Source organism: Mauremys reevesii, linkage group 1 (genome assembly GCF_016161935.1).
Source record: "Mauremys reevesii isolate NIE-2019 linkage group 1, ASM1616193v1, whole genome shotgun sequence".
In the NCBI taxonomy this organism is placed as follows: domain Eukaryota; kingdom Metazoa; phylum Chordata; order Testudines; family Geoemydidae; genus Mauremys; species Mauremys reevesii.
In genome coordinates this window covers 260770367-260892262 of record NC_052623.1, presented here as the reverse complement: position 1 = coordinate 260892262, position 121896 = coordinate 260770367, and the positions used below count along the sequence as shown (strand labels likewise).

General features: G+C 42.8%; 1 protein-coding gene and 1 long non-coding RNA gene across 2 annotated transcripts; one reads left to right on the top strand and one right to left on the bottom strand.

The window, feature by feature from the left end:
• The first annotated feature begins 1604 nt into the window (after positions 1 to 1604).
• Positions 1605 to 55180, top strand: LOC120370067 (tyrosine 3-monooxygenase-like). The gene is made up of 13 exons (XM_039484138.1): positions 1605 to 1721; positions 10142 to 10375; positions 11147 to 11321; positions 13551 to 13639; positions 17114 to 17181; positions 18273 to 18323; positions 25675 to 25820; positions 30694 to 30829; positions 33524 to 33593; positions 37912 to 37968; positions 44180 to 44275; positions 48649 to 48782; positions 51103 to 55180. Exons 2-13 carry the CDS (start codon positions 10172 to 10174, stop codon positions 51260 to 51262), a joined length of 1386 nt encoding a protein of 461 aa, XP_039340072.1. The 5' UTR covers positions 1605 to 1721; positions 10142 to 10171; the 3' UTR covers positions 51263 to 55180.
• On the bottom strand, positions 14011 to 16267 carry LOC120370079. The gene is made up of 2 exons (XR_005583607.1): positions 16178 to 16267; positions 14011 to 14278 (listed from the first exon to the last, which is right to left on the bottom strand). It is a non-coding gene; the product is annotated as an uncharacterized LOC120370079 (long non-coding RNA).
• Positions 55181 to 121896: the final 66716 nt, after the last annotated feature.

Genomic DNA, 121896 nt, shown 5'->3' with positions numbered 1-121896 from the left:
AGATTTCCCCTCCTGGCAATTTCCACCATCCCGAGGAGCAACGGGCCCCTATGCCTTGGGCATATTGTGTTTCTTCAGTAGTATACTGTGGGGTTGGGACTTTACATTCAGTATCTTTTACTATCAAAAGCCACGCAACCCCTTCTTGTGCTGCCTCTCGTGCTGCCTTATCAGCTAATTGATTGTATTTTCGCTGCTCCCCTTGAGGGGTTTTGCCGTGAGCACGTACGTGGATTACAGCAACTTGTAGCGGGAGCATTAGAGCCTCTAGTAGGGATTTAATAAGGCCTCCATGTGCTATCTTTTGGCCTGAGGCTGTAATGAATCCTCTTTCCTTCCATAGGGTACCGTGAGCATGCACCACCATATAAGCATAACGACTGTCTGTATATAAATTAAGAATCTTTCCTGTGCCCATTCGGAGGGCCTCAATGAGAGCCACCAATTCTGCTGCCTGGGCTGACCAATGTGGATTTAATTTAAATTTATAGATCTTGTCATTCTTAATTACCACCACTGCCCCTGTATATCGTTTGCCATTAATTACGTAGCTAGATCCGTCTACGTATCCCTCGATGTCAGGGTTAGGCCACGGTACATCAGAGAGGTCTGAGCGTGGTTTAGTTTCTTGCTGCAGGACCTCAATACAATCATGTACGGGTCCGGGCTTACGGGGGTCCCCAGGGTCAGGCAACAAGGTGGCTGGATTAAGGGAACTAATGGGTCGAAAGGTCAAGTTAGGAGCTAACAGGAGTCCTACTTCGTATCGTGAGTGGCGACTGGGATTTAAATGCCTAGCTCTGGCCCCTGTTCCCAATATTTGGGGTACTCCATGTGGGACTATGACCTCAGTATCTCCACCCAGGGTCAATTTCTCAGCTTCCTGCACGAGAAGGGCGGTAGCTGCTACAGCACGCAAGCAAGCAGGCCAGCCTCTGGTGACAGGGTCTAAGACCTTTGAATAATAACCAATAGGTCGCCAGGTTGGTCCTGATCGCTGGCACAGGAGTCCAGCCGCTACTCCCTTTCGCTCATGGATATATAGCGTAAATGGTTTTCGTGGGTCCGGGAGAGCCAAAACAGGGGGTTGAATTAATGCAGTTTTAAGCTCTTGAAATGCTTTCTCCATTTCCCTAGTCCATGTCCAGTGTAGCAACCCGTCCTTAGTCAATGATTCATACAGGGGTTTAGCCTTCCCTCCATAGTCAGGGATCCAGAGCCGACAAAATCCGGTTAGGCCTAAGAAGGCCCTCAATTCACGCGGATTTTGTGGTTGGGGGCTATCAAGTATAGCTTGGATTCGTTCCTTACCCAAGCTACGACTGCCCTGTGTTATTTGATACCCAAGAAAAGTAACTTGCTGTTTTCCTAGTTGGATTTTGCTTTTTGAGACTTTGTACCCCTGTTTGCCAAGATAATTCAGGAGTTCTACAGTTTGCTTTCTACATGCTGTTTTTGTTTCAGTGCTTAACAGCAAATCATCACAGTACTGAACTATGGTACATGTGGGATGTTTAACTAGGAATGGAGCCAGGTCTCTTTTTAGCTGGCTGCCAAAAATCTCGGGAGCACAGGTCAGTCCCTGTGGAATAACAGTCCACAGATACTGAGCTTTATAATGTGTATCCGGATCTTCCCATTCAAAAGTGAACAGTTTCTGGGATTCAGTGTCAAGAGGTATTGAAAAGAAAGCATCTTTCAGATCTATCACCGAAAACCAGGTATGTTCCTTGGGAATCTGACTGAGAATTGTGTGGGGATTCGGGACAACTGGATAGGGGGCCTCTACAAGTTTATTAACTTGTCGCAAATCCTGTACTAAATGGTATTGTCCATCAGGCTTGGGAATCCCCATTATTGGAGTATTGTATGGGGAGGTACCTTCTTTTAACCACCCACACCGTATGAACTTTAGAATGAGCGGTTTTAGTCCAATTCGTGTAGTTAGTTTCAGGGGGTATTGTCGGACACGAACCGGTCTGCTGCCCTCTTTTAATTGGATCTGTACCGGGGAAGCATTACGAGCTCGTGCCACGCCTCCTGTTTCTGCCCAGACCTCAGGATTAACCCTTGATATCAAATCCCCTTCAATCCCCTGGCTGTCTGTGTAAAGGATCCTATTACCCATTAGAGCCATTATATAGTTGGAAGTTTGTTGTTTAGGCAAACGTACTTCTATGGTCCCATTACTGAACGAGATCTCTGCTTGCAGCTTAGTAAGGATGTCTTGTCCCAACAATGCAATGGGGCAGGAGGGGTGACAAACAAACTGGTGTACAATATGATGGTCACCCACTTTTACTAGAAGGGGAAGGGTTTTTGCTACTACTATATTTCGTCCTTCAAGTCCTTGGACAATAGTATGCCCTGAGGGTCTGCCTGGCGGCGCTGACTTAAAGGGAAGTACACTCAGGGCAGCCCCAGTGTCAATCAGGGCTTCAATTTGGCGGCCCCCTACCCTAATTTCTACCGTGGGATCCAGTCTAGCAGGTTGTGCTGCTAAGAGGGGCCACTGGGTCCCTCGGCCTCTTCATTGGGGAGAGTCGCTATCCGAGCCTCCTGCATTGTAAAGGATTGGGGGTGGGATTGTTTCAGTCCTGCGTCCCTGTCGTATCATGTGCCTGTTAGGACACTCATTCTTCCAATGTCCTTCCTGTCTGCACAGAGCACACTGATTTCGTCCTAAGCGGGGACGTCGGGGCTTTCCTCCATCCCCTATCAAAACATTCTCATTTCTCCTATTCTGTTTTTCACCCTTGTCCTGTCCTTGCCTCAAAGCCATTACGAGAGCCTTTGTTCCTTTCTTCCTTTCCTCCTCGTCCCGTCTATCATACACCTTTAAAGCAATCTCCAACAGTTCCTCTATATTCTTCCCTGATGCTCCTTCTATCTTTTGTAATTTCTTTCTAATATCCTCATAAGATTGACCAATAAAGAGGGGAGTTAGCACTGCCTTCCCATTCTGATCACTCGGGTCCAAATCTGTGTACCTTCTACAGGTTTCGCATAAGCGCTCGTAAAAGGCTGCTGGATTTTCTTTCCGTTCTTGCCTTATATTATACAATTTGGCCCAATTAGGGGTTTTCCGAATACATTGTTTCATACCCTGTACTATAGCCGTGGCATATCTCTGATGGGCTTTTATCTCGGTCTCATTATGTGACCATTCGGGGTCCTTATCGGGCAGTATATCACCTACAAGTTCGAGGGTCCCTTTATTTTTTTCTACCCACTCACGGGCCTTTGCTAAGACCATACGCCGTTCGTCCGGTGCTAGCAGAACATTTAATACTACTTGCATGTCCCCCCATGTTGGATTATGTGTGGTGATAAGCATTTCAAAAATTGCTGTCAAGGGGGCCGGATCCTCTGAAAATGGGGGATTTTGTAATTTCCAATTATATAAATCACTTGTGGCAAAGGGGACATATACCATGGCAGGCTTTCCCTCTTTCCCTGTTGTTTCACGGAGAGGAAATATCTTCTGCATTGTGGCACTCCTTAGGTTTTTATATACACCGTCCTCATTTTCCTGTAAAAACGTATGTGAGATTTCTGTGTCAGTGGGGCTTGTCTCTTTTACTACAGTGGGAGGGTGTTTAGGGCCCGTACCCGCCATTATTTGTTTATCCAAGGCTTGCAAACTGGGATATACTGGGGTCGGGAGTACATAATCTGGAGCCGAAGGAATTACAGGGGGTGGACAGGGCTTTAAGGGCGGGCATGGTTTTTTCATAGGTATACGGGGTTGTCTTTTCATCGGGATCCGAGCCATTAATATTTGCAAAGTTTTTTGTCTACATTTTTGTAGCCAAGGCGGGGAATCGGACACCAGATCCTGCCAAATATTAATATACGGGTACTGGTCCCAATGCCCGTCTCGGGTCACGATATTATGTACGGCTTGTATTACTTCTGGTTTCAATGAACCCCCGTCTGGCCAATCTACCCCAAATGTTGTCCATTCTATTGTACAGAATTTTATGAGTTCATCTTTACTTAACGGGACACCAAAGTCTGATTGGCGTCTAAACGCTTGCCAATTGTCTAGCATACAGCCAAGGGGTGTCCCTACGTAATAACTCTGAGCGGATCCCATCTTATTATATGGTCGTAACCAAAAACTATACAAACATGCACAAGACACACTTAAAAGGAAGAGACCTGCAGACAGTCGACTGACCCCCCTTGCAATCAAGATATCCTGGTCATTGAGTTTCCTCTAGCAGGAGTCTTGGGGCGGCTGAGGTCAGTCTAAGTCTTAACAGTCCTTATAAGACTACCAACTCTCTAACATATATTCATTCTCTGGTATAAAACAAAAAGAAAAAGCATTAACATACTAAACAAAAGTACTAAGCCTAAAACATGTATAACCCATAAGCTAGTTGAATCCCATTGCGCAGACATATTAACGAATATGTTAAAACAACATACTTATAATATACCTTCCTGTATACAAGCAGCCAGCCTCTTAAGTTCCCTTTAGTCCTCCCACACTTCGGGGGCGTTACTCTTTAAACCCTAGAGGTAAACGCACTTACCACCCGGAGTGGCCGCGTCCGGCTCTGGAGACTCGAAACAGGGCAAATATAAGGTCTCTGTGTCTGTGTGGACCCTCTCTAGAGAGGACACCGCCGCCCCGGTCGGCCGAGGTGGTCCGAGAGCACGAGCCGCACAATGAGCTCGAGGTGGCCACTTCTCTCGGTACCAGCTCACTAGCCCCCGGTGCGATAGCGCCCCCTACAGGGAGGGTCCCGGCGGAGTCGCCAGAATTGTTAGCCAAAAGGGCTCGTTCTCCCCGGAGCTAGCCAATTACCCCAAGGAGGCACAGAGACCAAGATGGAGTATAAACAGATAGCAGCCCTTTATTAAAACGATCAGCTGAGCGGGTGCCCCCCTCGGTTCATACCAGAGGAGTGACACCCCGAGACAGAGCAGTGAGTATATATATATATACCATCTTTGACGTCATATCAGACCATAGTGATACAGCATATTTTCAGGATTTTGCAGACGTGGGGTACATAGGTCTATTTACTTGTACGCTAAACATTCCACGTTTGTCCCCTTGACCATGATACTGTTCAATATTTATTATTGGTTATGCAAGCAGGTCATGGATCATTTAGCAATAGCATCGTTTCCTAGAACAACCAAGCACATTCCTAAAACAGACAACTAAGCACAAATCATGTTATCTATCAGGAGCATCCATGTCTCAGGCTAGCAGCTCTCAAGAAGAATGTACAGATTGTGGTCCCCCAGCACACACACACTGTTTCTTGACTCCTGATATAGTATCTGCGGATGCCCTAAAATTGATGTAACCGGACAGATTTCCTAGATGCACACAAATCATCCATTTTCATATTCAAATGACCAGTTGGATGCAGGTACAATCACATGTCATCACATGTGGTGAGTGCACACAAAAATATGTATTCAAATGTGCAAGCTGGACCTGAGTCAAACCCCAGTGGATTACTCTACTATGTGCAGGTATACGAGTGCCTATGCATGTGAGACTCAGGAGAAGTCTGGGTGAGGACTGCAGGACGAGACCTTTTAGAAAATGTAGCCTATTTGGCGAGCTTCAAATATTGACCACTGAGGTTAGAAAGTATTTCCCTCTTAGCTGTAAGCTGCTGAAAGTTGGTCTGTATAATAATTTATTAAGATCTGGTACATTTTATCCCTGTAAGGAGACCTGGAACTATAATATTTGTCACATGACTGGTCCAATTGTGGCAGGCAGCTACAAATACAGTGTAAGAGACACACCCTGCCATTAAGGGCTTACTGTCTAACCACCTGGAATTAATGTTACATAGGACAGTGTGGAATCAAGTCCATTTCTTGCTCTGGTCTTACACTGAGGCACCCCTAAAACACAGACATGGGTTACAAAAGTTCAGCCATTCTTCTCTGAAATGTCACACATGTCACTGTTAATGCAGTGGTGCTTTCTTTTAATACTCCACAGAGTGATTTTTGGGGAAGCTGGGTTCAGAGCATGGATTGCAATGGCTGCACTAGCGTTATAGCCAGTAACTCTGTACCCTTAAAATTATTTGATCAGATACTTAACTATACCTGTAGCTATATAGTTAAAATGTATATGGTCTATATTTATGGTATAGATACAATGTGGGTGAGGTAATGTCTTTTAATATCTGAAGAAGATCTCTGTGGAGCTAGAAAGCTCCTCTCTCTCACCAACAGAAATTGGTCCAATAAACGATATTACCTCACCCACCTTATCTCTGTAATACCATGGGACCAACACCTACAACACCACTGCAGGCAATATTTGTAGTATAGGCAGACTCAAATAATGTCATTCACCTGGCACTGATTTCACACCTAGCCTAGTCCAAAGCCCACTGAAATCAGTGTAAAGACTCTCACATAAGTCAGTGGGCTTTGGAACAGGCCAGTAATGGTTACAATTAAACATATGGGCCATATTTTAAATATACCTTTACCGGGGGGAAATAATAGAAGTTTATGGTATAAAAAGAAGCATTTACATGATCACATTTTCCATCAGCTATATTTTAATGCTGGCGGTTTTGCTCATGCAATACGATTGCAAATTCATTTACCTGATGTACTTTTTGCAGTTATGACATCTGTATAAGACTTCAGTGGATAACTTTGCATTTAATAACGTATTATGCGGTATAACTCCCGTGCTTAACACGTTTCAAAATTGGTGGGGCTGTCATCCAGAAACCCACGGAAACGGTTCGAATTTGTTCTTTTGCCCCGTAAGCAAATCAGAGGTGCCTTCACTCCAGTAAATACGTCACTGGTTTTCCTTCTGTGTGTCACTAACCCTTCAGAGCTCCGTGGGTAGTTTCCATTGCTAGTTTTAGCCTAGCCTGCTGCATCTCAAAAAGGGAATGAGCTGGTGAACCGCAGCCTACGGGCTTTCTCATTCAGCTCAACAAAATGGCAGCAGGACGAGCAAAGGGAGCAGTGGTTTGTCCCTGTTAGGTTGACCGGTGCTGTTGCTACTTTATAACCACGAAGATTTGGCGAGAAGGACGAGATTGTCCTTGTTAGTTTCAGCCCTGCGTTACCTGAGTCTGAAGCTGGAAGTTGGAGATCCATTCGCTGGCAACTTTGTATTTCTTAACATGGTTGTGATTTGTTTTATTTTGCAGGAGGGAAAAAAAACCAAGCAAATGGATGTTGCGGGACATTTTGATCCAATGATTTTGTCATTTTTTTGAATGAGAATACCGGTGGTTGTATGACAAATATTAATATTTACACCTTTTACTGTCCAGATTTAAAAGTAGCATATAAGGAGGTTGTTATCTTCAGAGAGAATCAATCCGCAGCCTGTCTTGACTGGCTTTCCACTCTGGGAAGGTTTTTATTAGGTTTACATAAAATTGTGTTCTTTCCTATCTCGATCTGAACCACTGCACTGCGTCACGGCAGATTTGGATGTGATAAATTAGTGCCTTTGCTGATTCCTTTATATATATTAGATTCTATAGTAGGATTCTATAGTATATCTATAGATTATAGAGCGACATGATACATGTTTATATAGATGGCATTCTAGTTTATATTACCGGCTAATCACTCTTTCAGTTGCTGGTTACAAAAGGTCACCAAGGAATTTCAGTTCCAGAAAATTGTTCTTTGTTAAATACCTGGCCTTAATTTCACTGTGGATGTAAATAATGTCGAATGCGTAATCCTACTGTACTCCCACTGAAAGCAAATCAGCTGGCAACCTCGGATCTCCTTGGATAATACTTGGAACTGCATAGGACTGTCTTTTCCCTCGTGGCTAGCTCAGAAACAACCGAAGCTCAGAAGACTCGTGTTAATTACAAATAGGTGAAAACCTCACTATCTCAGCGCTAATTTTCTAGCTGTGATTAGTTATTACTTTTGCGGGAAGGCGTTTCACTCTGGATCCTTATTCCCAAGCGACCAGCCAAAATCAGAACCAAACTGACCGAGCTAGCCAACAAACTGGACTACCCTAGAAATCCCGGCAGTAAGAGTTTGGACATTACAAGGGATTCAGGAGCAGGGAGAGCAGCTGGGGTTGCTGCTTCTGGTCAAGACAGGAGAGTTTCAGCACCTGGGACAGAGGCCATCCCTGCCCTCATCTGACCCACAGGGAAAAAGGGGAATTCAGTGGGCTTATGGTAGATCATGGTGTCGTTGTAGCATCCTTCCTGGAATCAGAGGAGGGTGATTTTATAAAGCTGTAGCGCGCTTGGTGGTACATTTGCATGGAATAATTTCTACAACAATGTTGAATTATTTACTCTTGTTATTAAGTGATAGTTTGGCCCAACGGTTTGTCCAGTAAAATTGTATCATTGAGACGTTAGCCTCGACTGCTAAAAAAAATAAATAGTCAAACTGGTCATGTGTGCGTCTGATTATGTTATAGTTCGCTGTGCTAAAATGTAACAGCTTGGCATAGCTCTGAAAATCGAAATACAGCTTTAAAAGCTGGGGAATGAACTGACAGCAACATAAAGATGTGTGTCCATGTCCCAGATTGCAGAGTGATGGGAGGAAGAATACAAAAAGAAAATCGAAGAATGAAAACAAAACATAAAACGCCACGGACTTGAAATTGGTTTAAAACTCACGAACTGTCCTAGTGGAAATGCTGGCAGAATTTAATTCCGGATCCATAAACACAGACACATCCGGGACAATAATTTTCTAGAAACCTTAGTACTGTATGTAGAATGTGCATACAGATTGGCGATCATCGTTCACCGAAATCAATAAAATGGAACAAGTGTCCTGCTTCTCTGAAGTTGCCTGCACTTTATAGTCACTGATCATCTAGTAAATGTCCATCCGGAGCCAGGTGTTCCCAAGAGATGGAGTTTAAATTATCTACCAGAGCTGAACTCGTTTGCTAGGTAGCGTTAATCTGAGTGAAATTCAAAATACTGTTACAACATACAACATTACAATAGAAACCAGCCCCTTGGAACAACATGGGTTTTTCCCCAGGGTGAAGTATGCAAAGAGCCCCTTTCAGAGTGGCAGGTTGGGGGAAAAGGCTATTGAAAGTAAAATGTGAATCTGATACAAAGTTTAAAGCCGACTGCGAGATTCCGGACACCTTGCAAAAATCACAGAATGTTGTTGACTGGCATCTCTTCTACTTCATTGCTTAAAAAAATACAATCACCGATTCATAACATCCTTAAACTAAGCGGTTGGAAATAATCATATTGTACGAGGAAGGTTTAGGCATCGCTAATAAAATTCTCCACGTGACAATATTCAAAGTAGCGCTTCACACTCTCAGCTGACATTGCAGCGGGGTTTAAAGAGTTACTAGATTGAACAATTGTCCCTTCCCAGGTCATTCCAATTTCCTCCCGTCTCCTCCCTGCTGCTGGCGGGGACTGTTGCTCCGGGAAATAAAACGTAAAGGTTTCTTTATGATCACCTGTTCCCCAAACCAAAGACCTTGAAAAGAGAAATTCTACTTCCACCTTCTGAATTACCTGTATAACTGAACGCGTTAGGTAGAATACGGACCAGTCCAATAGTGGGAATTCAGCTATAGAAAGAAGATTTTTCAGTTAGACAGTAAAAGCAAAGAAAGACGGGGGGTGGGGACGTTTTTCCCCCCACACAAAGCATGGACGCTCAGATTCAGAGATGTAAACTGAATCCAGATTTTAATTGGCCTCTTAACAAAAGATCTTTATTTGTAAACCGGTAAAAAGATGCAACACTGCGGAAAATGAAGAAACTTTCAAACAGAGCAGGAGGGTCCTGCTTTGAAATTACCATGAGAAGGGGGGTTATTTTAGTCTCCTGCGTACAAGTGTCCGCCGCGCATTTCCATTGATCTCCCTGGGGCGGGCACCATAAATGGTCCTCACTCCCTGCTGGGCTCCCCCAGTGTCAGACACGCAGGGAATCCTACACACCCCAAACCCGTCTCGCGCTGTAAGGACGCCGGGGAGGGTTTTGTCCCACAGCCCTTAGCAGCGGGTGTATAGACCCCACTAGCTGCCTATGGCAGATCTCCGCTGGGGCTGGCACTGAGCAAGGCGAGGCCAAGGGCTGGTTCTCTGAAACTCGGCGCCCGTAGGCGGTGTGAGCTAAACTCCCATCTGCACAGGTGGATCTGGATTTCCTGAGCCGCTTTTCTATGAAGCGCGACGCTGCGGGCGCCCCAGGCAGGCGAGCAAGCCTCCAAGAAGATGCGGAGAAGGAAGCGCCGGCCACAGAGCCCCTAGGCAAGGGAGAGGGCCTGGTCTGGGAGGAAGAGGAAGGAAGAGCCACCCTGATCCTGACCTTCACCCTCCGGAATGCTAGAAAGGCCGGGCTCTCCAAGACAGCCAAAGTCTTAGAGGTACGAACCTCCCCAGCCCGGCCTCTCTCCCAGTCCTCGCCCTCCACTGCTCCCCCTGCCCTGCCTCTCGCCTCATCCCCTTCCGTGCTCCATCGGAGCCCCCTGCCTCTGTCCCCTAACCTTCCCCTCTCTTCTCACATGCTTGTACCTTCCCTCGGACCCTGCTCGGCCTCACCCCGTCCAGCCTCTGCACGTGTCCCCCCCTTATGAGCCGGCTACCTCTTCCCACTTCCTAGGCTCTCAGCTCTTCGGTTCCCCTGTATGTTAGCACCACCTCTCTGCTCAGGGGGGTTGGCTGGGGCTCTCCTGGCTGAAGGGAGTTGCCAGGGACCCTTTGAAATGAGGATGGAGGGTTAGAGGGATGGGAACAGCTGTTTAGAGGAACCATCTTGCTGTATTTGTTCAATGTAAGCAGCCCGCCCTGCCCTCTCCCATTCTCTGATTATGGTGCCTTCAGGTGGAGAACGATTCTAGGGTGAAGAGCCCTCAGCCAGTGTGACCCTCTGGCTGTTATGATGCTATGGATTCTCTCAGCAAATTCTATGCAAACTATCTGAAGGCAGGATCCGGCGTGAAAGAGCTGCTCATCTCCCACAGTAAAACATACACCCCAATGGATAGTTCATTTTAGGCGTAAAAAAAATTGGTGTTGGCATTTCTTGTAAAGCTTTATCCAGTTGTCTTTTAAAAGATATATTACAGCTGCAGTCAAAGCGAGCTGTCTTTCAGTGTTTTTAGATTTCTCACCACGTGGACCTTTGTCTTTTTCAGACTTTTGAAGCTGGAATCCATCACCTTGAAACCAGGCAAGCCAAAAAATCCAAGAACACTACTGATGACCTCGAATTTTTTGTCAAATGTGAAGTTCATAATTCTGATGTCAGTGTCCTTATAAACTCCTTAAAGAAAGTGGCAGAAGATGTGAAAACTATCAGAGAAGAGAGAGGTATGCAATGTGTGGAATCTGTACCCCTCCTCCCACCAATGTGTCTAATTGTATTTAAATTATTCATTAGGTCCAGAATTTCCAGTTTATGCATGTGATGTTAGGCCCCCTGTCCTGCAATGTGATGTTCCTGAGCAGATCCCACATTCATGCATAGCTCCAGTGACCTCACAGAGGTCAGCCTTCCTAAAACACATCGCAGCATTGGAGTCCACCTGTTTTTCATGCATCTTCTGTTTCTAGATGATTCTGAAAATAATGCACATCAAAATATGCAATAGATTTTATCAATGTCATATTCTCCATAGTAGTTCTGTGCATTCTGTCTCTGTGTGTCAACATGTAGTAGTTATTATATTTTAAATGAAATAGAAAATATTCAGGAAATCTGATGTTCTATAAACAAGAAGTGCTATTATTATTATTTATTAGAATACAGAGTGTTCTCTTCTTTTTAAATTTCTAAAGGACAGGACATGCCTTCTGTAATATTACTTGTTCTCTTAGAAGAAAAACAGCCTTCTCACCAGCCAGCCTGAAATTAACAGTGGTCTAAGATCTAAATAGCCTTTGCCAGAGAACAGGGGCTCAGCCTATTGTGGTAATTCTTACATTCATTGGCTGGTGAAGAGTGAATGATTTATGATCAAAACCTGAGGAAATGATAGAGAATACAGGTATATGGGCGTCATGCATGTGTGTAACACTCATTTATGCTAATGCAAACTACATTTTTTAGTTCAAGTATGAATAGGCATAGACTTAAACACATTCATAAGTGCATTACTGAATCAGGGCCTTACGCCCAGTTCAGAAAAGCACTTACACAAATGCTTATCTTTAAGCAAGTAGTTAAGACTCATTGACACCAGTGGAATTTAAACATAGGCTTTGCTGAATGGGGACCTTATTGGCGGGAGCATATACTGTATGCAGTGAACTGTACATAGTAACACCTGTTTAATCAAATGCCACCTGCGACAGAGAAAATAATTCTGAAAATGGGGGTTGTATAAAGTGAGGTGTTATTGGGGGAAGAAATATGGGCCAGAGAGAGAAATGATAATGATAACACAGCTTTTCTTCAGCCTTACTGCCACTGTCCATTTGAGAGGCGGGGAGAGGGGTTGGGTTGCGTTTTTTTAATCCATTGATTTAATAATCTATTTTCAGCATTCAACGTCTGATTTAGGAAAGTACTTGAGTACATGTTTAACTTTAAAAAAATGTGAGTTGCTAGTGAGGAGAAGTCTTGCAGAAATGAATTTTAAGGGGGGATTTTAATGTGACAAGGCAGGTCACCGAGTGAATAGGAACAAGGAAGGTGTTCCCAGGAGTGTGGAACTGTGAACGTGAGAATGAAACAAAAGGGGCACCTCAGCTGGAAGCTTGGATGGAGGTCAGGGAGCAAGTAGGGAGCAGCAGAAGATGAGAGCAGAGATGTAGAGAGCTTGAATACAAAGATAAGGAGCTTGAATTTGCTGGGAAAGGTGAGTGAAAACCGGAGTGGCATGATCAGAGAAATGAGTAGAGATGGTTATTATAGCACTGTTCTCAACAAATGGAGGAGAGAGAGGTTTGCTTCTGTCTTAAACTGTGATTTCATGTTGCTTAGCTCACGCAATTGACGTGCAACCCATCATTAAGGCAGTCTCCGTTTTGTAAAGACAGTTATTTGTAATGCAGTCATGAACTCAGATCTCAATCCTGCAACATGCTGAGCTCTCTGGTCCTGACCCAGCAAAGCACATGCTGTCCCATTAAAATCAATCAGAATATTCACAGATTAAAAAAGTAAGAATGTGCATATGTGTTTGCAGGATTGGGGGCCTTGATAACCCCAGCTGCACTTGCAAATAATCATGTCGGCAATTAGTTGCTCCCATAACATTTTAGATGCAAAAAGAGAGTGCTGGTTAAGGCCACACTGAACTTCAAGCATCCTGACTAAATGCAAGAATATCGCCCTTTACAAAAGCAAATTTCTGACTGACTATAAATGAAGCTTGCCTGAGTGGGGCCCTCAGGGTTTGGGTCACTGTGAACAGTGACATTGTTTGTCATTTTTCAACTCATTTTTAGTCCACCATTTGTAACATAGTGGTGTAAGATATTCCTCCTATAAAGCAGAGGTGGTTATTCTCAGTGATTTGGTTTTATTCTGTCTCTTCCCAAGTCTGTACTGAACCTATGTCATTTAAATGTACTATTTTTTGCTATCTCCAACAGTCCCATGGTTTCCAAAGAAAATACGAGACCTTGACAAGTGCCACCATCTGATCGCCAAGTATGAACCTGATTTGGACCATGATCATCCTGTAAGTTTAAGCTCATCATTAGTTTACCTTTGAAACTATTTAAATACATTGGTTATTTCTGCTTTCCAGATGAAGCACAATAGAAAGAATTCTCTGTAAAACTAGCCTCCGAAACAATTCTGTGCCTGACGTTTGTCTTTTAAAGAGGGGATTGACAATGGACACCAGTGAACTAGGAATGAATGAAGTAACCTAATAATAAAAAATCTTATAACCTGTTGTATTAATTTATATGGAATAAATGGGCCCAAAGAGCTAAGTGTTAACATGATCCTGTCGCTGTCCAACATTAAACAGTGTCAGACAAGGTCTAGTGTTTAGTATACAGAGACTTCGGTCTGCTTAGTATCATGGCAAACACACCATTAAAATAGTTTTAACCCTTTAATAAAGATACAGAAAAAAAAGGAAAAACAGTTAAAACATTTGAAAGGTAAAGTATTAAGTAAGGCTTTCCTTTTAAGTATCCCTTGTCCTCTTTCCCTTTAGCTGTAGAGTGTCTTTAGAAGGAAAATCCCCCTTGTCTGACAGTGTCTTAGATGGTAATAATTGTCCTTTTGTGGGGAAAGGGAAAAAAGTTAGTTGAGATGGGCTGGAGTGCTTGTTATTGCCATTGTTGTTGAAATCTGATGCTGTTTCCTAGAAGACACATCAAGACAAGCATGTACAAAAGGGGAAAGTAGAGAATAGCAAAGATAGAAAATACAATATTTGTCCCTGGTGTTGACTCTCACATGCAGTATCACTGTTTGAAAAACACTGGCACAGCACACGGTCTTATTGGGCTCTCTGAGGTGTGGCAAACCTGTACAGCATCAGACTGTTTAAGGCATTGCTTTTAGCTGCCTTTGTGGTCACAAAATATAGTCTTGGCCAGCTAAGTCAGGCTCTTGTTAGACAGAAGGAAAAACGAGAGGGATAGGAAAGAGAAGACATAAAGTGGGGAAGGAAAAATACACAAGAAGGTGCAAGGGGGAGAACAGTCTCACATCCCAGGTGGGGTTTGGGATTCAGTCACTGTCAGTGGAGGTGGTGATGTCATCTGAGTCCCTCTCTCTGGCCCAGTCTGGTAAGAACCATCTCTCAGGATGAGTACAAGGAAGGCCCAAATGCATTACAGGAGATCCAGGGTCCCAGGAGACAGTGGGGATGGCAGCCATGATGGTAAAGGTTACTCTTTTGTGTTCTCCCATTTTTCAGTTAGCCAGCATGCTCCTAATTTCCCCCTACAACATCTCTTTTTGAGGACCCTAACAAGGGAGTGATGGGCAGAATAGCCTATCCCCTCATTATTTTGTTCCCCAACTAGGCCTAATTTCTGACACAGCTATTTTGGTTAATTAATTTCCAGATCCACACTTCTCTTGCTTACCAGCCATGATCTTAATATAATCCTTGAGTTATATCAGTGGCCTTTTTTTGGGGGGGGAAGGGGGAAGGGAAGGCTACTTCAGTCTTTCTGGCTCCCCTTTGCACCTTTCCCTGTCAACACTTATCATTATATGTGACTGGAACATTTTGTAGCATGAGCTTTCATGGGTGAATACCCACTTCGTTGGATGCATCCGACGAAGTGGGTATTCACCCATGAAAGCTCATGCTCCAAAATGTCTGTTAGTCTATAAGGTGCCACAAGACTGTTTGCTGCTTTTACAGATCCAGACTAACACGGCTACCCCTCTGATACTGAACATTTTGTAAACTTTCATCCACTTTCCCACAGTTGAGCTTGCAATTAAGGTAAATATGTAGGCCCAATTATTACAACAGGTCCCCATTCAGCAAAGCACTTAAGCATACGTTTAACTTTAAGTACATGGTTAAGTGCATCCCTGTTCAGAAAAGCCCTTTAGCACACGATCAGGTCTCACTTTCTAGACAAGAAACCTCTTGTTCATTTGCCACCCCTAAATTACAACATATTAATTGTGTGCTTGGCTGGCCTGACATAACAATGTGTTCCTGTTCCTCCACCTTCTGCATCTTGCCTTATTTTAGGTCTTGATCCTATGGTCTTTACACCTATTGGTAACTTTACACATGTGGGCAGTCCCATTGAAGGAGATAATAATACTTCCCTGGTGCACGGAGATTATAATATGCTCTCAGAGTCAAATTCTTCCCTCAGCTAAATGTGCACAACTCTCATTGGCATCAGTCGTATTCATTATCATAACTCTGAAGGAAAAGTTTGGCCCTTAACATGAAAAATGGTTCCAATAAATGTTGAACAATTTACAATAATAAATATTTGCAGAGTGATACCAATCAGCTCTGCTTTATTAGTTGTGTTAATATGGAGCCAGAATTTAGATATGATTCTTATTATATCAAAAGTAATGTAAACCTGAAAGGGATTTGATTCCACATGTTTTTAAGATCCTGTCTGCTTTTTCCTAATTCTATTTTGTGGAACTTGCAGATCTCTTCAAAACCCACCAACTAATCATGCTTCTGACTTTTATGTGTGAAAAACTACTCAACTTTTATTTAACCAAATTAAACATAACAATAGCTTTCAGTAACCCTTCTACTTACTCCCGGAGGGAAAACCTGAGCTTATGAGTCTGGTGGTGCTTCCCTTCCTGACCACAGTCCAGCTCCCAGCCCTTCGCAATCCAGCTCCCTTTCCCCATAGCAATGAGCCTATGACCATTCCAATTCAACCCCCAAAAGTTCCAAATGAGCAGGCTAATGGAGCTTCCATCCAGGAGTCCTGTGTTTCGGGTCACCCAGGTGACAGAACAAGGAGTAATGGTCTCAAGTTGCAGTGGGGGAAATTTAGGTTGGATATTAGGAAAAACTTTTTCACTAGAAGGGTGGTGAAGCACTGGAATGGGTTACCTAGGGAGGTGGTGGAAGCTCCTTCCTTAGAGGTTTTTAAGGCCCGGCTTGACAAAGATGATTTAGTTGGGGATTGGTCCTGCTTTGAGCAGGGGATTGGACTAGATGACCTTCTGAAGTCCCTTCCAACCCTGATTTTCTATGATTCTATATGTCTTTTTGGTCTTTGTCCAGAGACACATCTCATCTTACAATTTCACTTAACAACCCTTACCCTATAGCAACGACTCCTAGCATACAATTTCACAGAAGCATAGTCCCTTTTCACAATGGCTAAGCAGAAAATCAATGGTGTGAGCTTAGTTTCTAACTCTCCCACTTAAATTGTGCCTTTCATTCTGTATAATGATCACTACTCAAGCCTACTACATCTTCATGCTTAGCTGTGACCAAAGTACGCTACATTCCTTTTTAGGAACAGGTCCAAAGTCAGTGAGATTTCATGGGTGTAACTAAGTGCAGAATTTGGCTCATTCTGTAATATTCCCATGATTTCTTGCCACAGAGAGACTGCAATAGAAGAAACAATCAAATTCAGGCGTGTTAGTTTTGAATGTTTCTGTCAGCAAATCCATTCAAGCCCATCACTGTCCTGATGTAAGAGTGATGCTAAATTATTTCCCAACTTAGGGCTACACTGACCCAGAGTACAGGAAACGGAGAGCCTTCTTTACAGACCTGGCCTTCAGCTACAGAGAGTAAGTGCAGCACCACTGGAAAACTGCTTGTTCTAAATCAGTTTGACATTTTGTGTGCTCTTACAGTAAGTAGTCTGATTTTGTTCACCTGTAAGCAGCTTTATGGTTGATGTAACTTAATCCTAGGCCAATGGGCTGTGGTGCCATCTGTTGGAAAACTGAGTTAATCACAGAAACACACATCCCATACAAATCAGGAACATTTCAGAATACAATGAAAATTAATTTAATATTTAACTTTAGGCCTGCCTTCACACCTCACTGAGCTCTGCATAATTTCATGTAATTCTAGGGGGCAAATGGTCTCTATATGACTCTCTCATTTAAATTAGAGGATGAGAGTATCTTCCTTCCAGGATTTGGCATGTACCTTAATAAACCTGTCAAGTAGACAAGGACTTGTGCATGTCCTACAGAAAAAAAAAGATGGACATATCCTCAGATGAACAATTTACATTTTCTTGCCTTTCTGTGTAAAAACACATGGGAGTGGAAGAGAAGTCTGGGGACTTGTTCTTCGGGACACTGAAATTCATTCTATGCACTTGTAGGTGGCATTAGCAAGATGCATAATGGCCTTGAGCTGTGAGCCAGATGGTGCCCAAGAACTCAAGAGAAACCCTGAACCTTGGGAGATTTCTGCTTAATGCCAGCCTCCGTACATTGTGGCTAGTCAGCCAGCTCCCTCACTAGTATTGTGAATTATCTCCTTCTGTGATGGTAGATACAACTACAGAGGGGAAGTTAATGCTGAAATATGCACAATATACCTATACACCCACTTGCTGTATAATTGTTGATGGTCTTCCAGCAGCTAAGCAATTGGAACGGGAAATAATACAGCATTGCTTCCTCTACATTCCATCAAGTGGTCCATCCTTTACAGTATTTCACTGTTTGCACCATCCCTGGGGATTCGGTGGAGCCTAGGACACCTGGGTCATAAAACCCTTTAGAATCCTTCAGGATGATTATTTATTATTTGTATTTATTTTAGTATGGCACATAATCCTGAGGCATATAAAGAAAATTGTACTTGAAACTAGAACTCAAATCAGCTACATAATTTTTTTCTCTCTCTCTCTTTAAAGAGGTGACCCTTTGCCTCGAGTTGAGTACACTGTCCAGGAGACTGCTACTTGGTGAGTATATTTTTCATATCCTCCCCATGACAAGTCATGGGGCGATTCCACTGAAACCCAGGGGAATTTCAGAGGTGCAAGAAGTGCACAACAGTGCCCTACATCTTCAAATAATATTTGACATCTCTAATTTAATTGATGTATTAATTATCCCTTCTTGTTGTTCATTTTGAAGAATTCTATTCTCCCCATGCAAGTGTAATTCCTGGTGTTGCTAAGAGGCGTTACATGCCTGCACTGAGGGTTGAATAGACCTCTGAGTCTACGTCCGGGTTACATTAAGTGGTGAGAATATATCAAAAGGCTCAGGGTCGGTGCACCTAAGTGAGGGGGGCTTTCTGCTACATTTGTGGCCCCTCTTTCTGCTCCTACCCAGTTTCCAAGGTAGCAGAGGCAAATTTGATCTCTACATTGCTGCTCTAAATTGCACTAGCTAAGGGGCTGTTACATCCCCTGTGATGTTGGTAGGAGGTGTGGAGCTTAGGACCAAAGCAGTACAAAGTAGACGTAGTAGGGATGTGGATCTAGCCCTCAGAGTTCTGGTTCAGTTAAAAGACACTAAAAGTTTGGCTACTTCACCATACTATCCAGAGCTCTTGAAAATCTGCAAAATTTGTCTGGAAAACTCATGAGAACAAGTGCTTTTTAAAGATTTATTTTGCTTCTGGTTGGGCTGGAAGTAAAATGAAACCATTTCTCGCAAGGTATTTTGGCAGCTCCTGTCTTGGCCAGAACCTGGAAGTGTATAAGACTGGAAAAGGATCAAATAAATGTTAACTGAGCATTTCAGAATCTTTAAAAGAGATTAGTCCCGAGCCAGAAAATTCAGATCTGGATCCAGATCTGGATTTGAGTCTGTGGTTTTTGTTTGGTTCCTTATAAACATAGGGGCCTGAAATCATCTGTTACTGGTTTCTGCCAGAGAAAGGATGCTGGACTAGCTGAACCACTGGTCAGTCCAGCATGGCAATTCCTATGTTCTTAACTTGAAATTGAACATTATCTGGTTCATGTTCTACTTAGGGGATAGTGTGAAAAAAAAGAAGAGAGAAGGGGAGAAAGAAAAATCCAGTGGGGAAAAAAAGGGTGAAGATGGAGAAAAAGAGTGAAAAGCCATGTGAAAGTGGGAGGGAAGAGAAAAATCAGTGTAGTCAAATGTATATACATATACACACACACAGAGTGTGTTTTTCCATTTGAATTTTTCTCTTCTCATCTTTCCTCCCCTGTATATGCTAGAACCGATGCAAAGGAGTGCTCTTAATATATACATGCTGAGATAGATAGTAGGTGCAAGGGAGTTCATCTATCTAGCAATTTATGGGGTGAGGGATGTTTCTAACCCCAGTGTACAGCACAGGTTTCCCTTTATGTTAAACATGTTCCTTTTAAAGTTGACTCACTCTCTGAATAAACATGGTCTTAACTTACAATAAAAAAGCTTCATGATCTCAGATGAACCCAGGGCAAGCCACACTAGAGAAAGTCACTTTTCACACCAGTGCAGCCCATTTCCCCTGGTGTTTTCCTCATTGTAGCTATCCCTGTGCAAAAACCCCAGTGGGATTTGCAACAAAAAAATAATGCATGAAATTCATTAAACCTAGAAGATATTTGTCAACTTCAGAAATGGATGAAGGTTTTGGAGAAAAGGGGAATTCTGATTTCTTGTCCACCTCCTTCCATCTTCCCTAGCTGCCTTTCAAAAATCACACTATATAGCAATAATTATTGTTATGGGTCACTTGTTTTACAAGAATGTCTTATGGTCCCACTTGAGATCAGGGCCCAACTGTGCTAAGTACTACCTGTACACATAGTTGAAGATTGTACACTCTTCTGGGTAGGGCCTATCTAAATAGACAAGACGGACAAAAGGTGGGAGAAAGGAAAAATTATTATCCCCCTTTTGCAGATGGGAAAGTGAGAAATTAGACAATTAGCCCAAGGTCTTACAGGGCACAGCCAGGAATTGAGCCTAGATCTCCCAAGTCCCCAACCAGCGCCTCAGCAACAAGGTCATCCTTCCTCTCTGAAGGAGTTTTTTATTTTAAATAAAATCCATTGGGCCTTAGAATTTGCAAAATGAGCACCGGATAACTACCAAGGAACATCATATCCTACTCATCCAACTGCTATTATTTTCACAAGCTAGATTTTCAAATAACCTTTGAAAAGTAGTAACATGCCTTTTAAGTCCTTAGCGTCATGTGCACGACGGCTCCCACCAGCCAACAATATTGGCATGTTCTGGTGTGTGGGAATGTTGTATTTAAGAAAATTAAATTTTGTGTTCTTTCCTGTTTTTCCCCTTTTTCTGCCAACCTCCGTCATGGCAGCCATTCTCCATCTAGAACTATTCCCACAGTGGTAAATGGAACAGGCCTTTCAGGGGTATCTATCCATCTCCTCAACACAGTTAGCCCCAGCAACCCAAATTCCAAAATTAGATCTCATAGTTGTTACCGTAGCTCCCTAGGGCTGTGTGCTGAGGTCAGCTGCATTACAGCACAACTTAATATGGATACAGGGAAACCAAAGGGGAAAAATTTTAACATGCTGTAAAGTCCCTTGATGTTAGCTCTGAAGAGCTGTTGGATTCCTTTAGTTTGTAGCAACATGTGTATAAAAATGAAAACAAGAGCAGAAATCTCAGCTTCCAAAAACAGGGCTTGGACAATCTGAGTCTATGTTGTCAGGCATAGTTATTGCAGAGCCATAAACAGAATGGTCATGGGAGCAAATGGGGAGATGTTTACTGGGAAGAAGTTGCCCAGGAAAAGGGAGAACAGAGGACAAACATATTGAGACATATGTCATGTGACAATAGTAAAGGCGGACAGTCACCTTCTTCTAACAGAGAACAAGAAACTTGATTAGAATAAGGAAACAGCATTATCCCTAAAGCTGTCCCAGCTGTCTTTCCCACTGCTTCACTGTCAAGATTCTGCCTAGAATCTTTCACGGCCCTCACCTGTCATTTTAAAGAAACAGCACACATATGCTCTCAGCATGCGTGCATTTACAGTGCACTTAATTTACAACACTATTCAGATCAAGGTTCAGTTTTAGAAATCCAGATTTTTACTAGCTTTTAGTATTTACAAAGAATATTCCCTTTTAAAATAGTAATTGTCTTCCTCCTCCCACACTAAATAGGGCCTGATCCAACTCCACTAAAGTCAGTAAGAATCATTTCACTGCCTGTAATGGGAGTTGGATCAGACCCTAAATTTCTCAGGTGTATTATTCTCAGTGTTCTGAATAAATTTTATCTAGGGGAGGTACTAGAGATGGTCAGGAAATAATTTTCATCTCACAAAATGTTTTTTGATGAAAATCAAATTGTCATTGATTTTTTCTAAAAAAAATTAAGTACATAAGAATGGCCACATGAGGTCAGGCCAATGGTCTGTTTAGCCCAATATCCTGTCTTCTGATAGTGGCCAGTGCCAAATGCTTCGGAGGGAATGAACAGAACGGGGTAATTCTGAGCAGTGGCATAGCCAGGTGCAGGGAACAGGGGGAGCATAAAAAAAAAAAAAGGCGCCACCCGCTGCAGCTCTTTTACTGACGGGACGGTGCTTTTACTCACCCGGCGGCGCTCCGGGTCTTTGGTGACACCTTGGCGGTGGGCCCTTCACTCACTCCGCGAGTCTTCAGCAGCATTTCCTTCAGTGCCACCGAAGACACCCTGAGCAAGTGAGGGTCTGCCGCCGAAGTGCCGCCGAAGACCCAGAGTGCCACCGGGTGAGTAAAAATTAAAAAGGTGCCAAGATGCTCAGTGGGGAAGCAGCCGCTGCCCCACTCCCCACCAGCTAAGCTACTGCCTGTCACCCAGTTCCAGCTTCTGGCAGTCAGAGGTTTAAGGACACCCAGCGTATGGGGTTCTGTCCCTGACCATCTTGGCTAATAGCCATTGTAGGACCTATTCTCCATGAACTTATCTAGTTCTTCTCTGAATGCAGTTATCATGAGACCATGGGAATGGCCATACTGGGTCAGACTAATGGTATGTTTTTAGGATTTTGTCTAAAAACCTACCACCGAGTGTGTATAGATATATATTTCTCTTTCTCAGCAACTGAAATTGTTCAGCTTATAATTAAAAAATATAGGGTTTTTGGTTTTAAAAAAATTGGTTTTCAGGTTTTTTAACAAAATCCCCTCAAATTTTGAGAAAAACAGATTTTTTTTCAAACATTTTCATTGATTCAAAAAGCCATTTTCTGTGGAAAAAATGTTTTGAAGGACCATTTTCCACATTCTCTAGCAACTATATCACTCTTCTGTGTCCCAGGTAATTTTAAAAACCCATCCCAGACATCTAAGGGTGGCGCATCATTCCACAAACCATTGATCACACAGGGAAGTGACTACAGCCTGGCTCAGGATGGACTTCCTCTGCTTTCCCCCTTGTGGCTTGGGGTCTTTGAAGACAATCCAAAGAATGAGAAGAGAAGGAAGTGCAGAATGAAGGAGAGGAGTACATGTTCCTGAGCTCACCATCTGCTCCTCCTGAGCATCTCTGTGGAGGGGTTTGGTTTTAGGAGGTTCTGCCTTCAAAGCAGGTTAACTTTTCCTCTGCCTCAGACAGCTTACTATGGAGCTGGTTTCCAAGGCTTTCAGACCTAGAAAAGCTATGCACTGAAGCAGTGGGAATTTTGCCCGTGTAAGAACTGCAGAATTGAGCCCTACATATACACAGTTCTGTTTTCCTGTCACTGAATTGTAGCCACCTCTGGGCTGGAACACTGCAGTTGTGCAGTGCAGATCAATAGTGCACAACAGCTGAGCATACTAAATGAAGACCACTGTTTCTTCTCTCTATTGTCTAAGAATAAAATATGATTTTTTTTATTTGCAATGCTTATAATTTCCTTAAAAAAAGTAAACTGTTTGCAGTAAAAGCATATGTAATACTAAACTTAGTTCTAGAGCAATCCATAGAATTAATTTTAAACTTGTCTCTATTGCAAGTGTAAACACAATTTTAAATTTTCTAATAGGGAAATATTGGTCTATTATAATTTTTTTTAAAGTTTTGTACAGTATATTTAAAGTAAAGTAAGCATATTTAAAAGTCTGTAATTTCTGTTTTCTAGCTCAGCCCCTTTCTACTTGGTTTGTAAGCAAAATTGATAGGAACATAGGAGTGGAAGGGATCTGCTGGGTCAAGACCAGTCCCGTGCTATCACAGGAAACCACAGCATATAATTCCATTCATAAATTTATCAAGCTCCACCTTAAAACGAGTTAGAGTGTTTGGCCCCACAACTGGTACTGGGAGGCTGTTCCAGAACCCCTCTGATGGGTAAAAACGTTCAATTAATTTCCAGCCTGTTGTTCGTGGGCAGTTTATACACAGTTGTTCTTGTGTCAACATTGTCCTTTAGCTTCAATAGCTGTTCTCCTTCCATGGGGCTTACTCCCCAATGCATTTATAGAGAGCAGTCAGATTCCCCCTCAGCCTTTGTTTTGCTAGGCTAAAGAGGCCAAGCTCTCCTTGTCTCCTCTCACATGATAGGCTCTCCATTCCCCTGATCATCCTCGCAGTTCTTCTCTGCACCTGTTCCAGTTTGAATTAATCTTTCTTGAACACAGGTGACCAGAAGTCCCACCCCCTGGTGACAACTAGAGGTAAAGCAGCCTCAACACAGGGAATGTCCCTTTGCTGCTGATTGTAGGCATCTGAAGGCAGGATCACAAACTCTTCTGCAGGGATTCGCCTTGTCTTCTCAGAGTGTGGACTGCAGTCTGAGGGGCTGCTATAGGATTAGGTTCCTCTGCTTATCCCCCCACTCTGCACTCTGCTCTTCCCACCCGTCTTGTTAGGGATGGGATGGCCAGCACTGGCCCTTCAACATCATTGGTCCCTACAGCTAGAGCGGGCTGAATACAGGGCTCACAAATATTCATTTGAATTTCCAGCTGCTCAGTTCATCCTTATTCATGTGCTCTGTACAATGGTTTGGAGAATGCCTGTTCCTTGTACAAAGAGCTGCATTCACATGTGAACCGAGGTATTTATGCCCACACAAGATAGATTCATTCCTTTTATGTTATTCCCCATTTCTGGTCATCCGACCAGGGAGTAAGAACAAACCATATGGAGGAGAAAGGGGCCAAAAAATGGCTCCTCCAATATCAAAGTATCCTGGCAACAACTTCTTTCTCTGTGGGGCTTCTGTCCTCCATGTCTCCTCCTCCAAGCCCTGTACTAGAAGGCCAGTATCTAGTGGCTTCTCCTCTTCTATGCTGATGGTGATAATTATGCAGACAAATGGTGCTAAAAGAGACGTGGCTACAAAATACACTGTGGGCCAAAGCCTCATCCACACAATGAGATAAAACTAATTGGCTGTGTCTATTTACACTGGCTGAGGCTCTGGCTGCTGTCTGCTCTGTGGAGATGGTCCAGGCTCATGCAGCTTTTACAATACTGACAACAGCCACTGTCTAAGCCTGTTTCTTTTTTTCCCCAATTACACCCACGCTAACATAAGAAGTTTATGTGATGGAATGACACCATTACAAGATACTGGCTATCACCTCCATAGCAACAATAGCAGCAAAAAAATCTACAATACAAAAACAAGAGAAAGTCATTTTCTTTAGTCAGTATTTCCAAGAATGAGCTCAATTTTCATAAAACAATGTTTATACACTTGTTAGAACCCCAGAGCTGGGTGTGAATAAATATAACCATTTCTATAAACTTCCCTGCCATCACTTTAGTGCTTGTTTATTTTGCAACAGCTAAATATATTTTAAAAGTGAGGCCTTTAAAATGAAATAATAAAATACACGAGAAGGGCCCAAACCAAAGCCCTAGATTCCACGCACTGCCAACTAATTTTATATAATGGTGTATAGCACCTTTTATTACAATAAGCTAAACCCCTCCGAAATTGGAGGTGATGGACATCTCCATCTTGCATTCAGATCTGCCTGGGTGGTATCTTGCACTTGCACAACAACTCTGATGCAAGAAAGCACTGAAACATTTTATGCACATACTTAGTGCTTTCCTGAATAGGGAAATTCTGGGTGCCCGTTTACAGTTGAACAGTTCATGCGGTTCCACACAGGCACCAAGATCTGCCTGAGCAGAGCCAAGTGCAAGATCGAGGCCCACATCTGGTTCCTCATTTTGTGCCCATCTCCTGGAAAAATCCTACCCTGCAGCCTCCATCCAGGCTTCGGCTTCAGAGCATTATTTTTTCTGAGCTCAGCTTGGTTTTAGATACCCTCTCTGCACTGCCTGTGTGAACAGCTGTGGTTCTGAAGCCAGGGAGACGAGGTGCTGCTCCTAGTAAAGGAGATGAACTAAGGGTTGTTGTTCTTTCAGGAGAGAAGTCTACAGGAAGCTGAGCAGCCTCTATCCTACGCACGCCTGTAAGCAGTACCTGGATGCCTTTCAGCAGCTGGAGAAATGCTGTGGATACCAAGAGGATAGTATACCTCAGCTTCAGGATGTCTCCAGATTTTTAAAAGGCAAGACATTACAGTCCACTGTATTTTAGCACTCCCTAGGTTGGGAATCTACAATGATGTGTGATGGAAAGAGGTGTTGATGGTAGACTCCCCATTCTGAATGAACTGGGCATGAAGTTCTGTTTGCTAATAACAAGGGAAGGGGGGTAGGAATAGATACAATATTGAGAGGGTGTAAGCTCAAGTTAGTCTGTCAACAGACATTTGAGTGACAGAGGACAGTGGAGATTGAGATCCTGTATTACTAACCCCCAGGATAGATTCAGTTCCAAGACAGGGTGTGCCTTTTCGACAAATCGGCTTGCCAAATTCACTGTAATCTGGAGTAGCCAAGAAATGGCTACAGTAAAAGAAAACACCCTCCTTGCTGCTCTCCCAGCAATAGGAAGGGTGCCAGATGCAGGCCAAAGACAGTTGCTAAAGTATGGCAAAATAAATATATAAATGGTAGATATAAATTAGGTTTAAATTGGATGTTTATCAATCAAGTGAACCACTCAATCTGCCAATAAACAGATGCAAGACAAATTGGCTTAACCTACTGCTGAAGAGATTTCCAGTACATTGTCATTTTAATTAGAGACTAACGTATATTGGGCCAGATCCTTGTATTGATCCAGCAGCACAAAGGGAATGGACAGCTGCATTGCTAGTGCAGCCAGGGATTGTAGTGCAGCTACATCTCCCCAGATGTAGAGAAATCCTTCAGTGGTGTAAATTGGAATGGCCAGAACTATGTCATCGACCCACCCAACCCCAGAAATAGTAGGCATTTCTGGGTGGGCTGAGGGCATTGCCAGGGCTAGGAGGAGGGGGAACTGGAGCACAATGCCCTCCAGAAATTCCAAGATGGCAAAGCAGTCTTAGAGATTTGCTGTTGCTGACATAATGTAGAGCTAGTGAACATGTGGTCAGAATCAGGTTCATAATACACATTGTTTTTCTTAACACACTGTTGTTGTAACCTTCATGTCCTATTCCTGCCACTGCCTCTGCTCAGCTGGCTTCTTCCAGACCCCCTACTGATCACAGCCAGTGTCTGGAAGATGTCTTGGACCAGGTCACTTGTCTTTTTCTTATCATTTGCCTCTCACCAGCGGTCAGAGACTGTTTCCCTTTGAAAACATGCCACAGTGAAATTGTCCTGTGTAAGACTTGAAAGTGCCTTAGCTAAGGGAAGTTTATTCAATATAAGAAAAAAGAGAATCACTTAAAATAATAGTGGATCATAACATTCCCAATCCCAACTAAGGGAATATCATACCTCACTGTGTAGGTAAAATGACATTTTGTTTTATTGATTACCGTTAATTTTGGAAAATCCTACACAGTGGGTTCAACCATGTCTTTCCTTGACTCCCTGAGTCAAACCTCCAGGCTTCACCCATCACCCAGCTCTTTCTCTGTTCTCTCTTCCTTTTCTGCTCCATTGAGCCTCTCCTTGGTATACATGGCAACCATATCTGCCCCTGACCAATTTAGGGCTTGTTTTAGTGTTCTCTCTCCCCCCTTCCTGTCTATCCCACCCTGCATCCTGCGCTCACCATAATATTGGAGCATCTCTGGATGGTGGCGAGGAATCAGGTATGTTTCTTCTCTGTGTGTTTTACTGCCAGTAGTAAGCAGGGAGCTCTAGCTTTGTAAATAGGTCTTGGGATACTGCTCTGAATGTGACTGATATTGGTATTTTTTTATCAGTCCTAGCTCACTTCAGAAGGGATAACAGAAGCGGGGAGATTAGGGCAAAGTAAGGATCTACTGGTGCTCACTCTTTGTATGTGTACAGTTAAATTTAGTTTACTGATGTCTGTGGCTATCCACATCTTCTCTAGATTGTGGTCCTAAGTTATTTCCATGTGTCATCATGCAAGTTGTTCTGGGCAAAAGTATGATAAAAAAAGTCATCAGTTAGAAAACTCTGCAAATATCTACTGGGGGTGGGAAATTCAGAGTGTTCTACAAACCCATGTTGTTTATGGCTGGACTCGTATAGTGGTGGATAAGATACTTGGGTCCAGACTGAATCAATATCCATCGATACCTCCTTGTCATCAGTAATTCTAACTTTAGAGTCTCCTTATCACACAGCGTTCCTCTTAGGGCATTGTGAGAGTTGCAGTTGCTGTCAGATCCCTTTGGCACAAACTCACTCTAAGTCAGAGTCTAATGGTACCATTGCAAGATCTGCAGCAGCGGCAACAGCCAGTCCCATGTCAGTGAGCCATCTTGTGAGATTAGGGTGCATAAGGTGTGTCATAAACAGATAGTTAAGGGTTAATGCCTCTTTTACCTGTAAAGGGTTAAGAAGTTCACCTAGCCAAGCTGACACCTGACCAGAGGAACCAATGGGGGAACAAGATGTTTCAAAAGGAAGGAGGGTTTTTTCCTTTGTTTAGTTTTTTCAGTTTCAGTGAAAAAGATCAAGGAACCAGTCTCTTATCAGAGTAGTAAGTTTTAGAAAGGAATAAATAGGTCTATGTTTATTTTCTTTGTAACTTGTCTTGGTACCATTAAGGGAATTATCAAATTTGGGTATTCTTGTGTGTATTAAAGTTTTTGCCCAGAGGAACATCCTCTGTGTTTTGAATCTGTTGTCTGTGAGAGAAGCTGGTATGCTAATCTCTCCCAGAGGGTTTTCTTTTACCTTTCTTTTCTTTAATTAAAAGCCTTTTTCTTAATACCTGATTGATTTTTCCTTGTTTTTTAGATCCAAGGGGGTTGGATCTGGATCCACCAGGAGCTGGTGGAAGAAAGGACGGGGGATGGTTAATTTCTCCTTGTTTTAAGATCCAAGGGGTTTGGATGTGTGTTCACCAGGAAATTGGTGAAGTTTCTCAAGGCTACCCAAGGAAGGGAGTGCTTGTGAATGGTGGCAGCGATACCAGATCTAAGCTGGTAATTAAGCTTAGAAGTGTCCATGCAGGTCCCCACATCTGTACCCTAAAGTTCAGAGTGGGGAAGGAACCTTGACAAGGCGTACCTCTTATTTACAAATACCTTGGGTGGAATCCAGCCCATGTTGTGGGTGGCGAAGAGCTGCACTTCCCCAGAGGAACTCTGGGAGGCTTTGTGTCTCCCAGAATTCCATAGCATGCGGTGGGACATGCCAGCCACTATATCCTATACTGGGAGGCAGTGTGCAGTTTCTTCCAGCTGTAGGTGGAGCTGTGGTCATGTGCAATGCTAGTCCTGAGCAGTCCCAGTGCTATAGCCAGGGCCTAAATGCCACAACAGGTCTCTGAATAGCCAGTGTAGGTTCTCCCAGCTCCTCCTGATACCCTTGCACAGGCAGGTAGTCCAAGTACAATCTAAACTCTTAGATTCACATGTATTTACTACTGTGTAGCTTACATGATGCGTCTTACACATCATCTTTGAATTTGGCTCAAGAAATCACAGAAATTCAAGATGGAAAAGACCTTTCCTCCAGGTCATCATCCTGCCAGGGAAAGAGTGTTCCCTGCTTTGTCCAGTCTGACGTCAAATGTCTCTAGGGATGGGGCTTCTACCTCTTCCCCCAGAAGATTGTCTTTATACGAGAAAGAGAACTGGTGACCAAACAGGCCAAGACCAGATATGCTGGAAGAAACATAAAACATTTCATGTGAACAGCTTGGTTTCTGTGGGAAACATTTCTGTTTAAACAAATTAGGAAAGCAAGTACAAAGCCATTTCTGTCCTTTTATTTTTTTAGTTGTACGCAATAAAAGTAACCAAAATAAGAGATGAAACAGGATTTATGAAAGCAGGGAATGCAACACAGATTTGGAATATGGGGCTTCAAAAAGATTATCATCTACTCTTCTTAAAGCACGGCAGTTTTACGTGATGCTTTTTGAACACAGAAAACATGGGCTTTGCCAAAGGGGGTTTATAGTTTAAACTTAGACAAATAAAACACAAAGGTGCAAGATCAGATGGAAAAATGGGAGTTGACAGCTCTGAAAAGAGTGTTAAAATGAAAATGTAGAAAGGCGAAGGGCCAAATTACCCATAATGAGTAACTCTACCTGTTACATACCTTGTAGGGGTCCCATGTAAATTCAGTTGCTGCTACACCCCAATGATTTCAACAGACTGCAAAAATCAAATATACACTCTCCAAAAATGTATGGCAGTGTGCTGCCAGTGTGAATCCAGTTTCTGCTTTTGAATCATGCATACCAAATAAATGAAACACAACAAAATACCATACGGTAAGTTGACTACTTGAAGTTGATTGTGTCATAAAAGGCCCACGCAGGACCATAGGAATTACCAGACTAGCTTAAACCTGAGGTCCATCTAGTTCAGTGCCGTGTCTCTGACAGTAGCCAGCACCGGCTTCTTCAGAGGAAGGTGTAAGAATCCTGCAGTAGGTAGTTACAGGCTAATGTATAACCAGGGAATATACCTCCTGAGCCGCCAATAGCTGGAAGTTGCCTTGTGCCCTGAATCAAGAGGGTGTGCATACCATCCAAAACTCTTGTTTATTTCTGACATTTATTATTGCAAGAGAAGAGAGCTGACAGTGGTTAGGGCAGTGGGCAGGGACCTGGGAGATCCAGCTTCAATTTCCTGCTGTGCCACAGCTTTCCTCTGTGGACAAGTCACTTATCCTCTCTGTGCTTTAATTCCCATCTGTAAAATGTGGATTATATCCCCGCCCTGCTTCACAGAGGTGTTAGAAAGATAAATACACAAAGGATTGTGAGGCACTCAGATACCATGGTAATAGAGTCCATATTAGTACCTAAAATAGACAGACGTTTTCCTTATCCATCTGTACAAGAACGTTCTGAGACTAAATGCAAAGGAACTTTCAAACTGCTTGGATGGTGTGGAGTTGTCATGTTCAAAGTAGATTTTCCTGCTGGGTTGTTTTCTTTTGCAGAAAGAACAGGCTTTCAGCTGAGACCAGCTGCAGGGCTGCTATCTCCTCGTGACTTCCTTGCCAGCCTGGCATTTCGTGTCTTTCAGAGTACACAGTATATAAGGCATTCCTCTTCCCCTATGCATTCCCCAGAACCGTAAGTAGTATGATATGGCACAATCCAGTGGTTCTCTCAGTCCATGAGCCTTTCGTGGTGGTGGTGGTGGTGGTGGTGGTTGTACTAATTTAGATGGAATACAGGGCCTCAAAGAGTCAAGGGTGTTAATGTAACCCAGTCATTGTCCAACATTCTCAGTGTTAAACAAGGTCTTTGACATACAGAGACCTCACTCTGCTTAGTACCATGGCAAAAACACCATTAAACATCATTTAAACCTTTTATTAAAGCTACAGAAAAGAAGGAAAAATTTGAAATGTAAAGTATTAAGTAAGGCTTTCACTTTAACAACATCCCTCCCTTGTTCCCTTTCCCTTTGGTTGGAGAGAGTTTCTAGAAGGAAATGTCCCTTTGTTTGACAGGTTTTGTGATGGGAATAACTGTTCTTTTGGGGAGAAGAGAAGTTAGTTGAGATGGGCTGGAGCTGGTCTTGTAGCTGTTGTTAAAGTCCAATCCCATTTACTAGAAGACAAAACAAGACACACACGCACAAATGGGAAAGACGAGAACAGCAAAGATGGAAAATAGCAGCCCTTGTCTCTGAGGTTGAGTATCGCTTGCAACCTCATTGCTGGAAAAGCACAGGCAGCGCACACAGTCTCACCAGCAACTCTGAGACCTGACGAACTCATATAATCGACAGGCTGTTTAGAGCATTGTTTTTAGCTCCCTCTCTGGTCACAGGCTTACAGCAGTGTTAAAAAAATGCAGCCAGACACTTCTCAGACAGAAGGAAAAAGGAGAGAGATAGGAAAGAGAAGAAATAAGGGAGGGAAGGAAAAGAACAAAGGGGGCGTGCAAGGGAAACCAAGTCTCACATGGCAGGTGGTGTTTGGGATTCAGCCAGAGCTAGTGGGGGAGGGGATGAAGTATGCCCCCTTCTCGCTGGCCCAGTCTGGTCAGGACACCTCTTAGGATAGGGATGCAAGTGGCCCAAGGTTCCAAGAGATGGTGGGGGTGGCAGCCATGATGGTGAACCTTGCTCCTTCCTTTTCTCTCATCTTATATCAGCCAGTATCACAGCCCATTAGCTTTTCCCCCAAGGTCTGTCTCTCTCGCTCTCTTTTTTTTAAGGACCCAAAAGGGAATGATGGGCAGAATGAGCCCATTCCCTCATTATTTGGTCTTTAAATTAGGCCTAATTTCCAACACACAAATTTTGATTCATGAGTTTTCAGACCCCATGCTTTTCTTGTTTACCAGGCTTTTCTTGTTTATCACAGTCCTTGAGTTCTATCAAGAGTCAGTTCTGTTTTTTCACTTGTGCTAATTTTTATAAACAACCTTATACGACAGTCTGAGTTGGACTTTGGTTACCTTTTGCCCATCAACATGTGTTGTTATCGTAGGTGATTGTGACATTTTAAGACCTTTCAGTCACTTTTTACAGTTGAGCTCACAATTAGGATAAATTTGTAGGCCCAATTACCACAACGTGGTCCACAGAGTGAAATAGAAGCAAGCAGAGGTGGAAGTGGTCCTTGAGGGGGAATCTGTTTCTTTTGCAAAGATGTCTGTAGAAGGAAAAGACTGGGGAGAATCTGGTTTAATCTAATCATTCTTATTGTGTTGACCATTTGTTGAACTCTGAGAAGATGTTTGGCTGCTTCCACGACACAGGAAATGTGGACCTAGCCATGAGAAGCTTACAATGTAAATTAGACACAGCCTCTTGGCTTGATTTTGAACACCCATCAATCTCAATGAAGTTACTGGGAGTGTGGTTGCTCAGCACCTTTGAAGATGAGTCCACAAGGGCCAAATTCAGAGTTGACATAATTGGGGAGGGACATTGGGGGGTAAGTTACACATTGGTAAGAGTGGATGAAAGTGAGTATAACTTACATATCGAGTAGGTGGGGAGGAAGGACCTGCCCTGCCTTATCTTACATCCTCTTCTTAGTTGCTTTGCTTGCTATGAGCCCACACTTCTGTCTCTCCAAGTCCCACACCAGTTCTACACTCTTTCCACACCAGTTCCACACCCTTTCCAAACCAGCATTCGCACCACTTCTCAGTTGGGCTCATGGCATACAGTTCGAAATTGAGTTCATACACAGATTATATGTACAAGAGGCACTGGATAAAAGGCTGGCCTCTTCTGTAGTTGTGGCCTGGTTTTCGGAGGAGCTGCTGAGCACCCACAGGTATGAATGAAGTCAATGGGAGCTGTGGCCATTGGAGTTCTGTTTTCATGATGTGTGTTCAGGGCTTGGCAAGGTTATCAATGAAAGGCTGCATGGAAGAAGTAAATTTGGGGGAGAGCTGTCCATGTAAAGAAGGAGGTATCTGAGCAAATTACTGGAGCCGGGGAGTTCTAAGTCATAGCATGGAAGAAGGCTTAAAGACAAGAGTAGGAAGATAACACAGAGCTGGACAGGTAGGAGGCTTGGAAAGAGCACAGACAACTGGATAGGAGAAAATGAAAGCAGAGACCTAGAGCCAAATACTCAGCTGTCATCTGTCTGACTCCAGTGGTATCCTTATATATGTCCCCAATGGAGCTTCACTGAATTATGCCAGCTGAGAATCTAGCCCATGTGAAATTGCTGTGCAAAGAGTGGGAGAAAGAATAGCAGTGAAACAGCAGCTATGCCCTGCTTAGAATTGCACTTGAGGGGATTTTCACATAAAACAAGATTTATTACATGAGAAAAGTGACTTGTTTTCCAGGGACTGCTGCCACGAATTGTTGGGTCATGTTCCCATGTTAGCAGACAAAGAATTTGCACAGTTCTCACAGGTAAGGAACCTTGTCTGTAATTTCAGTAGCAATGAGTACAAGGGACTAGATATGATTTGCTATTTTAATTCGGAAGGTTTGATTCTCCCCCATTTATACCTGTATAGGGTAGTGGTGTTATTTGTACTCTCTTGCACTGGGGGTGCCAGCTACACCCTGGAGGAAATATACCCCAGGGCAGGGCAGGCAGTATCACCTAAGGGAGATAAGAACCAAGGCAGAAATAAGAAGAGGGAAGCTTCAGTTGCAATGGAGACCCCTAAGCACAGCCTGCCTGAGAATGAATAGGCTCTTCTTTTAGGTACCTATCATACTGCATGGGAACTCGCATCTCTGGGTTTCACAGACAGGAGCCATCATCATTTAGGCTGATCCTGTCCCTGCATTCTCATTTCAATCTGCCAGGGTACTTCTAGTATGTCCTTCACCGTGGCATTCAGTAGAGTTTTATCTTGTTTATAAATGGCCATATTCTGACACCATTACTCATATTGATTAGACCCTTACCTCATGAGCAGTCTCCTTAAAATAAACGGGACTTACATGTGGAGTAAGCTGCTACTCCATATAAAAGTATCAGAATCTGGCCCAAAGTGGATTTAGTGCTTCCGAAAACCTGTGTTCTGTGGCTAATTAGGGAACTGCAATCTCTAGGGATTCCCAGTCTGTTCTCTAATTAAACCCAGAACAGGTACAGCATGGGAAAAAGCAGCACAAGCTTCCCCTACCCTGCATTGTTAATGTGCCTCAAACTTGATCTGGTGGGATCCTCCCAGGGATGAGAAGGTTCCTTATGCAGTCCCCATCAGTCTTTGCCCTACTGAGACTGCCAACAAAAGTGCCAGGATTTTTGTGATATAGACGCCTGTCCAGTAGTTCTGGAAAGAGGCCACCAGTCGGTTTAGTGTCATGGAGCCTAGGGTCAGAGATGAAAGCCAAGGGTCAGAGGTCAGGAATCAGAGTCAAGGGTCAGAACCGGATTACCTGGAGTGAAGAAAGGCTTGGGCAAGGCTGGAGTCAAGGCAGGACCAGGGCTGGGAACACGCAGGAGCTATTACATGGTCATCAGTTTTGGTCATTACCATATTCGAAGCAGTGAATCATATAATACTCTAATGCCCTGTGACTGCCCTGCTCTGCCCTGTGGGGGCAACACTCCCTTTTGCTTGATACTAGAAATAAAGAACCATTAAAAGATGTAAAAATAAGGGGCTATAGTAATTTCAGAACCACCAGGTTCTGTTGTTGTTTTCTCTGCTCTGTTATGGAAGAGCGAACACAGGCTCACAAAAGCTCACTAATTTAAGTGAATGACATCAAGTGTTTTTCATGGCTGAATTCCTGTCATGGAACTTCTTCTTGATTTCATCCACTATGTGAAAATTAATGGTAAAAATGCCCTTGTTTTGTTTTTGTTACTATGACACTGTATCCAGGCTTGAACTGTAAGGAGGCTCTGGAGAATTTCTGTTCCCACTGTTAAAATAATGTAATTAGCTTAATGGGGAGCATACAAGGGAATAGACAGATTCTTGCTGTCAACTCTGCTGCTGAAAAGTTCAGTAGTGCTCTTTTGAAGTGCCAATAGGCCCAATCCAGCTCCCACTGAAATTGATGGGAGTCTTTCCATTGTCTTTAATGGCAGTTTTAACGGGTTCAAATTTCCGTTGGGCTAGTAAAACTATAAAGTAACTTGTATCTTAGGCAATTCTGCAGGTGCAAGGTCTATTCGATTCTATTCAGGTTTTTATACCCATGTTCACCACTGTAGTATCTTCCAGTAGTCCATCAAGGCATGTGACTACACATCTGTCACATGTTGTTTGTTCTCTCCTCCTCTCCCCAAAGGGAGAAGTGTGAGTAGTGGAGTGTCTTTTCTTGGTAGCGTATGTCTTTTAAAAATATATATACACCTGTTACTCGGTGTTTGTTCGAGAAGACAGGGCAAAGAAATGCACCATGCCCTTGGATCGGAAAGTGGTGAGGTTTGTGATGGTCCTTTGCTCTTGCGGGAGTTCATTCCACAAATTGGGATTGCCCTGGAGAATGATCTGTCTCCCCCACAGACGAGCTTGACTCAGATAGTCCAGAATTCCACTGCCCCGGGGAGCCTAGTTGTTGCCTGCAGACTTTTAGATGCTCTTGTACATACCCTGGCCCAGGCCACAGAGTACTTTGAAGATAAGGACTGAGACCATAAATTTGATTCAAAATTCTATGAGAAGCCAGTGTAAAGAGGGTGTCATGTGATAGGGACATAGGCGGTCAGAGCTGGTGGTCAGAGCAGGAGTCATGCCCAATAATCAGAGCAAGAGTCAGGTCTAGTCATTAGACCAGACGTCCGTAGCCAAGGATCAGAGTCCAGGGCCAGACCCAAGGGTCACAGCCGGAGTCAGTAGCCAGAGCCTAGGGCCAGCGATCAGAGCCAAGTGTCAGAGCTGGAGTCAGAGGTCAGGAATTGGAGTCAAGGGTCAGAACTGGATTACCTGGAGTGAGGAAAGGCATGGGCAAGGCTGGAGTCAAGGCAGGACCAGGGCTGGGGACCAGCAGGAGCTATCACAGCTATGGGCAAATGCTTTGAGCAGCTGCTGAACTGCTGCTGCAGCTGGGCTTAAGAGCCAGCCTGCTGACTCTGCAAACCAGTTGGGCAGTGTAGTCAGTCAGCCTAGCACCGGCAAGCTGTGCTCATCAGGTTGCCCAGAGACTTTCTGTGCTGCAGGCCCTGCTTCCATACTGGCAATGCTGCATGTCCTGATTCCTGACAGAGGGAAGGACAGGTGTGATGTGCTTGTGGTAGCCTGCATTGCTGAGGAGACATGCTGTTGCATTCTGAACTAGTTGGAGCTTCTTAAACACAGAAGGCTTCATGGCCAGGTATATCGTAGTGCTGTAGTCCAGCTGAGGGATGACGAAGGCATGAATCACTGAGGGCACTAGACTGGGATGGAGTTTTCTAACCAAGTGGAGCTGATAGAAAGCATTCCTCACAGATGCTGCTATATGACAGCTTAGTGAGGCATCCAAGAGTAGTCCTAGACTACAACTGAATTGACCAGTTATGGCTGTATATCTTCCACCAACAGGGACTGCACCATAGTTACAAGCTCTTCAAAATACTTTCCTCTGTCCACCAACATCACTTCCATCTTGCTCAGGTTCAGCTTCGGCCAGCTGTTCTCCATCCAAGAGCTGAGCTCATCCAAGCACTGGGATCTCTTGATGGCAGTAGTGTGGTCATATGTGGTGACGGATAGGTAGAGCTGTGTCTCATTTGCATATTGCTGGATCTTGAGTTCACACCATCTGACCCATTTACCTAGTGGTTGCATGTAGATTTAACATGAAAGAAGCAGCAGCAGAACTTCCTTGCCCATTGGAGTTCTGACTGTACGACGTGTCTGGCATGAGGCATGTTACTTCCTTACTCACACAGATTCTTTGTAGTGAGAGCCATTTCTGCTACTCTCACTCCTTCAGTCAGAAAACACAATTGAGTTTGCAGGGTCACATCACAGAAGGAGCAAACTTTTTCAATCTCAGATAAGGTTTGGCTCAAGTTTTTGGTTATTTTTCTGGTGCTAAGGGGACGGCGGTTCTTTTTTTTATCCAAACCACTTCACTCATTCTCACCTGTAACATGCTGCTGAATTCTTTTCTGTACAGTCAGGGTTGAAGATGGAGAGTTCCAGGATGGGCCTCGTAGCTGAGGGGGAAAGAGGAAGAGTTAGGAAGAGAGGAGAAGGAAAGAATAGGGGAGACAGTAAGGAGAACAGGAAAGTATCAGGGAATCCAGAAATGTAGATAGGGAGGCAGAGACGGCAAGGGGGAAGCAATTGAAAAGGCAAGGCTGGGTGGGTAGGCTGGCAGATGGGCATCAAGGACAGTGAGTGGAGCTGGCATAGGAGCTAGAAAGGGGTCTGGCAGGTGGGAAAGAGACTATTTGTATGTTGCCAGGCCATGCAATGGGAGAAGCTGGAGGTGTCATCCAGCCATATAAACCTTGGCCCCGTAACAAGATTTCTTTGTTGTTTGGGGAGAGAGGGCATGTGCCCTGAGTCAAAACTAGGCTAAGAGCTGATCAACATTAGGCCAAGAACTACATGCAATTAAACAGTTTTAATGATCAACAAATCTGGTTCCTTCTGCTGTGTAGATGGGGCCAGAGAGACAAAGGTATCCTGGAAACCGCTGTAGGACATATTGGTTGACAAATAGCAATGACTATTTCATGTTAGAAATGAGATAGACAGAGATAGAGGAGTACTTTCTCCTGTTGGCTAAACAATAACACAAGTATAACATTGTCTACTTGCTTTAGGCTATTGGACTGGCTTCTCTTGGATCATCTGATGTTGAGATTGAAAAACTGGCAACAGTAAGTAGAGACTACACTTTAACATCGGAGATAAAATACAAGGGCCCTGATTTTGAGAAAATGCTGAGTATTCACTTTCAGGTGTCTCAAGTTGGGTACCCAAAATGGAGGCATCACAAAAGTTGTCTCTGAACTGTATCTCCAGATCAGGAAAGGGCAGAAGTATGTGCTCAAGTCCATCCTTCTTCAGGAAAGCAGATAAGCACATGTGTAACTTTAAGCAAGTGTTTAATTATTTCCCTGAATCTGAATGTCTTCCTGAATCAGGGTTTTCATTCAGTTTCAGTCACAGAAAAGTCACCAGTCACTTCCAGCTTCACATCACCCCAGCTACTAAGTCAGATTACCTGCATTCTACTATTAAATTAAACCAGCATTGAAAAGGAGTTTATTTTTGTGTGAGCACAAACCAGCAACTAGCTGTGATGATCCACATAGGCACTACAGGTTTCAGAGTAGCAGGCGTGTTAGTCTGTATCTGCAAAAAGAATGGGAGTACTTGTGGCACCTTAGAGACTAACAAATTTATTTGAGCATAAGCTTTCGTGGGCTACAGCCCACTTCATTGGATACATATATTTGTTAGTCTCTAAGGTGCCACAAGTACTCCTGTTCTTTTTATAGGCACTACAGTTGCAAACACTAGAACTATCAAAAGCAATCTCAGGGTAGCTATTACTCTGTAGGCAGCATGGCTTTGCAGATAGAGCCCTTCTAGAACTCAAAAAACCTGGTTCTAGTCTGGCTCTGCTTTTGGGGAATCTCAGGCAAGTCACTTCACCTCCCTGAACCTCAGTTTCCCCCTCTGTGAAAAGGGGATAATGATACTGATGTACTACCTAAAATGCTTTGCGATCCATGGATGAAAAGTGCTATATAAGAACTAGGTGTTTTTATTTCATCACTGTTCATTTCAGACAGCAGAAGTTATATTTATTTACATGACCAAAACCTCAGCTGGAGTAGGACAACATCACTGCCACTGAAGTCAGTGGGGCTTTTCCACAGCTGAGGGTCTGCTCCACAAGGTCTTTCTTGTGGCTGCCCCCTAGCCAGCTGACCTAGTCATTGGGGAATCAAGCTCCAAGGCTAAACCACAATACAAACTCACAGCTGGCCTCACTTTACCAGGCTGCCCAGTCCGAGCTGCTCACAGCTGTCCTGCAATCTGAGTAGTGCAGGGCCCACATAGCAGAAAGCACAACATGATTGCCTGGCTTCTTGCCATGCAAAAATAGTTACTGGTCCCCAAAGCTAATGGCCCTAAATGTCAGCCTGTGGGAGTTGTGTGCGACTACTGTAAGGAAGGCTGGACTATCATACACTACATCACTTAGTCCTGGGATGGACAATACTTTAAGAACAAGGAGAGCCCCCAAAAGGTATCCCCTGCTCTCCTGTGATCAAATTCATGCATCAGGAGTGCAAGTTCTTGTGGAAAGAACAGGGGCACTGGAACAATGTGTATAGTGGTGGTGCTGAGAGCCATTGAACCAAACTGTCAGGGGCGGCTATATGTTTTTTGCCGCCCCACGTACGGCAGTCAGGCGACCTTCGGCGGCACGCCTGCAGGAGGTCCGCTGCTCCGTGGATTCGGCGGCATTTCTGCGGGTGATCTGCCAGTCCTGCGCCTTCGGCATACCCGCCGCTGAATTGCCACCAAAGCCATGAGACCGGCGGACCTCCCACAGGCATGCCGCCAAAGACTGCCTGACTGCCGCCCTCACAGAGACCGTCAGGCCGCCCCCCGTGGCTTGCTGCCCCAGGCACGTGCTTGCTGCGCCAGTGCCCAAAGCCACCGCTGTGAACTGTAAACCCTGTATATGATGGAAACCACTTCAAGCCAGGGGGTGCTGCCGCACCGCCAGGACCCCTAGTTTCAGCACCTATAGGACAGAATGGTGGGGGACTGTGTGAGGATCCTATTAACTCACTCTCCTATTTAAACAAATAGTTTCCTCCTTCCTTGCTTATGAGAATCACCACTGAGTGAACACACATTTTAAATGACACTGGCCAGAGATGTTTTCAGTTTGAACCTGCAAACTCTGAGTATATTGATATGATAACATACTGTCACCTCACGCTGACCTATGTCATTTGAGGATAGGGAGGTGGTGTGAAACCTGGGGCAAGCTGGTATAATTGGGAATAGCTCCTCTGACTTGCATGGGGTTCTGGCCCTGTAATGAAACACCCTGGGGGTACGTCTTTACTGCAAAACAATACCCACGGCAATGAGTCTCAGAGACCAGGGCAACTCACTTGGGTTCACAGGGCTCATGCTACAGCGCTAAAAATAGCAGTGTAGGCATCCGGGCTCAGGTTGAAGCTTGTGAAACCCAGGGAGGAGGGAATGTCTCAGAGCTCGGGCTCCAGCCTGAGTCCAAACAGCTTCATTGCTATTTTTGACCCGGTCACACAAGTCCCCTGAGCCTGACTCAGCTGACCCAAGCTCTGAGACTTGCTGGTGTGGGTCTGTTTTTGAAGTATAGTTGCACCCTGGGTCATTCTTTTGGGAATACCTACCATTTCATGCCAGGGCCGCCTGGGGGTTGATGTATTCTATATTATTGCAACTTTTTTTTATGGAAGGGCCCCCGAAATTGCTTTGCCCCAGGTCCCCTGAATCCTTTGGGCAGCCCTGTTTCATGCCACCTGGCCTATTCCAAAGGCACATACTTGCTCATCAAGATGATTTTTTGAGCACCAGGAGTAAATCAGCTGTGTCGGGGTGAACTACCAGTCTACGGAAAGCTCTACCAGAGGCAGAGGAATCCTTCTATCCTTCCCTTATACAAGCAGCTCCTGCAGCCCCTCCTGCCCCTCTCTGATGAGCCCACATATATCTTTGCAAACCCTGCAGTTCTCAGTCTCTTTGTTGCAGACCAGGAGAGGGTCACCAATAATAGCCCAGGGGTTGTGAGCCTGTCTAACGATCCCTTTCTCCAGTCACCTGTTGGAGTAGATTTGCTCAGCCATGTTTGCCAGGATGCAGATTGAGAGCAAAGTGCCCCATAAACCTTTTAACCCTTCTGTGGCACCTACTGTGAAACGCAGGAGCCCAGGCATCCCATAAAATGCCATGGCAGGAGCCACACTTCCGCTCTCCCCGAAACGCCTCAGGAGTCTACGGCAAGACTCTGTGGGTGAGCAAAAATAGGAGAAAAAGAGCTACGTTGTCCCTAGATCCCATCTATGCCAGTACTTGGGAATTCAGCTCTGTGAGGGAACAAATTCATTCTCTTTAGTTTTTTATGGTTGTCTAATAAAGTGATGCAAACTACGGGTCAGATTGCGAACCCCTTACGTGACTCATCCAAGTGGTCCCATTAACGTCGATGGGACAACTCTTGAGACTCCTGGCTCATCAGTAGAAGTATGGGGTCCACAATCTGGCTCTAAATCACCAGATCACATAGAGACACATTCTGACTCCTCCTGCTGACCTTACTCCATGAGATGTCTCCTGAAGTCAGTGGGACCATTTATGGAATCAGGCTCATGCTGAGGTATGAGTGCTGCTGTCACAGCACTCATGGGGAGGAGGGGTAGTTCAGTGGCTTGAGCTTTGGCCTTCTTAAACACAGGGTTGTGAGTTCAATCTTTAAGGGGGCCACTTAGGGATCTGTGGCAAAATCAGTACTTGGTCCTGCTAGTGAAGGCAGGGGGCTGGACTCAATGACCTTTCAGGGTCCTTTCCAGTTCTCTGAGATAGGTATATCTCCATATATTAACAAGCTAGCTCTTAATTGCCTCTCAAGTGAGATGCATGGTCTAGTGCCCAGAGCACAGGTCTTGGGAGCCAGGAATATCTGCATTCCCTCTCATTTTTGATACTTCTCTCTCTCTCTGTCATCTTGGTTAACTCATTTAGTTGGCCTGCTTGAGTCTGTCCACCTGTAACAGGGCTATTAATGCCTATATCATAGGACCATTGTGAGGACTATCTAGTTAATGTAATTAACGTGTGCTGCTAAGTGTTATGAGATTGATTTTACTAAAGCTAACTCTGAACCACCATTGATTCCTTCGTCTATTCAGTTCTTAATATTTAGATTGAACATATGCCCAGTTCTACACAGCTGTGTGAGAGCAGGACAGATTGAAAGTTGTCAGCATTCATGTTTGAACTCACTGCCCAGACAGCATCATATCACATATCAAACTATAGCTGTGATGTCAAGATTCAAGATCCTCACTCACTTAGCATCACAGAAGTGGCATGGGGTACTTTCAGAAAGAACAGGGCACCCCATTCCACCTTCCTATCCCTAGGGAGCTAACCAAAGAGATCCTATACTAAAAAGATGAGAAATGGGAAAAGATCCCCTTTAGAAAATAAAAAGGACCTAGATGATTAGAACATCACAAATGGAGTATTATCATTTGAAATGTATGTAAAGTAGTTAGAAGAGAAAACCCCTAAGGAACAACAATCCTGGGTGTTTGTTTCTTTGTTTGTGTCATAGGTTTATTCCCCACTTTGAACTTTAGCGTTCACAAGATGGGGACCTGCATAGGTTCCTCTAAACTAAAATCCTAGTTTAGATCTGGTACGCTGCCACCAACTAGAAATTCCAGTGTCTAGTACACTCCCCGTTCCCCCAAACTTTCCCTGGGGAACACAGATCCCAACTTCCTTGGATCTTAACACAAAAGGGAAATAATCCATTCCCCCCACCTTCTTCCCCCTCCCTTTGTCCTTGGGAGAGATACCTTGATTCAAACTCCTTGAATCAAACAAAGAGGGATTCACTTTTCCCCCTCCCCTTCCCCTGAAAATCCAAACAAGGGAAGAAATCACTCAGGTTCTAAAAGAAAAGATTTTATTAAAGAAAGAAAAAAAGTACACTATCTCTGTATTACCAGGATGAAAAAATACAGGGTCTAACTTAGAAGCCTGGAGAGGCTTTCCCCCACCCCCTTCCTCAGAATAATCAAAGTAACAGTAAACAGAAATAAAGATATTTCTTCAGCAAACACACAATTGCAAATGTAGAAATCAATTATAAGACTAAACCGCCTTCTAATACTCACTATACTGAAACAGAAGAAAATACTTCAGGAAACCTTGGAGAACTTGAAGAATATGTCTGGCCTCTCTTAAATCCAAAGAGAGAACGGCAATCCAAACAAAGGACACAGACAAAGCCTTCCCTCCACAGAGATTTGAAATAATCCTGTCCCTTGATTGGTCCTCTGGTCAGGTGTTCATCAGTTACTGAGCTTGTTAACCCATTACAGGTAAAAGAGACCTTAACCCTTACTATCTGTTTATGACAGTTTGCCTGTTTGTTGTTTGTGGTTTTTAAATTGTAAATGTCCTTGCTAATAACAAGTCAGAGAACTATGAAGATATATATCAAAGAAACCAAGATATATTGGTAGAATAGTCTCATACTCTTCTGTGAAGTATCAGCAACTCTTTAAGCGGAATGCTGTAAACAAATCACGTAGGGCTTGATTGAAACTTAGGGCTCAGCCCTGTGTAACAGGAAGTGCATAGCTGAATGCCCCAGAAGGAGGCCTGAGATGAATTGTGACACAAAGCCACATTGGGAATATGATTCCTTCCTTCCCTGTTGTTTCTTGTTCTTGGGAAGGTTATAGGTTCCACCCCTCCCTGCCCTTCTGCTGGGGAAAGGTACTGAGTGGATAGGCCCTGCTTCTTCCTTCCCCCAGCTTCCCCATGTCTGAAACTGCAATGTGGGAAGTGTTAACAGGGTTGCAGAGAGGGAAAGTGTCCTAATTCCCTTACTCTCCTGAGCAGGTCTTTAGGGCTGGGTCATAATCCAGCACTTAATGTGGAACTACTTCAATTTGCAAGGGCAGCCAAAAGGTATTGGCTGCCCTTGCAAAGATGGAATGGGCTTAATTTTAAAGTGGATGTTGGTGCTAAGGGATGGATAATTTCAAATTTCTGCTAATAGTGCCATACAGAGAATGGAAGGGAGGAAACCTTTCCTATTTCATTTTGCTCAAGTAGTACATAAATTTAAATATATAAATATGTAAATATATAAATATGTAAGGATATTTTCTTAAAATATACAAACTTAATGCTTAAAGATAAATAGAAATTAAGAAAAGTAATAAAGAGAAAAGAAACAAAAGAAAGATAGGGCACAAGTCAAATAAACAAAAAAGGAGGTGATTATTAGATTAGTTTATGGTTCTCACAAACTGATTAGTTGTTCTTGGTTATCAGCTCTATTGGTTTACTATTGAGTTTGGTCTCTGCAAACAAAATGGATCCATCAAAGCTTATGGGGCAGGACTCCTTTCATCTTACGGGGAGCTTGTGGTAAGTAAAATGTATTTATTATTGACTGAGTCCTATAATCCATTTTTGAACGTTTGTGGGAAAAGTTAATGAATGTTTTCTGACATCAAAATATTCTGAGGATCATTTTAAAAAACACTTGATCACCGTGTTTAGAACCTCACTTCTCCACTCCTCCCACCCTAGAGAAATTCAGATATTCCCTTCTCTCCTACAACAGCCATCACAAATGTGAATAGAAAAGTTATAGTGTTGTCTGTCTTTCAACTAAATAGTCAACATAGCCATGAAAACTAACTATACTTATGAACTAATAGACTGTCTCCTTACGGTACCTTCACCAGTACAAGCTTGGTCTCTCTCAGCATGTGCACAATGTGCCCAGCCATTTGATGGCATCAGCAGTAACCAGGTAGAGAGCCGGTAACCTGCCCTCAAAATAAGTCAGTAAGGATATGCGACAGTCTGAAGTTCACTGCAGCTGTATTGCAGGTCATTAGAAAAACCCTGTTTAAAGAGATTAGCTGCACAGTTGCCCTGTCCTGTTCAAAACTAGCTCAGAGATTACTAGGGCCCTACCAATTTCAGGGCCGTGAAAAATGCATCATGGACCATGAAATAAGCACTTCCCTGTGAAATCTGATGTCCCCTTGTTCCTAGGAGCACCCCAGCAAAGGGGACTCCTTGCTTGGCTGGGCAGGGAAGGGACAGGATTTGTCCATCTCCCTGCACAGCTGCTCTGTGGGGGAAGACCAGACCCACCTCTGAGTGCCTTCTCCTGGTGCAGGATGTTCTCTGGGACTGGGCAGCAGCCCCAAAGGTTCCTGCAGCTGGAGGAGACTTGTGGAGTTGTGTCTGCTGGGAGCGCCTCAGCAAAGGGGGCTCCTAGCTCCTGCTGGGCAGGGGAGGGACAGGTCTTGTCAATCCCCTGCACAGCTACTCTGGGGGGGAGGCAGAGCTCAGACCTACCTCCACCTCCAGGAACCTCCTGCAGCTGCAGGAAGCTCTGCGGTTGCTGCACAGAAGTGAGGGTGGCAATCCCATGACCCCCCTACAACAGGTTTGCAACCCCCACCCCCACAATCCCTTTTTGGGTAGGGACCCCCACAGTTACAACACCATGAAATTTCAGATTTAAACATCTGAAAACATGAAATTTACCAATTTTCAAATCCCATGGCCGTGAAATTGACCATAATGGACTGTGAATTTGGTAGAGATGACCACAGATGCCTTGACAGATCAAAACCTGGCAGACAGAAGCGTGGTTGTCTGACATTAAGCTTGTGTAGTTGCCTGTTATTCACTAGAGGGCAGTGAGTCTTCTGGGACTGGTGTGCTCCTAACTCCTGAAACCAAACTGCAGGGTTCAGTTTCCAAACTGAGTGGTGCATGGTTTGCAGAGCTTTCCCTTATGGTCTGCAGGGAACACTTCCCTCATTAACACTAGTATAGAAGTATGTGTGTCTTTGTTACAATATGGTAGTGTGATCTTGTGCATGACCATATTTTAAAGCGGTATTATAGAGGTACAGCACCTATACATATAATACTGGACTGTCTCGCTATGAACCAAAAGATCAACATGCATCTCCACAAATTATGTTCAATTACCATATATTTGGTTTAGACTTATACTTGTTCTCGGATAAAGTCTGCAGGCTACTGATATTTTCTTTAACTTCCCTCTGTCTTCACCATATGCATTGTCAACAAATATAAAGTTCATAGCTGATTTTATTTATCTTTTAAAACTTGTCAGCTCCATTATCAAAACTGAATATGGAGCAAGGATCAACATTTGTTTTAATCCCCTTATATGTCTGAATACTTTATAGCTTTAAATCTAATTTATTTCAACGTTGAGCAGGGTAATAAAGGATACTGGTGCTCATGTCTCCAAATACGTATGTTTTGAGGCACCTAGGTTAAAGTTCAGAAGCTCAGCAAAGGATAACTGGTCGTTTTTCAGCATGGCCTCTAGAGATGTTGACAGAGCTTGAAATCTCCTTTAAGGGATTAATCACAATAGAGGAATCCAGTCAAGTCCTAAGGCTAGTTCTGTGGTGAGAGAATATGACCTTGATTGTAAAGGCTAAAGTTACATCTGCCGTTTAACTGAAGGTAGAAGACAAGCAATTTGTATTGCTGCCTAATTTTCTCATTAAGAACTGTAGAATCATTCGGAGATGTTTTAACTCCTTCCCTGCAAACTGCTGCTACTTCATTTTAAAATGAACTGCTTCCATTCAACCATTCTATTCTATTTTATCAAGGTTCTCATACCACGCTCATCACCGTAGTCTCTGAGTGCCATCCAGTATCTCATTAAGTAACTCGACTAACATCTGTGTGTGTTCTCTCATTCTCTATACCAGGGGGATATTTTTAAAATATACATGTTGCTCTGTATTTATGTTACAGAAGGCAAGGTCAAAGAGATGCACCTTGCTCGTGGGGTGAAAGGTGGTGAGGTTTATGTTGGCCCTTAATAGCTGGCATGGAGGGGTTCATTCCACAGTCTCAAACCAGCCCCTGAGAAAGTTCTAGCTCCAGCAATCTTTACCCTTATTGTAGAGAATTCCGTTGTGTCACAGAAGCGGAGTTATTGACCCTGATTTCTATCCCAGAGTACTAGGTGGTCTTTTAAGTATCCTGGGCCCAGGTGACAGAGTGCCATAAAGGTAGAGACTGAGACCTTGTACTTGAATTTAAATTCTGTTGGAAACTAGTGTGGAGAGCAGAAGATAGATGTGATGTGCTCGCAGTAGTCTATGTTGCAGGAGGAGAGGTGCTGGGCCATGCTGAACTAGTTAGGGCTTCCTAGGTGCTGAAGGCTTCATGTCCAGATATATTGCAGTGCTGTAGTTCAGCTGAGAGGCGAATAAATGAGGCCAGGTCACTGTCCCCCAGGATGGGACAGAGTCTCTTAGCCAACCAGAGCTGATAGATAGCATGATTCATAGATACTGCTATATGAGAGCTTGGTGTCAGTGAAGAATCCAAGAGTACTCCTAAACTATGGATTGAATTATTCAGTTATCAATGGATCTAATGGAGACTTCACTGTAGCAATACACTCTTCCAAATGTTCCACCAGCATCACCTCAGCTTTGCTCAGGTTCAGCGTCAGCCAACTGTTGTTATTCCATGAACTGATCTCATCCAAGCACTGGGCCATCTTGATGGTAGTGGTATGATCCTATGTGGTGAAGGATAGGTAGAGTTCTGTGTCCTCTGCATGTTGTTGTTCATGAGTCCATGCCATCTGACCAGTTCACCTAGTGGCTGCACGTAGGTGTTGAATGGGACCGGAGAACATGTCCATCTCCCTTGGTGGCTGCAGCCCAGTTGAGCTGCAGGGTCCACCTTTTATACTTCCTGTTCCTCTCCCACCCCTCTGCTTCCGGTGTGGTGAGTGTGGCTTTCCTGGTTCTGCCCAGTAGGGGGCATCTGGCCATCTCTCACTGTCAATCTCCAAGGGTGGCCACGCCTCTTTGCTACAGGTGGTTGTGCAACAGGCTAAGTGGAACTGGAGAAAGAGGGTAAGATGTCAGGAAGAACATACACTGGTGTAAGACTAGAGACTCAGGAGTGCAGGCATGAGGATTGTTCCTGAGCATGGCTTGAAGACAAACAGCCATACCTCAGAACATAAAGGTGGCCTTTCAATATGTTTAATAGAGCTTCAGTTCTTTCATCACCATGAGCTTGTTGCATAATTTATTGCTAATTAAATAAGTTGATGGGACTTTAAAAATAAAACTTGAGGATTGTGAGGTGAAGGGACAGCTGTGTTACTGAAACCAGGAGCTTCACTCGCCGCTCACTTGGTTTGGAGAGACCTGCACAGTCAAAGACTTCATAGCACTCTAGCATTTAGAAAGAAATTTCAAATCATTATCTGATAAGAGGCAAGTGACTCAAAACTAGATGGTTAGCTCAAAATCAGAGATAATGCCATCAAGCTCTGAATGATAGAGAGCCAGAGTATGCCATCCTTACCCACCTTTGTAAAAGGGATTATTGTTATGACATTTTTTCTGTCAACTCCCTACCTAGTATTTATACCTATGACTTGCATTTGCCTTCTTTATTAACATTTCAGAATCAATGTTTAAATAGCTTCACACCCTGAATTTGATTCTAGAAAAGGGTTACGGTATGCCCACCCTGCATTGTTGCAATGCATGAAACATCTTCTTTTCCATGTGTGTTGTATTAGTGAAAACATATGAAAATAAACTTTAAACTGTAAATGTAGTATCCTATTCATAATTTATCTTGCCCCATCCCAAATGCACTTTATACTCTTAATCAGTACAGTGGATGTTTATTTTGTTATGTCTTTATGCACAAATTCTAACCTTTTGTGTTGTTTTTGGTTTTTAAAGTATGCTTTATCAAACAAGCCTGAGCACAAACCGTTTGATCCCGAACTGACTGCAGTTCATCCATATCAAGATCAGACCTTCCAACCCATCTATTTTGTAGCAGAAAATTTTGAAGATGCCACGGCCAAACTCCAGTGAGTATGTCATTGATGCACATTCTTTTCATTGAGACAAATACATTGGGCCAAATGCTAAGCTCCAATGCACAGGCGGCACTACTACACCCCTGCCCGCTCTGGTAGCTGAGCTAAGGTTAGAAGCTGGGCTCCATTTACAGTATCAAGGTAGATACATCCTCATTCCATAAAATATGGTGGCTGACTCAGAACACACATGATCTGAACATTTTTTTAATAAATATTAATACTGCTTTTTAAAAGCAATAGTTGCATATAAGACTCCAGCTACATATCTAGCCAGTCCCCAGCCCCAACATCCAAAAAATGCCTTACTCGCATTTGTCCTCGCACCATCTCTCTGAGGTAGGTTCTGTTGCTGAGAGGTAGGGAGATTAAATGACTTTCCCAAAGTCACGCAGGAAGTTTGTGGCAATCAGACCTCTTGTAGTCCTGTCAAGGGGCTTTACCATAAGGCCATAGGCGCCAACTCCGTGGGTGCTTTTGGGCTGGAGCACCCAAGGAAAATTAATAGTGGGTGTTCAACACCCACCAGTGGGCTCCTCCTCCCTCTCCTCTCCCCAGTGTCTCCCACCAGCAGCAGGCCTCACCAATCAGCTCCTCCCTCTCTCCTCCCAGTGCCTCCCATTTATCCTGATCAGCTGTTTGATGGCATGTGGGGAGGCAGGAAGAGGTTGGGGGGCGGGGCTGGGTGATGCATGCCCCAGATGCCGGGAAGTGGAAGGCGCGAGGGGCCAGGAGCAGATCGGGCAGGACCATCCAGCCCCTCCTCCAGCTGCTGGGATGCTGCTCTGCAGCATGGTGGGCTGGCATTGGCAGCTGCCTGACATAGCCTGCTCAGCCTGGCTGGGGAGGCAGCTTCTGCTCCCTGCCCGGGCTTGGTTGCCAGGGACCAGGGGCAAGGAAACCAGAGCCTCCCTCCCCCTGGCATGTTTCCAGCTTGCTCAGCCAAGGTCCCCAGCAGCCAAGCCCGGGCAGGGAGTGGAAGCTGCCTCCACAGCCAGGCTCTCTCAGGCAGAGCAGTGACCGGGAGGGGTGGTGTTGGAATGGCTCCCTCCCACTCCCTGCCCGAGCTCCCTCCTGCCAGGAATATGTCCTGGGGGGGCATGTGCAGAGGGATGACAGAGTGCCCCCCCAAAACACACACAGGTAACGTGACCTGGGCTGGGCATGGGGGAGGGTCGCCAAGGGGGATGACATGTGACTGATCATGGGACCTCCTCTTTAGATCGTGCCCCCCCAGTATGGGGAGGTACCAAGTGTCTATGAGGTGCCCTCGGGGGAGGGGGCAGAACAGGAGTGGAAAGAGGCAGGGTGGGGTGGGGCCTTGGGGGAAGGGATGGGGCCTGGGATGGAGTGGAGGTCAAGCATCCCCTGGGAAATGAGGAAGTCAGCGCCTATTCATAAGGCCATCCTTCTGTCCCAAATGTGTAAGCACAAGGGAACAGAATTAAAATTCACAGTCAACCTAAGTTCTGTCATAACATTAGAGTGTAACCTAGGTAACAGTCTTATAAAACAGGGTGTGTCGGGGGAGGATATAATTTCCTAGATTTTTTTTAAAAGGTCATAAAAAATCCTATTGTGTAACAATGCCCTCCCCTGCTTTTAACAGTGTTTGAACACTGAACCATCAGCACATTAGCTGGCAGGAGAAGAAGGCAGCTATTGGTTGTAGGAGTGGGTAAGAAGCTGCTGGGGACATGTGCTGGGTCAGGGTGGGGAATTCTTCAAAGACAGCCCACTCCAGCTCCCTTCCCCCAACCTCCTGGAGACGCTATCTTTTCCAAGGGTTCCCAGTGTACAGTCTGCTGTTGAGGTACTAGCAGCAATTTAGGCCTCACCTTAGGTTACAGTGTTCAGTTATTTTCACACTCTGCCAAAATCTTGCTGACAACTCACCTGACTGAAGAAAAATGGTGATTTTTCAAAAGTGTAAATCTCAGTTAAACCTGAAGAGAATGTTATGGAACAATAAAAAGGCAATTCTCTGGCCTCAGGGCTTTATCCAGTCCAAATTTCAAAAGCCTACTACAATGGAGGTTTTGCAGCATCTCAAAAAAGAAAAGCTTCACAAGAATCCTTCATGGTGGAAGGTGTTAGGTAACCTAAATGTAGGGATTGCTTCCAGATCCCCCTATAATTATATAAGTTCCAAATGGAAATATTGACATAAATCACATAAATGACTGCTATTGATGTAAAACAGGAGTAACATAGTGGTAAATAAGGCCCTACAGGTTTTACGTTTAGGGTTTTGTCTGCAGGTTCAAATGTCATTTACCTATCTCTTATATTCTTCCCCCACCCCCAATAGAAAATATGCGCTGAAGATCAAGAAGCCTTTTTCTCTTCACTATGATCCATTCACCTGCAGCATAGAGGTTCTGAATACACCTCAGAAAGTCAAGAACACGCTCAGTCAAATGAAAGAGGAGCTGAAAAACCTCTGCTTTGCCCTTGAAAACATTTCTTAAAAGCCAGTCTTAGCTGGTGCTGAAATGTGTACAAATAACTCGAGATTTTATTCATTTCTAGTGGTGAAACTGTGTGTCTGAAGATCCTAACTCATGAGTAGCTGTCAGTCTAATCACCTCAGTGAGTCAAGCTACACAATCTTAGCCACATTCATTACTTGTTATAGTATGTTTCAGTGACAAACAGAATCTTCTACTTTTGATAGGCCATATAAGCTAGTATTGAGTGGAGTGTATTTATCTACTGCTGTACCCTTTATTGCGTTATATTGATATATAGAAACCTATGCCACTTTTCTAGGGCTATCTCATTGAATGACACACCTTTTCAGACATGTGACTTTTGTTTGCCAGTTAAATGACCCCAAACAATCAGGACTGATAATTGCTTGAAAATATCATCTATACATTTTTGGAGCTCAGTTCTGCAAACAGTTACTAAGATGTATAATACAGGCTACCATGCATAGTCCCCTCAATCTGCCCTGTAGAAAATGTTTGTAGGATCAGGCCTTGAACTTGTACATGGTATCTATTTGAGACTGTCACTTCATTTAGCAGCCTTCATATACTAGTAGATAATTTAGTGCCATTCACAAGGGCCCAACGTTTGCTATGGATTTACTTTCCTCTCTCTCTCTCTCTCTCTCTCTCTCTCTCTCTCTCACACACACACACACACACACACACACACACACACACACACACACACACACACACACACACACACACACTTTTTCTTTAGAGCCATTTGTTTCATTACATCTTGTAGTAATTTATCTGTCTGCTTCTTGCCAATTGGGGCATAGGCAAAAATGTTTGATGACTAATAATAAATCATTTTTTAATAAATCAAAATATTATGTTCATCAAGCTGGTTGTTTTGCTTTATAGACTGAAGCATGTGCTCAAGGAAAAATAGGTGGAGGATAATGCCAGAGAGGAAGAGCTATCAAAATATTTTCTATAAGATGGACTCTACAGGCCATAGGGTCTCGTTCATGAATTCCCTCTGAGAGATGGAATTTGGATTTTAGACTTGAGTTTGGCTGGCGCTCAGAGTAGACCTATATTTGGAAGGAATGGCTTTGTTTTGTCCAAAGCCTCACACTTGCCTTGGAGGGACTCCAGGGCCGCCCACACACCCTTGTCTTTTCCAATTCCTGGAGCAGTGAGAGAAAAATAAATAACTTAGGACCAGCTTCTCCTGCCTTTACACATGCCTATTAGTGCCTTACTTCTCAAGTAAGGCCACTGATTGCAGTGGAACTACTCAGGGAGTAGGGTACTACTGTGGCAGAATCTAGTCCTGAGCCGATTTTGGTGTTTTTAACAACACACTATTTTGATAAAATGCAGACTTAATGACAATTGGCCAGATTCCTCCCTGATGTAACTCCATTGACTCCTATGGAGTTCCAACAGTGATTAATTTGACTCATGATTTCAGGGGTAAGTTGCTCTTTCCATATGAGGCAAAACTTGCTGTCCTTATGCAAGTTCTAGGTCAGGGTCTCATATGATCCAGCAAAGGCTGTTCCAAAAGCAGCAGCGATCACACTTTCTTAAGGACTAAATTCTTTAACCCTTATTTGGTGTAAGGACAGAGGAAGAACTGCAGGGCTTGACCCAAAATGACGTGGACCAATTGCATTGCTCTTACAATAGCTGTTCTTTCATCATCATAAAATAACCATGGGAAAGCTAGCATATGGTGCCATATGGGGGTGATAGCTAGCAGCAGATAATATCAAACAGAAAAAAACTATATATACTTCACATTTGAGTTGTTTCATGTTAATCTCTCATAGGGTGACTTGAAAGCCACGTAAAACATGTCTTGTGACTTGAAGCTGAACTATGGATGAACTCTCTGTGGTGGATATTTTGCTTATCCTGATAAACTTGTTTTTTCTAGATTGGTTGCATGTAAAACAAAACAGTGTATTTTATTAAATCTGTATTGTGTTTTTCTGTGATATGTGGGAGAATTCTTGGGAAGTCATTCCTTTTTTTTTTCTTAGCCAACTCCATCCCCTACCCATTTTGATCCCTCTGAAGTCACCAGGTGCCAGATTGCTTCCTTGTGGACTTACAAGGAGTTCCCAGCATGGTCACTTCTTAGGATTTTGTGGACTTGGCAAGGCAGAGAGAGGAGTCCTAAGTAACCTCAAGTCTTCATGAAACTGGGCCATGTTTCTCCCCATTTCTCACCTCACCCGCCTCTTTCCCCCATTGAGGATCTGTATTTCATGGCAAAACTCACAGTCCAGTGGGATACCCCTATTTCTCAACCACTTTCCTCTGAGACATCTTCATTCTTTACACTGGGGTGAAGCTCTGTTATGGACTGAACCTCCATCCTGACATGACCAATAAAAGCAACCAAGGAGCAGGAGAAATCATGACCCTTCCCCCATGAGTAGAAAGTATCACATCCTCAATAGTCCCACTCCCTACTGACCCAGGAGGAAAGAAGCAAACACATGATAAATTCCCAAAGGATCCTAAAACACGTAATGAACTGATGTCTAGACATATACAAAGGGGTCACTTAACTCACCACTGAAATGCAGCCACCTCCAAGATTTCCCTCAAGAGTGAATTTTGATAACTGTTTAATAGCTAACTGAAGCACTAGTTAAGATAGGAAGCAAAGATAAAGGGCCAAATTCTCAGCCCTCAGTCCAGTAACCTTGCACTACTCAGGAAGTACAAAGGGAGTGAAAACTTCATCTAAGTCCCCTTCTGGGGATTCATGGGGTAGTGCCCAACAGGCATACAGGCAAGCTATACACCTCCCTCACCACATTACCAGTGCAGGGGGCATGTCACTGGAGCACAATGTGCATTAGCAGTCCCCAGCTGGTGTCTGGGGGTGTTTTCTGGTCTATTTTGCTATTAAATTTATATCAATCTAGGATAAAAGAGGAGGAAACAATGTCACAATATATATTTAGCTAAGTGGTGGGAAGTGCTCCTTTCAGTAGCCAAAGCAAACCCCTCTCTCCCGTCCATTGCTGCAGCCCAGTTCTACAGCACTGTTCATTGGGCTGTTATTGTAGAAGCCTGCATCACATGTAACATACCACAAAAGACTGCAATGACCAGGCAAGGTAAAGTGAGGAAAAAGCTCTTCCAGTTTGGAAGCTAAAACTGAAGCTGAGCTAGCTGGTTTAAATCAGTTTGGGATACCACTGGAAATTAAAGGACCTGAGCCTGCTACCACTGAAGTCATGAGGCAAGAGCTTCAGCTGACTTAAAGCAGTGGGGAACCTTTGACATTAGTAATGCTACACTGATTTATAGCACGCATGGCACTGCAGCAATAGAAAAAAATCCCATTGAGTGCAGTGGTGCATAAGCAGGATCCGAATTCAATAAAGAAGTCATTTACAGTAATGTCAAATCACAACATTTAGTGACATGGCCCTATATTGATTAATAGAGAATAACTCAGTTGCATGGATTTAATTGAGGTTCATCAAGCACTATGGATAGGCCCACTTTAAATACACTGAAATCAATAGCAAACCAACTCATAGAGGGTCAGTAGCTGTTACGGTGGCAATTAAACAGTGTTATGTTTCAAGAATGTCTTGAGTTGACACAGTTAAGCCACACTTTCTCTTTTGCACAACAAGAGTATTAAAAACTTTCTCAACCGAATTTTTTTTAAATATGTTGGTTTTAAGTGTTTCCTGAATTGATCCCAGAACTGTTGGGTTTGAAGTGGAACGTGTGTTGGCTGATGGTAGGAAATGTGTAAAAAGTGTTTAAGTCTTGTACTTCAACCAGTCAGTTTGGTTCCTACTCTCATGTTAGTTCATATTTCTTGGTTTAAATCTAAGTAAACAAAATGATTTCACTCAACTCTTTTGTCTCTAGTGTCCTACAAATACAAGCTTTGAAACTGAATCTGACCCTTATGTTTTGCTCTCTTATTAAACATTTTGTTAGCTTTAGGGCATTGGGAAATGGAAGGAACTGTGTTTGTAACTTATTATCCACTATTGTTTGTTGCAACCTTTTTCTCATTACTTATTTTCTTTCTTTGTCTGATTTTATCCAACGGTTAGCAAAACATGCTTTCAGTTACAAATGTGTTGTTCAGAAATCCTATCAAAATATTAAATGCATAGAACATAAGAACAGCTATGAAGGGTCAGACCAATGGTCCATCTAGCCCAGTATCCTCTCTTCGGATAGTGGCCAGTGCCAGAAGCTTCACAGGGACTGAACAGAGCAGCACAATTTTGAATGATCCATCCCGTGTCATCTAGTCTCATCTTCTCGCAGTTGGAGGTTTAGGGACACCCAAAGCATGGGTTTGCATCCTAGACCATCTTGGCTAAGAGCTATTGAAGGACCTATCCTCCACTAATTTCTATCATACATTTTTAACCCGCTGGTCCTTTTGGCCTTCACTACAACCCCTGGCAGTGAGTTACACAGGTTGACTATGTAGAGTATGACAAAGTACTTCGTTTTGTTGGTTATAAACCCGCTGCCTATTAATTTCATTGGATGACCCTTGATTCTTGTGTTATGCGAAGGAGTAAATAACACTTGGTTATTCGCTTTCTCCACACCAGTCATTATTTTATAGACCTCTATCACACACCCCCTTAGTCATCTTTTTTCTAAGCTAAACAGTTCCATCTCATTTTAAGCTCTCCTCACATAGAAGCTGTTCCATGCCCCTAATCATTTTTGTTGCCCTTTGCTGTACCTTTTTCCAATTCTAATATATGTTTTTTGATATCACTGAGGTTATAATTTATTCCTATGGTATTTATTTCTTATGTTGGGTGCAAGCTGATTAAAAATACTTTTTCTACCTGCATAGTTTTTGGTCCATTATCAGATCCTACATGACTTATCTTGCTTTCACTCAACTGCATGAAGGGAAGAGCAAAGTGAATTTCCATGAGGAGGGACTGATCTTTCTGATTGCTTTGCACTTGAGTTCTCGGTTTGCCCAGGAGCAGGAATGATAGCATGAAAAGACAGGAATCTTAGAAACCTACAGAGGAGCTCACTATACAGTACTTTGAATGGCAACAACAAAAAATAGGCTCTAAGAACAGCTGCATGGTTATCTATTGCAGAGCTAATTGCTGTCCACATTTTTTCTGTTACTCCACAGTTTGTCAAAAGTTCTAGGTATCAATTATCAGTGGTAAGATCTAAAACTTGTTAGGAAGGATTTATGGGCAAGATCTTAGTCTCATTGAAGCCCTAGGGCCATATCAATTGGTATAAAATGACATAGTTCCACTGGCCTCAATAGAGATACACCAATTTATACCATAGGTACATAAGGCCTAATCCTGTGCTCCATATTCAGATGCTAACCAAGACCTAAATGGGAAAATCCAGTCAAAGAGCCAGAAAACTCTGTTGCTTTTAACTTATGACATTTCTTTCACATCATCTCTTTCATTGGGTGGGGGTGAGAGGAAGGGCATAGGGATTGGGGAGGCAGGATTGGGCCCTCATGTAATGGTAAGGCGACATGGCCTCAAAAGGCCATTAGGGCTATAGCAAAAGCAAGGAACTTCTTCCCCGGAAACCATCAGGAAATACATGCAGCTGTCACAGTGAGAGGAGGAAAGGAGGTGTGGGCTGCTCCTTGCCTCTCCAACCACCACAGTGCTCCCTGTGTAACTAAGCTGTCAAGGAACCCTAAATGCAGCTTGCTTGATTTCCACACACCCCCAGTCCCACCACTTTCACACCAGACACTGGGTCAGCATTTGCATGTGCAGGAAATCCCCAGGGAACTGAAGGAAGCTGAAGTAGAGCATGATCTTGTCCTTCACCCACAGCACATCTGCCCTTGAAGAAGCAGAGCCCAAAACCTGCAACAGGCGATCTGTAATGTTTGTTGGGGGAAAAGGGGGATTCAGCTGTTTGTTTGCATCTTCTGTACTGAGAGTCAGGCCACTGGTACCCAGTACTTGTGTGGGTGCCTTCCCCGCCACAGCTACAGCCCTACAGGATGAACTGCTCCTTGGTCCTGTCTCAGGTAAAATTCTTCTTAATAATGGTTCTAAGGCTGGAATGTAGGGCAATATTCTGTTTTCCCCTCTCCACAGAAGCACAATGGGTGAACTGGAAGCAGCGTTCCCCTCAAGGGCTTGCAGAGGGAACTCATAGGCAGCCCTAAGGGCTGAGGTTGGAGTGTGATCAATGGGTTTAAAGTGTCAGAGGGGTAGCCGTGATAGTCTGTATCCACAAAAACAACGAGGAGTCCAGTGGCACCTTAAGGTTTTTTACCCACGAAAGCTTATGCCCAAATAAAATTGTTAGTCTTTAAGGTGCCACCGGACTCCTCATTGTATCAATGAGTTTGTTAGCTATATGAATTCAGGGGCCACACAGGCCTGATTCTCCATCCAAGAGGAGAATCAGGCCCTCAACACTGCCTGCAGCAGCTATTACAGTCCATGAGCTATACCACAGTTTTGCCACACTGGTAGTTTGTATTGTCTTGGTTAGCGGGGAGGATTCAGCCTCCGATATGCTTCCAGATAGGTCACTCACACACAGCCATTTTTTCCCTGGGTGATGTGGCTTCCACCCTTATTGCAGTATACCTATGTATAATAGTTCAGTGTTATTTATATTTTGTCCACAAGGTGGTAGCATAACATTAATATTTAATGGAAAGACTAAGTTTCTTAATTCCGGTCCAGCACCCCCAGAAGCTTTGTGGTATAGTGTTAGACTTTAATAATCACATAACGTAAGGGGGGAAAGTGAAGTTCAAATAAGAATACCACAAAGCAGGTAAATATTTCTAAACAAACAGGCATCCAAAAACCGACTCCAAGCCAAAGAAAAAGACTACATGAGAAGTATGAACAACATGGACTAAAAATATGTAACTGAAATGAATCATCTTGGGTTTGCTATTTTGATTTGTTTTGAGAAATAAGGTGGCAAATATTACTAACTGTTGTTCGTGATGGTTGAAATCAGCTGAGGTGCAGTAGCTGATCATGCTTAGAATCAAACTCGAGAAGACTGGAGGGAGGAAGATATTGGTAGAAGGTCCTGAGTTGTGGAACTTGTTCCTGCTGTGCTCCACCAGAGCCCAAGTTCACCGACTTTCAAGACAGTATGCAAGATCCATTTCTTTAGCTAAGTAGTCACTTGACTAAGGCTCGGTTGGCTTCCCTAAGGTCGATTGGGTTCATTACCAGGGATTGTAGCTATTTCTGCAGTGTTTTGTGGTCGTACAGATTAAAGTGTTCTTTTAAAGTATGCAACCCATCCAGATACTATGGTGATCATGGCAGATAAGTCATCAGATAACTAAGTATGGATGTTAGTACTTAACACCATTAATCGGCTATATAATATAGTGAGCATAGTGAACACCTCGTGACGACCCATATTTTCCCATAGTCCACTTAACTTTCTTGGTTCACAAGGTTACAGCCAATTGATTTGGAAGAGTCAATCTCCTATTCCGCCATAAATAAGACCTGACTGTTCACTGAAATCACCTGGCTTGACCCTCTTACCCAACTGATAGTCTTCTACACTGGGATTTATATACTGTTGATATAACTATTTACATTACCTGCTGGACTGACGGGCAGCGATCAATCCAGTGGGGGTCAATTTATTGCATCTAGTCTAGACACTATAAATTGACCGCCAAGCGCTCTCCCGTCGACTCCAGGACTCCACCAGGGCAAGAGGTGCAGGTGGAGTCGATGGGAGAGAGTCAGTCGTCGACTTACCGCAGTGAAGACACCGCGGTAAGCAGATATAAGTATACTGACTTCAGCTACATTATTCATGTAGCTGAAGTTACGTAACTTAGATCGATCCCATGCCCTCCCTCCTCCCCCCTCCCGATGTAGACCAGGCCTATGTTTCAAAACCTGAAAACTAATCAAGTTTTTTCACAGACCAGTACAGCGTTGGAGAGATTCTGGTGCTGTCCCAGTTAACTACAGCATTAACATTTCCTCTCCCATAGCAGCTGGAGATTTTTTTTCTTTAACAGTTAGCAAAACCAGAAAGCCTAATCTTGAACTTCTTGGAGTTACAGGAACTACCTGCATGTGTAATGGTTATGTACATGAATAAGGGTTTGTAGGATAGGGCCCATAATGAGGATTAGTATGCTGCAGATTATAAGTATTGCACAAAACCATGTAATTTCTTAGCTTCCCAACGGCATCTCTATATTCCGTGGGTGCTATTTCTGTGTGATCATAATTCTTCATCTATGGCTTGTGTACTGAGTTTGGAGATAAAAACATATAGCTCAGAACCGCTTAAAAAGCTTTTATTTGTAGAAATAATCACATAAAATAAAATCATTTAAAAGGAAGTCTTAATTATATTTCTGTTTCCAAACCCCACAGCATAATGAGGGTGGAGCATGATTACAATAAACTGTTGTTCTGCAAATCATCATTAATGAAGATAAGAGCAAAAATTTGGGTGTGATCAAACAGTGTGAGCCCATTTTTTATTGCACACTTGGAGTAAACATAAATCTTTTTGAAGAGCAGTTGGGGAAACCAGACATATCATATATCATCTTTCTTGTAAGGACAAATCCTGATCATATGGAAATAAATGGGAGTTTTGTTATTAACTGTAATAAGATCAGAATTTCATCTTTAAAACATTACAATGGAAAAGACATTGGATCATGCTATACTTTTCTCTGATATATTGAAGAGCCCATTATGAAATATTTGTTCCCCACATATGTGATGATAGCCTGTAATCAAGTCACCCTTCAACCTTCTCTTTGTTAAGCTAAATAGATTGAGCTTCCCAAGTCTATCATTATAAGGCATGTTTTCTAATCTTAATCATTCTGGTGGCTTTTCTCTGAATCCTCTCCAATTTATTAACATCTTTCTTGCTTCTGGCAGTGGTCACACCAGTGCCAAATATAGAGGTCAAACATCTCTACTCCTACTCAAGATTCCCGTTTAGCCATCCGGCATCACATCAGCACCACACACTTTTGGCCACAAATCACACTGGGAGCTTATGTTCAGCTGATTATCCATCATGACCCCCAAATCTTTTCTACATGTCATCCAAGAAATCAGTTTTAGAGAGATCTGGGTTTCAAAAAGTACAGAGCACCCACACTCAAAGTCAGGCCCCTTTAATTTTGATTTTCCTCAGTTTCATTCATTCATAGAGTTTAAGGCCAGAAGTGATCATTAGATCATCTAGTCTGACCTCCTGTCTATCATAGGCCCTTAAATTTCACCCAGTTACCCCTGTACCGAGCCCCATAACTTGTGTTTAATGTCTTTAAGTTGTTTCAAGTTGAGCACCTAAGAACTGAGGAATCAAAATTGCTAGTCACTTTTGGAAATGTGGGCCTCAAGATTTTTAATTACCCCTTTCCTGGAGATGCTCATGGCCCCTGCAAGGTGTTCAGAAGTACATCCACTGACTTTAATGGGTTTTGGATTAGGCCTATAAAATTAGCACAAGCTGCCTTTTCAGGAAGGCCAGGACTACTTGGATCCCATCCTTGAACCATCTCTTTTCTTCACCTCCACCCTTTATATTCAGGTGCAGGTAATGAATCACCTGCTTGCTTCAGTGAATCAATACAATCCACTTAACCCTTCCCCAGCAGGATCAACATCTGCTAACACAATGGAGTGTTTCAAACAAACTCTTCCTGCCTGTTACAGAGAGTGATCAATCTTTATAGGAGAGTATCACTATCAGAAGTGAGCAGTGCAAAAGGGTCCTCTGCCCCAGAAGAGATCACTTCAATCTCCTAATATAGTAGGCTGCCCTATGCCAGGGTGAGAGTGTTCTTTACAACCAACACAAAATTACAAAAATGCTATAAAAATACGCTAACTCAAACAAAATGACAGTATGTGGATTCTCTCACCATGCACCAACACATGTCACAAAACACATTGCCTGTACCAGGCATCTTAATGAAAACAGTCACCATAGGCACAATTTCCAAATGTGAAAGGGAAATCTAACTCTGCAAAGATTTTCACCTTCTCAAACGAGGCTGAGCATTGACGGTAGCTAATGTTCCTCACAGCACATACTCTTGTTTAGGCTTGTCACATCTACGCTCATTTATGCCTGGACATTCATTTTGGAACCTTTGCACCTGTAGAGCTCTAGTCTGTCAGCACCCTCACTCTGGACATTACTGCCAGCTTCTCTGTTCTTCAGTCTAATACCTGCTTTGCATTCTCCTAGATTAGGGTGACCCTACTTCCTGTTTTGGCCAGGACCATCCCTCTTTTAAGCCCTCTCCTGGCCATCCCGACTGTTTTTCCAAAAGGAGGCATTTGTCCTGTTTTCTCTTGCTGACTTGCTTAGTTGGCAAAAGCAAACAGGACAAATGCCAAATTTGGGGGGGGGAACGTGGGGTGTGGTGCAGAGGGGGCAAGAGGAGATGCCAGCCCCCCACAGGGGAGAAGCAGGGCTGGGAGTGGGGAGCAGAGTTGCAGCATGCAAGGCCTCCCGCAGGCTTCCAGCGACCGGGCAACAGCCTCCTGAGGGGGCCCACACAGGGCTCCAGCAACCAGGCAACAGCCTGGCTTGGGGGAGGGGGGGCACAGGGTTCCAGCAATGGGCAACAACCTGGGTGGGGGGGCAGGGTTCCAGTGACAGGCAACAGCATGGGGAGGGGCTCTCAGGTGAGCAGCTGAGGGTGTCCTGTCTTCTCTTTGGGAAATATGGTCACCCTATCCTAGATGGAATTGAGATCTTGATACTGAGACAGCAAAAGGGGTTACATATGTGTTTGGGAACAGAAAGGATATTTTCCTGATCATGTATCTGGTCTGTAAAGTTTTTTAGAAATGGGCTTTTATAATCCTGTGTCTCCACTTTTACACTAACTGGGATATTCAACACAACCTCTTGCAATGTCAGATATCTCAGAGAAGTGTTCATTCTAGATGCCCTCATCATTGGTCTCATATTTATCAACTCCTTTTTGTGTTGTGTATTGTTTGTTTTACTGTATTATTGTGGGTGGTTTTTCAATTAAGCTTTCACTGTGTTTTGACTGTGTATTTATCATGTGGTACAGCAGCCTGAGAACATTATAAATACACAAATTATTAGTGTAAGGTTGGACTAACTCTGCTCCCTTTGAACTCACTGGAGCATTACCAAAGACTTTAATGGGAGCAGAGTTAGACCAATGCTGAGTACGATTGAAAAGGCCATCTGGAGATCTTTACAATGTACAGTCTCAGTTTACTTCAGTTTTTCCTAAGGTCAGAAAACCCAGGAGCCATCCTTGAGCCTCCAGGGAGTCTGGATCTGGACAGTTAAAGGTTTTATTGAGTTTTCATAGTAATGCCATTCGCCATTTTGTGAACTGAGATTCAGGCATAACTACGACATCATAGGGGCAGCTTACCAGAATTTCCATACTTTATTTTCTTGGCCTCACCTCCAGTTTAGCGAAGTTTGATGTCTCGGTATTTCATTCGGTTTTTAAAAAAATGTATAAAAATTGCTCCACTGGGATCAATGTGAGGCCAACTCTGCCATAGTCCATTTAAGGATCCCTAATGTCTCCCAAGCCACAGGCACTGAGGGGGAGCCTAGTAGAGGAAATTTCTGAGACTTCAGGGAGGCACTAAAAGGGGAGAGAGGCCCTGTGCAGCTTGTAAAGTCCAGAGGAACAACAGCGAAGTTGACAGGTTCTGCAAGAATTCCTGAGGCAAACACAAGATGAATAAGTAGAGGGCTTCCCAGTCACATGACACATGACAGCAGCTATTTAGGCACCTGGTAGCCTTTGGCTACGTTATTCCTAAAAAGTACATGCTGTTGATACATTGCTTAAGGAGCACATAACTGGCTGATAGCAATTTCCAAACAAAGTACAAAGCCAGCATGCTATATATAGAATATCTCTGTGTTCCAAATGTGCATCAACATTGATGTTACTAATATTTAAATAATAACCATCAAACTTTCCAAGACTAGACCATGGCACCAGTCCTTGTCAGACACAACAATGTAACCAAATTTGGAGTTTCCAGGTCAAGACAGTTTTTAGTTATGACACTCCTTTAACAAAATGCACACATTAGGAAAAAGTCAAAAAAGTGAGATCACCCCCTTTTTTCAATAACTCCAAAATGCCTTGCCTGATTTTTCTCAAACTTTCCAAGAAAATTCTAGTCAGGCGTAGGAACATGCCTGTGAGATTTCAGGTGGATTGATTTCATCCTGACAAAATTAGGGAGGAATTCAAAGTCAGGCTTATAATGGAAGGCTTTGCATCCGTCTTAACTATGGAAGAAACAAGCATCACTTCATCTTGTAATATACTCTCAGTCAGAACTAACAATAACTTTGCCTCCATTACTACAGAGTTGAGACAAAAAAGCAGAAAGACACAAGGCCAAAGACAAACCAAAAGACACGACGCGGAGACAGAGGAAAAGACAGACAGAGTAAAAATCCACCCCATATGAAAACATAGCTCACAGATAAGAAAAGCTGCCTCTGAGAAAGCCTATTCAGACATTAGGAGATGACTGAAGCACCAGGGGATGGCAAAACTACCTAACCTGACCTGCTGCAGGGAAAAATTAATGGAAACAAGGAGGAGAAATTGGCAGAAAAAAAGTGAAGTTTGTCACTTAAAAAAAATCATTGTTCATTATGACAGTACGCAAAGCAATAAAATAAAAAATGTTGGAGTGGGTCCATACCAAAGGAATTCATTCTATAATGACATGCTAATAAAAAAATGTCAAAACACAATAATAAAGATATTGTAGAGTTATTTGTTTTTTGTGCAGCATGCACATCTACGCCACCATAAAAGGGAAAAAAATGATATGCTAGCTGAGTGTAGGGATGACAAGATAGGGATCGTAAAGGAAAGGAAGAGGGAGGAAAGGAAAGAAGGGAAAAGGAATGAAAAATGGTGAAGAGAGAGGGCTACATTCAGATGAGGAGACATACCCAGCAAGAAGTTGTGATAAAGAGGCATCCTCATTGTCCTTTGGGATAAAGATAAGAATAACTTGCAGGAATTTCCACCCCAGAGGACTAGACCTGCAGCTGGCTTTAGTGAAGCTATGCTGATTTTTAACATCTGGCCACCAGAGTGCATAATCCCTAACTTTCTGACAGTAAAATGCTCTCAGAAGTGCTCATTGTTGGTCTGTGGGAAGTTTTACCACTTTTACCATCTCACTATCCCACCTTGCATGTAAACTTCAATTTATTTATTTTTTCCTGGAGAAGAACCCCAGGCTCCCTCTCACTTAGATCTGAGATTCAAAATGTCCAGCAAATTCATCCTGTTATTTTGCATTTATTTTTCCTCCCGCTTTCTTCACACCATGTCAGCAGCACAGCAAATGCTTTTCCATAGCTCCCTGCCAGGGATTAGACATTGGTATGTACTGGAAACTTAAGGAGCTTCCATGTCTTCTAATCTTTTCCCTACAGCTAAATCAATAGCTACCTTTTCTACCCTTGAGAGATCAGCTGCACTGTACACAAACTATTTAAATGTCCATATACAGGTTCTTTCTAACATCCATGATAGAGTATGGTGCACATCCTAGGCCTGATCCTCCACCCATTGAAAAGACCCTGAATCTAATTTTTCAGTGACCTCTGTTCCTTGTTCTCCCTGTCCCCGTCTTTTCACATTTTTCTTTGCCAGAAACTTGAGTGTAAGTCCCATAACCCGAGTCCAGGAAAATGGAGAACAACATGAGGAGAGGCTAAAAGGACTGCATCTATCACTAACAGCTTTATCCTAACCAATTGCAAACAAAATGAACAAAAGACCAGAGTCTTCAGGAAGTGCACACCAGCCTCAGCAACAATCATCTCCCTTTCTCCAATACCCTGCTCCTTTTTCCTTGTTATCACTCATCATCTAATATCAAAATATAAGGAACAACCTTACATTTTGGCACCCTCAGATCACTCACTGAAGTCAATTTGGAAGCTTGAGTGTGTAAGGAATGCAGGACAGGACCAGATCTGAAGCCAGGACTATGCCTTTTACTTGTTTAAAAAGTGCTGTGCACCTTTAGGTTGACCTGGCCTAGATGAAGAATAATACATAACTAATAAAAAACAACATACCCAAATAAATAAAATAAAATAACTATGTGGGTGAAATCAGCCAATACTCTGCTCTCGAATGAACTCACACAGAAAAATTAAAAAAGACAAAAAACACCATAGCAGCCAGTGGCAAACACTTCTCACAAAGCAAACACTCCATACTTGATCTTTTAATACTTGTCCTCATAGGAAACCTACACAATCCCTTCAAAAGGCAAGCCTGGGAACTTAAAGTCATAACTCTGCTAGATACCAATAACCATGGACTTAACAGGGACACAGGTTTTAGGCTCTTTAAAACAATTTTAACAAATCTTACTGCCGACTAACCTTTTCAAACCCTTTATGCATAATAATCTAAACCTCCATTGCCCATGTCAAGGGACTACGTCACCTCTTCTGCTTAAACAACTATCCCAGCTTGTATTTAGTTCAGACACTTGGCTTCCTTCCCCAGATCCGAAGAAGAGCTATGTAGTTCAAAGCTTGTACCTTTCACAAACAGAAGTTGGGCCAATAAAATCTATTACCTCACCTGCCTTGTCACAAAAATAGTTGTAGTAGTTTTACATTGCACTAAGTTGTGTTCAAACTGTTCAGTTTTTCTCCAGATAGGAATAAGACATATTGTAAATTATTATTATTACTTATATTGCTCGTAGGCACCTGAGTCATAGGCCACAGCCTCATTGTGCTCACTACTGTACAAACACAGAACACAAAGACAATCCCTGCTGTATAGAGCTTGTCCATGAGGGTGGGATGAGCTGAACTTATTTGTCCTACATCCTGAATTTCCCCTATTCTGATAGACCCTCACTATTTTCCCTATCATTGATTAGTTTCAGCAGCTCTGGGTGAACTGAATTTGATGCCACTGGAATTCTGCAACTGGGTTGATTCCGCTCCTGCTTCTTGGGCAGACAGACAATCAGACCAGTTCCAGGCTTGCAGCAGCAGGGCTGGCCTTACCATGCAGCGAACTAAGGAAGCCACGTCAGGTGCCAGACTATGGCGGGGGGGCACCACTAGGACCCAGAGTGTAGAAAATTGTGTCTGCTGCTGGTGCATATGTATTCTCTCTGCTCTAGATGCACAGAGATGGTGGAGTGCTGTGTTGGAGGAAGGAAGGCACAAGAGAGATAACAGGCAGGCAGGATTAAAGGTGAGAGGGAATAACAGAAAGCAGCAGGAGCTGCAGGGAGAGAGAGGAGGAGAAGCCTCTTATGTACCTCTCTAGCACCCCAGGAGTCTGGACTGATTAACACCAGCTTCTCAGGGAACTTCCTGTTTCCTGCTGCTTCCCTGAACCCACTTGAGGAGAACAGGCAGTCAACTGAAGTAGTAGGAGCCTGTTAGGCCCTTAAGACGCTGATATCTTCCCTCACTCAGGCCCTGCTACCAGTCTGCTTATTTGTCCCCTTCAACTGAGTGTTGAGAGCCACTATAGCTGGTACAGAACAGCAGTCATGAGTGAAAGAAGAAAACGCCCCTCTGGGGCAGCATTCAGAAAAAGAAAGAAAGCAAAGGAAGCTTTTCTATCTAAGCAGGAAGGAGCTCTCCTGAGATACATAGACACAAATGTTCACGGTGAGCCTTCTGGCCCCAGTGAAGATGTGAGTGGTGAGGAGATGCCTGATCTTCCAATTAGTCAGAGTGCAGGTGACCTGACAGCTACTGCAGCATCCATATCTCCATCTCAAATGGATGTAACCATGTGCATTCCTGAAGAAAAGTGTAGATCAGAGAAGAGTGTGGTGGAGGCGCAAGAAACAGCTGCTGCTGAGTTTAGTTCCTTAAGTCTAGATGATCTAGGACAATGGACCCACTTGAGCAGTAGCCTGATGGACTTCCTTGTACTGCATGGGACACAGCAAGTGAAAAACTTCATATTCCCTAAAGACAATGATAATAGAAGTTTCCATCCAACACATTGCTGGCCTGAAATCCCCAATGGTGACAAAGTGGAGAGTCCATGACTTATGGACTCAAACCCAGAATGCTGCATACTGTTTTTGTTGCAAACTTTTCCAGTCTAATATTCCAGCCACATGGGGTTCTACAGGAACAAAAGACTGGAAGAATCTGTCTAGAAATCTGGCATGCCATGAGAAGGCAGCAAATTACCAGAGAACATTCCATAGGTGGAAAGAGCTTGAGATGAGACTAAGGTTAAAGGCCACCATAGATGATCAGCATCAAGAGTCTCTTTACTGGCAAAATGTTCTGAAACGCTCATTGCCATTGTGAGAATGCTTGCTACCCAAAACCTAGCACTGTGTGGCACTTCAGATCAGCTGTATGTCCAAACAATGGAAACTTCCTCAAAATTGTGGAGCTGATGGCTGAGTTTGATGCTAGATTGTGCAATACAGTCAGTTGAAGAACATTTCATGAAGCTCAAGGAACACAGCAGTATATTTGGGATGTTTTATGATAGTCCAAAACTCCTCACTATATCTGAAGAAGACCTACACCAGCAATACAGGGCACTAGAGACTGTGTTGACAGACACATGATGACATGCGCGATATTGATGTGAGTGATTTAGGTGATGAACTGAAAGCCCTTTCAAGATACATTTCAGCAGGATCAACTCCAAAGGCTATTCTGGAATATATGTGCACAGATAAGATGACCACCCTCTTTCCAAATGCTTTTGTTGCTCTGTGCAAACTTCTAACACATCCTGTAACAGTTGCCAGTGAAGAACGCAGCTTCTCCAAGCTGAAGTTAATAAAAACACATCTACACTCCACAATGACACAGGAGAGGCTGGTCAGCCTTGCAACCATCTCAACAGAGCATGAACTGGCCCAGGCTGTGGACCTTCAGCGGGAAGCAGTTCAAATCTTTGCAACCAAGAAGGCACGGAAAGCACCACTTTGATTATTCAAACATAAAAATGCCAGTGTTTACTATGCAGACAAGAAAAATTACATTTGCTGTTCAGGCGTTTGAAAGTTAAGTGTTACTTAAAATTTTTGAACAAAGCATTTTAAGTTGTTAGTTCTCCTTTACTGGGGTAGGTAGCAAAGCAGTACCATGAGAAGAATAGAGCAGGAAGAAGGCAGAATTGAGACCTTTCAAAGTTTTGGCTGAAGCAAGGAGGCATGGGGGTGTCATTTGAGCTCCCCACCTCAGGTGCCAAAATGTTGTGGGCCGGCCCTGTGCAGCAGCACCAAATTCAGTGCACTGGAATTCCTGCGAGTAATCAGTGGTAACAAAGGTAGCAAGAGTACTGCTACTGGCAATGGGACAAAGCACCAATGTTATCTCTCCTTTTCACAGAAACATACCTCGCTTTATAAAGAATTGCTTAGCAAATATTTTAATACAAATAACCTCAGCACGGCTGCCAGTGCAGGCTCCATATAGACAGACTTGTTTACATTCTGGACCAGTGCCTTAAAACTTGCCCTGCTTATTCAACAGAAAGTTAACCCCAGAACATGTATCATCACTGCTGCAGGGAAAATCTCCAGAAAGATAACATCCTAACCTAACTCTCCAACTGAACCCAGGACATTGACCATGTTTTATAACATCAAGTGCCCTTGTAGTCACTCAAAGTAAATAAGCAAACAAAGACGTGCAGGCAGAATCATGTAACAACTGGGGTTACTGGGGCTTGCACAGACATTTGGCTCTGCACCAACCCCCTGCCTTAACTTGAATAACTACTGAAGATATAACTTTTTGCATTATTTTAAGCTATTAAATGGATCTTTTCACATATTTTGGTCATCCCAGCTCAGATTTTATCTTCTTCTTTCCTTTTCTGGTATTGGCTTAAAAAAAAGCATGAAAATGGATGCTGAAAAAAGAAAAGTCTGCCAGCAGCAGAGTGGTTAACGCTCCTGCAGAGGAGTGCTGCTAAAGATCATCTTTTAGGTCTGCTAAGAGGACATTAGTGGCTATCATGAAAATGTGGAACTGCATGGATTTGTTCTCTGTAGCAATACTATCAGCACAGAAACTTTCATGTTGGTGAGGGGGAAGGGATAATTGTTTGAGTTACTGCATAGCATGAAAACTTTGCAGGAAATGGTCATTGATGAAGAAAAGTCATTCTAGCAGAGGTACCATAAAACCCTTTAGATATCAGGTTTCTTGGAAGATGGAGAGCAGGGCTGATCCATGGAATTTGTATATTGTTATCCTGGACTGACCAATGGAGAGCCTTTTGTTGAGACACTCAAGTGATTTTGTTTTGTACCATAAATAGCCACCTGGGGGAACTAGAGTGTTAATTGTTGCTAAGCAGATACATAATACAGCCAAACCACTCCAGAAACAGGGATCCCTGACAGTCTACAAGTCCCCCTCCACCCCGCTAAATCCTAGTGCTCAGTGCTGTAAATATTTATGTGTAAGCTTCTAAGAGGAATAAAGATGTTGTCCTCTTTTACAGCACCTTAAATGGCATGTCATACTGAATTTCCTAAGGAGGACTTCTCTGCCCATCTTTAAATCACAGGGAAACTAAATTAAATCACAGGGAAACTAGTTAAACTTTTGTGGGTCATGAACCCTGTATAGGCAATTGCCATCAGTATCCCCAGCTACGAGTCTCACAGGTATCAATATTAAAAGAATTGAGCCAAGGGTGTGACCTAGAGGAAAAGGGGTGAGTAAAAGGGATATGTTGCTTGTGTAGGCAAAATAGTAGCTGGGGTCCTGACAGCCATTGTAGGGGGTGTGCCTAAGCTCTGCCATATCCTTGTTCAACTCTTACTTAGGTTGGTGAGCACTCACTCAGAAAAGTAGTCCTGCTGAAGAATCAGTCATGAGGTGTCACTGCTTTCAGTGCAGGTTATGAACTAAGGAAGAGCTACTTCTTCAGCTGAATCCTTCAGTGCAATAGCTATTGTTAAGAAGGCAGAGCAGAAGCAGTCTCAAAACCACCATCCCTCAATAAGGTCAGAAAGCAAGTGAATGACTCACCTGATTTTTGGTGAGACCCTCAAATACAGCCCTAACTGTGCTAAAAATACCCAATGGTCCTTCCTTATAGAAAAGTCATATAGAAGGTAATAGAAAATGAAAAGTGTACTGTAGGTTTTTTTAACAATCCAATAGAATGTATTGGAAAATTATATCTCTGTTATGGAATTCTGTAAAAAAAATTTTAAAAAAAACTAGAGAAAGAATATCACTCTATTAAATTCTATATAGTTTTAGAGTAATTTCTCTGGAAATCTATTGGATTCATCCCATTAAATTCTTCAGGACTTTCCCTTGTGGATTTTTTCAATGCCAAAGCGAGTGAATTCCTAGAAGTTATGCATTGTTTTTTTCACTTATACAAGGTGAGAATCCCTCTGGGAACTGAGGCCAGGGGCAGTCCCAGATGGTAAGAATCAAGCGGGATGTATTTCTCCTCAAGAGCAGTCTTACAGCTGTTCTAAATGCTGCTGGATACAGGGCTCTCTGTTTTGGAGAAATCTAAGGACAGGAAAATCCTCCTGACAAACCAACCTATGGATCACTCTCTATAAATTACTGAATGAGAGCACCCACTTGGTCTGCTTGGGTGGTGAATAGAAAAAACAGCTTGTTTGTGTGCTGGCTGGTGGCAGAAGCAGCAGCCACATGTATGTGCAATTTTGAGATATCGCACACTGTGCAAAACAAAGGAGGTAAATAACTTAATGAATTCGCTCCTCCCTTGTATTCATGGCATCCAAGAGCGGTTCCAGTGTGGTGTGGTGTGAGTTGTGCATGAAGGTAGGGTTGTCTGTGACCTTGGCTTTGCACACTGCCTGCATTTAATGATGTGGCAGTTGTTGAAACAGAATGGGAATACTGAAGATGGCCCAGAAAATCTTGGAATATCAAAACTTGGTGCAGAATGCTCTCACCTTCCACCATGTGAAGCCAGAGAGAGGGAAGTGGTGGAAATCCACTCTGCATATTGTGAAAAGGTTCTATGAGTAAAGCATTCTACACAAAGTCCGAGATATACATTAGCCAGCACCTCTACCTATGGTGTGAACCTTAAATGGAGATGATGCGGTGTTAACTCTGTATCAGTCAAGTCATCCTTCTAAAATTCCTGCTGGAGACATTGTTTTTTCCATGTTGTCTCATTGTCAGCAAACCATCTCTTTCACTTGGGTGTTGAGCATGCAGCAAACACAGCAGAGAGATTCAGGAATCAGAACTGCACAGTGCACTGCAACAGACTCTGGTTATAAGCTTGGATCCAAGTGTCAAGCACACAAAATGCCTCATATTTCACGAGGAGAGGACTCCTGGGTGGCAGGGATACTGCTATGAACTACTCCAGACTACTGATTACCAGGGGGAATTAGTGCATAAAACATGGGGTCATCACATACACCAGTTAGCTGAGGGAAAGCCGCAGTATAAGGATGTGAGTGTTAGGAGGAATAAAAAGTCTGCTCTGAATTCTTGTTCTGAACTTGGTGTACAAGGAAAGTCTCTGTGGGAGAGTTTGGAAGCCTTTGGCTCTTGTCTGGTAGAGCAACAGCAGTTGTAAAATCTCAAGAGACTAAGGCCACCCAAAGCGTGTCAGTTTATCAGATGGACAGCTTTGGTGCTTCAACAGATGCCAAACCATAAGCATATTGGCAGGGGAAACAGGAACTGCGGCCAGCACATACAGAATAGATTCTGAGTTTCTTCGTTGCCTGCCCTTCAGAGTGTGCTTAGAGTGCAGGACAGATCTTCATCCCTGACAAGTCTGCTATGCACCACTCCAGTGGCACAAAGAAACCTTACATCTGGATTTAAAAGCTGCAGGAAGATTTCTCCAATACAGAGGAACCCTCATAATACCCAGGAGTCAGGTGGGTCAAAGGACAGTCCAGATCAGTGGTCAGAGTTCACACAAGAGGTCAGATAGTTAGGAGATCCAATTCATGGGGAAGATACAACAAGGCAGCTGGTGGGGTCAAGTAAGGCAGCAAGACAGGGTCAGGTGAGGCAGCAAGCTAAGAGTCAAGCAGGCTCCAAGTGGCAACTAGCAGGCAATGGTTTGTTGCTCAGACAAGGCCAAAAAGGAAGCAGGAAGTTTATATAAGGTCACCAGCCAATCAGGATCAAGACCAGGAAGCAGGTTGTGGAACCCTTGAAGTTGGCCCACCCAAGTCTGTGACTTCCCTGGTAATTCAGTGAGAGGCTGGTTCCCAAGAACCCAGTGGTTCTTGACATCACATCCCCTTGGAGTGCTGGAGGTCTGGGTTTATCTGAGTGTGCCCTGTGGCAGGTGTTGACTTTTTCAGAAGCATGTACATGATGATCTGGTTCCCAGATCCACTCCTTGGGCTTGTATCCTTCCCAATTAATGAGGTACTACAACTTCCCTCCTTAGTTAGAGGTATCTTTGTAAGAGCGCAGGTGTTGCAGAATCTGACATCAGTGTGAACATCAGACCACAGTTTTGTCCACCAGAAGAATTGGAGTGCCAGGCATATGGTTTTTGTCTGGCTGAAGTGACCCGCCCAAGGGACATGATGGCATAGGTGTAAAGCTTCCAAGTGAGGGCTTTCCTCAGGGGCATAAATATGCCTATAGATGTGAAGGAGTCAATCCCTCTGTGTAATTTCAGCCAAGGGTTATGGACCAGAGGTTAGATGCTTCCGGGCGAAAAGGTAACCCAAAGAACAGAATATATGGCTGGGATGATTTAGTTGGGGATTGGTCCTGCTTTGATCAGGGGGTTGGACTAGATGACCTCCTGAGATCCCTTCCAACCCTGATAGTCTATGATTCTATAATACCACTATCCTGCTATTTTTAGTGTGCTTCCTTGAGCAGAGCTAATACTTGTCTGTGTACTCGTGCTGGGAGGCACACTCTTCACTGCAGTATAGACTTTACCCTTGATGGAACAAACAAGAGTAGTCATCAGAAGTAAAACAATAGAAATGCAATAGCACTTTTTCAGACTATTCGAAACCTGGCTGTTGAAACATAAAATAGAGCAATCCTTTTCTTATTAATTTAATCAATGACTGGTATTTGGTGCTTACTTGAATTAAATTAAAAGTAAGCCTGAGAGTGAGAAAATGTCTGTGTTGTGCTATATCATGAAGCAAGAGTGCCAGGACATCTATCAAATGAAAGGGAAATGGGCACTAGGGATTTCCATTATCCTACTGACTCTGACATCAAAGAGTGGCTTAGTAATGGTTTTCTTACCCACATGATCCTGCTCTCTTTAGAGGAGGGAAAAAAGCCAAATAAATGACCTTGTCACAAAAATTATGGGTTTGACGTAGGAATTACTGGTTGAAATTCCCTGGCCCGTGCTATACAAGAAGTCAGACTAGATTATCAATATGTTTCCTTCTTAAATTCTAAGAACCCATGAAAGATCTCGGCAGAGCCTTTTCACACACACTACCTCACATGTATCTTGTTCACTAGATGTTTTGCTATTTTCACATGAAGATGAGAAGGATGAAGAACAACTAGAATGTTCCCACTAGTTTGTCTCTCTGGTTTTCCCATAAATATCACACCTATTAAAATAATTGTTTTGACATCCAAGGTCAGAGTGAATGGTGAGTCTGTACAATAATACAGACTGAGCTTCGATTTGGAACTTTTATGTCACTGTTTAAGTACATCCTTCCAAAGCAAACCTGCATGGATTCAAGGGGTGGCATAGTGCATAACTCCAGCTATTAACATAACTGTGACTTTCAAAAATTCTCAGGCAGCTATATTCCATTTTCCTTTAGGAGCAGCATCTTGATTTCTCTTTTTTTCAAATTGAAATTCTGGAGTGGCTGATGCAGTAAGTATTCTATTCTGATACTTACTAGGACAAATCCATCCTTGGTGCAATTCCCATGGACTGGTGATATGCCTTCATTGTATGACTAGAAATGAATTTTGCCCACTAAATTTCAGAGGATGGTTATGTGTACATCCAATTTCCTGGTTCCAGTGATTTTATGTTCCACAAGGAGTAGTTGTAGTTCTGTGAATTAAGGGATGATTGTTCCAAAATAAAGGAAGAATTCCCTGTGCTGCACTCCTTATCTAGCAAAACAATGAGGAGTCCGGTGGCACCTTAAAGACTAACAGATTTATTTGGGCATCAGCTTTCAGGGGTAAAAAAACCCCACTTCTTCAGATGCATGGAGTTAAAATTGCAGATACAAGCATAAATATATATTGGCACATGAAGAGAAGGGAGTTACCTTACAAGTGGAGAACCAGTGTTGACAAAGCTAATTCAGTCAGGGTGGATGTGCTCCACTCCCAATAATTGATGAGGAGGTGTTGTTCTAAGTCAGCTCTTGTCCCTTAGTGCTCCTCCTCTACTTATGCTACATTGATGATATCTTCATCATATGGACCACAGGAAGAAGGCCCTTGAAGAATTCCACCTGGATTTCAACAATTTCCACCCCACCATCAACCTCAGACTGGTCCAGTCCACACAAGAGTTCCACTTCCTGGACACTACAGAGTAAATAAGTAATGGTCACATAAATACCACCCTATACCAGAAACCTACTGACCCCTATACTTACCTACATGCCTCCAGCTTCCATACAGGACACATCACATGATCCATCGTCTACAGCCAAGCCCTAAGATACAACCGCATTTGCTCCAATCCCTCAGACATAGACAAACACCTACAAGATCTCTATCAAGCATTCTTAAAACTACAATTCCCACCAGGGGAAGTGAGGAAACAGACTGACAGAGCGAGACGGGTCCCCAGAAGTCACCCACTACAGGACAGGCCCAAGAAGGAAAATAACAGAACACCACTGGCCATCACATACAGCCCCCAGCTAAAACCTCTCCAGCGCATCATAAACGAACTACAACCTATCCTGGAAAATGATCCCTCACTCTCACAGGCCTTGGGAGGCAGGCCAATCCTCGCTTACAGATAGCCCCCCAACCTGAAGCAAATACTCACCAGCAACTACACACCACACCACAGAAACACTAACCCAGGAAACAATCCCTGTAACAAACCCTGTTGCCTTCTCTGTCCCCATATCTACTCTAGCGACACCATCATAGAACCCAACCACACCATCCACACCATCAGGGGCTCATTCACCTGCACATCTACCAATGTGATATATGCCATCATGTGCCAGCAATGCCCCTCTGCCATGTACATTGGCCAAACCCAACAGTCTCTACATAAAAGGATAAATGGACACAAATCAGACATCAGGAATGGTAACATCCAAAGCCAGTAGGAGAACACTTCAATCTCCCTGGACATTCAATAACAGATTTAAAAGTAGCCATTCTTCAACAAAAAAAAATTCAAAACAGACTTAAAAGAGAAACTGCAGAGTTACAATTCATTTGCAAACTTAACACCATTAATTTGGGCTTGAGTAGGGACTGGGAGTGGCTGGCTCACAACAAAAGCAATTTGTCCTGTCTTGGTAATGACACCTCTTCATCAATTATTGGAAGTGGACCACATCCACCCTGACTGAATTGGCCTTCAACGCTGGTTCTCCACTTGTAAGGTAACTCCCTTTTCTTCATGTGCCAATATATATTTATTCCTGTATCTGCAATTTTCACTCCATGGGTTTTTTACCCACAAAAGCTTACACCCAAATAAATCTGTTAGTCTTTAAGGTGCCACCAGACTCCTCACTGTTTTTGTGGATACAGACTAACAGGGCTACCCCTCTGATACTTATCTAACAAGGTCACACCAGAATGGAAAGAACTACAGGCTATCAGACAATGTGGGAAATTCAACATTTATGTACCGTGGTACTTAGGCCAACAATGAAAGTTTTATTTGCTTCTATGCTGAACATATTAGAGACAAGAAAGTTTGATATTGAAGCCTACATGAATTTCCTCAAAACTCCCAAAGGAGTCTTAAAGAAAATCTGGATTTTAATAAAGACATAGAATTGTACATAAGAACAGAAGATAAGCCAGATGCATCATGGGTATCCAGCACCAAATGCAAAATCTGTTTCATACTGACTCTTCTATATACTCATCAGCTGTAGAAACATCACTAATCTATGCTTATGTACTGCTTTCATCCACACATTACAAAATGCAATACTGGAGATAAATCCCTCAAGAATAGCTTCTCTACATTTAACAAACTGCATCTGCCTTCTACTTCTCCAACACCAACAGCTGGATAAAGTTCTTCTCATGTGCAGTAGCAACTTCTTATTGTTAGCCTGAATACTGGCATAACAACAGAGACTAGTCTAAGGATATTGAAATATACATTTGTCCACATGTGAACATGCTATGCAGCTCGTAAACATGGCAACTCTCATATTTAAATATTCCCCTAATCCAATTATAAATCTCCCTTATAAGTAAAAATGTGTTTTGCTTTCACTTTTAACTTTATCTTGGCTGTATGGAAATATCTTGTCTTTTTTTTTAATTAAATTACATGCCCTTAGTTTTGGCTTCTGTATCATAGATGTCTGGGTCTTGTTAGGTTTTGTTTTGTTACAAAGCTTAGCTATCGTAGTTCCAAACATACAGCCCATTGAAGTCAATGACAGTTTTTCCCTATTTATTTTTAACCCTCTTTTATTTTTAAACAGATAATAACATGTATTACCAAAGGAGATAAATAATACACACTCTAGCTCAGTACGGCCCAGTTTAACGCCATTGCCTTCAATGGAGTCACAGTATTATTTTATTATTATTGTTTATTTGAATTGCTTTAGCACCTAGAGGCCTGAGTTCCACTGTGCACTGTACAAACATACCAGAATGATGGTCCCTGCCCTGGAGGGCTCACAATCTAAATATGAGAGGCGACATGAAGGAGGGATGAAAGAGGTACGAGGAGAACCAGGAGATGGTAGAGTAAAAAAGGCTGAGGGAGTTCTTTCAGAACTCTTGGATGAATGCCATCTGGTCCCAGTGACTTGTTAATGTTGAGTTTATCAGTTAATTCCAAAACCTCCTCTAGTGACACTTCAATCTGTGACAGTTCGTCAGATTTGTCACCTACAAAAGCCAGCTCAGGTTTGGGAATCTCCCTAACATCCTCAGCCGTGAAGACTGAAGCAAAGAATCCATTTAGTTTCTCCACAATGACTTTATCATCTTTAAGTGCTCCTTTTGTATCTCGATCATCCAGGGGCCCCACTGGTTGTTTAGCAGGCTTCCTGCTTCTGATGTACTTAAAAAACATTTTGTTATTACCTTTTGAGTTTTTGGCTAGCTGTTCTTCAAACTCCTCTTTGGCTTTTCTTATTACATTTTTACACTTAATTTGGTAGTGTTTATGCTCCTTTCTATTTACCTCACTAGGATTTGACTTCCACTTTTTAAAAGATGCCTTTTTATCTCTCATGTTAATATAATAGAAGCCCTGTGGACTTGCACTGTAATGGCTTCAGTTCCCCTGCAGAGCTATTCCACTCCTTTTGTTCCCAGGCTAGCCGGTAAGTCCCAGACACCCTGTAGGTCTAGTGGGCTATCCTGCAGTGTAGCTGAAGCATATCCAGATGAAAATACCTCTTGGGTGGGTCCAGCCTCAGGGTCTTCCCATAGAAATCATCTGCTCTATGAAAGGGGAGTGGACTTCCACTGGGGAGAAAAAAAGATGCTGCTATTGATAGTTGCCATTACTTCACCATTGACTGTGCTGAAACCTCAAACACTGGAAATTGCCTGCCACGGGCCTCAGAGTGTTAGACATGTCAAAATATAGAACTCTTATTGCAATGGGTTTTAAAAAGATTAAGTGAGTGTCTCCAGGGATAAAGTAGGCAGCTCCCTTTGACCACATTCCAAAAATCTTCATGTCTCTGGATGTTCCTAAGGATGTGGATATGATTGTGAGAGATGACCAAGAAAATACAAATGTCAATAAAGCAAGCAGGTCATTCTGATAGTGACAAGTGGCACTGCTGCTCTCCTCAGGGCAGTCCAGAACCATAAGTCGCTGTGTTACCACTCTGCTCTAATCTTGCCGAAGATTAGACTATGTATCAGCACCCTGCCACGCCAGTCTGTCTGCTTCACCAGCAGACTCCTCAAGACTCTGCCAGTCTAACCCATGCAGGTAACTATCAATGAACACCAGGTCCCGAGTTCCCCAGTGACTTCTCTCTGCAGTGTCAGGTCCCTCTCACTGGAAGCTCACAGAAATTAAGTTAGCTGCCTCCAAAGCGACAAGGCACAAACCAGCCTGTTAGTGTAGCTGAAGACTCCCACTTCACTTCAAAATAACAGCACTGAAATGGTTTATAGTAAAACGATGAACACGTTTATTAACAAAAGAGCTGAGATTTAAGTGATTAAAAAGCAAGAGACAAAGTCAGGGTGGTTACAAACAAACAAAAAAACCAAAACACACTTTCTAGTGACTAAAACTTAACTTTAGCAAATTGCAATCTTTGCTGAAGCAGTTTTCTCACTTACATCAAGTTACCAGAATCCTGAGACTTCCAGGCCAGGGGATCCAACTTGCATGGAATCAGAGGGTTCTGTTCCCTTTGTTCCTTAAGTGATGGATAACTAGAATGTCTTTTTGCTCCCCCTTATATTTCCCAAAGTTCATTGTCTTTGTCTCAACAGAAAGGAAGACTTCCTGAGGTGAAAACTCAGGCCTCAGAGTGCTCACCAGGCTATTTCTACCCCAACTTGGTAGCTTGATGACAATGTATTTTCATTGTCCTCTGCCTGGAATCAAGCCAGTCAGACAGATAAATCCACATTCCTTTGTCTAGGGCAGGCTGGATTTATGTACTGCCTTCCAAATGCAGGTGAAGAACATATTTCCAGCACACATACATAATTCTTTATATACAACCTGTACATATACCACACAATGATTTTTGAGCCCAGCATGTCAACAGTTCACATACACCTTATGTGACACGTCTTAGATACATATTATACAACAGTGTGTTGCGGGCAGTGAGGGTGGAAGGCCTGATATGAGTGACAGTATAGGGGGCCTTCTGCCTGTTGGCATTAAGGGATGACATATGCACAAGCCCCAGGTGTGAGAACAACATTCAGACACTTGTTTCCCTGGACAATTGGAAATAATGAAATCCTAGAAGTTGCAGATGGGAAAGAGCTATCAAATCTTCTGGATCATCCCCTTGCTAGAGCAAGCTTGTTAATAATATGCTCTCCAGTGCTTTGTTCTGACTCAGATGAAAAGGCTGCCTCTCCCCACCTAATGCGGGGGTGGGGAACCATGAAAGTCAATATTACTTGATAAGTTTAGAATAGGAACAGTTTTTCATGTACTCAATTTTTCAAAAAACATTTTTATTAAATTTTTGCTTTTTCAGTTTTTGTTTTTCTTTTTTTCCTCCCCTCATTCCTCTTCCCCCCTTTTCATTTTCCTTTTCTAATTCAGTAAACAAAAAAACAAGGAAAAACAGAATTTTTTGCTATTCTATTTTAATTTCTAGATTTAATAAAAAGGACATTTTCCAACAACAACAACAAAAAAAGATTTCAGCAAGCTGTAGTTATGAATACATATGAGACTAGCTATATACAAAACAAACATATTACCATAAGTCTGTGCACTCAACTTTGCAGCTAACCTGGAAGTTTCTTGCATGTTTGGGAGTCCCCCATCAGGGAGCTGAAACAGTACCATATTAGCTGACTGTGACAGGGCGGCCTACCCTTAAGGGGGATAGCACATAGTGGTCAGCCCCTCCCACCACCTGGCATGGCCCTTTAAGAGTTTAAAGCCCAGTAAAGAGATACAAAGAGCTAAGCAGGGATAGGGATAGAGAAGACACAGTCCCAGAAATAAGTAGTGGTTGGGAGAAAATAGACATGGTTTCTTTAAATGACCCTGGCACAGTGGAAGGGGCAATGCTCCACTCTTCCCCAATCAGTGGAAGAAAGGGGACAGCAGAAAGGCTCCCCTCACAGGGAAGGCAGATATGGTTAGGAGAAGGCTGGTCTGCTGAACCCTCCAGGCTGGAAGGCTAATCTGAGAGGATGTTCAGCTGAAGGGAGCAGGCAAAAGTTTTGCAGCTGACTATTCCAAGGCCAAAGGCCTGAGACACAAACCCCAGCCCCAGAGAGAGGGCTGAAGGGGAACTCCTGTATGGAAGAAGGAGCCATTAACTGCTCTAAAGGCAAGAGACAGCGTGTCGGCTCACAAAACAGCCCAGTTGCTGCAGAGAAGGGCTGGGGACAGTCTTTGAGAAAGCACCTTCCTAGTTGGCTAAGGAGAAGCTATGAGAAACCACAGACCCAGGTTTCTCAGATGGGGATAGCAGAGACTCAATGAAGACATTAGGAAGCAGGGTGAAGGTAAGAACAGCTCAGGGAAGAGGTTGAGGAATCGAAGAAATGGTCCCTATCTGACCAAAACAGAATCCCTAGACTGGAACCCAGAGGAGAGGGTAGGCCTGGGTTCCTCCATCTTTCCCCTAGACCAGGTATTAAAAGAGGCCAAACGTGACAAGTTCCAGATGTCAGGAGACAGGCTCAAAGGCCATTAGATTTTGAGTTTCCTATTTTTGGACTTTTTTGTTTATCTTAGGAGGAGAATGGACTAAGTAGTGACCTGGCTAGAGGGTTTGGCCACAGAAAATGACAGATTGCTGTGGAACCAGAATGGCTAAAGGGAGCACTAAACTTTAAAAAACTCTGCAACACTGCACCTGAACACATGGATATGCTCCGGAGGTGAGAGGCTCATCTACCCTGACCAATCACATAGTGGGAGTTTGAGGCAAATAGTTAGGAAACAATCCATAGGTTGAGATATGTTTTCATATGCCACATGGTACAAATTACAATGCAAAACCAGTGTTAAAAAACAAAGTCTGTTCTCAGATGACTCAGGAATAATTTGTTCACTCTAAAGAGTTCACCCAGCACAATTTAACCATAGTTTGGGCCAGATTCTGAAATCTTTACTTATATTGAATAGTATTTTAACTGTCCCAATGAAATTCAGGATACTAAAAGTGAGAATTTTACTATATATAAGTAAGAGTATCTGACTCGGATCCTTTGATGCTAGTGAGAGAGTGTACCAAAAATATAGACTAATTGTACAGAAATACACAGGTGCCCACCATAATGTAAGAGTTAATACAAATGAGAGTTCATCAGCAACATTTTTATCATTAACTAACTCAGTAAATTTTATGAGGCGGTGCCTATCATCTAAAGTTGATCATCATTAGGAATGGTTGAACCTGCGCAGATAATAACAAGCACAAAATTTAAACTCCACCCAAAACTCAAATAGAGGCCAGACAGAACACTTTGTTTAGACTGGAAAAGGTGTGCTTATTTTTCACTGAAGTTTGACTCTGTACCTAGGAATTTTGCTGGGGAACACAGGAAAAAGAAATACTTCAATATCTTGAGAAAATGCTGTTCTTAGGGATTTTACAGACTGATTATGCAGACTGAAGAGGTTCAGTTAAACACCTGGGTTTGGGGGGTTTATCCAGATTTAGACAAACAGCCAAAACTGTAATTTCACCCCCTCCTTTTTTTTTAAGAGTGAAAGTAATCAAAAATGTACCTATGGATGTGATGAATTCTCTATCATTTTAAGTTTTTAAATCAAGACTGGATATATTTCTAAAAGATGTGCTATAGTCCAAACAGAAGTTATGGCCTTAATGAAAAAATTACTGGGAGATATTGTACGGCCTGTGCTATGCAGGTCAGATTAGATGAGTATAGTAGTCCCTTCTGGCCTTAAAAAAATCTATGGCTCTCCAGTTATCATTGCTCTTTCACTATAAAAGACATACAATGATTCAAACTCTAGGACAGTATTTTATCAAGAGTCCACATATTCTCATACAATATATCAACTATATGAAATAACTCTCATGAACTGAGCATTACCCTCCACTATGGTAAAGTCTGGGGCCAAGACCAGTGTAGCAAGTGTAGAAATCAACCATATCCATGGGCAGCTCCCTCACACAATAGGCAGGCTGGTGGGGGTTCTGATAATGAAAATGGGTGTGGGAACAAACCTCGGGGGGAAGCGGGAAGGTCATCTGTTCTTACTCACTTGCAATGCAAAGACCTCTTAGCTTCCATGATGCTGGAGTTTTGAGATACTTAACCAGATTTTTGTTAACCATATTCCCCAGGTTGAAATTGTCAGGTATTGTTCTTGTACTCATTAGCGTAACTTCTTAAAGGTGTTTGGTCACATTTATCACCTGAGGTTCACCTACTGGACTGAAAGACTCCGAATACCCAAAACTTGAGAGAGAGCAATATGAGTATTTACATACAATGGATTATTGTATTAAGTCTGTTGCAGTAAACCAGTCAAAGGATTTAATGTATCCCTCTTCAAGATCAGAGCCTGGTGGTGGTTTACACATATCTGGCCCAAAAACATTATTATTGATTCAATTTTGCCAAGTTGCATCTCATTTTCGAGGATTTGTCAGGTAATGGCTAAAAGTCAATGGGATTCCAGATGGTATGATATCGTGAATCAAATTTCAAAAGATGTTTCAGTATCTGGTGTAGGCAGGTGGTCAAAGGCAATATGTGAAAGGATACGGGAGGTGTTTGAAATGTCAGTGGCTAGCTCTAATGCTGTCAGTGATTCAAGCCAGCAGAGAGTAGATGGACAACACCAGGGTGAAATCCTGGTCTCTCTGAATTCAATGGGAAAATCTCATTAACTTCAGTGGGGCCAGGATTTTACCCTGAGGTGGAATTCATATTTTTAAAGCCTCTTCCCTGTGGATTTGTCGAAGTCAAAAAACAAAGAGGTTCAGGTTTAAGTCTCATCTAACTTTTGGTGGGTGAGAAGAACTTTGTAAAAATGGTAGAAGCTGGGGGAGCAGCTGCATCTGAAACAGAGCTATACAAAACTGGATTGACTGGCCTGGCACTCTTCTAACAAAGCCACAAAAGGCTGGAGAGGAGGAGGGCTGGGTCTGCCCCTGGCCCTTCTCTACAGGCATGCACCATACATTTCAAATGTTCCAAAGGAAGGGGTGTTGATCTCCACTAGGGCAGCTCAACAGAGCTCTTCAAGAAATGATTACCAGGATTTATGCTATTGGGTTTGGTTTCCCTTTTCCCCTCCATTTACTCAGAATGCCTATTGTAAGGGAAACCCATTGATTTTTAACTTTGTTGATGGAGGACTTACCCATATTAAAACACAAAACTGTTTTCCCCTCCTCATTGGCCTTCACAGTTATACAGCTTGAATAACATGGGGAAATGGGCTTATGAAAATGGAATGAAATGAAGTACAACTGTTCTGCAATTCCCTGGCTTTTCATCCATCAGGTGAATGTCTCTAAGAGAACCATAACTTCAGTATATTTTGTTCTTCATTTGAGTTGGACAATATGCATTTTTACACTTTGGTATTATGCTTTATGGAGGGGCTGGAAGGGAGGTTGTTCTCTGTAAGCTTGGCCCTGAGGCTTGGCAGCACCACTGTAAAATGACTTTATCCCCAAACCAGATGTTTTAGTTGTTTTAATAATATCTTATGTTTCCTCCTCAAAATAAAACAAAAACTCACTGTATCAGAATGTTCCACATTATTATAATGATATAACTTGTTGCTATCTGCATTTTGTCCATCAGATGGTAGCACTGAAATGAAATCAGAAGGTTACTTAGGTGAAATACTTACCATGTGCCCTACAGATCAGACAGAAGTGCTCCTTAATGGCACATGTGGAGCTAATTGCAACTACCCATCGCATTTATACACTACCTGTCATTGTGGCCTGTAAACAATACAAACAATATTAAGAAAAGCAAAACTGTATTTGAAATGGACCCTCTTCTTGCCAACCTAAGGTTCAATTGCTTGACTTTCAATTTTGATCCTCCTTAGTTTCTTGCTCCATCATCTTTCTTTCTGCTCCCATTATTAAAGGGAGGCATCTGCAAAAGATGGGTAACCATTGCTAATAAACTGACTGTCTAAAACTGGCAACACACAAAGCTGATATTTTTTTTCTAGGAAGGCCCCAGTCTTTAGGTACGTCCAGACTACCCGCCCTATCGGCGGGTAGCGATCGATTTATCGGGGATCGATATATCACGTCTCATCTAGACGCGATATATCGATCCCCAAACTCGCTCCCTATCGACTCCGGAACTCCACCGGAGCGAGCGGCGGTAGTGGAATCAACGGGGGAGCCGCGGACATTGATCCCGCGCCGTGAGAACCCAAGGTAAATCAATCTAAGATACTTCGACTTCAGCTACGCTATTCACATAGCTGAAGTTGCGTATCTTAGATCGACACACCCCCCCAGTGTAGACCAGACCTTTATTTCTAATTTCACTGGGCAACTCTACTGCAAATGAATCTACTGCAGGGGTGGGCAAACTTTTTGGCCCAAGGGCCACATTGGGCTTGCAAAACTGTATGGAGGGCCGGATAGGGAAGGCTGTGCCTCCCCAAACAGCCTGACCCACCACCCCTACCACTCCCATTTCCCACCCCTTGACTGCCCCCCTCAGAATTCTCGACCCATCCAACCCCCCCTACTCCTTGTTGCCTGATCTACCCCTCCTCGGACTCGCCCCAAACACCCCCCCGGGATCCCACCCCCTAACCAACCCACCCTGCTCTCTGTCCCCTGTCTGCCCCCTGACCCTTATCCACACCCCCACCCCTGACAGGCCCACCGAGACTCCACCCCTATCCAACCCCACCTGCTCCCTGTCCCCTGACTGCCCCCAACCCCTATCCACACCCCCACCTCCTGACAGGCCCCCGGCACCCTCCATCCAACCCCCTTTCCCTGTCCCCTGACTGCCCCCAACCCTTATCCACCCCCCCGTCCCTTGACAGGCCCCTCCGGGACTCCCACACCTATCCAACTGCCCCCTGCTCCCTGTCCCCTGACTGCCCGCCCCAAATCTCCACCCCATCCAACCACCCCCTGCTTTATTCGTGTGACAGACTGATTTATTAAATTATATAGAAAGAACGTGGCTTAAATCTACTTAGTCCATTAATGCATAATGCAACAGGTACTGCAGGAAACAGATGTAAGCATTGCTACCTTGAACCCTTCCAGCATACTTGTGCAGATAACTCTATTTAGCCTTTATCTCAGTTAGTGAGCTCTCTATTTTGTTTTCTGGATGGTTCATCATGACTTTGCCAGTAGCAGAGGCTTTCCAGGAAGGCTGATGGGACTGCCAGCTAATGACCAGACAACACTGTGCTCCTGGTGTAGAACATATTAGGTGCATATTCTGCTGTTGCTACCGCTGAGACTCAGAACAGGACCTTTGTTGTCCTAAGATAACAGACCACTGTTCTAGCCAGGACTGATGCTAAATTTAGGCTCGGAAGGATTAGAATCCAGTAAATACGGGTAAACACTGATTTCACTGTACACACACAAACCAATGAAAAATATTTCTATCTATAATAACCAAAATTTATAGATAGGTGAACCAAGAAAAATGCTGCTTGAGAACTAGTAGAGTTTGATTTAGGGATATTTAGTATGTATATTTTGACATGTGATGCTGACAATTTGTATTTTAACAGTTATAAAGCTTTAACTTTTTGAGTCTATGTGTACTGTCATTAAACTGTTGTCTGACCCTCCCCCATAATTTTCCACATCTGTAAAAATTTAAAAAAAAACAAAACAAATTCTGCTAAGCCTCATTAAGCTTTATCTAGCTGGCAAGTCACTTTGTGTGTGTCTTAAATTCATCATGTAATATTACGAGATGGGATGTCCCAGCAAATACACTTTCAGTCCACATGAAGGGCTATCCCTTTATTCTACATTGTGTTCATTGCAGCAGTTTTAATTTTACATATAAAAAATTGTTCAGTGAACTCTTAGTAAGAGCCTACTAACTCTTTGGAAAGTATCTTGGTACTATATCATTTTAGGTTGCTGATGGATTTGTGCCAAAGTTTAGAAGTGAAAGAATCCTGGAACCAACCAAGTTTAATCTGTTTTACAGCTTTGTTACCAACATGAAACTTCAACAGATGTAGTTTTCCATGCCATTTTGTGAACCTGGCCTGAGTCTCAAGAGAGTTTGAGGTGGTTTTGAGTGAACCTGGGTGGGTTTATGTTTTTAGGTAGGAACTATCTGAAATTCTGTTTTTTCACATGGTTTTGACCCCAAACCAGGCAAAAATTGGTCATTTCAGTTGACATTCCCTTTTTAGAAAACCTAAAACCTCAAACCCTAAATTCCAAACTCAGATTGTGCTATGCAGAAGGTTCACATGAACTTCCTGTGTGAACCTGCTGAGTTTCATACATCTCTCACCTCCAAAACTATAGTCTACTAAAGAGACGAAGAAAGGGGATGTAGCAAGTACTAATGACCCAGTCCTGTAAGCTGTCCATGCACAGAACTCCGAATAACATGAGTGAGAAGACAAGGTCAAGCCATAAAAGTGTAAGTCAGCCTTCTTCTTTGGTAGAAAGGATGATCTCATTGGTAAGACACTTGACAGGGACTCACGAGAACTATGTTCAAATTTCTGTCTCTGCCACAGATTTCCTGTGTATTTTGGATATCATGTTTGGCAAAATCCTAGCCAAGGCTAGCCCACAACATTTTGGCACCTGAGCTGGGGAGCTCAAATGATGTCCCCATGCCACCTCACTTGGGCCAAAACTTTGAAAGGTCTCAATTCTGCCTTCTTCCTGTTCTATTCCTCTCATGGTACTGTTCTGCTACCTACGCCAATAAAGGAGAACTAACAATTTAAAATACCTTGTTCAAAAATTTTAAGTAACACTTAACTTTCAAATGCCTGAACAGCAAATGTACCTTTTCTTGTCTGCGCAGTAAAAAACTGGCATTTTTAACAGTTTGAATAATCAAAGTGGTGCTTTCCGTGTCTTCTTGGTTGCAAAGATTTGAACTGCTTCCCGCTGAAGGTCCACAGTCTGGGCCAGCTCATGCTCTATTGAGATGGTTGCAAGGCCGACCAGCCTCTCCTTTGTCAGTGTGGAGCGTAGATGTGTTTTTATTAACTTCAGCTTGGAGAAGCTGCGTTCTTCACTGGCAACTGTTACAGGATGTGTTAGAAGTATGCACAGACCATCAAAAGCATTTGTAAAGAGGGTGGTCATCTTATTTGTGCACATATATTCCAGAACAGCCTTTGGAGTTGATCCTGCTGAAATGTATCTTTCAGTTCATCACCTAAATCACTCGCATATCGCACGTCATCATGTGTCAACACTGTCTCTAGTGCTCTGCATTGCTGGTGTAGGTCTTCTTCAGATATAGTGAGGAGTTTTGGAATATCATAAAACATCCCAAATATACTGCTGTGTTCCTTGAGCTTCATGAAATGTTCTTCAACTGACTGTATTGCACAATGTAGCACCTGGTTAAAGAATTCAACTTTGAATTGTTGTTTGGGGTCTCTTATGGGATTATCCTGTGCTTCATTATCCCGTAATCAAAATGTATTCTTCTTCGGTGACTTTTGTATTCTTGAATTGGTGGGAAAATAACTTCAGTGTGAAGTTCCTCTGCCAACTTCTGTGCACTCTTCAGAACATTTTGAAATCCCTCATCTGACCAGAAAGATTCTAGGTATGACTTTGCTTTGTCCAGTTGTTCCATTGCTCCAGATATATCAAGGTCAACACCTTGGAGTCTCTTGCTTACAACATTTATTTCAAACAGTGTGTCATGCCACACACTAAGCCACACAGAAAATTGAAGTTATGTATGTTTCTGGTGATTCCATTTCCCTCTGCCACTGTTCTCCCCTGAACAGTTCCTCTCATAGCATTATCCTCCATAATGGCAACTATGACATCATCTATCTTCCCAATTTGGTGTTTGATAGGCTTTATCACCTCCACTCGACTTTCCCATCGTGTGACACTCAGTGGTTTCAGTGTCAGAGAGGATGTTCCCAGATGTTGCTTCAAAATTTGCCATGGATGAGTTGATGCAGAGAAAAATACATAGATGCTTTGAATTACATTAAAAAATTCAGCAGCGTCACTAGAAGCTGATGCTGCATCACTGACCACCAAGTTCAATGAATGAGAACTGCATGGGACAAAAAAAGCTGGAGGGTTTAACTCTCAGATCTGTGTCTGCACTCCTTTGTTCTTTCCTCTCATGTTGGCACATTATCATAGCCCTGACCTCTCATGTCAGCTATCACAATTCCCATATCTTCCAGCTTTTTAAGAAGCACATTTGTCATACCAGCTCCTGTAGTATCATCAATATCAATACATTCTTGAAAATGCTCTCTGATAGTCACCATTTCAGGGACATTTTCACTAGGTTCTGTTGTTACAAAATGCACCTTTAAAGTCATTTGTTTCATATGGATGATGTCAGGTGAGTAGTCCAGAATAACAGAGTAATATCTTGCTGACTTCAGATCTGCCACAATCTTCTGCTTGACTATTGTTGCCAGTACCTGTATGATCTCATTTTGAATTGTTTTTCCAAAGTAGTGGTGTGTGTACATTTCTTGGGTGGTGACTCTTCTTAGATGCTCCTGGAGTACAGCATCAAACTCAGCCATCAGTTCCACAATTTTAAGGAAGTTTCCATTGTTTGGACATACAGCTGATCTGAAGTGCCACACAGTGCTAGATTTTGGTCAGCAAGCATGCTCACAATGGCAATGAGCCTTTTCAGAACATTTTGCCGGTAAAAAGACTCTGATGCAATTTTCTCTTGATGCTGATCACCTATGGTGGCCTTTAACCTGAGTCTCATCTCAAGCTCTTTCCACCTATGGAATGCTCTCTGGTGATTTGCTGCCATCTCATGGCATGCCAGATTTCTAGACAGATTCTTCCAGTCCTTTGTTCCTGTAGAACCCAATGTGTCTGGAACATTAGACTGGAAGAGTTTGCAACAAAAACAGTATGCAGTATTCTGGGTTTTTGAGTCCATAAGCCATGCCCTCTCCACTTTATCACCATTGGGGATTTCATGCCAGTAATGTGTTGGATGGAAACTTCTATTTTCATTGTCTTTGGGGAACATGAAGTTTTTCACTTGCTGTGGCCCAAGCAGTACAAGGAAGTCCCTCAGGCTACTGCTCAAGTGGATCCACAGTCCTGGATCATCTAGACTTAAGGAACTAAACTCAGCAGCAGCTGTTTCTTGCGCCTCCACCACACTCTTCTCTGATCTACAATTTTTCTTCAGGAATGTGCATGGTTACATCCATTTGAGATGGAGATATGGATGTTGCAGTAGCTGTCAGGTTACCTGCACTCTGACTAATTGGAAGATCAGGCATCTCCTCACCATTCACATCCTCACTGGGGCCAGAAGGCTCACCGTGAACATTTGTGTCTATGTATCTCAGGAGAGCTCTTTCCTGCTTAGATAGAAAAGCTTCCTTTGCTTTCTTTTTCTGAATGCTGCCCCAGAGGGGCATTTTCTTCTTTCACTCAGACTGCTGTTCTGTGCCAGCTATAGTGGCTCTCAACACTCAGTTGAAGGGGACAAATAAGCAGGCTGGTAGCAGGGCCTGAGTGAGGGAAGATATCAGCGTCTTAAGGGCCTAATTGGCTCCTACTACTTCAGTTGACTGCCTGTTCTCCTCAAGTGGGTTCAGGGAAGCAGCAGGAAACAGGAAGCTCCCTGAGAGGCTCCTCCTCCACTCTCTCTCTGCAGCTCATGTTGCTTTCTGTTATTCCCTCTCACTTTTTCTCCTGTTATGTCTCTTGTGCCCTCCTTCCTCCAGCACAGCACTCCACCATCTCTGTGCATATAGAGCAGGGAGAATACATATGCAACAGCTGCAGCCAGACACAATTTTCTACACTCTGGGTCCTAATTTTGTGCCCCACCCAGTCTGGCACCTGAGGCGGCTACCTCAGTTCACCTCATGGTAAGGCCAGCCCTGATCCTAGCCCCATTGAAGTGAATGGCAAAACTCCCACTGACATCAGTGACATCAGTGACGGCAAGATTTCACCTTAATCTGTCACACAGTTCCTAATATTCTGTTTGAATACCTTTCCCCCATCATTTTCTGTCTTGTCCATTTAGACTGTAAACTCTTTAGTTCAGGGATGTCTCTTACTGTATGTTTGCTTGGTGCCTAAGGGCAGGTCCATACTCACCGCGTGGGTCGACGCGGTGAGTTCGACTTCTCCGAGTTCGAACTATCACGTCTAATCAAGACGCGATAGTTCAAACTCCCCGCGTGCTCCGGTCGACTCCGGAACCCCACCACCGCGAACGGCGGTGGCGGAGTCGACCTTGGAGCCGCGGAGTTCGACCCCGCTGCGTCTGGACGAGTAAGTAAGTCGAACTAGGGTACTTCGAGTTCAGCTACACTGTTCGCGTAGCTGAACTTGCGTACCCTAGTTCGACCCCCGCCCTTAGTGTAGACCAGGCCTAACACAATAAGGACTTGATCTCAGTTGGGGCCTCTAGGTTCTACTATGCTACACTTGAGGGGGGAGGGATAGCTCAGTGCTTTGAGCACTGGCCTGCTAAACCCAGGGTTGTGAGTTCAATCCTTGAGGAGGCCACTTAGGGATCTGGGACAAAAATTGGTCCTGCTAGTGAAGGCAGGGGGCTGGACTCTATGACCTTTCAAGGTCTCTTCCAGTTCTAGGAGATTGGTATATCTCCAATTATTACCTTTTTTTATTACCTTTAGAAACAATAATATAAGAGCAGGTGCAGCTATTGTGAATGTTTACAGGCAGAGCTCAAGTTTAGAGACTTTAGTCCAAAAAGGACACAAGTAACTCTGCCTGTTTAATCCTAAACTCTCCCACTTTCTGTAAGAGTGCATAATATCTTTCTATATATCATGTTTCCTAACTGAGAAAAACAACACTTCAACACTTCTGATACAACAGAAGCATTCAGTGAGGCAGAAAACACATTAAAAGTTTGTGTTATTTTAAATCAACATCTCATTTCAGCCAGTTGTAGTTCAAAATACCACAGCATTCATGCCATCAGATGATGGCACAGAACATACTTAGCATTTGTGGAGCAATTTTTATCTTCAAGGCACTTTACAAACATTAAACAATTTTCATTGAGGGGGGTGAAGAGAGACATACAGAAAACACCATGTGTTGTGGTTCAGGGTAAGCTGTACCTTTGACCCCTCTCCAATGGCAGATTAACAAATTTGCTGCCCCTAGGCCCTTAAAAAATTGCCGCCCTCCCCCCCCCATGCCAGCTCACCTCTGCTCTCCCACGGTAAGCCTGGGAGGGATGGGGGAGATGTGGTGTGCTCAGGGGATGGCAGGGTGGAGTGATTGTGAGCTGGGGCAGGGAGCAGAGGAGTTGCGGTGCACTCGGGAGATGGCAGCGGTGGAGTGGAGGTGAGCTGGGCGGGGAGCAGTTCCCGACCCCCCCGGGTTACTTCCCGCACCCGTGGGCTCCAGCTTACCTCTGTTCTGCCTCCTCCGAGTGCCGCTACTTGCTTCTCCTTCCCTCCCTCCCAGCATTTTCACGCGGCAAGCCTGGGAAGGAGGTGGAAGGAGGGAAGTGAGGCGCGCCTGTGGGAGGAAGCAGGCTGGGGATTTGGGGAAGGGGTGGAGTTGGGGAGGGGGCGTGAGCAAATTTGCCGCCCCTGCAAATTTGCCGCCCTAGGCCTAGGCCTTGTTGGCCTAGGCAATAATACGCCGCTGCCCCTCTCTCTGTCTTTCTGTGGACACCTGTGCCAGGTGACAGGCCCAGCACCTGCATGTCTCTCAGAGTAATGCTACTTCCAAACACACACCAGTGTACAGGACACTATAGAAAGGAACAAACTCTGGCATATCAAGTGTAAAAGTATAATTAGGCAGCCCACAAAAGAATTTGAAGAGCAAATAGCAAAAGACAAAAAAAAGTAACAGCAAAAAATTGTTTAAGTACATCTGAAGCAGGAAGCTTGCCAAACAATCTGTGGGACCACTAGATTATTAATGTGCTAAAGGACCACTCAATGAAGACAAGGCTGTTGCAAAAAGAAAAATGCATTCTTTGGATTGGTCTTCACTGCAAGGAAGGGAGATTCCCACACCTGAGCAATTCTTTTTAGGTGACAGATCTGAGGAACTGTCCCAGACTGAAGTTTCAGTACAGGAAATTCTGGAACAAACTGATAAATTAAATAGTAATAATTCACCAGGACCAAATGGTATTCACCCAACAGTTCTGAAGGAAATATGAAATTGCAGAACTACTAACAGTAGTATATAACCTATTGCTTAAATCAGCTTCTGTACCAGATGACTACAGCATAGCTATTATAACACTGATATTTTTTTAAAAAGGCTCCAGAGATGATCCTGACAACTACAGGCCAGTCAGCCTAACTTCAGTATCAGACAAAATGATTGAAACTCTAGTACAGACCAGAATTATCAAACACCTAGATTAACACGATATATTGGAGAAGAGTCAAAAAGACTTTTGTAAAGGGAAATCATGCCTCACCAATCTACTAGAATTCTTGGAGGGAGTCAAGAAACATGTGGACAAGGGTGATCCAGTTGATAAAGTGTACTTATGCTTTCAGAAAGCCTTTAACAAGGACCCTTAGCAAAGAATTTTAAGCAAAGTAAGCAGTCATGGGATAAGAGAGATGGTTCTCTCATGAATCAGTAACTGGCTAAAAATAGGAATAAATGGTCAATTTTCACAATGGATAGAGGTAAATAGAAAGGTCCCACAAGGATCTGTACTGAGACCTGTTCTGTTCAACATATTCATAAATGATCTGGAAAAAAAGGTGTGACAGCGAGGTGGCAAAATTTGCCGCTGCTACAACATTACTCAAGATAGGTAAGTCCAAAGCTGACTGCAATTTCATATTTCCTTCAGAACTGTTGGGTGACTGGGTAACAAATGGCAGATGAAATTCACTGTTGATAAGCGCAAAGTAATGCACATTGGAAAACATAATCCCAGACATACATACACAGTCATGGGGGTCTAAATTAACTGTTACCACTCAAAAAAAAAGATCTTGGAGTCATCGTGAATAGTTCTCTGAAAACAGCTGCTTAATGTGTAGCAGCAGCTAACAGCATGTTAGAAACCATTAGGAAAAGGATAGATAAGACATAACATATCATAATGCCACTATATAAATCTATGGGACTCCCACACCTTGAATACTGAGTGCAGTTCTGGTTGCCCCACCCAAAAATATATGTTAGAATTGGAAAAGGTACAAAGAAGGGCAGCAAAAATGATAAGTAGTATGGAACAACTTCCCTATGAGAAGAGGTTAAAAAGACAGTTTAGAAAAGAGATGACTGGTGTGTGTGTGGCGGGGGGGGGGGTATGATAGAGGTCAATAAAAGCATGAGTGGTGTGGAGAAAGTGCATAAGGAAGGGTTATTTATCTTTTACATAACACATGGACCTGCAGTCACCTGCGGAAACTAAGAGGCAGCAGGTTTAAAACAAACATAAGGAAGTTCTTCTGCACACAGGTGCAGTCAAACTATGGAACTCATTGCTGGGGATGCTGTGAAGGCCAAAAGTATAACCAGGTTCAAAAAACAATTAGATAAGTTCATGGAGGATAGATCCATCAATGGCTAATAGCCAAGATGGCCAGGTATGAAACCCTATGCCCTGGGGTTCCCTAAACCTCTCACTGCCAGAAGCTTGGAGAGGATGACAGCATAGATCAGTGCTGGGCAACCTGCGGCCCGCTGAGTAGACTGTTTACTGAGTGAGACAGCCCATAGTTATGATCCAATATGGCTATTTTTATTTTCTTCTGACTCCTTTCCCTCCCTTTCTTTTAGCTTGCTTCTCTTTGCTTCCTTAAGGCAGTCAGTGTAGATGGTGTGACAATTTTGCTCCTAATAATCAGTTATTGGAATTACAGTGCATGTGCTTTTGTATCACCCCACTACAGCAGGACTATAAATTATGCTGATTTATTGTCTTCCCGGGATCCATTTTCTTGCAACATCTGAAGGTATATTGACAGTGCAAAAAAAAGTGTTCTTACCTCAGGCTGGCTATCCTGCATTACCTAAATTGAGTTAAAATAGCCATGAAGATATGGTAACTTGTCATTTAACTCATGTTAGCAGCTTGGATTCAAACCCAGGCTGTCCTATGGCTCAACACAGGAGTAACAGTGTGAACTTCTATGGCTTGTGTTATATAGGAGGTCAGATTAGGTGATCTAATAGTCCCTTTTTGCCTTAAAATCTATTAATCTTTGAAAAATGGAAGACCAATTTTGTGGAAAATGTCCAAGTTGTTTCCATTTCACAGGACTTGAAACTGTTTTTATGAATTTTTTTCAGACAATTTTTTTTTGCGTTTCTCCCTTTTTTAGCCACAGAATGTAAGTAAATAAGTGATGCTCAAAGGTATTTTTTTCTTCATGTTTTCTTTTTTAATATTTTTTTTCTCTTGCCACTCTGCAACTTTTTGAAAACCAAGGAAAACACAGGAACTGGGGGGTCACCAAATTAAATTAATAGGCAGCAGGGTTTTAAAAAGGAAGCATTTCTTCACACAATGAACAGTCAACCTGTGAGACTTTTTTTCCTGAGGATGTTGTGAAGGCCAAAATTCTAACAGGGTTAAAAAAAGAACGAGATACATTCATGGAGGATAGGTCCATCAATGGCTATTAGCCAGGATGGGCAGGGATGGTATGTCTAGCCTCTGTTTGCCAGAAGCTGGGAATGGGGGACTGGAGATAGATCACTGGATGATTACCTGTTCTGTTCATTCCCTCTGAAGCACCTGGTATTGGCCACTGTCGAAAGACAGGATACTGGGCTAGACAGACCACTGGTCTGACCCAGTATGGCCATTCTTATATAAGTTACAGAGTAGCAAAAGGAGAAAAAAGGAAAATTCAACAATAAAAAAAACCTCTACCCTAGACATACCGTAATTTCTTTTATTGCTTTCAGTGGCAAAAGGAGGTGGAAGGACAGGGGGCGAATAAAGGGAAAAACAAAAATCTGCAATTTTTGTTTTCAACAAAAAGTGAAAACTTAAAAGAAATTAAAAATGTTTCATGACAGTTTTTTGGTTTTGAAAAAAAGCTATTTTTCATTAAAATGTTTTGCTCCATTTTTTTCCAGTCAGTTCTAGATAACACCCTTTGAGCTGACCCTATGCTTCATTATATTCCACTTACATGAAGCTAGACACAGTTTCAAGGCAAACCAACAAGATGGAGGCAATTCTTATCGTGGTCCCCAGGCATTCTCTCTTCACAAACCAAACAGCTGCCCTGCTTCATTTCCTTTTCCTTTTCATATGTGGAATTTTCCTCCCCCCATTCATTAATTTTACAAACACTTGACATATTTCATTTGCTTCCACTAAAAATTAGAAATTGTCAAAAATTTCCCACTAAAAATGTTTAACGTTTTTTAATAAAACTTTTTTTTGCAATAAGTGTTTGCTGTGTGAAGAAAACTTCAAGTCTTCACTGAATAACCTATATATTTATTTATTGATTGATGAAAAGTCAAAACTTTCTATGGAAAAAAAATTCTCCAACCAACTCTACTTATAGTGTCTACCTATCAATGACCTACATAACTACAAAAAGAAAAAAAAAGGCTCGGGGAGCCTCTGTCTTTACCTGGTTTCTAGGAGTAAATCAGACATATATCCCACAGACATATATCCCACAGGTAAATAAAAAACATGGAGACCTGAGAGAAGAGTCGGAATTTGGGGGAAACATAGGCTGTTATAGCAGAAATAAGGGAGAGACAAGACAGAAGTTGCGGGGCGGGGGGGCGTGTCAAATAAGCATCTTAGATGTCTGTATACTAATACCAGAGGGGTAGCCGTGTTAGTCTGGATCTGTAAAAGCAGCAAAGAGTCCTGTGGCACCTTATAGACTAACAGAAGTTTTGGAGCATGAGCTTTCGTGGGTGAATACCCACTTCGTCGGATGCATGTATCCGACGAAATGGGTATTCATCCACGAAAGCTCATGCTCCAAAACTTCTGTTAGTCTATCAGGTGCCACAGGACTCTTTACTGTATACTAATATGAGAAGTATGGGGAATAAGAAGGAAGAACTCAAAATGCTAGTAAATAAACACAACTATGACACAGTTGGCATCACAGATTGACTTGGTGGGATAATACTCATGACTGAAATATTGGTATAGAAGGGTACAGCTTGCTCAGGAAGGACAGGCAGGGAAAAAAGAGAGGAGGTGTTGCCTTCCATATTAAAAATGTACACACTTGGTCTGAGGCTGAGATGGAAACAGGAGACAGACTTGTTGAAAGTCTCTGGGTAAGGATAAAAGGGGTAAAAACAAGGGTGATGTCATGGTAGGGGTCTACTACAGACCACCTAACCAGGAAGAATAGGTGAATGAGGCTTTTTTAAAACAAATAACAAAATCATCCAAATCACAGGACTTGGTGGTGATGGGGGACTTCAACTACCCAGACATCTGTTGGGAAAATAACACAGCAGGCACAGATTATCCAACAAGTTCTTGGAATGTATTGGAGACCATTTTTTTATTTCAGAAGGTGGAGAAAGGTACTAGGGGAGAGGCTGTTCTAGATTTGATTTTGACAAATAGGGAAGAACCAATTGAGAATTTGAAAGTGGAAGGCAGCTTGGGTGAAAGTGATCATGAAATGGGAGAGTTCATGATTATAAGGAATGGTAGGAAGAACAGCAAAATAAAGACAATGGATTTCAAGAAGGCAGACTTTAGCAAACTCATGGAGTTGGTAGGTAAGATCCCATTAGAAGCAAGTCTAAGGGGAAAAACAATTGAAGACAGTTGGCAGTTTTTCAGAGACATTATTAAGGGTACAAGAGCAAATTATCCCACTGTGTAGGAAAGATAGGAAGTATGACAAGAGACCACCCTGGCTTAACCAGGATAACTTCAATGATCTAAAAATCAAAAAAGAGTCCTACAAAAAATGGAAACTAGGTAAAATTACAAAAGATGAATATAAAGAAATAACACAAGAATGTAGGGACATAATTAGATAGGTCAAGGTACAAAACTAGATCAAACTAACTAGAAGCATAAAGGGTAACAAGAAAACATTCTACAAATACATTAGAAGCAAGAGGCAGTCCAAGGACTGGGTAGGCCTGTTACTCAATGAGTGGGGAAAAACAATATCAGATAATGTGGAAATGGCAGAAGTGCTTAATGATTTATTTGTTAAGGTTTTCACCAAGAAGGTTGGTCGTGATTGAATGTCTAACACAGTGAATGCCAATGAAAGAGGCTAAAATAGGGAAAGAACAATTAAAAATTACTTTGACAAATTAGATGTCTTCAAGTCACCAGGGCCTGATGAAATGCATCCTATAATACTCAAGGAGCTAACTGAGGAGATATCTGAGTCATTAGCGATTATCTTTGAAAAGTCATGGAAGACAGGAGTGTTTCCAGAAGACTGGGAAAATATAGTGCTAATGTATAAAAAGGGAAATAAGGCCAACCCAGGGAATTACAGACCAGTCAGTTTAATTTATGTACCCGAAAAAATAATGGAGCAAATAATTAAGCAAGCAATTTACAAACATCTAGAAAATAATAAGGTGATAAGTAACAGTCAGCATGGATTTATCAAGAACAAATCTTGTCAAACCAACCTGATAGCTTTCTTTCACAGGATAACAAGCCTCATGGATAGGGGGGAAGAAGTAGACGTGGTATATCTTGTCTTTAGTAAATTATAAGATATGGGTCAGGGTTAGAAAAAGTTATACCTTCTACCATATGGCAGGAATCAGTAACTATTGGACTCTTGGGGCTGCTACTACACCCTTTTCCCCTCCACCTTTTTAAAAATAATGTCCATGTAAAATATGTTAACCAAACCCAATAGACTAATTTAGCCAATTAATAATACACAAATATGTCTAGAGTGGAGAACAGGGCAGGCTACTTGACTGCCCAAAACAGAGAAGATTTTCCTGCTTTTTTGTGAACATCTGTACATAATCACTACCGAGCTTCAATGGTTTATCATCATGGCACACTTCATGTCCTCAAAACAGTTCTTTCTACAGTGACCTGATCAGTTGCAGAAGTGGATTCATCGCCTGGAGCCAGTGTTTACTGCTTCTGTGGGTTTCCCATGTTCAGAGTCTAAGTGGGCTTGTTCATGTCTATCCTCAAGACACAGAAAGACAGTGTCTTCTTGAGTTTGCCTCCTATGACATTGACCTCAGGGTGGCTAATATAGGACCTTGGTGCATATTGTTTGCCTATTACCTTAGAAGACTGCTCATCACTTTGTTTTACATAGCATCTTCCACTTGCAATAGGTGTAACTGTTGGACAGTCTTCGTCTTATGTTCTTGATGCTTGGTGTATATTTCTTTTGAAACTACTCTAAGCTTAATTGTCTTTGACTCAGGAAACTGCTTAGACACTGGCAATAATATTTTTGTTCTTCTGCCCATAAGTCTCTGAACTGGTGAGTCTAGTGCTGGGGTTCTCAAACTGGGGGGTCGGGACCCCTCAGGGGGTTGCAAGGGTATTACATGGGGGGGTTGTGAGCTGTCAGCCTCCACCCCAAACCCCGCTTTGCCTCTAGCATTTATAATGGTGTTAAATTTATAAAAAAGTGTTTCTAATTTATAAGGGGGTTCACACTCGGAGGATTTCTCTGTGAAAGGGTCACCAGTACAAAAGTTTGAGAACTACTAGTGAAACATTGGCAAAGAGTCCTGTGGCACCTTATAGACTAACAGACATATTGGAGAATGAGCTTTTGTGGGTGAATACCCACTTCGTCGGATGCATAACGTGTTATCTGTTATGAACTCATCTCCAATCCTATGGTGAGCAAATGTTGTACAACCCACCAATAAATTAGGGATTAATTTACATAGATATGTTAACATGCCCATGAATCTCTGTAAGGCTTCATTGTTTTGGGATCACCCAAGCAAGGGCAATTGGACAAATGGAAAGACCCCCCAAAAATGAGGCCTTACAGAGATAAATTCCCTAATTTATTATTTTTAAAAATGCTCCACTCCTCATGTTGCTAGATGACAATAGAGAATAGCACTGAGATTACAAGCTCAATAATCACAGTATGTTTCATACATAACCAGTCTTACAAGTCCCAATCAGAGATTTGTTCTTGTTCAGTGTAAGTTTCTTTTCTTTGGCACACATTACACAGTGTCTCATTGCACTTAATCATTTTTACCCCAAATGAGCAGATCATCAATAATTATTTACACTCCATCCTGATCCTTGAAGACGTTTTGGTGTACCTCAGGTACCACTGGAATCCTGCAAGCGAATCACTTCAACATATCTTCCAGAGGAGGAATTTCTGTATTGAATTGGGTTTGCCAAAACCCTTGTCTTCTATCTAAAGCTGAAAAAAAATCTTGGATTCTGATGTCTAGACATGACCTTCTCAGCTGTTCTCGTGGGATAGGCTCACTTTTCATAGCCTTATTCAAATCTTTTGGATCTACACAAATCCTTAATTTGTTTGGTTTTATTATTGTGACCATACCATTAACTCAATCAGCTAGTGTCTGAGTTCATTGAATAACATCTAATTTTACAAGTCAATCAAATTCAGCTTTTACTTTTTCACTAGGTCCTAAAAGGATTGTTTGCAGTGCATATATTTTTGGCAGCAAACCAGGACCTATATTTATGTGATGTATTGTATTCTTAATGAATCCCTCTCCATGTAAATATCTCACTTTAAGACTACTTGTATTCTGTACAGTAGTCAGCTTATATACCCTTTCTGATAATTTGCATTTACAGTATGCTGTTCAAAACCAAGCACATATGAGACTTCCTTTTCCATTATTTTAAAATGTACTGAGTGGTATCTGGCTTCACTGCAGGGATGTCAGTGTGCCTTTGCCACATGGGCTCATTGTGCTTGAAGAACAGTTTTCAGTTTTGACATTGGGTGACTATTAACCTTTTAACCATATGTTTGATTATGGCACACAGTTCCAGAAACTATTTTCAAATGCACTATGCGTTCATTTATTTCCAGTGTCACAAAACAACCTGTTCTGGAACCTTGCTTTGTAAATGTATCCTGACAAAGAAATCTGTTTCTGAATCATAATAGTTTTTGTTTTCCTAAATGGATTCTCCTTTGGTATTTCTTTGCAACTTGGTTAAAAGCAACACACTGTTGCAAAATGATTGCTTTTGTTACATTCAGAAAACCATATATTTGGTGCTGGGGGAAAAAAATCTGATCTCTGATATTTGTTTGCTTTTATTATTCATCTTTAAAAAAAACTACAATGAAGAGCAAAGTGTGCACATTTCAGTTTTGCCTGGAAAACATTTTGCATTGCCCTAGCAATAGAAATAGCTAGGAAGTCGTAATTTATGCATGAATGACTGCAGATAGGGTTTAGATTTTCATATGCTTTCATTTTTATCTGCACAGAATAGTCCATATTACTTAAGAGGTGGGCAGGGACTAGATCCAATAAAATAAACAGCACCAAATCCAATAAAAATATTTGTTCTGGTCTTAAGTTTAAAAACAATTAAACTAGGCTGGACTCAGTTTGCACAAAGTTTCCAAGTGCTGGGACCAATCCTATAACACGTATCTGGCAATTAATCCTTACTTACATGAGTAGCCCAACTGACTTAATTGGGCCTACTCGGAAAAGTAAAGGTCATAGGGTTTGGCCCTTTTGCTATACGTGGCAAGCAGGAAAAGAAACAGCTGTCTGGAATGAAGTGACAGAGAAAGTGGCCAAATTATTTCACAGGTATAATAACATTATTTCTTTTCCTAGTGGGATCAGGATTTGTGCCTGTTATAACTTGACTGCCCCAGCTCAGTCCCTGCTGCAGGGCCACATTCCGAAAACACTGTAAATGACTGTTAAATTGCACCCAAGAGAAAACTACTGTAGGAGTCAAGTAGCAATAGAAATGTAATTACACTCCAACCTTTAATGAATCTCTCTTTTATATTATTAGCTCTGAGTTAAAACTAATGTTGCTTGTTTGCCAGCTACTCAAAATCCATCAAAATCTATGGATGGGGACAGCTTGTAGAAAAATAAAATCCAACCTGAACCTTCATTCCAACTTTAAAATGGACCCAAAGCAACCATTTATTTTAAGTTAAAAAGAAGTCTGCACCGCCGTTTTGTACAATTCTTTGCCTTTTCACACAAAGCAATATCCACTGTGGTGAACTGAGCTAAGGGAAACCCACTCAGATGCTCCCCTGACCCTAATCCAGCATTTAAAAAGAACAAAACTACCTATTGTACCATAACAATATCAAGACCTGCACCTCCACCAAACTGTGTGTAGATTAACCGATGTTTCTTTAAGAAATACATGATCTACAATGAAAGACCTGCCAAGGAAAAATTTCAGCCACAGCCCAAATCCAAAGACTACTTATTAGAAATGTATAAAGAGAAATCAAACTGAAGTTTCTATGTAAAGGGCATAAAAACTAACCATGTGTGAAAATTTCAGTGTTTGGAGACCTACTTTTAAAGAAAAACAGGAATTTATGCCCCCATTTTAAGACCATATTAGAACACAAATGTCAACTATGGAGCCACTGCCAGTCACCTCTATAATGTCTATGTATAATTTATTGTTCGCATGATGCTCAGCTATCATGGATACCATTGCAAAAATGCCACATGTATGTGGCTCTTTACAAAGAAAGGTAAAGACAGAGTGAATTCCTGGCCTCATTAAATCAATGTGTGTTTTGCCACTGACTTCAAAGGGGTCAGGTTTGCACCCTATGTCCCTGCCTGCAAACATCTACACAGCTGATGAATTCCCAGATTTCTGCAAATTAGTCAGAAAAATGTGCATAAGTGAAAGTTGTCTAACATACACCAAAAACATGCAATTTAAACAAGTCTTCCATTTAGTCTGTAATCCTTAACTGCTGTCCCAAATGATCAGAACTGGCACCTGTTGCTTCTGTGGGAGTTGATCTGTAGATAAGTAGGCCCTAGTGAAAGCTGTCCTGCTCCATTGTTTCTCCAGAATTTCTTTCTGCTCCTGTTGATTCTGGAAAAAGGGGACAGGTTTTAATAGAGTCAAAATCACAGCTTGTAAATTGAAAATTATTGTTTACACCAGATTGGTCTGGAGTGCCAAAAAGGGCAAAGGTACACACTTCAACTGTTTTATAGCCTTGTCCCCTTATTGTATTATACCCTTCACATTCTAGAATATTGTCTGTGGAAATCATAAGTTAGCTGCTACTCTTATTTCTGTGGCCAGGCAGATATGTTCCTTATGTTATATGTGTCCTCTTAATTTTTCACATGATACTTTATGTGAATATTTAGGTGCAGTGACCATATGGCCTGAATTTATCAGGACCTCCCAGTGTTTCATCGATTGTCCTGGTATCCCAGGAACTTCTTTGTGTCCCAGTTTGTCATTTCAAATGTTTTTCATTTGGATTGTTTAACTACAAAATGGCTGTCTGAGCTATATTTAATACTTCTTCAGTGTTTCATGGTAACCTCATTCAGAGTATTAAATTTCTGGGAAAAAAAATCCTGCACTCTTGAGAAATAATCCCATGGAGACAGACGTAGGCAACAGCGACACCAGACGACATTGCTTTTAAAGTGCAGTTGTCTTTTTATGAATATTTCTCAACCCTAAAATACATTGCCAAAAAAATCGTGTCCTGGCTTTTGGTAATATAGTCATGGTATATTTAGGGCTATATTGTGCCTTTTGGCCCAGCCCAGAATAAGGAGTGATACATAGATGCCTCTGAGGCACAGTTCCACTTGAGCTCCCCTGTTGTACTGGGAGTAAATTGCTACAGGCCTTACACGGTCACAGCTTGCTCCCCTCCGCATGTCCAAACAACTGTGCTGGTTGGTGCCTGGTGGAAGGATGGAACTATGGCTTCAGCCCTCCCTACCCACTTGCTGATGGGAGTGAGCATCAGGGGGTACTGCCCTGCTTTCCCCACAATACCTAGAGCCTAGATCCAGGCAATAACATGGCTGCCCCTGCTTTCCTGCACGACTGCATTAGATCAGTGCACAGTCGAGCCTTTACTGATCCCCAAATGAGCACTAGACAGTTGAAAGCTCTTGTGACATTTAGCCTGTCCTCGGTGCTTCTTGTAGACCAGATTAGCAATCAAGCTTCTTACAATTATCCAGATGACTATGCAATTGCCATCTATTGACACCTCTGTGAACTTGCCTAATTGGTTATTAGTAGGGGGAAAAAGTCTCTCCTTCCTTTCACTATGAATGTTTGATGTTTAGATGAGCGTGTCGTTCATTGTCTTGTTTTCTGTAACCGACATAATCTTGGCATACAGGCATTCTTTATGCCACTTCCAACACACTTGAGGTTTCTCTTTCATGTGTATAAGCTGTGTGGTATGTCTCCTGCAAAGAGGAATTTAAGCAGGGCAGATTGTGAACCCCTTATTCCCCTCAGTGTACAACTCATTGCTCTGGGGTTAATCCCATTGAAATCACTGGGAATATTAATGGGAGTAACTGCTCTGTAAGGGATACACAAACTGGCCCTCCGGACCAGAGTCTGATGGCCTGACTCATTTTGAGGGGCACCTAACTCCACAACAAGGCTCATTGGCTAAGGACATTAGAATCTGGCTATGGAGTTGTACCTTAACGCTGCAAGTTGTCTCCCTGAAATCGATGGGACTGACTACAAAATAAGATAGTGAGAATGCAAGGGGCTACATCATCAGCCTGCTTCCCACAGCATGCAGGAAGCAACAGTATGGTGCACCAGCAAAAGGGAGAAAGGGGAGCCTTATAACTCCTCTACTCCCTTGCACAGTATGCAAGACAGGCCACAATCAGGCCCAGAGTGAGGAAAGCAGGCAGCATCTAGCCCTTAGCGTTCTGGCAGGACCTCCCTTTTCGCATCAGCAAAGGAGTTGGCTAGGTCCAGATTCACAAGAGGTTCTTAAGTGCCTCACTGCCCCTTTAGATACCTAAGTCCAACACCTAGGTACCCCGGCATTCAAAAAGCCCTTGCTCAGCTGCCACCTTCCTCTGTAGGTACCTACATTTCTGCTGTGGACATGTGCACAGTCACCTCAGTCCTGACACTGCCAATCAGCTTGACACCTAACTCACAGCTAAGCTCTCGCGGGATTCACAGGATAAGGTCTCCCCACATGCCCCACCTATCTCACCTGTGGGACCCAATCTGGTAGATGTACTCAGAGGCTGCCTTAAAGAACATCCACAGGATCAGGCCTCTCATAAAGCACCGCCTGAGGAGGTTGTGGGGCAGGGGAGTGGTACTGGAGGTGCCCCCTTCTAAGCAAAAGCCCAGTGGTTAGAATACACACGCAGAATGTGGGAGTCCCAGCTTCAATTCCTCCCTTTGCCAAATGTGGAGCAGGAGTTTGTACCCAGGTCTTCCACCTCCCAGATGTGGCCCTAAGCACTGGGCTAGAGGAGGGCATCCTAGAGTGGGTTTCTTTCAGTCTCTTCTATTGAAGTTGTTCCATTTCATATAAAAAGTTTAACTATTCATTGAGCCAGAGACAAAGATTAACTCTATATCCCAGTGGTTAGAGGGCTCAGTGGGATGTGGGTGATGCAGATTCCAGTACCTCCACCAATGAATATCACAGGTTCAAATCCTTGCTCCATCTCAGGCAAAGGGGGGATTTAAACCTGGGTGAGTGCTCTAACCAGTGGGCACTTGGGTATAGGGAGGTGCCACCGCCATTGTTTCCCTGAGAAAGCACCAGGCTTAGTCACCTGCTCCAAGAGAGGGTTTGCGGCTCTGAATCCCAACTGGATGGAAGCGCCTAACTCTCTATGAGGGGCACAGCATAGGTCACACCCCTCTCCTTGGCAATTCCTACTGGTTAGCTCTTAGATGTCTCCCCCACTCAGCACGCTGGCTTCTGTGAATCCTTTTCTAGGCTCTTAACTCTCCCCATGCATTGTATAGGGAGCCAGGGCACCTAACTCACGGTTGTAAATCCTATTTGGTAGCATGGCACCCAGAAGTCTCAGCCAAAGTCCCCCTTGTGAATCTGGCCCCTAATGGGCAAGTTCAATACTCTGTTTCCTATAGGACAATTATAATTGCAAACTGCACCTCTCACTCTCAGTGAAGGTCACTTCTAATCACTGGTGAGGTCAGTGTAAATAAACTCATATTCCAATTCTTACATGTTAGCATAGCAGTTTGTTTGTCTCGCTAACTCACAATCTTAAGCCCTTATGTATAAAATGATTACGAGATATCAATGGAATGTAACATTCAGGCAGGATAACTGTTACCTACCAAGATAACCATTGGGACAAAACCACATTTGTTAAAAATAAATGACAAGGTGAAATAGTTTTTTTTTCCCTTTAGATCAGATGAAAATTCTCACATCACAAAGATTTTAATCTGATGACTTGTTTCTAGGAAGACAAAAGATTTTAAAAATAAATAAAGTCATTAATTGTAAGAGTAAATGATCTGATAGGCCAATGAGAAACCACTTGTATATCCACAGTACTGCTCTTTTTGGTAGTACTTTGGACACAGCGGTATTGATTCTCATTTACCCCACAGTCGCTCTACACCAACCTTGGCAGTGTTTTAAGACCTTGTTATACTGTTGTAAAGTGGCATTACTGTAAATGAGAATAAGGCCCTCTGTGTCCAAAGTAGTACCACAAAGACCAGCACATTTTATGACTCCTGCCTTCCTGTGTGCCTGATCATACAATACCTGCCATACCTAGTCTCCCACACCAATGGCCTACCTCAGCGGTTCTCAAATTTTAGCAACCCGAGGACCCCCATTTTGATTTAAAATTTTTTGCAGACCCCCGAATCCCCTGCTCAGTCCCAGGCCATGTCCCCACTCCACCCCTTCCCCCAAGGCTCCACCCCTGCCCCACCTCTTCCCACAACCACTCCACCTCTGTGCTTCCTCTTCCCCACTTCTTTCCACCCCGTCCCCCAAGCGCACCGAATTCCCGCTCCTCCCCCTCATTCCCAGTGCCTCCTGCATGCCGCTGAACAGCTGCTCCACAGTATGCAGGAGGCACAGGGAGGGAGAGGGAGAAATTGAGGGAGGGAGGGGGAGGAGTTGATCAGCGGGTCCAGCAAACCCCCTGAAGTACCCTCACAGACCCCCAGGGGTCTGCCGACCCCAGTTTGAGAAACGATGGCCGACCTCACTTCCATAATCAACATTTGATTAGCTTGTTTTTCCTTCTTGCATCCAATGAGTTGAATTCTTTCCTTATAGATATTGTCTGGGATTTTCAAAGGAGCCTATGGGACTTATGGGCCTGAATCCCATTGAATTTCTAAGGGAACAGACCAACTAACTGCACTTAGGCTCCTTTGAAAATCCCAGTAACAAAAAATATACTTTCTCCCAGTTCTGGCTTTTTGATAGTGCTTTCATAAGAGTCCTTAGATTATTCTAGCCCAGTGGTTCTCAACCTATGGCCCGTTGGCTGCTTGTGGCCCAATCAACACACAGCTGCTGCCCATGTGACATCCTCAGGGCCATAAAGGTAGTATATATTGTGTGGCTCTTGCCCACATAACACACAAAGAGCTGCATATGTGGTCCACAATGGTAAATAGGTGGGGAACCACCAGAGGCAGTTCCAGGCCCCAGCACACCAAGCGTGTGCTTGGGGCGGCATGCCGCGGGGGGCACTCTGCCGGTCGCCGGGAGGGCGGCAGCCAGGACTCCGGTGGACCCTCCGCAGGCACGTCTGCGGGAGATCCACTGGAGCTGCGGGAGCAGCGACCGGCAGAGCGCCCCCCGCGGCATGCCGCCATGCTTGGGGCGGCGAAATGTCTAGAGCCGCCCCTGGGAACCACTGTTCTAGCCAGTTACATTACTGTATTGACAAGCACTTTGGCACATCAAAGAGATACAGGTGATGCACTTAAATAGTTCATTTCAGCTTTAGAGGTAAGTTTCAGTGATGTTTGCTAGCCTCAAAATGGGGAATTGTGCTAGAATCAGAAATGTTGTATTATTATTATTAATTATTTGTATTGCAGTAGAACCTCAGAACCCCAGCGATGGATCAGGTCCCCATTGTGCTATGCACTGTACAAATACAGAACAACTTCACTAGAACTAGAATGAACATTTAAATCCTCCCACTTATACATACAGGGTCCTTGTCAATCTGTGAACAGATGCCATGTGGTGCTTCAGTAAAGGGCCCCTGTGAAGGAGGGAATTTAACATAAAATTAGAGCGGATATCTTGTAAACCTCAGATAGGTTTGCCTTAGTTTTATATATGGCTGTCTTAGTATTACTATGTGATTTCCAGAGAAACTGTAAACATTTTAATAGTCATTCAATACAGAGAGATTTCTAGAGCTAATCCATAAGGGATCTTCCATCACCTCATTAGGAATATACCACAACAGCAGAAATACTTGACTCCTTTTCCCCCCATGGACAAATCAAAAAGGAAGAGAGGAAGAAAGCAATCCTTGTTCCCATCCCACCAACTAGGAGAAGCACCCAGCTGCAAAACAACAAAGATATAGTCTAGTTTTCAATTCCACAGAACTATTTAAATCAGGTTTTGGGGTTTCATTTAGATCTTGGCAAAAAGAAAAGTTATTCATGGGCTAGTTCCAATGCAGCAACATATGAGGAGGGACTGAAACAGCAGCTTGAGACTGACTTCAAAACTGCAAGATTAAAGACAAGGAATTGAATTAAGCTGCACAGCATTACATCATCAACAGCCAATCAAAATGATAAATCATTAGCCACAAAAAACCAGAAAATTGTTATTTATTCAGCTCCTACATTTTGAATGACCCCTAAGGGCTCAACCTACAGCACTTTTTACACTGATTATTGCACTGACACTTTATGATTACAAGATAGAATATATATGCAGTTTGAAAACACGTTTCATTATAATTTTGGAGGGAGAAGACTAGCAAAAGGTTGCTAATCAGTGGACTTAGATGGCTTGTGTAACAGTGAACTTGCTTGGCCTGTAATCTCACATTTTATTTGCTTGTGAGCTCTTTATCTGCCATGTTATCTGTATTCTTCCTAGGAAAAAAACTAACAATTTTCAAGCAAAAAGACTATTTTAAAAACCCAGAAATAGATTTCATGCAGATTATTGCAAATAGAACGTTGGCCAAATTGTTTCAGGGAATTTGGGGGTTGGTACTTGGCCAGAGTCACAATAAGTTATAGTTGCTGTGGGTATTAAAGATCTGTAATTCTTTCTCCACTGAAATGATGGATTCTATTAAATATTTTAGTCTTAGATTACCACCTGAATGTTCAAAACTGCTGAATCAGCAAACTTCACATTAGTATCCCATGTATTCTCTTACCAACAAACTGTTTCTTGACATGCCATTTACAAAGAAGGGTGTCCATAATGTGGACTAAATAGTGATAGTTTTGTAACTCGACAATCTGACCAGAATACGGGGCCACATGTAGCTGCACTGCCTCAGAAGCAGAGCAGAGAAAGGATGGTCACCCAGAGAGTCACAGTCCCTCGTGCTTCCCCCTGTTCTGAGGGAGGAATAAGTTACTTTACCCCTTTTTGTGTAGCAGCTTACTCACCCTGTGTGCCTGGTGCCTAATCCAAAACCCATTGAAGTCAACTGAAATATTCTCATTGATTTCAGTGGGCGTTGGATCAGGTACACAGCCAGCTACTCTGCAAGCAAGTTGGGGTAACGGAGCCAGGACAGCTTCCACTCCTCACCCCTCTCAGCCCTTTCCCCACCCATTGGCTCATACAAGCATGTAACGGAGTGAGCGACCCCTGCCCTCCCCACTGCAGTTGGGGCACCATCTGAGCAGAGACAGGTAGGGGAGTAAAGGGCGGGAGGGCTTCTTCCACTGCAAATATGAGTAAGGGCTGTGACAATCAAGCCCAAAGTGATTAGAAAAAGCTCTTAATTTTTTCCCATCTGATCACTATGTAATTGTTAATAGTTGTCCTTTTAGGCACATGTACACGATGCTGACAGACGTCTCAGAGCAAGCAGCCAAGTTACTATGAGTATGTCTACACTTTGAGTTGGAGTTGCAGTTCTTGGTGCAAGGTGACATACCCACACTAGCTCTGAACAAACAGGTGGGCTAAAAACAGACCGCCGCTGCAGTGGTGTGAGCAGCAGGAGGGGCTAGCTGCCCCGAATACATCCCTGTCTAAAACCATAAGCACATATTCAGGATGTCTAGCTTCTCCTGCCTCTTGCGTTGCCATGGCTACAAGCTATTTTTAGCATGCTAGCTCGATTAGAGCTAGTGTGGGTACGTCTCCTCAAGCTGGGAATCACACCTCCAGCTCGAAATGTAGATATACTCAAAGTCCCACCACCCACGATCTCTGCAGCACTTGAGTCCAGCCTCATAGGAAGCATCAAAAACTATAATGCTCTTGAATTTTAGTACGTGGAGAGTGCTTATATCTCTTAGGCAGCTGATGTTTGCCGTATGTTGACTGCTGGAATCACAATCTTTGTTTTAATTGAGAGCAGCTGCAAATATTTCCATAAAGACTCATTATGAATCCAGCAAAGTAGTGCAAGTAGACAGATGTATGACCAAGACGAATCTGAAGAGAGTTGGCAACTAGGTCCAAGAAGTTTTGGCTGTCCCACTGAAGGAAGCCTTCTACAACAGCACCATTTAAATTTCTCATGAAATCAATTTCACTGAAGTGACAAAAATGTTATTTTGTAACATTTGTTAGCAATCAGGAAGAGATCCCTTTAGGTAACTTTGGACAGATGGACTTAGCAATTGGAAATGCTGCAATCTACTTGCTAACTCAGGGTCAAATTCTAAAAACTATTGTGCAATTAAGAAATATTACTTAAAACAATCTCCAAATCAAACAAGCCTATTCTAGTTTCTTTGCAAACTCTATCAGCCATTGCTAGCTAGCTAGCTGCAATTTTTACCAACTTCAGCCTTAGTGTGGTGTATCACAGTTTGGGATTCATCCCATTATATTACACATCCTCCTTTTAAGATGTTGCTTAGTAAGATAAATTCAGTCTTCAACAAGTCTAAGATATTAATTCTGCCATTTATTTACTGTGGGCCTGATTCTGTTGTCCTCACTGCTGTTTGTGTGTCGATAAGGATGGCAAAAATCACATCTAGTGTGATCTAGTGATTTAGGCCCTGGCTCAGCAAGCCAGTTAAGCATGTGCCTAACTTTAGGCACATGAGCAGTCCTGCTGAAATTCTGAAACATAAAAACAACTATACAAGTTGTTAATAAATTACAGTTTTTTATAACTACACTCGATATTGACTAAAAGGGCAACTATAGAACAAAAGGACAGAACACAAGAGATGGGAACATTCAAAATTAAGGGAGCCTTGTTGTTACATACTGAGTATCAATAGTAGGCTTGGCTGCTGTTCAGAACAGGAGAAGGCATAGCTCTTCTTCAAAGAGAAATAGTTGCACTAGATATTTATATTATGGTAGAGCCCAAAAGAGCTCACAGTCTAAGAGCCCAAACTTGTAACTTGTTGCAAATAGTTGGAGCCCCGAGGACTTCAAATCTAAGTAGGTGCCCTAGTCCAGGCACATTTTACAAGTTGCAGGATCAGAGTCTAAGCTGGACAGAAACGTTCAGACCCGTGAAGCACTGGGGATGGCCAAAAGACTGATGCAAAGACATGTGAAGTTAATATGAGTCCTCCCATTGACTTCAATGGGCTTTAGACCAGGCCCATCTGAGGTTCAATCCTCAACAGGGTAGCAATATTGCCCCCTCCCACATTAATTTAATGAAGATTTTTTTTCCCTTTGGAGAACTGTCAAAATTTATACTTTGATACGCATTGACCAGGTCTACATGTTACACTATTTCTAACTGCAGCCTAACCAATACACTGTGTTACCTCAAATTACCTTCTACAGTCTTCTGTGGTAAATATTGTCATAACCTATTTTCCTTTTTATTACTTTCCCACATTGTCTGAATATTCTGATTGCAGAGTCCAATGTTAATCCAACCCCTATAAAATCTATCTTCAAAAGTTCAGTCCCATTCATTTTGGGTCCGTGCCATTCATTTTTACAACCAATAGTTATCATTTCACATTTCTCTTGCTAGGTATTAGCTCACTGCATTTGGAAATCCACATTCTAATGAACTGGTTTACTGTGTGCTCTCTCACTATTGCTACTATCCCTGTTTGGAACAGTTAACAAATTCAGTATGATCACATTTGTTGTTTCTAGTTTATCATGAAAGTGACCCTCGTCAGGTTCCAAGTTCTGACATATGGCAACTTATTCAAAAAGTTTGATGTAGCATCTATTTAAAAAAATATCTGGACACACGTACCAAATTCATAAAATAGCTGATCACTTCTTCAAACCCAGATGACTGCTATTCATTATGGACTAGATTATGACTTGGAATAAGCACCCACAAAAGGAGGAAGAACTCCCCTTACAGCCTTGCACAGGCTACCCAGATCTTGACTCTAGGTGCATGGTTGCTTTCCATGGGGCAGCTAGGTAATGGGCAGAGCCATGGCTCCCAATACTCTCTAGCCCAGCAGTTCTCAAACTGTGGGTCAGGCGCCAAAGTGGGTCATGACCCTATTTTAATGGGGTCACCAAAGCTGGTGTTCGACTTGCTGGGACCCAGGGCTAAGCCGAAGCCCACCCCCTGGGGCTGAAGCCAAAGCCTGAGGACGGAAGCCCTTGGGCTTTAGCCCCCTTGCCCAGAGCAGCAAAGCTTAGGCAGGCTCAGGCTTTGGTCCCACCCTCCTGAGGTTGTGTAGTAATTTTTGTTGTCAGAAGGGGGTCATGATGCAAAGAAGTTTGAGAACCATTGTGGTCTAGCCAATGCAGCTGAGCTGCAATCTAGAGTATGATAAGCTGTTGCTTGTATAGATCAGCAGAAAATTACTTGTCCCTGAACCCCAGAGCAAGAAGGAATTGTGCCCTGTAGGTTTATCATGGCATCACAACACCATCTGGGGCGGTGCAGCTTACATGTCAACCCCTTCTACAGGGCTGTGTCCAAAGTTACAGTCCAGCTCTACATTCTTTTGAAGGGCACACTGGGGAAGGGAAAAGGTGGGTTACAGGAAAGTCTCATCTTGACCAAGAACACTATGGTTGTAGTATAAACTTGGCACATACAAAGGATCTAGCACTAGTATCAGTCTCCAGAAGTTGCTTGTATGGGTTATTTTTATATACATGTATTTCCATGGACTTTATTTTTACTACTACAGAGATGTAAAGCAACAACTGGGTGTATTCAAAGAATTTCAATGAAGGCAGCTTAACATACCTCTCTCTCTCTCGATCTCTCCCATTTCTGTGTATATCACATTGTGCTTGGAGAAAAAATGAAACTGTCAGTTAAAAAATTACAATTGCAAAAATTGTCATTTTGAATTTTCTAAGGGAAAAAATATTGCTGACTGCCAGTAATATTTTTCCCGCCACAAATTTAGCTCAATAAGTCAAATATGATCATCCAAGCAACCGCTGGTTAGTCTTCCTCTACTAATTTTGGATTCAAACTGGACTATGTGCAATTATGATATCACCTGCTCTACTAAATGCATGCTTTTAGTTCTTGTGTTAGGCTGATTCAAGGATTCATTTTTCATCTTCTCCTGCTAAACTGTTCAGTTCAGCCAGAGTCCACAAATTGCCATATGAGAAAGAATTTATACTTCCACCAAAGACAAGCAGTAATTGCCTTAGTGGCCAAATCTGCAGATGTCACATATTATAAGTAAGTTGAAGCTAAGGATGATTGTGAGGAATTTCAGAAAGACCTAACAAAGTTGGTAATTGGCAACATGAATGCAGATGAAGTATACTGTAGTCTAAACAAGGTAACATGAACTGAAAAGAACAATTTGAATCACTCATACACACGGATATGTTCTAAACTAACTGTAACAACTGAGGGACAAGTAAGGGAGACAAGGTGGGTGAGGTAATAGCTTTTGTTGGGCCAACTTCTGCTAACGAGGGAGACAAGCTTTCAAGCCACACAGAGCTCTTCTTTAGGTCTGGAAAAGCTTGAAAGCTTGTCTCTCTCATTAACAGAAGTAGGTCCAATAAACGAGATTACCTCACCCACCTTGTCTCTCTAATATCCTGGGACCGACATGGCTACAACTACACTGCATACAACTGAGGGAGAAATGTAATTCAGGACAACTCAGTAAAAACAGTTTCTCCATGTGTAGTGGTGGTCAATGGGATGATGGTTGAAGAGTTCTGGTTTTAGGGGGATCTGGTGGGTCTTGCAAGAGATCAGCTGGTAGATGTCAGTTCAAATTGTTATAGTTTTTTGAATGTGCATAAGCCCAGAGCACTGGTTAGGTGCATTTATATAAACTAAATTAAACAAAATAAAATCACTAAAGAGGTTAGTATGATCCAAAAAGAATTTGCTGTTTATATTATTAAAAATATCATTCATAATTATACTAATGGGGTAGAAATGTACCAATCCTCACATTTCATGGCAAACCAACCACTAGCTGCCTGGAATTAGGGAACTTCACCCCCAGAAATTTTAGTACATATTTGTTCATTATGGAGATCTTGCTTCTTCCTCTGAAGCATCTGGCCACTGATGGAGGCTGGATACCTGACTAGATTCACCACTGAACTGTTCCCAAATGACAATTCCTGTTTTCCTACACAAAGCACTATGGAGATGGTCTTATAATTGTTATTTAAGCTTTAAAGCCAAGTACAGTGAGCACCAATTAAATAATTTGTGCCAGATCCTCAACTGCTGTAAACTGGCACAACTCCATTGACTTCAATGAGGCTATGGCAATTTACACCAACTGAGGATCTGAGCACAGCTCCTCTAAGTTATTTAGGTGCCTAATTGCCATTGATTTCGATGGGAGTTAGCCACCTAAATACCTTTGAAGATCTGGGCCCTCTCCCTTTCTATTTACAGCAATACCTTAGGTATTGACTATATAATTAATATGGGAAATGCCACCAAAATCATGGTAAATTCAACTTAGTAAGTGTACAATTTTTTTTCTGACATGCTCTGTAGTACAACAGTACAGTATAATAGTCACACAGGGCAAGCCAAAAAAGGGGGCTTATAACTGTGCTTTAAATCTTTTATGGAAAAGTTTGATAATTTACTAGAGGGTAAACCAGCAGAATTCAAAAGAAATGACTATAAAAACCTATACTATAATAGAGAATTATATTCCCTCTAGAGAATTTTTAAGATATCCTATACAATTAAATAGAGAAATATAATCCTGCTACAGAATTTTATAAATCTGATATGACAATTCCATAAAATTAAATGTTGTAAGATTTTTCTGTAAGGGATACTTTAAAGACAAGATATGGCTACAGAGAATACTGGCCACTTCAAAATAAGAACAACAATGGCCAGTTTAACTAAAAGCATGTTTAGTGCAAAATTTTCAGCTGGCTCAAATCAGTTTGACTCCAATGGAGCATGCTGATTTACACCAGCTGAGGATCTGGCCCTCATATTCTATATTAATGGGCTGTCAGGACAAATATTTGAAATATTTATTTTTCTCGATAAAGGCTGGATTCAGGTCAGCTGAATGCAGGAAATTCTCCTTACTGAAGGCTACATTCAGTTCAAGGATGAGATTTGTGTCTCCTTAAAAGGCTGGATTAAGTCAAATAAATGCAGTGGTTTTTAACCATAGAGGCTGAGGCCAGGTTGATTAAGCCTCAGCTATGGGAATGCAGAGGATAGTAGACACTTCATATCTGGGCATTAGAGATGTCTGTTAATTGGTTACATACATACAGTGCTTAATTTGTGCCAGGGCTGAGGCCTGCCACCTTTAGGCTTGGGCAGTTCATAGCCCAGCACCTCTGGGCTTGCTGCATTAGTTATGAATGTAAAAATATTGCTTCAGCCCCGACACCTCTTTCATTACAAATTAAACACTGCATACCTACATCCAATTACATTGGTCTGGTGGACAAAATGGGGGTGGGGTGATGGCAGGCCTTACATCCTCAGGAGGCCTGGACTATAGTTATTTTATACCAGCATTGCTATGTCAGTCAGGGCTGTGGAAAAATCACACCCCCTAGTGACATAGCTATGCTGACAAAAACCCCAGTGTAGATGCAGCTTTGGCAACAGAAGAGGGCTGCTATCAGCATAGCTAACATTGTTCAGGGTGGTGGCGTTCCTATACCGGCAGAACTCCACCTTCTGTCAGGGTATACTGTGTCTACACTAGAGGGCTATGCTGACATAGCTATGTTAGAATAGGCTCTGTAGTGTAGACATAGCCTAAGATGGTAACCCCTGCATTTTACAGTATCACCAACTCAAACTGAGGAACAGAGTCAAAGAGTAGAAACAGCAGAGCTAAAGGTGGACTGCAAACACCAAGCGTCTGTAGCAAGAACAGAGAATAAAGCTAAGCCACATGCTCAAAACGAAGAGGCAAAAAGGGGACAGGACTTGTACCCAGTCATGTGAGAATGATCCATCCATCCAGTGTGGTAGTTGCCAAAAGGAGAAAGGAGATGAAGAAGAGGTGTTGGCAATGGTCAAGAGAATCATTTGGAAGCGGTGATGCCAGAGAGTAAGATGAAAGAAAATTTGAAAAGCAGTGGGAATAAGGGATTGGGTCACAGAGGGGAAAAAATGGGCTGAAGAAGAAAGGCTCAGAAAAAAACATCTGCAGGACGCACTAGCAATGAGGGAGAAGGAAAGCAGAAGACACACACCCAGGTGCACCATTGCCAAGCAGCCTGACACAAAAACCAGCATCATTTATGTGAGTTTTTTCCTCCCCCTCCTTAGATCAAAAGGAGAGCAGCAATGCAATCTGCTCTCTGTGCAGAGCACTTTCAGCCAAGGGAAGGAGGGTGCACACACTGGAACATCTGTTCCAAGAAGCCACTTGAAAAATAATCTTATAATAGCATGGGGAAAACATCTGTGAAGCATGCAACAGACCACCAATAGTGCAGCAGAGAAGGAGGAGGAGGAGGATAGGGATGGCTAGAGTGAGAGTCAATCTGGAATGGGACTAAGTCAGGGACAAGTACCCCAGTTAGGGGCATGACCTACAGGGGCAGAAACTGCTCATTGGGTGTCTCTTTACTTTTGGTCCTCAGCAAGAGGCAGACAGAATTCTCACCCACTGTGCTGTGTTTATTGGCAGATATTACTCAACATGTGCAGCTTTGAAAAATCCCAAACTACAATCAATGTGTTTGAGTAGCTACGTAAAAAGATCCCTGACTTCCCCTCCCCCTACAGCTCCCACTCTTCCCTCTTCATTTTGCTTTTCACTGCTGATAGATGCTGAAACAAATTCACAGCTGGCACAGGCAGCAAAAACTCAACTGAAGTCAAGGCAGTTAGCCCAATTTACACCAGCAATACATTTGTCATATTGTATGCAATTAAGGATAGGGAATTTGTTTTAATCTACAGCCTCTATAAAAACACTGTAGTGCAGAAAACACTGTAACTATCTCTCTCTCTCAGATATCTCTCTCTCTCACACACACATACACACACACACACACACACCGTGCTTTTGTTGGACCTGGTTTCATTTGTTTTAAGGAGAATTGTATATGCAAAACAGCATCTTGCTCCATACACCAGCTTCAACAGAAAGTATTATATGAACAAGGCAGGATCCTTCTTTGCCCTACTTGATAACAGTTCATAATAGATTTCTAAGCAAAACTGTGCAAATCTGACCAGGATTCAGCCTTTGGCTTGAACCTGGATTCCATAAACAGAAAATGCCTCCACCTTGTGCATTTACTTGTTGACAAGAATAAAAGAATCAAGACAACATTCTGAAGGTCATCAATAAAACTGAGCAGGAAACATTTTTCCCATCCTGTGAAAATTTTCAAGATTTTTTTAAAAAAAATTAATCCCAAATTGGGACAAAAAATACTAAATCTGAAAAAATGTTTGTGAACCAAAAATTAAAAAAACAACAAAAAAACACTAAGATTCACAAGCAAAACATTTTGTTTCAACAATTTTGAAACACTGCATTGAATTTGACCCTTTTTAAAAACTCTGCTTAGCTTAAATTTTTAAACAATACTCAGTTCAAACGGAAAACTTTTTTTCCCCCAAATGCCAAAACAGGGCATTTTGACGGTTTTGAAACTTTTTTGCCAGTTGAAAAATCTGTTGAAACTGACCCTTTCTTGTGAAAAGTGTCAGAGTCTATGAATCAGTATTTTTTGACAAAAATGTGCCCTCAAAAACTCACAACCAGCTCTAGTTTTAAAACTGTATAACAACATACAAACATTCAATTATAGTCCATATGTCAGCTGTATGATACTGCAGGCTCACTCACTCAGAGATGATTTTCCATGAGCTTATTAAACTAAGGCTATGGCCAAGTTACATTAGTGACAAGATGCAAAGTGGCCACATCACACCTGAGGACCTGTCCCATTATTGGTATAACAGAGTTAAACCCTTGAAAGGAAGCAAAATCAATTCATTTCTATTCAGATTGGAGTAATGAGTACGTAGGATTGCAAAGGTCAATTAGAATGGTGACAGCACACACATTTATTACAAGATTAATTCAATTTAGCTTAATTATGAGAATAAATAATCTTTAACAGGCACTTCAACATCTATAGATGAAGAGCTATATATGTACTAAGTATTTTCTTTATTATTATTCATTTAAAACTATACAAGTAAATGGAGAAAGATTCTTCTCTAAAAACTAGAAAAAGCCAGTTCAATCCAATTCTGGAGAAATTCCATCCACCAACACTCTGAAGGAGGCTATTGAGTTACAAGCATTTCATCATCAGAACAAATTTTCTTTGACTGATAAACTGTAAACTGTGATAGTTTGAAAGAGGAAGATTTCACCATACGCAGAGGGAAATTGGCAGTGGTTCATAGAAACCCAGGCTGCAAAATCCTTCATCAGATAAGTGACGTACTTCAAAAACTGCCTTCAAATGTATCCATAATGGGGGAATCTGCCTCCAAAATGAGTGAAACCCAACAAGCCTGTGAAAAGTATTATTTTATTTAGTTTATATTATGGAAAACCACAAATACAAAGATTATTATTTGTACTGTGATAGAACCTAGGAGCCTCAGTCACAAAATTAGGACCTCACTGTGCTAGACACTGAACAAACACAGAACAAAAAGACAGTCCCTACTCTAAAGGGCTTACAGTATAAGTAGATCTAAAAGACCTAGAGTTTCTTGTTCATTTACCATTAGGCCAGATCCCCACCTTCGTTAGACACACCTGCAGAAGGAGGCAATAAGTGCCAAAGTTTCACCTTTCAGAGTTTCCTATAAATCATCTTCTCCAGGAGGGAAGTGTTTAAGGGGCCACATAGTGATGAAGAGAAAAGACCTTCCAACATCAAGATTCCTAGAGATCCCAAGCAAGTACCAATCTAGGTAACCACATAAAAGTACATATGAGATAAAAATGTTTGATGGTATATCAGTGGTTCTCAGCCTATGGCTTATGGGCCACTTGCAGCCCAATCAGCACGCACCTGCAGCCCATGGGACATCCTTGGGGCCATATAGATAGTATATATATTGTGTGGTTACAGCCCACATAACACACAGAGAACTGCATATGTGGCCCACACTGGTAAATAGGTTGAGAACCACTGGTGTATATACATCAAATTATCATAGATTTCTCTCTCATGCCTCAACCCTATGTCTGTTTAGTGCTCACCCTAATGCTGCAGCATGCAATCTTCAGTGGATACCAAGATAACACTGCAAAACTGCTAAGAAGCAAAGGGATCATTGTGGCTCTGGGGATAGTATGCAAAATACATTCACCTGCATGTCCTGGCCGAGGACTAAAAAAATATCAGTAATTAATGAGTTTTAGTAAAAGGCCTTCAAATAATACTCAAGATGCCTGATTCTCTGATGTATCTAATACTCTTTATGTCACTCAGGCAACATAGGGATCGTAAACTTAGTGGATCTGGCCTGGGAATCCTCAGGTGGCACAGGATAGCCACAGTAACAACTCTGGGCAACTTCTCTTCACAGTCACCATCACAGTGCTGTGGCCAGGATGAAGGGAACATGGACATCGTGCCTTTAAATGCCAGATATTCCCAGATGCCAGAAGGGCCTTCTTTGGCCATAGAGAGCTGAGATTAAATTAGAGTGGGCCAGCCTAAAAATAGAAGTTCAAAAGTGATTTGAAGCTCCTAGCTTTCACTGCAGTCCTGAGCTAACCATACCTCTATAAAGAACTGAACTCCCTGGAAAATCAGGCCATCAGAGTGGCAGATATAGGGCTCACTTCATCCCCACCTGGACAGGGATTGCAAACCGTAGGTAAGCTCTACTTCAGGGTCCTTCTCAAGGAAGGTAGATTTAGATTCTAGGCAGGGCTCCATAGCAACACAAAAGCAGAGCATCTCCCTGTGTCCTTGCTCCTCCCCTCTTCCTAGTTGGTGCCACTCACATTTAGGGCTGTTGTACCAGCCTAACCTTCAAGGAGCCCTCAATGGACCCAACCTCACCCCATCAGCCCAACCTTCCTGGAGCCCCTGCCTCCCCTATGCCACCAGCCTGACCCTCCCAGAGCCCACACACACACACCAGCCCAGTGCTCCTGGAGTCCCTGCATCTCCTGTACCGCCCTGCCCCATACTTTAACCTCCCTGCTGGTGAGCCCAAGGCCCTTGGGTGATGGATCTGTCCCACTTCCCAGACCCAGCCAGTCCCCAGCACTGAGAAGAGCCACTACAGTGTTTCAGCAGCCAGTAGATGAGGGCCCAGCTAATGGCAAGACGCAGAGGGGAACACACCTGGCACGCTGCATGATGCACAGTGGGACCTGGGTGTCAGCTGGCAGGGCCACGCTGCGCTTTCTCTCAGCCATGTTTGGAAAGGGACCATAAATACACCTAAAGGCTACCAGTGGGGCAGTCACACAACCCCTCCACCACTGATGTACCTTAGTATTTAGACCAGCCCTTAGCTCAAAGGCCATTTCATTGCTCTTTTGTCTTCTGTGGGCTACAAACACTGAAAACTGCAGCCAGATTAGGAGGTCAAGATGTGAGAGGGGGAGTTGGAGGAAATGTAATTGGATATACAGGCGAGTGCACACAATAAGGGCCTAGTAGGTGAGGATGAGCAGCTTGAATTTGACATGGTAAGAGCCAGGAAACCAACGGAGGGTTGAGGTATAGAAGGGGTGAGATGGCTTTAGCTGAAAGATTAAGGACAGACATGAGGGACAGAACTGAGCAACAGCGGCACAGGACAGGAATAGGTTACAATAACGAATCAAGAGACGTCCGGCACTTTGACACTGATTTTCTTCTGGCATCTTCTCCCCATTCTCTACAGACAAATCAACTTTTAAGTGACCTGGTAGGCATTTGCATGCTCAAAAGCCCCAATAGCTGCAAGGGTCAATTTTGTGCTTCAGCATATTGTACCTCTGCCATCAGCTTTCAAGGACCTGATCATAATACCTCCCCAAATCCCTAATCTCATTGCTCATCATAGTATTCACTGGCACAACATCCAAAATACTAACATTCAGAATACCCTCTCCCTCATTTGATTACTAGGAGTACCAGAAATCCAGGCCATGCCCAGCTCTTTAATTCCAGTCATATTGGTTGAGAAGCATTTGCTCAGGGTGAGTCAGACAACGTGTTTCACTAGCATTAGTGTTATGCCTGTTTCCCTCTAACTCTGAATAATCCTTTCATTAATCTGCACTGGCTGCAGATACTCCATGAAATCAGCATCTGGCATGTTCATGGTACAGTGTTTGTAATACAGGTTAGACTCTGGTATGCTAAGGATACTTAACTGCAGGAGGAAACAGACACACTCCTGCCCCCACTTTCAGGCTCAAAGCACTTAACAAAATTGGGACTCAGAGCAGAAATTCTCCAAGCCCTATATCTGATCCTGGCGTGTTATCTGGGTAGTGGTCATATGAGAGACGCCTCAGTTTCTGAAACCATAGCACTCATCCCTCTTGTCATCCATCTCTGGAATACAGTGGTGAAAATAGTGTCCCTGTAGTGTCAGTACCAGCCTGCTTCCCTTTGGAGGTAGTAGCTATTCCCACCCCCTTTTATATTACTATGCAAAAGCACTGCAGTGTGTGAAAGTTAAAGTTGTTCTAGATATAATATACCTAACACAAAATTAGAATGGAAGGAAATGAAAAGTTAAAGCTACCAGTGGTATATATTCTATACTCCTCACCCAGAGACACATGCCTGCCACCATACACCGCAGAACATACCACAACCTTAATTCTGGCCAAGTAGGAATGCCAGCACTGCCTTCCTCAGATAGCGTGCATGCACCCACCCATCTTCCCCTTGATATCCTCTTTTCTGCACAGCTCTGTAAAATTCCACACACTTAGATTTCAGTTTCATGAGGGACCTAGTGTTTAATGAACCAGCAATTAATGTGTCAGACTGTGGTCACTGTGAAATTGTTCCACTCTTCTCTGATGCAAATCACGTTAAAATCCATTCCCTATGCGCTATGCCCCTATCCAGGAAACAGTACTGAGGTGTATCAAAAGGCAATTTTGTATTTCTCTCC

Excerpts from the sequence above, each read along its gene's own strand:
- LOC120370067 (XM_039484138.1), top strand. The coding sequence starts at position 10,172 with ATGAAGCGCGACGCTGCGGGCGCCCCAGGCAGGCGAGCAAGCCTCCAA. Across the intron at positions 17,182-18,272 it reads CTGGCCTTCAGCTACAGAGA|AGGTGACCCTTTGCCTCGAG; the intron begins GTAAGTGCAGCA and ends CTCTCTTTAAAG. Across the intron at positions 44,276-48,648 it reads CATCTTACGGGGAGCTTGTG|TATGCTTTATCAAACAAGCC; the intron begins GTAAGTAAAATG and ends TGGTTTTTAAAG.